Source organism: Malaya genurostris, chromosome 2 (genome assembly GCF_030247185.1).
Source record: "Malaya genurostris strain Urasoe2022 chromosome 2, Malgen_1.1, whole genome shotgun sequence".
Lineage (NCBI taxonomy): Eukaryota > Metazoa > Arthropoda > Insecta > Diptera > Culicidae > Malaya > Malaya genurostris.
This window is the reverse complement of record NC_080571.1, coordinates 95,738,887-95,883,065: the sequence shown is the minus strand read 5'-3', so window position 1 is coordinate 95,883,065 and position 144,179 is coordinate 95,738,887. Positions and strand designations below refer to the sequence as shown.

Genomic DNA, 144,179 nt, shown 5'->3' with positions numbered 1-144,179 from the left:
GTCCATACAGGAGCCCTTGATGCGTTCGTCCTAAGGAATGACCGGCCTATCACTCCGAAGTCCACCGTCGCTCCATAAACTGCGGTAGAGCAAGTCGAGTATGTCATAAAAATAAGTCCGACTGTCTGGCCAGGCTACCGGCAACTTACCTTGTATATACAGGACAAGTACGCAGATGCAGCAGTCGCTGACTCTGCTCGATCATAGCTTTATTGTATGGCAATAACAATTCAGAGCAGATCCGGTTTCGGTGGTGACCTATTTCCGGTTACTAGTTAGGCAGGTTTTGTTTCTGTTTTATATTCTTCGCCGTAAGCAAACCGGATCAGATGCCTGTGGCCGTGCAGTAAGGGTAGTCCAAATTTCGATTTGGATGGTTATTTGTAAGTTATTTATTTGGATTTATTTTTATTGGAACAGTGAATTGAGTAATGGTGGCATCTCTATTATGATACTTTGCTCAAAGCCCACAGAAGGTATTATACATTATAAATTGATCGAAAACATCGCACATTGAGGAACTCTAACAACAATTGGTTCTATTACCTAGCAAGAGTATAAGCATTGTTAATCGCCAACTGAGCAATAATTCCAGAAATGGAAAACTTACACATTACACATAAGTCTTTTGTATAGCAAACCATTTTTGCACGGATGGAGAAATTAGTTATAGTTTCTGAAAAAATATATCACCCATATTTTATTCAAATTGTTAATTGTACATATACAGTTTCTAAGATGTTCTCGGTAAGCACTTGAATGCATTTTCAAGAATCGAAATAATTGAAATGAGTACTGAAGCCATAACCTTCCCAGCTGACTGTTGTGCCCTGGGATTCTTCGAACATGGTTCACCGACTGCAGTCCATTCAAATGTTGATCGTTTTGATTCCGGAGTGAAATGATGGATCCATGTTTCATCCATTGTCACATATCGACACAAAAAAAGCTTATTTACTAGTTACTATTTACTTTATTGTTTTTGAACTACTGTGAGTAAACGCGGCACTCACTTTGAAAAGAGCTTTCCCATGGTCAAATGTTCATGTATAGTTGTAAACACACTGCCTTCGGATATCTTTACGGCCTCAGCAATCTCACGCCATTTCAATTTAAAATTAGATATAACCAATTTTCAAACTTTTATGGTATTTTTCTGGAGTAATCACCTCATTTAGACGAAGAGAATGTTCACCATCATCGATGTCTGTACGACCACGTTAAAATTCAGTAACCTAATAACAACTGGTTCTTTTCGATAGAGCAGAGTTACACGTTTGAAGTCATCACAGTATTTTTTATCAAGAAGCAATGATAAATCAACACACGAAATTGTTTTGAATCCGTTTTATGGAGAATGACAAACATAGCTTCACTTGAATGTCTGTCACTTTTTTCTGATTAATGTAAATGTCACAAAATTTCATGCATAGTCTTTTGAAAGTTGGTACTTCATAAACGTCATATGGTTCGGACAATGATAGTGCCATCTGTGTGTCAATCACACGACTTATTGAGTGACGTGTTACGTTTCTTTTTAAAACAGATTTAAAATGAAATATTGAAAAATAATTATTAATAATAATTAACTTTTTTTTCAGTGTATATTTTTTAAAGCACCCACTTAATTTAAAACACCTTCTCATTAGTCACACTTTTGCAACAAATACTATTTCCAGGTTAAGACGATTTGAAGTAAAACTGTGCATTTTCTGAGCTCTTTGAATTTTATAGCGTCTCGAGGTCGGCTACGTCTTTATGAGTTGATCGGTTGAATTAAGTTTATGAAACCATATTCGTGTCTAATATTGTCAATCCCAAAATAGCTGAACATGCCTTTGTTGAAGATCATGAACTCACGACGTAAGGTATAAACATGTTAAGACACATTTTCAACCCAAAGGAGCAAGACGAGGCTGAAAGATAAGAAATATAAAAACAATTTAAGCTTTTTAATAAACCTTGACCAAATTCTACATTCTTTTGGCTTTTCAAGTTACTCCATAATTATGAAGAATGAACAAACATAGGAGATACATAAATATCCCAAGCTATAAGTAACTTAGCAAAATGAGTTATCTGTAATAAAATTATAAACGATTTACCTGATCTATAGCAGAAAAGACAGCACCGCACTCTTCTTCCAACAGAATTAGAACTGATACACCGATGAAGGTTGCAAATAGCACACCGAAATACTGGTATCAATGTCTATTACTATCTCGTGACATTAGTGGCGAAATGGTGAAGATTTTTTTAAATAGAGTGGAATTAAAGGGATCGTGTGCTTAAATAATCTGTCGTTAAAAAGTTTTGAAAACACATTCAAATCTTTTTTTTTTTATATTATATTTTATGAATAGATACTGATCATACTAACGTCAAATGTTGGTACACCGAAACCTCCATTTACGAACTGAACGGAGGTTCGTAAATGGAGGTAGTTCGTAAAAAAAGTTTACGTTATTTGGGATTTGGTTCGTAAAAAAAGTTTACGTTATTTGGAATTTACTTCGTAAAAAAAGTTTTGTGTAATGAATGTGGAAAACCCCAATCACATGGCCATTTTCGGAACGGATGTGATAAGTGGGTGCAAGAAAATGATGTTTGGGGTCGGTTCAAAATTCAAGATGGCGACTTCCGGTTTATCGATATTCCTTAAACATTCTTACAATGTGGGTAATTTCGGAACAGGATTGATGAGTAGTTGATGGAAAACGATGTTTGAAGTGGTTTGTAAATCCAAGATGGCGACTTCCGGTTTATCAATATTCCTAAAAACCCTTACAATATGGGTATTTTCGAACCGGATTTGATGAGTAGATGACGGAAAACGATGTTTGAAGTGGTTAGCTACGGTGAAATTATAAGTGAAATTATAAGTGTAACACTGAAAATAAAAAAAATGGAGAACACGGTCATTGATTTGAAACTAAATTTTACTGTTTGTGGTTGCTTCCAAATATTAGATTGAGACTTCCAGATGTTCAATAAAATATTGAAAGCATACAATATAACTATAACAATATAAAATTATTATAGCTGTTCAGATGTCTACTTGTTATGGTGATTTCGAAAATATAGTACAATATTCAAACAATAATGATTTGCAGGAAACACCTTTGTCAGAAGCATAACTTATTTTTAAACGATATATAATCATATCGTTATGATCGTCAAAGAAAACCGATACAACTGAACTCACCATTTTGATTTTTGAAGCGCTTTCAAACAGATATTCCCGGTATATAATCATCAAACCCGTCCCGAAAATACCCATACTGTAAGGGTTTTTAGGAATATTGATAAACCGGAAGTCGCCCTTGGATTTCCAAACCACTTCAAACATCGTTTTCCGTCATCTACTCATCAATCCCGTTCCGAAAATACCCATATTGTAGTAATTTCCATGGAGCCGGAAATTGTTTTCATTGGATGCAAAAACCTCTTTTTACGAAGTGGGTACGTTATTTGGGATTTGGTTCGTAAAAAAGATTACGTTATTTGGGATTTGGTTCGTAAAAAGAGTTACGTAAAAAGAGGTAACGTAAAAAAAGTGTTCGTAAACGGAGGTTTGGGTGTACTAATATGTAACAAGTTCAAAATAAAAATATTGCACACTAATTTAAATGGCGATTTTTGAAATTTTATATTTTTGACAAAGAAAAGCATTTTACTTTTTTCCAGTGCATATTATTGTTAGAGTCCCGATTAATTTCGCTTAACTTCTTCTTGGACTTTATGTCTATGCAATGAGCGTTTTCCGATTACTTTGGTTCGCCCTCTTTAAAATCAGTCTTTAGTCGATTTCATCTTTTCATACGTGGAAAACAAATCCAGGGGAACAAAAATGTTTATAGTTTACCCTCATATTTTAGAGTAGTGATGTCTTCAGGACGAAAGATCTGTGTCAAAGAAGCCATCTTTGCATATATATGGTATTAGGGTGACTCTTATCATATTCCGAATATATTGAGATAGACGTTTGGTTTCTTCGGCAAAATTGTAGAACAACATATATGAAGCAGTTTTGCTGAGAACGCCATGCGGTATCTCTAACGGATTTAATTTTACTGCTATTTCAATCATGAAACTTAAAGCGTTTCGAAGGAAATCCGCATATTCGCTGCAGCTTTTTTTATTTTTCACTTCGTATTTAGAGTTTATTGAAACATTTTGTGATTGGTACTTTCTGGTAGCACTTTTTAAACTGAAGTTATAACTAGCTAAAAACAAATTATTTTTAAAATATTATATTCAAAGTTGAGGCAAGTTATTTTTTTTTCTTTTTCAGAAAATAATTTAAATAATTTAAAAATCTTCTCAACGAATCTTGAATGAAAAAAAGAATGTTCATTCCGACATAAAATAGCATAACCATTTCAATTTGTAATCAATGTTGAGCAAAATTTAGAGAAAAATTTCAATCGGCGACCTTGTAATTTCGAAGTCGTACCCGGATAAAATTCACGTGTTTTTTAAAGAACCCTAAAACCTTTCATTTGAATCTACGATTACGAAAGCCATCGCTAAAAAATCGTTGTTAGCTCCGTTTGGGAATATCAGACCACCATTTCCTGTACTCCCACCTCCGGAAACTTGGTACAAGAAAAGTAGGTTCCAGTTGTCGTATGTTTGAACCCCGACCTGGAAGGATTTGTAATGTCAGTAGGATCGTAGCACCAGCCATACAATGGTTCTGTACACTCTTAATCGGCGGCGAAGTCTGTTGAAACAGAAGGCCAAATTACACTACAGGAATGTAATACCAAGGCTTTACTTGGCTTTTGAAGTAGGTTCCATTGGCCATAAACTAACGAGACCACACATTGTACAGTGAAAAAAAAACGATTTGCTAAATAATTTTATATAAAACTGAATAAATATTTTCAAAGTTAGCGTTTCTCATGCAAATTTTACTGTAGAATCGATTGATGATAATTAGAGGATCCGCAAAATTCACTATGATACCCGTTTCGCTTTTTTTCCTGATTTCACTTCGAAAACTTACTGTGAAACTCTGAAAAAATGAATTCGACTAATCGGAAGGTGCTCTTGACATGTTCATAAATTTAATAAATAGACTATTTTTAATGAGATTCACCGCAAATAACTGTATTTTGGTTTATCCCAAGTCCTCTTTTTCCACGAATTTACAGAAAATAAAGTGCTACTGATCGGTGTTTGGACCGGATCAGGGTCATTTCGCCGAAAGCCGTTTCGCCGGAAGCCATTTCGCCAAAAGGGTTATTTCGCCGAATCCTGAAATCGTCTTAAAATCGTAATTAGAATTAATTTAAAATAAAGACAAATGAAAAATGTTAGGGTTAATGCCCGTTTTGTTAATCTTACGATTGTACTTCTTGAATAAAAATTGATTCTTGTACTCTTACATAAAGATTGATTCATGAACCTCAGAACAGAGCTCCCATGAAAACTTGTTGACTATTAGCTACTAAGTATCAAAGCAATTGCATAGGTGTATCTACTAGACAAATGTTTGTGGTATTTACCGTTTATGAAGCGAAAATGAAAAAATATCTAATCTATATTAAATGTTTATATCCTCTTATAAACAGAAATTCTAAGCTCTGTCTAAAAACAAATTGTTAATTTATAAACAAATTATCAGACCAGCCATGCTTTATGCAGTACCAGTTTGGTCAAGTTGTTGTTCCACCAGGAAGAAAACGCTTCAAAGGATTCAGAATAAAATTCTGAAAATGATTATGAAGCGTCCTCCCTGGTTTAGTAAAAATGAGTTACACAAAATCACAAATATAGAACCATTAGATGTAATGTCACATAATATTATATGCAAATTCCGACAAAAATCGATGCAATCTTCAATTGAATCGATTCGCTCTCTGTATTAGTTAGTTAGTTAGTATATAAGTTCCTTTGTTCCTTTACACAATACAAGTAGGTTTAGAATTTTCCCTACACAAAAATCTCAGAATTGCGGAAGCAAATGATGTCCTCATGGTAATAACCAAATCACACATAATATATATATATATATATATATATATATATATATATATATATATATATATATATATATATATATATATATCTATATTTATATATATATATATATATATATATATATATATATATATATATATATATATATATATATATATATATATATGTATATATATATATATATATATATATATATATATATATATATATATATATATATATATATATATATATATATATATATATATGTATATATATATATATATATATATATATATATATATATATATATATATATATATATATATATATATATATATATATATATAAGGGTTGAAAAGTCACCACTTGTGGCTGAACACCCAATTCAAATCTTAATAATTTAATTTTAACTCATATTCCAATAAATAGTTATTTAAAAAAATATCTAATGCGGCTACTTTGTGCTTTGTGCCGCCGAGCCATCTTGGGTTTGGTTATGTGGCTGCACCACATCAGTTATACAGGAGATATAACATACAGGAGACATGACCCTTTCGGCGAAACGACCCTTTCGGCAAAATGACCTTTCGGCGAAATGACTATCGACGAAATGGCTTTCGGCGAAGTGACTCGCTCCCGTTTGGACCAATTATGGTTAAACAAGACAGTTCTATGATTCGCATATAACCTCAAAAAATAGTTAACAGATAGTTTCTATGATCGCATAAATCGTACTACATTGTTTTACCCCAATTTCCCCAAAATCATTATTTAATGTTATTTTATCAGATTTACAATTTTAAGTCTTTCTCCATAATATCAATCAATTTTCATAAACCGAAATTAGCCTCCTTTCGGAATGCAAAAGAAAAATAAACCAATGATACGATCTATGAATTAAATTGGGGTAAAACGGGTTAAACAGGCTACTACTGTCACTTCCACTGTATTTAGAGATCACAGGTATTTTGTACATAATATGAACCAATATTGATGGATCGTATAAGATATGCTTTAGAATTGTAGATCATAATTCAACTGAATATTATAGCTAGAAAATTGTAAAATCTTTGTTCGGCTTTAACACAGGTAACCAATAAGCACATGACAGCAAATAGTCGCTAATTGGCATTTCAATCGCACTTGAGACTGAATTAGGGCCAACTTAGGAAAAATATACGGCTATTCAGAGATAATGCTATTTATGACATCCAAAGTGCATCCTGAGAGCTGAATTGTGATTGATTTACAACAGATGAGATTTCAGTTTGTAGATACAAAGCTATGAGAATTTTTTGTGCTCATAAAAGGCTATTTTACTGTCAATATGAGTGCTTACTGATTACCGGGGTTTGTTCAAACATTTTTTTTCATTGAAAAATGCTACCAATTCCACAACTCGACACAGAAAAAACAGTTTGATAAAATTAAAATCGACTGTTTTGATTTGGAAGAAAATTCTTTACAAGATGTTCCTCACCAACTGATGATACACTGAAAAAAATATGAATTTTACAGGTGATATAATTATACAAACATAACGATTCACAACCACTTAATATTTCAAATAACGCAATATTGCACTTGCACATAATTTTACAGGCTCCGAGTGTAATTTGCACTCGGCTACCAACTGCCGCTGGATTTATATGTATCAATTATTCAACAAGCAGATATGTGCTTCTGTGGTACAGTCGATTAACCGATGTGCTTTGTGACCGAATGTTTCTCGGTTCATGTCGCACTGTTGCTATTGATGTTTTGTTTTACATTTCATTCGAATTAAAGCCATGTAATTTTCAAATTACACAATTTTACATGTTATTAAATATAAATTTGTGTGAAATACGATGGCATTTTTGACAATGTCATTCGTCCTGAAAGCACCATTGCCCTTAAATATAAGGCCATGCTACAAAAAATTTCGTCTTCCAAAATTTCGGATCTAAATAACTGTGCATTGATCGTAAAAAATTATCTTCCCATATTCACTGATGCTGCAAATATTTCCCAGACGCAAATCCCAGTCCCATTTTTGGGACATCTAGCTCATCAATTATAGCTACCAGCACAATCTGCCAGTCCATCCAGTAATTTGATTCCCACACAATTCATCGCTGTGACATCATTCAATTTAAGCCAGACTCGTCTCTTACCGAATACCTATTGATGTCATCGTCACTGTCGCCTTCAAAGTCGTATCCATCGGTATTTTTTTTACATATTCACCGTTACAATACTTTGCATATTTTCCACCTTTTGCCGAAATTCTTAGTGACTTGCAAACATTCATTGAGTCTGCGTCAAGTTAATTGTTTTGTTTTTTGTGAATATGCCCCCCAAACTTTGGGAAGCGTTTGCCACCATTAATGAACTCTCTTCGTGATTGATTTACTGCCGCTCAATGCTTCCTTATTACGTATTCAAAAATATTACTCCTGTCAAATGGCTAATTTTTCGACACGATGACAAATGTTCGATAGGAAAAGATGAGTGTATTATAATTCATCAGATGGCTCTCGATGGAAAACCATCAGGAAATCTAGGTGGTCGGAGTGGACTACAGGTACACTGATGTTGTAAAGGGTTGAGTAAGAGTGACAGTGAAACTACTGGAGGAGACGCGAAAAAATGAAACTTGTTCGTACGCGTCGCGTTCGTCGTTTGACTCATTCAAGTCACCAGCAGAGGTTGATTCTTTCCAGATTTGTTGACGGAACAAAGCCGCCACGCTATACCGGCGGGATGACGAATTATTTCCATCGACTTTCTTCTTCCACTCGCGTTTGCGACTTTGCGAACTCAGTCGGCGAATGCCAAGCGGTACGAGTAACTTGTCTTATGCCCTTTTGACAACATGACCACTGGCGAAATTGAGGTTAATGATAGTTTTTTGTTGATGTTGCCGTAGTCAGTAGCGTTTGTCGTTTGGCTGTTGATTCCTCATTCCTGGTGCATGTGGATTCATAGTCAATATGTTTAACTATCAGGGTGTTTTCTTCACAGTTTTAAAAATAGCATGGTTTGTAATACTCGTGGAACTACAAGATATTTCAAGTACCTGGGTAAAAATAATACACTTATTAGAACTATAGAGAAACAAATGTTCGTAGCTTATCCTAATTTTGTAAACGAAAATAAGGTTTTTTTTGTTTCGACTCTATAGTCGAAAAAATCTTAAGGTCAGTTGCCTCTTCGGGCCAGAAACACTTTCTAACCTCATATGCGAGGTTGGGATTTGAACCCAGGTAAACTGCGAGAGAAACCTCCCCAAGCAACTAGAAGTTCCATAATTACTTAAAACATACACTTTCTGACTGCTTAAAAGTACACGCGAAACTTTTGAGAACTTTAAAATACAGAACAAATTCCGTGTGAACTTTCTCGCTTCATAGAAGCTGAACAATTTATTCTTGAAGCAGCTTAGAAGTTCGTTCGGTTGCGTCGCGCGAACTTTCAAGTGTGGATAATTACTTCAATGGAATATCATCTGAATCATGATTCCCAAACTGGTACCACAGCCAATGCCCCATTATCAGTGAGTAGTAAACTCAAATTAGTAATTCAAATTAGGTGGGCAATGAGTCGAAAATCACTATACCGATACTTAAAAAATCTTTCTAAGAAAGACCCTGAGTTAAATGTATTCATGACAAGTTTATATAGACAATAATAAATGGGTAATAAATACTGTCCTAGAAAGTATGGACGCTAACAAAAACCGCTGCCGTTTCACAATGGTTCAGAATCTGTCAATTTTTATGGCTGCGTCCGTTTGTTTACACTCTTCTCTAACCACTTGTGCAGTTGTTTATTCGTTTTCATTAGTTTGTTTCGAAATGCGTACTTTCAGCAGAATAACGTCGAAAAATTGTGTACAAATGGTGCACAGAACGCGGACTGTCACTGAGAAAGATAGCAAAAATGGAAGGAGTAAGTGAAGAAGCCGTGCGAAATGCAATCAGGAAGTTCGGTGAGGATAACACCTTGGAGGATAAACCGAAAACGGGTCGAATAAAAGGTCCTGCTAACCCTCAGTTGGATAAACGTATACTGAAGGCGTTCGAGCAAAAGAAGGAGGTTTCAGATCGGGATGTGGCAAAAAAGTGGGCACTTCGTAGTCAAATGTTCTTCGTGCTAAAGAACGTTTGAATCTTCGAACCTATAAGAAGCAGAAACAACCAAAACGTAGTCTGAAACAAGAAGCATCGATCAGGCCGAGGGTTCGAAAGCTGTATAGTACGATTCTTGCTGGAAATTTGAACTGCATAATCATGGACGACGAAACCTACGTGAAACTCGATTACAAATCCTTGCCGGGACCACAATATTATACGGTGCGAGAAGGGCAAGTGTCAAATCAGTCCGATATATCGATTGAAGTCGAAAAATTTGGTAAGAAAGCTATGGTCTAGCAAGCTACTTGTTGTCTTCTGACCAGATCTTGCTTCTTGCCACTACTCGAAATCAACGGTAGAGTAGTATACTACCAAAACTGTCATTTTCGTCCCAAAAGACATAAATCCACTAAATTGTCCACAACTTCGACCAATTGGGGAATTTTGGGCATTAACGAAGGCACATCTTAGGAAACATGTCTCGGCAGCCGAAACCATTCAACAGTTCGAAAAAGATTGGAAAAAAGTGTCAAAACTTGTCGCCAAGAAGTCTGTACGGAATTTAATGAGGAACGTTCGCAAGAAGGTGCGCCAGTTAGTCTTAGTAGCAAATGTTGAGAATAATATTCTGTTGTTGTAGTCTAATATTATCAGTATATCCAGGTCCAGAACCCTGCTTACCGGTTCAGATCCAAAATTTATATCAGGAATTCAGACCCAGAATCTAGGCCTGGGATCAGAACTCATGTCCAAAACACACGAAAACCTATGTATTCCTGTCAGAAGTTCAGGTCTATAACCCAGGTCCAAAATGCAGGCTTAGAATTCAGATCCCGATTTTCGCTCTAGAATCCAGGTCCACGTTCTGGAACTAGGTTCAGAATTCAAGTCCAAAATTCAGATGAAGAGGCAAAGTTTCAGGATCTAGTTTCAGGTTCAAAAACTCTGTCATAAGCTTATTCGGGGTTAGGATTCTGGTCCAGAAGTTCTGATTGAAAATTAAATTCCAGAATCCAGATGCAGAATTCAGTTTCAGGTAAAAAATCTCTGTCAAGAATTTTGGTTCAGAATCTGAGTCCAATTTCAGAATTCATATCCATAGATCCTGAATTGAGGTCCAGCATCCCGTTCCAGAATTCAGATCCCGACTAAGAATTCCGGTCCAGAATCGATGTCCCGTTCAGAATTCAGATTCTGTTACTCGATTCAGGTCCAGATTCTGTGTTCTAATTATAGTACGGAATCCTACACACTTAAAAAAAACCCTGTGATTTTACATCTTATTAGATGCACATAAATGGAGCGTCGCAGTTCACGCAAATTTACGTCGAAAAACATTTAATATTTTGTCTAAAACTCCATGACATGAAATTCTTTGAAATAAAAATAAAGAATACTGATAGCAACCACCGCGACTTGAACCGAGAATCATTGGATCGCAAGTACGTCTGTTAATCGACTGAGCCACAGAAGCATGCATCTGCTTGGCTGGTAAAAGGTGCATTTAAATTTATACAGTCGAACCTGCTAGCAGAACGCAAGTTACAGTCGAAACCAGTAAAATTCAAACTCATCTAACATTAAGTCATTACAAATAAAATTTTCCGTCATTTGACAAATTAGATCTTATTGAATTACATCGCATGAGGGATTATGTCACCGGTAAAATTCAAAATTTTCTGGAGTGTGGTCTGGAATTCAGATCTTGACTTAGAATCCATGTACAGAATCCAGGTCCAGATTCAGAATTCAAATGAAGAATTTTGTATCAGGTTCAGAATACAGAATCAGGATCCAAGGACAGAATGTAGGTCCAGAACTCAGCTCCAGAAACCAGGTCCTTGCTTCAAAATTTTGGCCCAGGATCCAAGCCCAGAATTAGGTTTCTGAATCCAGCTTCAGGTTCAGATTCCAAAATCAGGATCCAGTTGCAGGTTCACAATTTTGGTGCATTCCCAGTATCTCTGTCAAAATTGTTGAGTAAAAATCTTGTTTAGAATCCTGATCCAAATTAAGATTACTGCCTCAGTTTCAGAATTTCTGTTAGAATTCTGGTTAAAAAACCATGTCCGGATTCAGTATTCAGATGAAGAAACCTTGCCAGATACCCAAATCCAGGGTCCTGGTTCAGAATCATAGACTTAGAATCTCTGTCAATAATTTAGGTTCATATTTAGAATTGAGGAATCCTAGAGAACTTAGGTCCAGAATCCAATCCAGGCTCTCAGCCTATATGCAAAATAGGTTCAAAGTTTAGTTTCGGAAACTCTGTCAGAAGTTCAGTAAACAGAATTCTGGTGCAGAATCCAGATCCAGTTCTAATAGAGTTTCAAATAAAAAGATGGCTTTTTGATCAATGTGTTTCTCGTCAAAACATTTATTTTTCGTTAACGGCCAACGTTACGAAGGTTATACATACCTTCATATTCAGAGAAAAACGACGAAAAATATTTGTAACGATAACGAAAAATAGATGATTTGAAGAGAAACCAATTGAACAAAAGCCATCTTTTTATTTGAAACAACATTAATTGGTCGCACCCAGTTCGTGCTCGCATCTCACCCAACACAGTCGAAAATCGTTTGCGGTCGAAACAAAAGAAACAAAGACAATACACTCCAGTGAACAATAGAGTGTACGGAATGGTTAAATACGATTTAACAAAGCCTGAAACTTGACCAACAAGACCAAATTCAATTTGTATAGATTTCAAGCGTTGCAAAGTTAGACCAGCAGCAAATGAAATTGAAATCTTACTTAAAGAACGAATGCATCTGTGTGTACATTATGTTTAAACGTGAAAGCGATGCAATTGCATTCGCTTCGGTTAACAATGAGGTGCACAGCGTTGAGTGTGACAACATTAAATACAAAATTCCTGTGCACATGGTGGACAATGCCATACAAGTACGCGTGCATGTCCTTCCCCCTCAGAGCAGCGATCAGTCCGTTCGGGAAATCATGTCGCAGTACGGTGAAGTTCTTTCCATCGAAAGAGAAGTATGGCGGAATTTTTTCCCAGGCATCCGGAATGGCGTGCGAGTGGTACGTATGCAACTATGTAAGGCAATTCCATCTTACATCATTTGTGGTCAAGAAGGGACACATCCGTGTAAAATGCTGATTACCTATGAAAATCAACTGGTTACATGTCAGTTTTGTGAACAACCTGCACACTACGGTAAACCTTGCACTGAAACTGCGAAAAGAACATCTTCATCCAAAGACAAGGTCAACAGTTCAACAACGAAAACTAGTGAGCGTAGTACTCCTGTTTTACCATCAAACCAACCAACAACAGCAACCAATGTACAACAAGGCGCTTCTACAGCAACTAGCAACGAGCTCAAGACTGCTAACAACGAGGAAAACGAAAAGAAGACGGAAATCAACAACAAAACCACCGATGAGGCAATGGATGACGTGATCCGTGACAAACAAAGTGCCCCTCAACCCTCGCAGGAAGGAAATGGAAGCTCCTCTCCTCCTACAGAAAGAGTGACAACGAGATCCACTTCAAAAAATGCATTATTTAAAAAATCGGCTAATTCGGCCACGTAAAGCTTGTACGCAAATAGGCCTGAATAAAAAAAATATCTTTTAAATAAGAAAATAAAAAATTGGTCGCACCCGCATCAAAAAAATTCTAATCCAGTGCTAGCGAGTTTTTCTAACAATCATAGAACCAAATACTAACAAATGTAATGAACACAGTCATGAACATCTTTATCACCAAAACTTAATTTTTGTCGTAATTTCCCCTATGGAAAGTTTCGCCTTTGAGTCGTAAATAAACTGTTTGACCTTAAATTAACTGTTTGATTTGAAATGTTTTCGTTTTTGTCTCTCACACAAGTAGTAGAACAAGAACCAGAAATGACTCAAAAAGTTACCTTTAAGCGAATTCTTTATTAAATCAGGCCTAATGCACCCAACGAAAAGACTATCTGAAATTATAACTAATAAAATGAAAATATTGAAAGCCTAAAACGGGCGTCACAGGCTTTCAGAGACAGTTTTAAATCCGTCCGCAACCTTCTCCAATCCGGGGAGATCGTTCTGCCAACAGAACTACTGTGGATGTTATGATACACAACTCAGAAGACATCTCGCTACAAAAGAATTTTTTATTTGTGTTGTACGCATGTGTTTGTGATGGTTTTTTATGCGCAGATCAGCTGTCAGCTTTCGTTTGTTTACTTGTTTGTGTGGTTGAAATTCTGCGTTTTCAAAGTGTCGCGTATTGAAAAGTTAGTGAAAATTAAAGTTCTGGACTCATGGCTAAGTGAGAAGGATATTACTATGCAAAAATTGGCGAAGCGGTTTGAAATTCATTATGCCAGTGTTAAAACCATCATTCATAAGTTTGTGGAACACTATTCTTTGGATGAGCTACCAGGAAGAAGCAGAAAACCCGGTTCTTCCTACTCGAAACTGGACGAGAAAGTAGTATTTCTAATCATGAAAAACAAATCAATGTCAATACGTGATTTGGACAAAAAAGCAGGAACGAGTGTCGGAATGATCCAGCGCATCAAGAGGCGAAATCATCTGAAGACCTACAAGAAGCAGAAAATCTCGAAACAAAATGTAGAACAGAAGAAGCGAGCAGCAACAAGGGCCCGGAAATTGTATTCGCGTCTTTTGCACTGTACGGATGCATGCGTTTTGATGGACGATGAGACTTATGTAAAGGAGGACTCAAAAACCCTTCCTCGTCCACAATACTTTACTGTCGTCGTTGGAGAGGATAAGAGCGATGTGGACAGGTCGATTCAAGTGGATAAATTCGGTCGAAAGGTATTGGTATAGAAAGCAATATGTTCCTGTGGATTGAAGTCAACCATTTTTTACACTACCGAAAATCTAACGATCTGAGTGTCTCCAGAAGAGATTGCTGCCTTTATATAAGAAGCATAGTATACCTCCACTATTTTGGCCGGATTTAGCGTCGGCTCACTATGCTAAAACCACTCTCAATTGGCTTGCGGAAAAGGGTATAAATTTCGTTGAGAAAAATATCAATCCATCAAATTGCCCTCAGATTCGACCCATCGAACGTTACTGGGCAATCGTGAGGAGGATCTTCAAGAAGACTGGTAAAGCAACTGGGAACATGCAGGAGTTCAAAAAAATTCAGGCTCAAGCGTCCTAAAAATATAGTTTTGCCTTTCTCTATAGAAAGGTATTAGAATTGCTGGAAAAACCGACTTTCGAACGGAGCCTCGGAGACCCATAGTGTTATATACCATTCGACTCAGTTTTTTAGATTAACATCATTGTGCTCATACAAATAGGCAACGCAAATGTCAAGCACCATCAGTTAAAATGTGTTCGGCTGATCCATAAGAGTTGCCCAACAACACAGCAATCTCTCTAATCGGTACAGAACGATTTTGCAACACGATTTGCTTTGCCGATTCAATGTTTTCTTCAGTAGCAGATGTTGTTGGGCGGCCAGGGATCTCATCATGATCCAAGCTTGTACGACCACCTTTGAAGCGTTTATACCACTCGTATGCCTGTGTTTTTCCTAAACACGATTCACCAAAGGCCTTTTCTGACGTTTTCAACGTTTCGGAACACTTAAATCCATTGCAACCCAAAATTTGATGCACGTTGTTCTAAATTTCCATCCATTATAAAAATCGCCACACGAAAATTTTTCAACTTCTTTGTATAGACGCCAAACAAAAACTAATCGTACGATATGCGTCAATTTGACAGAATGTGTATAAAAGTGTTGCCAACGTTGAGAGAATAAAAGTTTACCGATTGGACAAGCGCGGGAATTTTAAAATGAAAATTCCGGTTCTTTTTTGATCATAAGGTATGTTACACAATACTGAAAAATTGCACTTTTTCATTAACACAAATGTTACCAGAAATGTAATATAAACTAACTTGATAGGTTACACAATTAGTATGGAAACAGTACTACTTGGGATATGATTGTTTTTAATAACAGCATGGTATATTAAAATAAGTTTGAAATTAATTTTCAATACACCACCCGCCGTATTGAAAATCACCATTTTCAGTGAAAATCGCTGCATGGCTGAAAATCGTGAGAATGATTTTGAATGATATTCGTTTCATTGTCACGTGTAAGTTTATGGAACATCACTATAGTGATATTGAGCAAGATGTAATTTTGGCCATGCTCTCTTCGAATGATCATAATCATCGTTAATTTTGCTGATAGTGATAATCGATGCCTGAAATCGGGCATAATTTTTTTCAACGGTTATATTTGATAATTTGATATTTTTGCAACACTAAATTTATTAATAGTGAAGATGTTTGAGCCTTTCGGCCAAACCGAATAGCCGAAAATGAGATTAACAATTTCATTTGAGTACCAGCTCTGAGATGGCCCCATACGGTTGTAGTGTTCGGGAATTTTCAGACTAAGATCCTTCCCGGTTGGTCATCCATCTGTTTAATATGGTACCGATATTCAACTTTTTTTTTTCATAGCAAAAGTGCTGCTTTTATCGTTCACATTGTTTCAAGCCATCATTCAAAATTATCTCACGTTTTAATCGAAACAGATTAACACTCACGTTCGAGGTGTGTTCTTGTTACGTTTCTTCTCACTCGTTTATTTCCATATAGCAATTAGTACATCATTGAACTGATTTATGAACTTTATTCTTCGATTCGGTTCCGCGAGAAGGCTGTCTCTGTTTGGGGGTCTGCAATTACCGACAATTGGGTTTCCATCCAACCCGACTCCTCTGCATACGACTCGGTTCATCTGACGGTTTGGTTGGCTGTCTATCTGCTTGGCTGTCTGTCTGTCTGTCTGGCGGGCTGCTTGCCGGTTGTCGGTTGGGTGGCACTGCAATCTGGAGCTGGGTTTCGAGTGAATGAGAGCGAGGCTTAAGCCACGGTGCTACGTAAAATGTGGCAAACGCTGCTCTGGCCGTGGAAGGAAGGAAACAATTAACCAACGCCACGCCGTGATCTCGGCACAACGCGACTGGCACATGAGGTACGGAATTCGATCGTACGAAGAGATGCCCGTGCTGATGCTGAACCGCATAATTGTGTTGAGGATAGCAGAGCGCGGAGGGTGAGGTGAAATTGCATCGAAGCAGCTGTGATGTAGGTCAAATTCACCGCGAGCAAGCAGCAATTGTTCGAGCAGCATACCCACTAACGAATGAACAAGTGAGACTCGAACGATAGGGATGATCAAGTATTGCCAACTGAATTTGAAATGAATGAAGATTATAGTGTTGTTTCCAGTTCCTAGCCTAGAGGGTAAGTCGAAGTCGGAAAAAAATTTACCGATGCAAAAATGAACATCCTTCCAGTCAACATTGTTCGAAATGTTTTTGCAAGCTCACGAGCAGAGAGCATTTGCTAGGTTTTATGGTTGCTTTTTTTCTCTATGTTCCCGCTGTTGTTCCCCATGCGTTCGGCTAATGTGTTATGCAGGCCGGCTTGTTACTATAGCAAAATAGATAGGCACACATCAGAGAGAACTTTCTCTTTATGATTTAATTGCACTTATGAGCAGCGTTAAGTGCCTACCAACATTGTCACACTCGAGATGCTTTATTGACGACATCGACGACCGTTGCTAATGTCATACCTCGGCATACCCGTATTAGCGACCCCGCGGAGCACGGAACCGATACTGCGGTTTGGCTTAAGTCGGTTCCTCGCGGTTGAAGAACTTTTACATTGTTGTTTACTTACTGGGAAAGCGGGTCAGAGCCTGGTAGTCTTGTTTGGTTTGTTTCAGGTGGGTTTTGATGAATACGTACGGAGTGGTCTTTTCAATGGAATGTTTTACAAACTATGGTAAGTGAAGGTGCAACATATTTTTTAAATAATATAGAACTACAGCAAAATTACACTTTTCCAAGTCGGAAACTTTCATTTTCTAGTGAACCCCAATTGTTTCCTTTAATACAGGCCACAAAGTGATTCCAGAAATCACCAGAAGAAAAGTTGGTAAACTCTTGAACGACTTGGTCTGATTTAAATATAAGTTGCACACATCCAGTCAGTATGACAAACCATTTAATTTTCCTGGATAGAGATATCGATTCAAATAGACTGGTTTCCAAACAGGGCCAACGGATTTTGTTTTCTGTACTCTTCAAATCATTAACACTCGGAAAGTGTTTATTGTATGACATTTCTAAGGATCGATCGGCTCTTTTCGTTAAATACAAAATAGACACTGGAAAATAAATTCAAATTGTTCAATTCAATTTTGTTCCGTAAATTGTTAGAAAAGACTCCTAGAAATGATTGAGAATTAGTCCCGAAGGTACGCGCGACCGAGAAGTTGGTAGAGAATAAGTAGAATGGTACACGCCCAGGCACGATTTGTCACGAACAGAGTTGTCAGGTTATTTTCTCAAAAATCTGTCAAAACTCAGAAATTTATCTGGATTTGTCTAGGTCTACCATATACAAGGAAATTTTTGCGGGTTTAATTTTCAGTGAGCAAAAAAAAGGTCTCCTCACCTGAGGCCAAAACCGTAACCAAAAAGATGTAGCGAGATCTGACAAAATCGAAGAAAATTTAGAAATTCTACAAAAATTAAGAAAATCTGGCAAAAGATCTGGTTAGTTTGAGTGTCTGGCGAAGCGGATAAAATCTGGCATTTCCCAGACAAATTTGCAACCTGGTAACGCTGGTGGTGATTTGTAGAGACTGGTTGGTAGCAGTCCAGTGACATAATGTGTGTGTGTGTGTGTGTGATGGTGTGAAGGGTTAATGTTTGAAAATTTTCGATCGTGAAAAATAACCTTAGGGGGGCATGAGATTTCCGAAATCGAAAATTTTTTCTTGATGCAAAGATCTTAGAGTTGCAGAATTCCATGAAACGTCGAGATTTAGTGTCATCCCAGAACCATTTTTTTTATTTTGGAAAAATCGACTTTCTGGAACTAAGTCTACGAAATTACTCTAAATTTTTCTGTAGATGAGTGAAATCTAACTCATTTTTGAGTAACTATTTTTAAGTGTTTGCTCCTTACAGTGCGTCATGGACAGAGTTATTTTTTTCTAAAATCTGTTTGCCTCAAAAATTTATCTGTATTTATCTGTATCTAACTAGTTATGTACAAGGAAATTTTGACCGGGCTTCATTTTCAGTGAGCAAAAAAAAGGTCTCACCACCTATTGTCTTGAGGTCAATAGCGTAAAGATCTGATAAGATCGGACAAAATCTGGGAATATTTGTAAAATCTGGTGAAAGATCTGGTTAGTTAGAATGTCTGGCAAAGCTGAATTTTATACAGGTTGCTGCTCACTCATATAATTTCAATTATTTTGTGGAATTTCAGGACCTGTTCAGGAAATTATTTTCTTTTGTTTGGTGTAAACATTTTTTTTTTAAATGATATGTTGACCAATATCGAGATTCGGAATGAGATCGATTCGGTTGAGTTTTTTTTAACGCTAGAGGAACAAGTCCAAAGTGCGGTAAAATATTTCTCGTCATAATATCGCATATTCGTTTAAGTTTTGCGCATATGTACGATCTTTCAAGTAATATTTCACATTGTACGCCACGAATAAAATCATAATCAAAATGATCAACATGACATTTTATCGCCTGCTAAAATCGGAACTGAAAATTATTATTGTTTGAATCTTGGGTACTGCGAAAAAAACAGAGGTAGAAAATGATTTTTCTCACACCAAAATTTAACTTTTCACTTGAACAAATGCCGTTGTGAATAAACTATAAATAATTTTACAAGTGGAAATTTGTTTACCCTTGTTATTTTGACAGCTAAAATAGCAAGCACCATCCTCGCACACGTACGCCTCTAGCTGTGTGTGTTTTGTAAATACATTAGAGCGCCCATTGAAAATCCCTCGGACTCGTCACTTACAACAAGTACGCGACAGTACTAGTAAATTTTATCAACCGATTTTTCGGAACAAATGACGCCCTTTGACGAAGGAATAGACACGGAAATTAGTAATGTAAGTATTCCAGAATTCTCAAAAACTTCTTCGCTTCATAAACAAAATGTGACTGAAATTTTGGTCTATTGCCAAAATTTCAACCGCATGAAAAGCCCGGCCAAAATGAAAGAAATTCATCAAAATTTAATAACCTCCTCTTTCGACGTAATCCTTGGAACTGAAAGTAGTTGGGATGAAAGTGTTAGAAGCGAAGAAGTATTTGGAAATAATTTTAACGTATTCCGGCACGACCAAAATTTATCTCTCTGTCAGAAAAAATCTAGAGGTGGAGTCCTCATAGCCATAAACTCTTGCTTTAACTCTGAAGAAATTATTACTCCTAAATATAAAGAATTTGAGCATGTATCAGGAATCAGGAATCAGAACAAATTGGCTCAAATGGCACGTTCCCCTTGATATTTGGAGATTTGTGCCTTGCCATCAATATGTTTTTAGCATCATTTTCCCGATATATAAGAGGGAAGGATTGAAAGGAAATGGTAAGGGTTGGACTAGGAGGATGGGAAAAATTGACGACACAAAAACACATAAAAGCAGAAGTAAATTCTGCACCCCTAAGGGATGCTGAACAATCTGCTGAGGATCACATTTAGTGGAAGCAGAAGGAAATTCTGAACCTCTACGAGGTCCCGAACAGTCTGCTGTTAATAAAACCTCCAACCCCCGAGAGGATTTAGAGATCTTACAAAAGCGACACCATTCTGCACTCCCGGAAGAATGCAGAACGACTCGCAGTATGTACGAGCAGAAGTAAATTCGGTACCCCCCAAAGGATGCCAAACAATCTGCTAAACCCTATTTAAGGTGAATACAGAAGGGATTCATTCACTCCAGGAAGAAAGATGAACCCTTCTGACTATAGCTCCTTACCACATTGGGTGAAAAACGAGAGAATATCCTTCAATTTTAACTCCGCATACATAGACTCAACCATCTATGGAGAACCAAAAACCCGGATACCTAGCTGCGTTAATGCGGGACAGTTACATATCAGATGATATGAAGTACCATAATCGCATTTACACAAATCACACGAATAATACTCAGCACGTTGAATAGTAGACATGTGATAATTGAGTTTGCAATGTCCAATCAGAGCTCTGGCCAGAATACTTCAATGATACTTGGAGAAATGCAGTAGACACTTTGACATTTTCAGATTTAAATCTGGTAGAAATGCTTTTGTCTGAGCGCAAGTTTGCAAGCTGCGCCAGTAGCGGGCATGTTTGGAACGTATCTTGTGCGTTATCCAACTAGTTGAAAGTGGTAAAGCTGGTTCAGGACCAACGAAATCATTCGTTGCACCAGCTCTAGCCAACTCATCAGCCCATTCATTTCCAGTAATACCAGAATGGCCGGGTACCCATAAGAAGTAAACAGCAATTTGAGTTCGACATGCGATCACTAGATTCACCGTGAGTCATTCGAACTGAGTGCTTTTAAGGCTGCCTGACTGTCGGAACAAAAATAAATACATTTACCACAGATCCTCTGCTGAAGTGCCGATTGTACTCCTCACAGAATTGCGTAGATTTCTGCTTGGAACACAGTGCAGTATCTACCAAGTGAATGAGACTGCTCCAGCCTCATTTCACGACAGTAGACACCAGCACCAGCACGACCATTCAACAGAGAACCGTCCGTAAAACAAACTATGTGTTCATCAAGTTGTCGTTCCAGACAACCAGACAACCATTCCTAACGAAGAGGATAGCTCACATTGAATGTTTTAAAAGGAAAACTGCATGTGAGAGTTAGGTCACTAGGAGCGAGTAAATACTCATCCCACGTAACCATTTGAGACCACAAGTGAGTGTGGCTGGTAGCATAATCTAATGGGTTACTGTTCCAAAGCCCTGTAACCCTAAGACGGTATGCACAAGATAATGCTTCTTGTTTTAGGAACACATGTAGTGGTTTAATACACAGTAGCGCCTCTAGAGCAGCATTAGGAGTTGTCGTGAATGCTCCTGTCATCGCCATTAGGACCATCCTTTGGAGATGATTTAGCTTTGACTGAACTGTCGCGACTTCTCCTTTCTGCCACCATACAAGACATCCATATGCTAAAGTTGGTCTAACAATAGTTGTGTAGATCCAATGAATATATCTGGGTTTGAGTCCCCATGATTTTCCAAAAGCTCGTCTGCATTGGCCGAAAGCCATGCAAGCTCTTTCAATCCTGAAGTCAATGTGAGCAGACCAATTCAGTTTTGAGTGAAGAATAACCCCGACGTATTTAACTTGATCGACCACAGTGACCTCTGAACCAAAGAACTGCAACGGACGAGCTCCTGTAATTATCCTACGATGAGTGAAAAGCACCATTGATGTTTTGCCCGGATTTACAGATAATCCAACCTGACAACACCATTGTTCAACAGATCGCAGGGCTTGCTACATTAAATCAAAGAGAGTGTTAATGCTTATACCGGTCATCAATATATGATAATCGTCGGCAAAACCATAAGTCGGAAATCCAAGGTTATTAAGTTTCCTTAACAAACCATCAGCGACTAGGTTTCATAAAAGTGGGGATAGTACACCACCTTGAGGAAAAACCCAAGATATTCCGTTTACGACTGCAATGTTTAACCTCCTGCAGCCATTCAGCCATCGGCACGGAAATACACCTTGACTTAGGAGTTCCTATTTTTGTGGCCTTCTACGACATGGAACAAGAAACCAGTGGATCAATTCTTGGGTAAAAATAACTCCGCCGGATGCCACACGGCTTACCTGTTTGGTGGACTTATACCACCGGTACAGGTGGACCGTAGCGTTATTCTTAGCCAGTTGGGAAACCGCTACCGACACTACACGGCTATCTAGGCTGCTCAGAGAGGGAAGTTAACATTGATGGTCAACTTCCATGGATGGCCGGTTAAAAATCTAGAGGTGGAGTCCTCATAGCCATAAACTCTTGCTTTAATTCTGAAGAAATTATTACTCCTAAATATAAAGAATTTGAGCATGTATGGGCCAAAGTCTCAATATTGGGAGAAGAACATATTTACTGCTCTGTCTACTTCCCACCCGAAAATGCGAACAAATTCTCTTTTGAGTTATTCTTTAGACATCAATTATTTCGAATATGGAACCAGAAGTAAAGCTTCATATTTTTGGCGACTTCAATCAATGTAATGCGGACTTCATTTCTGACATTGAAAATGAATCAATCTTACTTCCAGTCGTAGGAGAAAACGAAACATTGCACTACTTTTTCGACAAAATTTCTAATTTTGGCCTACATGAAGTAAACTCGGTAAATAATCAACAAAACGAAATGTCGACGTCGAAGTAAACAAATTCTATCACATTATAAACAAAATATTAGCCGAAACTTTGCCCATGAAAAGAAGAAGAAAAAATCATAACAGCAAATTACCTGTATGGTTCAATTCACAACTAAAACATTTGAAAAATAGGAAACAAAAAGCACACAAAACTTACAAACAAGAAAAAAGTGATGCTCATCTTCAAAATTGCATAGCCCTCTGCAATCAAATAAAAATAGCCATTAACACAGCACATGAAGAATATAACCGCAAAATTGAAAACGAAATAAAGACTTGTCCTAAGAACTTTTTTAACTACACAAAAACTAAACTAAAAAGCAACAATTTTCCATCTCAAATGCACCTCGACGAACATGTAGGGAAAAATAGTACAGAAATCTGCAATCAATTTGCAAATTTTTTTCAAGAAGTATATACATCTTATTCAGAAACTGACCGTGACCGTGAATACTTCTCTTTCATACCTGAATTTTCCAATTCCATCTCTGTAAACTATCTATCAGAACATGACATTTCGACAGCACTGAAAAACTTAGACGCCTCAAAAGGACCCGAACCTGACAGTATACCACCAATATTCTTAAAAAATCTTGCTGAAGAACTTACATAACCACTACAACTACTTTTTAACTTATCACTTAATAAATGTACTTTTCCTATAGCATGGAAATTTTCCTTTCTTGTACCTATATTTAAATCTGGTGCAAAGTCCCGGGTTGGCGGTTCAATGCATAGGATGCTGGTCTTACAAGCCAGCTGTCGTATGTTCGAGCCCCGACCTAGAAGGATTCTTAGTGTCAGTAGGATCCATTCCACCAAAGGAATGTAATGCCAGGACTTTGCTTTGCAAAATCTAACATACGGAACTACCGTGGAATTGCCATTATCTCATGCATTCCAAAATTATTTGAAAAAATTGTAAACGAAAACCTTTTTCATGAACTTCAGAATGTTATAACAAACAAACAACATGGCTTTTTTAAAGGCCGCTCAACTACAACAAATCTCTTAGAATTTATGACATTAACTCTGAATGCAATGGACGCTGGCAACTACGTAGAAACTCTTTACACTGACTTTAGCAAAGCTTTCGACCGTATTGACATACCATTACTTCCACACAAACTACAGAAATATGGCATAGAACAATAGAACATAGCCTTCTGGAATGGCTCAAATCATATTTAACGAATCGTGTACAAGTAGTTCGCTTTCAAAACATACTGTCTGAACCAATTAATGTAACTTCTGGCGTACCTCAGGGTTCTCACTTAGAGCCTCTCCTTTTCATTTTACCTATAAACGACATTTTCTTCATACTCAACAATCTGAAAGTGCTTATATATGCAGACGACATGAAACTCTTCATGGCAATTAAAAATATCAGCGACGCTGTAATATTCCAGAACGAAATCAATATATTCCACATTTGGTGCTGCAAAAGTCTACTCCAACTCAATGTAAAAAAATGTAACTCAAAAACTTTCACCAGGAAAAATGAAACTATATCCATGAACATACTTCTAGGAAACCAACTTGTAGAAAAAATGTAAAATTGTACGAGATTTAGGCGTAATCTTAGACTCCAAGCTCACTTTTGTGGAACACTACAATACCATAATCAATAAAGCAAATGGCATGCTAGGCTTTATTAAACGCTTCAGTCATAACTTTCAGGACCCATACACAATAAAATTATCATACACTACATATGTCAGACCTATTTTGGAATATTGCAGCCTAGTATGGAATCCATACAATATTATTCACGAAGATCGCATCGAATCTATTCAAAAACAATTTCTTTTATATGCACTTCGTAAATTAAACTAGACAGCATTTCCTTTACCACCATATGAAGCACGCTGCATGCTCATCAATATTCAAACACTTAAAGAACGCCGCGACCTTGCAATGCTTCATTTTATCAGCGATATTATTTCTCAACGCATTCAATCACCTTCTTTATTATCGCAATTAAATTTTTATACACCTAGCCGTCAATTACGAACCAGGAAATTATTTTTAGAAAGAAACACTAGAACAAATTTTGCAAAATATAGCCCAATCAATCGAATAATGCGCCACTACAATCAATATTGCGAACATCTTGACCTTGGTATGTCCAAAAATGAAATGAAATTCCAGCTTAGTCGTAGAAATAATGCGTAGTATCTAAGTAAACATTGTAAACCATTTATATGTAGTCTACATTTGCTTGACGAAATAAATAAATAAATACAAAAAAGGGTCGAGAATTAAAAAATGGCAGCCATTTTGTTTTTCTTGTTGGAAATTTTCAATTCTTGTTCTGACCATAGCCAATTCGATACAGAATATGAAATATTTTTCTTTTTGCTTTCCGACGATTGGTTTCTACGAAATGATGACACCTACAAACAAATCGAACTAGTATGAGCAGCTGTTTTGAGAGCCGCCAAATTAAAAAAAAAATAAAAAAAATTTATGAAGTTTCATATATGTGATTTTGCAAAAAAATACAAAAAGGTGTAAAAAGAATAATTTTGAAATATTTTTTTAAGCAATAAGTGGAATTTAAAATAAAACACGTTTTTTAGAGAAATCTGGCCACAGATACGAAGGTCCGCACAAACCAAATTCATTTTCAAATTAAATTCCAATTATCACCAAATTTTTATAGAGTAATAAGAAACAATCAATACTGCATCCCTCATTCGGTTTGTTTCGTCTTTTTATCTGATCGCGCGAACCTTGACCTCAATCTTAACTACACGACCGCAAAATCCACAGTTTTTTGCATTTAACCCAGTTTTTTTTTCATTTCTTCTACATTCTTCTTAACTTTAGGTGCTCTTTTTAAATGGCCTAGTATTTTGCTATAGGGTACAGTTCCTGAGTATTTTGGGGGAATTAGATTGACACGAAAACGAAATCATTTGTCTTATACCACTCCAGCACGTTCTTCGTGTAGTGGCATGATGCCAAATCCAGCCATAGGATCTTCGAACCGTCGTTTAGAAAATCCTTTTTAGAATGTTTCTTCAACCTGTGCGTTCATGGTGCTTGTGGTAACGAAAGGTGTACTCCGCTTTTTGCTTGCCAAGTTGAGAATTTCTTAGCAAATTTCAAATCTTTTTCGTCCGAAGGTTCTCGGTAACATCACACTTATCCTTGGCAGTCACATATAGGTTTCCTGGTATCTGGTTAAAGTCAGGCTTCACATATGTCTCACCATCCATTAGGCAGGAGCAAGGGTGGTAAAAACTCACTCATGAGTCTCATTTTTTCTGTTCATAAGCTCACCTTATAATTTAATATGCCATCCGTAATATGATGGTTAAGATGAAGCTCATTGCTGATCTATACAAATACACTCATCTATGAAGATCACCAAATTTCGAAGGTATTAATTCATTCATTTCGCTCACTTTTACACTCATCAGCGCATTTTTTGCTGAACATCAACAAAAACGATTTTGTAAGACGTTAAATGGTGAAACTAGGATCTCACAAATTCCTATCATATTCCTCGTGTGTCTAGGATAACATTTGGTCAATAGAACGGCGTCGACTGGGTGCTATCGGTTTCTACGCTAGTTACAAAATGAAAGGGTGCGAATTGGTTTGTATGTAATAACTCATATGAAATGTGAAATTAATTTAAAATCCTCCAAATAGTAAAGTATATTTAAAACCCTATAATGTGGTTTGAAATTGCCTTTAATTTACCCAGACTATTTACTAACTTATTGATTTATTTTTTAGAAAACCGGCTGTAACATTCCTTGCATTGATAACAGTTCGGCTGAAAAGTTCGTATCGTTTAATAGAAACACACAGTTTTTTACCAAAATTCGTTTTTATTATTCAACATAATTGCCATCAGAGGCGATATAGCGATTATAGCGATCTTCCAACTTTTCGATACCATTTTTGTAGTACGATTTGTCCTTTGCCTCAAAATAGGCCTCCGTTTCAGCGATTACCTCTTCATTGCTTCTAAATTTTTTACCAGCGAGCATTCTCTTGAGGTCTGGGAACAGGAAAAAGTCACTGGGGGCCAAATCTGGAGAATGCGGTGGATGAGGGAGCAATTCAAAGCCCAATTCGTTCAATTTCAGCATGGTTTTCATCGACTTGTGACACGGTGCATTGTCTTGATGAAACAAAACTTTTTTCTTCTTCAAATGAGGCCGTTTTTTTGAAATTTCGTCCTTCAAACGCTCTAATAACGCTATATAATAGTCACTGTTGATGGTCTTTCCCTTTTCAAGGTAGTCGATGAAAATTATACCAAGCGAATCCCAAAATACAGACGCCATAACCTTACCGGCGGATTGTTGAGTCTTTCCACGCTTTGGGTTCGGTTCATCGCGTGCAGTCCACTCAGCTGACTGTCGATTGGACTCCGGAGTGAAGTGATGAAGCCATGGTTTTATTTCGATATAACAGCTCCAAACACTGCTCAGAATCAACAATTCGTTATTGTTTTTGATCAATTGTGAGCTCACGCGGCACCCATTTTGCACAAAGCTTTCTCATATCCAAATATTCGTGAATAATATGTCCAACACGTTCCTTTGATATCTTTAGGGTGGCAGCTATCTCGATCAACTTCACTTTACGGTCATTGAAAATCATTTTGTGGATTTTTTTCACGTTATCATCGGTAACAGCCTCTTTTGGACGTCCACTGCGTTCATCGTCTTCGGTGCTCATATGACCAGTACGAAATTTTGCAAACCACTTACGAATTGTTGCTTCGCCCGGTGCACAGTCTGGATAACACTAATCAAGCCATTTTTTGGTATCGGCGGCACTTTTTTTCATCAAAAAGTAGTGTTTCATCAACACACGAAATTCCTTTTTTTCCATTTATTCACATTAACAAAAGTAGCTTCACTCAACATGCAATATCTTACAAACTAATAATCAGACAGCTGTCAAATTTATACACGTATCTTTTGAAGGTTGGTAACTGAAAATGGTATGGATTTAATTCTAGTGTCGCCCTCTCATAGAAACGATACGAACTTTTCAGCCGATCTGTTATATCAACATTTTCCATCCCATTGAATAATATGACATATGATACAATAAAATGCGCCTTATGAGTAACGGTTTCGGTATTTATGCGCGCAATATCATACTCCGAGAGATAAAACTGGCTAGTTCTGAAGATAGTCGAATCGCAAGAATCCGGAACCGAATAAACTTCAATATAGCGTTCTACAACAAAGTATGACCTTTCATATGAACCGTAAAAACAAACCAAACTAACTTTGGGAAAAATAAGTCCATATTTTGTTACACACAAAAATACACACACACACACTAATTAATTGTATTAATTGATACGACGAACTGATTCGAATGGTTCTCACAGTGATCGCATATCTTTACTTTATGAAAAAAGCAATACGTGCATAATTTTTCAAGCTCGCACATTTCAGCTTCAGAGACACAGAAATGTACTCAACCTTTTTCTAAACCTTGGGAATAAAATTTCAATAAACTATCACTCCGGAAAGACACGCTAATTATGGAACTACGAGACCAGGAACCTGGTTTCGCCGGGCGTGGAACAAGATAATGGCAAACCTATGATACGCGAATTCAATTAAAAAAATGACCAGACAAATATTATTAACAATAAAAGAAAGAAACAGGAAAACGGTGCTCCTTCACTCTGCTGCACGGTCTCGCCCTACAGCGTAGTCCCAAAGTCAGAGCCGAAGAGCAGATCGTGGGAAGCGAAAGCCTTTCGTTGCTCTTTTCTCCGCTTGTCTTTGTTGTTATTATCAGCATTTTTCGATGGTTCAACTTTTTAGCACTGTGACCGTTGTGTTCTTTGTTGGGACTGTGCGCCGTCCATCCGCCGAATTTAGGTCAACGCTGAGGTAAGATTTGCGATTTTATTACCGGGATTCTGTTTTTGCTCTCTCTGTCCATACCGTCCGATGTGCGCAAGATGATGAAATCGAAAATGATTCAGTGAAACCATATTGGACCGGAGCCGGGAACTGGCCTTGAAACAGATTTAGAATGATATAAAGAAAGTATCGGTGAATGAGAAGCCATTTCTCGTGCTCGAACCCTATCACTCTGAAATTATGAGATAGCAAATATTTGACATGTAAACAACAAAACTACAGGAAATATACGAACAGAGTGTTGATTCGTTTTTTATATCCATCTAATGAACAACTACGAAAATCACAGTCAAGCTTGTGAAATTTTGTGATTCTTTCGTTATGTTCTTGTTCTGATTATATGACAAATAATTCGTATTTACTTCACGAGTAATTAAATGCCACTTGTTCGGTTTGCTCTGATTTTTATGCACTTTACACACATCTCCAGTATGACAAACGATTTGTTTAAGACAGATGGAAAGACCAACTCATCTCAACACAGATTTTTGCTTTTTTTTATATAGAAAGGATATAAAATTGTCGGAAAATATGACTTCCCAATATAGTGTTATCTACCATTCGACTCAGCTCGACGAGTCGAGGAAAATGTTTATGAGAGTGTGTGCATGTTAGTGTATGAATGTTTGTGCACGTTTCGAAGATTTTAATACCACTCTATTTTCTCGGAACTGACAGAACCGATTTCCACAATCTTAGGATCGTTTTAAAGCTACGAATGGCTGCCACTTCTGGCTCTGGAGATATAATGGCATAAGTGACGTAACCGACAATAATCATAGTCGTTTTTTCACTCAATTTTCTCAGAGATACCTGAATCGATTTCAGCAGGCTTAGGCTTGTTTGAAAGTTACTATGGCGCCATTGATCAAGTTCGAAGATCGAAAGCTGTCATTCCCAATTCCGAAGATATAACGGCATAAGTGACGTAACCGACAAAACGCTTGGCTTAGGCTTGTTTGAAAGCTACTATTGAGTCATAGATCAAGTTCGAAGATCAAATGACAGTTACTTCTTATTTCAGAAAAATAACGGCATAACTGACGTAACCGGGGCCGGGGTAACGGGCCGAGTGTCATATACCAATCGATTCAGCTCGACGAACAGTGTATTTGCAAAATAAAGAGTTGTGGATCTAAGATATGGCTGGACCGAGGCACAAATCTCCAAATATCAAGGGGAACGTGCCATTTGAGCCAATTTGTTCTGATTCCTGATTCCTGAAGATATGGCTGGACCGATTTTGAGTAAACTAGATGCTAAAGAAAGGTTCTCCTATATGGACGCCATCGTTTTTGTTTTTGGGTCTGATGGTTACTTTCCAAGTTACACAACTTTTCATTGGAAATTCTGGATTATTTACTTGTTAGTCATAATTTTTGAGAGACAAACGACTTGGCTCTTGGCTGGTTCTGAATTTTGAACGATGGCAGATTTCGCTTCACACCAGCCGTTTTTTTTTTTTGTATAACAAAACATTCTTCGATCAATGTTTTGAGTATTAGACGTATTTTATGTCACGCGTTTCTTGTTGAAAAAGCGGCATTTTTCTAATAGTTTTTGTGCGACGTCTCTATCGGTTTGTAGGTATAGACGCCGCGTAATTCTATGTGATGAAGGTAAAACACTCTTTTGTTCTTCATTGAACACCTTAAAAAAGGGTAATATAAAAACTATTCAAAAAACAAATCATCTGATAATGATTTGATTTTTTTATTCACTATTGTTAGACAAAATGCATACTGCAAAATGTACTGTTTTTGCCTTTCTCATATAGAAAGGCTATGCAATCACTGTGAAAATCGACTTTTTAACCGAGGCCCGGAGGGACGAATGTCATATACCATTCGACTCAGCTCGACAAACTGAGCAAATGTGTGTGTGTGTGTGTGTGTGTGTGTGTGTGTGTGTGTGTGTGTATGTGTATGTGTGTATGTAACAAAAATATGCACTCACTTTTTTGAGAGATGGCTAAACCGATTTTCACAAACAAAGATTCAAATGAAAGGTATCATAACCTGCTATTGAATTTCATTCCGATCCGACTTCCGGTTCCGGAGATATAGGATGATATGTACCAAAAAAGTGAAAAAAATATGCACTCACATTTATCAGAGATGGCTGAACCGATTTTGACAAACTAAGATTCAAATAAAAGGTATTATGATCCCATAGCTTGCTATTGAATGTGACTTCCGGTTCCGGAGTTATATGGTAATATGCAAAAATTTGAGAAACAGTTTACACCCAATTATCTCTGGAACAACTTAACCGATTTTTGCAAACTAAGATTCAAATGAAAGGTCTTATAATATCCTAAAAATTTGTGGAATATTTTATCAGGATCCGACTTCCGGTTTCGGAACTAAAGCGAGATAAGTGGAAAATTACCAATTTTATTAGTATTTTTCCACGATGGTTAAAAACAGGTACAAATCTCATAAAACTGTCTGATAAATTCTTCTAGTTTGCAGAGCTTGTTAGTTTGTGGGCATGAAACCTTAATTCGGCACTACTGGTCCCCTGTTTTCCTGTTCCGAGAACACCGAAAGTAGAAAAGAAAAACTTCTAAAACTAAATTCACTTCGATTTCTCTGCGATGCTTGAACCGATTTTGACAAATCTTGATTTGAATTAAAGTTCATACTGTCTTTAAACCTACTGTGAAATTTCATCCGGATCCGACTTCCGGTTCCGCGGTAGCAGGGCGATGAGTGTCAAAGTTTTCAAATCGCCATATAGAGTGACAATATGTACAACACCGAAAGAAGAAGAAAACACAAAACGAACAAGGCGTGCTTTGTTCTATTTCGTGCACGTTGTGTAGTGATGTCAATAATATGAATAATAATAGTAATTACAATAATAGTAATAATAATAATAGTAATAATAATAATAATAATAATAATAATAATAATAATAATAATAAAAATAAAAATCTTATGTTATTACATGTTTTATGCTGTTTAGCTTGACTTACATATGCAGAAGTAACAGAAACGCAGGTCGTTTCGTTTGTTAGATTTCGTTTAATTGGTTTAATCGAAATAGAGCATGAGATAGTAAGTATAGGTTTAACTACGTTCAAAACTGTTCCAATTTGTAGGTCATATTTGTTGGTAGTAAACGAACCAACTTCGGCTATTCCGTTTATCTGAATCCAGTTTTGGAAGAATTGGAAATAGTCATCATAAACTGCAAAAAAGATCTCACTTACTTTTCTCGGAGATGGCCAAATCGATTTTCACAAACTTATAGGTTCAAAAGAAAAGTCTTACAATTTCATACGGAATTCCTTAATTTGTTGTGGATACTACTTTCGGTTCCGAAACTACAGGATAAACAGGTTTTATAGAGTTTGTGAGATTAGATCCGAACAACTTATCCTATTTCTATTCAATAAACAGTTGTTTTTGCGAATTTCACGAATACACCACTAGGTGGATTAAAATACGTTTTTTATAGTCGATGTACTTTATTTTCGGGATGTTTACGCTAAACGTAGTGTTTTTCGTAATAAAATATTCGAGCGTTAGTTATACTTCATATATTGACGTATGTAAAATTAATGAAATCCAATGGTATTTCGAGTTAGTTCTCTCATTTAACATTTCATAAACAATGAATGAAAAATTGTTCAATAATAAATTGATAGTTTGATCAGTGATGGAGTTTTCGGTTTTTGTTATTCGCTTCGTAGCCTGCATATAATTAAACCCAAATAGAAACGATTTAATCAAAACAGGAACTTAAAGCTCAATTTAACACCTATTGAAAGAAATGGCTCAATTGTAGTTCAACGACAGAAACATGGCTAACGCCGTCGTACCCCAGTAAAGCTTAGTGTGCAGACTCACCCCAGCCACAGCCAAGTGTTCAAATAAAACTTTTAGTAGGTCAGCATGCCTCGGTTCATGATTAATGTCAACTCAGTATGTGTGCGGAATGAATTTGTAGCCAGCCGTTAGCAGAAACAGGCATTCGCTTAGCGGCCGGATCCCCGTCGATTCGGCGGTACGGAACAGATACGAACGTCCAAAAGAAAATGCTTGAACTTGACTTTGGCTTTGGAACCCACCGGCCGCCGAACACCTCCCCCCCGCCCACGTTCCACCTAAACCAACAACTTCACCGTTCAGCAGTGCAAACGGGAAAATACAAAGCCGAAATGAAAGAAAGAAATAAACATTCACAAAAAACGACTCCACGGAGATCGGTTTGAATGCTGCATTATTGGAAGGGAGTAGGCGAATCTCACAGTAAAACATATAAATAATTCATTTTCCATTCCTGCTCAGGTATGCGACGACGTTGTGTTTGTTTGGCATACACCCCAACTTAGCCGATGCACTTCCACACTTGGTGTCAAACCAGTTCACCGCAAAGGGGAGAATTCATACAACTTATTCAATTGCATGACAAATTTGTTGAATGGGTTTGGTTTTAGCCAAAGGGAATGATTTTTTGTTGTTGTTGTGAATCATGTACTTAATGGCCATTGGTTTTCATTTAATTTACAACAAAAAAACAACCTACGAATTCAGCAAACTTGATTTACGAGAAGTCATAACTAACGTGACAATAAAATTTAACTCAAATGACGATCTATTGTGGTTTCAGAACCATGCGTTCACTAATTCACTTTTCACGGCAAAGAAGTATTCTACTTTACTTCTCCAAATAAATTAAACTCTCTTTCCTGCTTAGTTATTTTTCAACGAGTTGGAAAAAAGTCAAAGAAGTCAATTTGCACATTTTCGTAAAAAGTACCTATAAAGTTAAGTAAATGAATGAAATTATGCAATGAACTAAAAAATGATGCTTGGAATGAGAATATTCTTCTTAGTGTTCATTGAAGATGGTCAGATATGTAATTTCTCAAATCCGAAACCTGTACGCGATTGAAATTAAAAAATTGTTACCCGAACCCGCCCCGAAATCGAAATTGATTTTATTTCAAACCCGACCTGTAGCTGAAAGAAAGAAAAACTATATCCATATCCGATTCGACCAAGACAGCCCATCGGGTTTCAAATGCCCGTACCCGACGTTTATTACTCGTCTGGCACGGGTGGGGCTTCGATTGCAAATTCCCGAAACTCGACCATCTCTACTGTGCATGCCGCTCTAATTCTAAACATTTTATAAAGCGTTTAATAACGACTCCGATCACGACCTCATACTAAGGAGTGTATCGAAAAGTAGTTAGCATCATTGATAATTGAATAAAACAGCGAAAAACACATATTTTGACATCAGTTTTCGATATATTGTAGAAAAATTACATTTTTATGCATTTCACTGATTATATTGAAGAAAATCCTAGTTTCTGTGAAACTCTCGCACTTTGGACTTGACATTCTTCATAAAATTCTGCACAGTTACTTTTGTGACTTTCCTGGTGGCAGCTGTCCAGTTTTTTTGAACTCCTGCATGTTTTGGGACACTGTACCTTCCTTCCGAAAGTGCCGCTTGAGAATCGATCAGGATGCATCCGTCTTTATTCTGTAGAATCAGATTATACAGTTTTCGCGCTCTTGTTTTGGCCTGAACTTGCTGTACCAGGGATTTTTTCGGCACCTTCTGTTTCTAGTACGTTTTCAGGGAGTTCCGAACTTTGATCCGTTGAATCATCCCGATGCTGGTGTTGCCAAATCCCGCGTCGACGCCGATGGGTTTTTCCTGATGTACTCAACCACTTTTAAGTCCCGCCCGGGCTGGCTGGGGCCCGTTTTCCTACCATGGCAAATCCTTCATGGAAAGGGTCTTACCGAACTTCTCGATAATATTTTTGACACTGGTGTGATGCACTTTCACCCGTTTTGCAATTTCGTTGTACGTGACACCACTTTCTGAGCACCAAGTGTGCAGAATTTTCTTTCGCGTTTCCGGATCAATTCGACTCATGATTGAAACGATAAACCGTACCGAAACCAATCGATTGCGCAGCTGTTATTGACATGTAAACAAACATGTCACCCGTTTTGTTGTCTTTTTTATTAACCAGAGTGAGGAACTGATCTTTTTTTTGCCTTATCCCGAATTAAAAGTATTGAATTGTGCTTGAAGTAACCCCTCATCTTTCCTACGATCACAGGGTTGCTTTTCTTTGCTTTTAATCCGCGCACAAAATTAGTTGTTGAGGCATTTCTTATTTAGAAAGCATCTCGATAACCACTAGACAGAGAGATACTTTTTTTCTAGGAATCACGAGTACTAGTGGATTTTAACAATTACCACAGTAGAACAATTTTAGATACGAAAAGAAGGAACTAATAATATCATTGGAAATCACGCTGCAATCAATTTTTGAAACTGTCGAAATATTTGCTATATTTCGTTTTTTGTTTTGAATAAATCTCATTAATTGCAAGTCATTGATAAAGTTCGGAAGGCTTATGGCAAACATTTCTGTTCCGGAGATATAATCTTATAGATGAATCCATTGTCGAGTGAAAAATTCGTCGCATAGGCTCAAGGTAAATTGGATCGTGATTGGAGCAATTGGCCATTACAGCTTGCCGATACGAATCACATCGAACTTACTTACTCTAACTCTTTCAGTCGAAGACCACGCGGGTCTCTGCTGTATACAGGAGGTGTCTCCATTCAACTCGGTTCATGGCTGTTCGCCGCCAGCCTCGGTAGCTGCAAAGGGTCCGCAGGTCGTCCTCAATTTGATTGGTTCCTCTTGCCCGCTGCGCGCTCTTCTTCTTCTCATACCGGTCGGATCATTATCGAGGATCATTTTAACCGGGTTGTTCTCCGACATTCTAACAACATGCCCGGCCCACCGTAACCGCCCGACCTTGGCCGTTTAGACGAGGGTTGGTCCTCCCAGCAACTGGTGCATTCGCCTTCTCCACGTGCCGTCTTCCATCCGCACTCCGCCGAAGATGGTTCGCATGAATCAGAACAAATTGGCTCAAAGTTCCCGTTGATCCTCCGCAATAATTGTCCAGGACTCGTACTTGTAGAGGATAACCTAATCAGCGTTTTGTAGATAGTTAACTTCGTACGACGGCGAATTTTGCTCGATCGAAGTGTCCTGCGCAGTCCAAAATAAGCACGATTTCCTGACAATATGCGTCTCTGAATTTCTATGCTGGTGTCATTATCGGCAGTCACCAGTGAGACCAAGTACACGAACTCGTCGACCATTTCGATTTCATCACCACCAATCAGAACTCGTAATTGGTGGCTGACGTTATCTTCTCTGGAGCCCCTGCCTTTCATGTACTTTGTCTTTGACACATTGATGTCTAGTCCGATCCACTTGGCCTCAGCTTTTAGTCCGATGTACGTATCTTCCATCTTCTCAAAGTTGCGTGCTATAATATCAATATCATCAGCGAAACCAAGTAGCTGGACGGACTTTCTGAAAATCGTGCCACTCGTGTCTATCCTCGCTCTTCTTATCACACCCTCCTAAGCAATGTTGAATAGCAGACACGAAAGGCCATCACCTTGCCGTAGCCCTTTGCGAGTTTCGAAGGGACTCGAGTTTATTCCCAATACTCGAACAACGCACATCACCCGATCCATCGTAGCCTTGACCAATCGTATCAGTTTGTCCGGAAATCCGTAGTCGTACATGATTTTCCATAGCTGATCTCGATCGATTGTGTCGTAGGCTGATTTGAAATCGAGGAATAAGTGATGTGTGGGCACATTGTATTCGCGGCACTTTTGCAACACCTGGCGGATGGCGAACACTTGGTCCGTGGTGGCGCGTTCGCCCATAAATCCTGCCTGATATTGTCCCACGAATTCGTTTGCAATCGGTGAAAGTCGAGGGCATAAGATTTGGGAGAGTACCTTGTAGGCGGCGTTCAGCAGAGTTATCGCACGGTAATTGCAGCAATCCAGTTTATCGCCCTTTTTGTAGATTCCTTCCATCCATTCCTCCGGTAAAATCTCGTCCTCCCAGATCTTGGTAACGACCCAGTGCAGTGCTTTTACTAGAGCATTACCACCGTGTTTTATTAGCTCGCTTGGTAGTTGGTCAGCGCCAGCAGTCTATCGTCCTCCGCACCCAAGTTCGTTACCGCGCCGCTACTTTCGTATTCCGCCACATCGCCATTGAGGTGCTCGTTGAAATACTGCCGCCACTACTCGATCACCTCACAGTCGTTCGTGAGAAGATTCCCGTTGGTGTCCTTGCACATATCGGCCTGTGACACATGGCCTCTGCGCGAACGTTTGCCCTTCTCGTAGAACTTCCTTGTGTCATTAGCACGGAACAGCTGTTCCATCGCTTCGCGATCTCGGTTCTCCTGTTGGCGCATTTTTCTACGGAATACCGAGTTTAATCTGTTCCGCGGCTGTCTGTATCGCTCCTCGTTTGCTCTCGTCCGGTGTTGCAGCTTGCTCGCCCAAGCTGCATTTTTCTCGGCCACTAACTGTTCACATTCGTCGTCGAACCAGTCGTTCCTTACGTTCGGAGCCGCCGTACCTAGCGTTGCTGATGCAGTGCTACCTATGGTAGAACGGATGTCTCTCCAGCCATCTTCAAGAGTAACTGCACCAAGCAGCTCTTCCGTTGGTAGTGTCACTGCCAACTGCTGCGCGTAATCTTGGGCTACTCCAGTATCCCGGAGCCGCGCGATGTTAAACCGCGACGATCGGTTTCGACGTTTGGTAGCCACCGTCGAAAGTTTTGAGCGCATGCACACAGCAACCAAGTAGTGGTTCGAATGTATATTCGCACTGCGGTAGGTGCGAACATTGTTGATGTCCGAGAAAAATTTTCCGTCGATCAAAACGTGGTCAATTTGGTTTTCGGTCTGTTGGTCAGGTGATCTCCAGGTAGCTTTGTGGATATCCTTGCGGGGAAAGAAGGTGCTTCTGACTACCATTCCTTGGGAGGCCGCAAAGTTGACACATCGTTGGCCGTTGTTATTCGATGCGGCATGCAGGCTGTTCGGCCCGATTACCGGTCGGTACATTGCCTCCCTTCCTACCTGGGCATTCATGTCACCGATGACAATTTTTACGTCTCTGCATGGGCAGCTGTCATAGGCTTGTTCCAGCTGCACGTAGAACGCTTCTTTCTCGTCATCGGGTCTCCCTTCGTGTGGGCAGTGCACGTTAATGATGCTGTAATTGAAAAAACGGCCATCAATTCTCAACTTACACATCCTAGCGCTGATCGGCTGCCACCCAATCAGTCACTGACGCATCTTGCCCCATCATCATCATCATCATCAATCCCATCGAACATGTTTGGGTTTCCATCAAGCTGAAGCTTTACAAGAATCGACCTTGTACCGACCTTGGATCAGCTCAGTCAACGTAGTCGAATAATTTGGAGGTTTATTCCACAGCAATCCACCAAAAACTTTGTCAAAAGTATGTCTCGGAGGTATCAAGCGATTCTTGATGTTAGAATAAACTAGACATCTTACTAATTGAATTGCGAAAACGGCAGAAGTATTACCTACATAGGAAAACAAACTGTACTGACTTACTAGCTGCGAAAAATCGCCGCTACGCTCTTACTTGACATATTATAAAAGTAACATTTTCACTGACAGCTTTGTTAATAAATCACTACATGAAAAGTATTTCGAAAAAGGACAATGACGAATTAGGTTAATCTCCAATTGCATTGTGTAGTCTTATGTTGTCATGATAAAAAATTACGGCCGCGAACCTTGTTATAAATTCTGTCCATTTACAATACAGCTACTTTACAAACAGACGTGAGCTCAACTAGCGTTACTAGGAGAATTTACGTTCTCTTAATTTCTTACATTCTTTTTTTCTTACATACGATATAAATATGCATTTACAGTAAAATTCCAAATTCAATTTAAATTTGTAAAAACTCGAAAAAGTCAGCAGATTATGCTGAATGATAGCTTTGCATTGATTCTCTTTCAAAATAAACAGCACTTAGGGTTAGATTAATTTTATTCTAAGTCAATTCGCCATTTCGTGAATTATCCAGCAGAAAGAAATTTTGGCGGAAAGTTAGTTTCTGATAAATAATACACCACACGGAAAAAACCTCGCATCTTCTTTTGGGCACTTTTTTCATCAACTTCAATGGCTATTTTATTTCACTGCTTCTTAATATCTGAAGCATATCGAGTTTCTTTGTCAATATTTTCACCTTCCACTAGTACCACTAAATTGTCTCGACTAGACATACATCGGGCCAAAACTATGCAGGACATTTGTATGCGTCTATGAATAGGAATCGTAGATTACGCTTTGACAGATGCTTTTTCTAGAAAAACTTCGAGTTCACAGACTCATCTGTAACGAAAACTTACCTTATACCGTTTTCGTTTATTGATCAGAGCAGCTTGAAAGCCGACCCAGAGTCGCCCAAACAACGTTTGATATGTTTGTTTTAGCAACCTGAAGTCGCTCTAGATCGGACTCCAATCGCGTAGTTTCGCTCTGAAAATTTTCTCGGGTCGCACCACGTATCCAGCCGAGTTTGTTTATTTTTTCTTTTTTTCATGAGTTGTTGTTTAGGGCGCGTACCACGTGTTCGTTTTACTCGGAGTCAGAGTAGCCCGCGTCTAGGTTCAAAAACGAAAACGGTATTAGTGTATATGTCGCGAGCCTCAGCTACTTACATCTTCTTTCCGTAACTCTAAAACAAATAAATAAATAAACAAATAAACTCTACCTAAAATCTATCTTTACGTACGTTTCGGCACCCATCAGTATACATCATGATTATTCCTTCGAAAGGTTCTTTTGTTTGATTTTTTTTTCAAGGCCAGCTAAGTGTCTTTGATCAGCTCAAATCCCAATACCTTCTCATGCTAAGATTGTTCGGAAAATATTCGGTAAAATTCACCCGTTCAACCGATCATCTCCAAACAAATCAAATCAGTTTTTGCGTGGAAATCCATTTTTCTTCATATGTTCATTCGATATTACTTCCTTAGGATGTTTCCGAAGCACCAGCTTCTTGATGACCTAATACATCAATAATACCTAATACGATCAAGTCATTAGACTTGTTGACCTCATTAAATGGTACTCATTAAACCGTATTATGTCTGATTGTCACAAATGGACTGCTCCGTTTGCTACATGAGCAAATAGATTGCCAAATCATGCATTTGTTAGCAAACTTTGACATCTTCTATTTTCTAACATCTTCTGAGACCTCAAACTTATGCTGGGCTGTAGAAAAACAGGGGTCCCGGAAGTGCTTTCTCGTTCGTCTTGTCATTCATTAACGGACAATGCGGTTTTGCCAACTTCTGGGGGTGTGATTCCGTGTATGTGATTTTACCACCGTATTCTACCGTTTTTTTACGATTCACACATTGTATGTGTGTAGTCTTGCACGTTTTTCCGCGTATAGCACGAAAGTTTTACTCACCTGCCTTCTTATTCTTATTTAATATTTATTGTAGAATAGTGAAATGATGTCAGAACATTCAGTGTTGACTGTCAAATAGATTCAGTATTGCTGAATACAGTCATACTTGTATCATGTCGAAATTCAAGTCTGCTGTCTCTTGTGATTAACTGAAAAAAATGAAATGAGACCTTCTATGACAAATGCTAAATTAGCAAAAATTTCGATTTTTTTCCCTTTTTGTCTTTCTCATAAAGAAAGGTTATGCAATCATTGTGAAACCCGATTTTTAGACCAAGAACTGGCGAGCCGAATGTCATATACCATTCGATTCAGTTTGTCTAGTACGAAAAAGGTCTGTGTAATTATTTGTGTGCGTGCGTGAATATCTGCGTGTGGGTGTATATGTAAGATTCTTGTACATTGTATTGCAAGAACTTATAGCTCCATACAAAATTCCTGAATATCATTTGAAGACATAATTTGCATTTCTCGGAGGCGGCTGACCCGATTTTCAAATGAAACTTTAACAGTTCGGCTGAAAAGTTCGTATCGTTTAATAGAAACACACATTTTTTTGCCAAAATTCGTTTTTATTATTTAACATAATTGCCATCAGACCGGATATGGATACAGCGATTATAGCGATCTTCCAACTATTCGATACCATTTTTGTAGTACGATTTGTCCTTTGCCTCAAAATAGGCCTCAGTTTCAGCGATTACCTCTTCATTGCTTCTAAATTTTTTACCAGCGTGCATTCTCTTGAGGTCTGAGAACAGGAAAAAGTCACTGGGGGCCAAATCTGGAGAATACGGTGGATGAGGGAGCAATTCGAAGCCCAATTCGTTCAATTTCAGCATGGTTTTCATCGACTTGTGACACGGTGCATTGTCTTGATTGTGAGCTCACGCGGCACCCATTTTGCACAAAGCTTTCTCATATCCAAATCTTCGTGAATAATATGTCCAACACGTTCCTTTGATATCTTTAGGGTGTCAGCTATCTCGATCAACTTCACTTTACGGTCATTGAAAATCATTTTGTGGATTTTTTTCACGTTTTCATCGGTAACAGCCTCTTTTGGACGTCCACTGCGTTCATCGTCTTCGGTGCTCATATGACCAGTACGAAATTTTGCAAACCACTTACGAATTGTTGCTTCGCCCGGTGCAGAGTCTGGATAACACTCATCAAGCCATTTTTTGGTATCGGCGGCACTTTTTTTCATCAAAAAGTAGTGTTTCATCAACACACGAAATTCCTTTTTTTCCATTTTTTTCACATTAACAAAAGTAGTTTCACTCAAAATGCCATATCTCACAAACTAATAATCAGACAGCTGTCAAATTTATACACGTATCTTTTGAAGGTTGGTACTAACTGAAAATGGTATGGTATTCTAGTGGCGCCCTCTCATAGAAACGATACGAACTTTTCAGCCGATCTGTATGTTTATGAATTTCGTATTGATCCGATTTCCGCTCCGGATTCAAAGCTGTAAAAAATTTCTATTTTGAATCATTCATCCACAATTCCGGTCAGTTATCCTTAGGAAAATATTTTGAGTACAAAAAAAATGGCCGTGGTCAACTATGATGATTCCCGTAGAAACGGATTTTTTTTTATTATGACAATTACTGATTTTAAAAAATCTATCGCTACTAATACGTTTGAATCATTAGCCAAACATTGATAGCACTGTGTTTCACAACGTAATTTAAACGTAAAACTCATATACTCCGAAGTATTATTACCTATCTCACATCCCATTTCCACCAAGTCTCTTACTATTTTTTTGTTGAACACGTTGACCATTTCTATGGGGCATGAAATAAATTTTTCGTTGCCAGATAAAAGACGCACCCCGCCTACTTCAAAATGATTCGCATTGTTTTGATTTGTGTATAAACCAAACGAACATGAACCTTCTTTTCGAGAATGAGAAAAAGAAGAAAGTCTCCGCCTCCCCGCGTTCGCTGATCATCCCGACATATTTGGATCAAGCCAAATCAACATAATTATGACAAGTTGTGAAACATGACGAAGGTGCAGAGGATAATTTAGGCGAACAAATCGTTCTTCGTTCCACGCGCACGTTTGAAACGAAGCATGGGCAGGCACACAACCCGCATACGTCAGGGGTCCTCCGCGCACAGTCACTGCGTCGTTCCGAGGTCTTAGAGTTTACCCTCCGGGGGACAGCTACTTCAAATGGGCCAAAAGTTTACTGCTGGCACTCGATGCTGGGCCGGTGCTGTCTCTTTCATCTGAAAACGCAAATACCATCCGCAAAAGACAAATGGATCCTACCAAAAATGCTCTCCGGGCCCGTTAGTGTGTCCGAACTGCCAAAGTAGAGTGGACTTTGAGGCTGCGTTGTGTGTCTTAATGGGGCTTTAGGCTTCATAAAATGTTGCGAATACGAACGACCCACATTTGGACTATCGGTTGTTGCTTCTGAATGTTCAACGGAAGAAGAAATCGTTTCTACTGGGTTTCATCATTATCAGAGGATAAAGTTGACAAAAGTGGAGACAGTGTTAGCGTTTTTGCTACATTGATAAGTATAAGTTATTCGATATTCGGCACATGTGATTTGTCAATTTTTTGGTACTTTCATCGGTTTCAAAGAAATTGATTGAGCGCAAAGAAGGTTTCGAATACTTCCTTAAATCTACAACCAAAAACAATCGATGAGCTATTTTTTTATCATATTTACTAATTATGCTAACTGGGTTGGTTTCTCTAACGGGCATAGATTTTTCATCAAATAAATGGCACATAACACATAACGTATTCAAATATTATATTATTATATATTGTATTGTTTATAAATCTATTTCATTTCGGTTTTAATTATTAGATCTTTCGCCGAGGGCGTATTGAAACATATGTTTTTCGTCATTCATTCATTCATTCAAATATTTATCACAGTTCAAGATTCCTACGAGCAATGCATGAAATCTAAAGCATTGTATTAAATCTAAATCAAGCTTAATTTTAAATGAAAGTCGTTATATTTGATGGAAATACGTTTTTGTAACTCCTGGACGATAGTTAAGTGCTTGACAGTTCAAAGATTGTGTCATTGACGATTCCATTGGTGTTGTTGTTATCGAAAGCATCGTTGCCGATCTCAACAGAACTTTAAAATATGCATTACTAAATTTTGTTAGTTTAACTACCAATGAGACTACACTTGTTCCAACATTTGTTAAGAAAACTGCTTTTTATTGTTAAATTGTTATTCTTTTTTGAGCCTCATTGTTCATTGGCTGCAATTGATAATTCTCTCGAAAATAAACTCATAAAAATGAACACATGTAACGCTTCGTAACGCCTATTGCTCACAAAAAGGTAACTCATATAAAGTTTCGTAACGTTAAAACTTTTAAAAAGTAATGCATGTAACGCATGTAACTTTCAAATAAGTAACGCTTAATAATGTTATAACTCACAAAAAAGTAACGCATGTAACGCTTCATAAGACTTATAACTTACAAAACAGTAACGCCTGTAACACTTCGAAACGCTCCGTAACGCCTATAACTTACTAAAGAGTAACGCACCATAACGCCTATAACTTACTAAAAAGTAATGCATGTAACGCTTCGTAACCAAAAAGTAAGTAATAAGCGACGTATATAACACTCAATGTAACGCTTCGTAACGCTAATAATGCACAAAACAATAACACATGTAACGCTTCATAACGCTTATGATGTACAAAAAAACACATGTAATGCTTCATAACACCTTTAACTTACAAAAAAGAAACGAATGTAACGCTTCGTAACGCTTATAATGAACAAAAAAAGTTACGCTTGTAATGTTTCGTAACGCCTATAATTTACTAAAAATGAACGCATATAACGCATCGTAACGCCTATGGCTCATAAACAAGTAACGCATATAAAGCATCGTAACGCCTATAACTTACTAAAAAGTAACGCATGTAACGCTTTGTAACACATTTCATTCACAAAAAAGTAACGCATATAACGCTTTGTAACGCTTTTAACTTACAAAAAAGTAACGCATGTAACCCTTGTAACTTATGAGTGAGTAACGCGGGTACCACTTCGTAACGTCAAAACTCACAAAAAAGTAACGCATGTAACCCTTCATAACGCCTATAACTTACAGAAAAGTAACGCATGTAACGCTTTGTAACGCGTATGATTCACAAAAAAGTAACACATGTGACGCTTCATAACGCCTATAACTTACTAAAAAGTAACTCATGTAGCGCTTCGTAACGTTTAAAACTTTAAAAAAGGAACACATGTAATGCTTCGTAACGCCTATAACTTACAAAATAATAATGCATGTAACGCTTCGTAACACCTACGACTTACAAATAAGCGACGTATAAAACACTTCGTACCATCTATAATTTCCTTAAAAGTAATGCTTCGTCACTCGTTTACGGCAACAATCTATCCCTTATAACGGTGTTTGACATTCATAATTTTATTTAATCAATTTAGGAACTTAACGTAACGCTTTCCATCTCACGATATTTTCGAGCGAAACGCTTCATCAAATGGAACATTTTTTCATATCGAGGACGGGTATAGCGTGATGGGTAAGTCGACGCCTTTCATGCAACCCTCCTGGGTTCGTTTCCCAATCCCGCAGTTTCTAGTCCGAAGAGGCGAATGCCCTTAAGGTTAAAACCTTTATAATCACAATTGAGAAAGTAATACAATCGTTCCGAATTTCGGGCATTTTTTATCGTATAAAATGTATTATCTTGACTCACTTGCTTTAACTCAACATGGTAGATTTTACACTAATAAATTTAAGTTGAATTTCTTTCTACTCGATTTTTTTATTACTCTTTTCCATCAGAGAGAGAGAAGCGCTGTCATTGCTATCCAGGAAATTGAAATAAGCATTTCTTGTCTAATTGTTATTTTCCCTGGCGTTGGATTCTTAGTCAGCTGAACCAAACGAATATTGTTGACCATTGATTGGTTTTGTTGATAAAAGTGTTTTATTGTTGATAAACTCAGTTGCCGAAGTACTGAGATTACATGGAGTCGATCCCAAGTAGCAAATATAACTTATCGAGATTTCAAGATGTTCTTTAATAGTTTTATTTTTAAACATATTAATATCGCTTGTTCAACATCACTGTTAAGTTTCACAATATTAACGAAAAAATCATTATAAAACAATTTTAAGTACATCTAAAACAATTGTGCAGCAAATCGCCAACTCGCTCATGTTGCACTATCAGTTATAGAAGTTCTGCAAAGATTTCCACATCGTCATACAAAAAGTCATATAATCTCTTGTGGAAGAAAAATGTGTGTCTGAAATTATACACTCCACTAGGTAAAATAAGATAATCTGGATTGAAAAACCATGACGTAAAAAATATTTTTCTGTTGATTCTGTATGATTCTGTTGATTCGGCCGCATCAAAAATTTTGGGTCAGTTGTGCAGTTTTCTTCATTTTTAGAAATAAATGACAATAAATGCAGAACTTGCAATTCGAAAACAAAGTTGTGCATGATCTGTTTGAAATGAGCTCAAAACTTACAGAAATGATAACATTATCATAAAAGTAGCAGAAACATAACATTACAAAATCAATGAAAACAAACTCAATTAGAAAAACTTGTATACGGTTTGCTCTTTGCTTAAATAATGAGCAGATCTGACATTACCTTTGAAAGATAGTGAGATAGTAAAAGATAGTGAATTTTAAATTCATCGAAGCTTTTTTGCCGGTATATATTACCGCTTAAGCAACTTGTTTGTGCAACTCCAGCACACGGGCTTACCAAAATCAATATCTACAGTGCGTATCATAAGCGTAGGGTGGGAAAGATGAATGGATATACTACAATGTAGTTTATTTTGATAAGTTCGATAAATTATACAACGTAAACAATTTCTAATTGCGAATGTGTTTTTCCTGAAATATTTACATATAAATATTTCCTGTTATTTAGATAGTATAAAACAATGTGTAGTATGAACCCATTGTTATGAAACATACTGCTACTATCAATGCCATATTGGAAAATATAGATGGAAATTATCTTGAGTTCGACAATTGTTCTTACGTTGTTTTTATTGCTGCATTTGTAATGTGATGGATGCATGAGTTTCACAAAGGATTTTCCAGGTTCATATAAACGTTCATGAAAACATATATATCTAATCGGAACTCAGATAGTATAGAATTTTCAATTTCTCTATAGCTTATATCACTGACTGTCGAACATGCGAGATTTGTCATAATATAAGACGAGTTACACAGTTTATATTCGTAAAAACGGAAGAACTTAAAGATATGTTGCACAACACCGGAAATTTGCGTTTGTTCCGTAACACAACAGAAAAGAAATATGAACTAACTTAAGAAATTGCATAATCAGTATTTAAAATACGAGTCAGCAACTTAACGTGCCACTTGGATTTTAAGAAGTGCCCGTGTTATTGGATGTGAATGTCTTCTTGATCAGTTCCTCGCAAAGCAGCCTTCTGACAATATTGACATGTACCCAGCTGATTGTCGTAGGTTACAAGCGATTTACGTGAAATACTTGAATTCTTACTGAAAGTCACACAAAAAGTATTACTTTATTTAGAGCCACGCGTAACAAATTGGTTCAACTGTAGATGTTCAAAACATTCAAAACATTTAGAACACAATTTGAACGGTTTTTTTTCTGTATTTTTAATTTTTACCTCTACATACAAAACAAAGATCTAGTCAAAAAACTCAGGAATAGAACTGGAGGCCATAACAATTTTGTACCACTCAGAGAGTGATGTTTTGTCTTCATATTTTGTCTGGTTCACAATCTTTATCGTCATTTCAACGGAGCTCACAAAAGATATGCATAAGCAAAACTAGAAATTCAACGACGTATTGACCATACAAAGTCCGAGCATGTACGAAGTTCTGCTCAAACGTGTTGCTTTCTAAACTTTATTTAGAGTAAAACCATTAGCCAAACAGTTTTCCGGATTTGATAAAGTTTCTGGTTTTAATCCCACCTCTGAGTAATTGTTTTTCGGTACATTTCGATTATTTGATTCCATCTCATCAGTTCAGTCTATTTTTCATTAGGTACTGCGTCACAGCGGAAAAAATAAACCATTATTCTGTTTGAGAAAAATGTTCATTATTTTGTTACCTGTCTTGACTTTTTTTTAATTTTTTAGATTATTTAAATATGAATTAACTTTTAAATGTTTAAGTTGAGAGTTCAGTCACATGCGGTGAATTTTCACCCCTACACAACACTCTGATTAGTGACTGTATCGAACGCTCCGTAACGCCTATAACTTTCTAAAGAGTAAAGCGTTTAACGCTTGTAACTTACAAATGAGTAACGCTTGTAACGCTTTATAACGTCATAACTCACAAAAAATAACGTATATAACGCTTCGTAACGCCTATCAGATACAAAAAAGTAACGCATGTAACCCCTTTTTCGTACAAAAAATAACGCTTCGCAACGCCTATAACTTACTGAATAGTAACGCTTCGTAACACTTAAGATGCACAAAAAAGTAACACATGTAATGCGTCGTAACATCTTTAACTTACAAAAACGAAACTAATGTAACGCTTTGTAACGCTTATAATGAACAAAAAAGTTACACTTGCAATGTTTCGTAACGCCTATAACTTACTAAAAAGTAACGCAACGCTTCGTATCACCTATGATTCACAAAAAAGTAACGCATGTAAAGCTTCATAACGCCTATAACTTACAGAAAAGTAACGCATGTAACGTTTCGTAACGCGTATGGTTCACAAAAAAGTAACACATGGGACGCTTCGTAACGCCTATAACTTACTAAAAAGTAACTCATGTAACGCTTCGTAACGTTTAAAACTTTCTAAAAAGTAGCACATGTAACACTTCGTAATGCCTTTAACTTACAGAAAAAAGTACCACATGCAACGCTTCGTAACGCCTATAACTTACAAAATAGTAATGCATGTAACGCATCGTAACACCTACAACTTGCAAATAAGCGACCTATATAACACTTCGTACCATCTATAACATCCTTAAAAGTAATGCTTCGTTCTTCGTTTACCGCAACAATCTTTTGACATTCATAATTTCCACAAAATAACTCATATGATTTGTATTCAATCAATTTAAGAACTTAACGTTACGCTAACGGTAAAACGTATGGAACATTTTACCATATTGAGGACTAGTATAGCGTGATGGGTAAGTCGATGCCTTTCGTGCAAGCCACCTAAGTTCGTTTCTCAACCCCGCAGTGGGAATATTGAAGAAGTGCCCTTGTTATTGGATGTAAAAGTCTTCTTGATCAGTTCCTCGCAAAGCTTATCGTAATGAGCAGCCTTCTGACAATATTGACATGTATCCAGCTGATTTTCGTAGGTTACAAGCGATTTACGTGGAATACTTGAATTCTTACTGAAAGTCACACAAAAAAGTACATTCATTCAAAATATTTTAGAACACAATTTGAACGGTTTTTTTCAGTATTTTTAATTTTTACCTCTACATGCAAAACAAAGATGTAGTCAAAATACTCAGAAATAGAACTGGAGCCCATAACATTCTTCTGACCGGTGTAAAGTTTTTACCAACTGAACTAGTTATTTCAATAGAGCACATAAAAGACATGCAGGGGTAAAACATAAAATTGAACGATGTATCGGCCATACAAAGTCTGAGCATGTACGTAGTCCTGCTCAATCGGGTTGCTTTTGAGAGTGCTTTTCTTTGCATTCAAAGTAAATCCATTGGCCAAACAATGTTACCGGATTTGACAAAATGTCTGATTTTAGTCCCGTCTCTGAGTTATTGTTTTTCGTAAAATTTTTATAATATCATTTCATCTCATCAGTTCAGTCTATTTTTTATTAAGTACTGAAATAAACTAAGTTCTTGTGGGCTTTTCTGCGTCACATCGGAAAAAATAAACCATTAATTTGTTTGAGGAAAATGCTTTTTGTGTTGTTGACTGTCTCAACAGTCTGATTTTTTTGGGTTATTTAAATATGAATTAACTTTTAAAATTTTAAGTTGTAGTTTAGTTGTCACATGCGGTGACACAACATTATGATTAGTGACTGTATCGAACGAGTAACGAAAACAAACTGTGGTAAGATATTTCTATTGAATTAATACATAAAAAAATCAATCGTTTGAATCCTGAGATAAGATAAGTAATTTATCGAGTCCTATTCACTGAACAAGACATCATCACAGCCTCCATTTTAAGGCTAATGACAAAAAGTAAGACATGCGGGTGGGTGTTTCGGAGCGCGCATTTGTCAACGCACGTTAGAAAATTCCATCGCTGGCCCACGAATTTCTCAACGGATTTAGATTCTACTATGTTTCATTGTATTACGGTAATTTTTGCAGTAATTTTTTCGGATAGATCACCGAGAAAAAAAACAGTTGTTTCAAAAAGAGTGTAGCCGGGTTCGAGCTTGAGCGACCACCCCTGGTTGCTACTCCGTTACTGGTCGAGATCAGCTGATTTTGCACAGAGAAATTCTTTAAGATCAGACCTGGGAATGGGAGATCAACCATCAATGTTCAACATCTGGTAACCCCGAAATTTATTGATCAGTACCGTCGCCGGCCAGGTCCGGTTGTAGGTCCGCTTAGGGATAGGAAGGTATGTTAGTCCAACACTTGTTGTTACTAGAGGCCGTACATACTACTGCGCACTCCACAATTCTCACGAAAGAAGGATATTTGTCAGTAAAAATTTCAGTAATTGTAGTATTCGCGCGCGACTCAGTATGTTCCGGTTTCAAGATGCTCGGGTACCCCACTAAACTCGTTAATTTTTATCATTCAATTAAAAAATTGAAAACTCCTGCAATTTTCGCCTTTTACGACATGGAAGCAGGAACCCAGTGGATCTATTCTTGGCTTACTTTTTCCGTCGGATTCCACACGGCATCTAGGCTGGTTCTGTCCGGAGAAAGCAAATAGGTTCTATCAATCTCCTAGTGGACCCCAGCCCCTTAAAAAAGGGTGTAGCCGGGTTTGCATATACAAACTGCCCCCAAACAGAACAAAAATCGATAAACGCTGTTTAAAAAGAGTTTATATTGGAGATTATTTTCCCAAAATTTTAACCCTTCAACTGCCATATTGGAGGAGTTCGGGTGGTTCTTCTGATTTTCATATTATTTAAATTTTTCAAAAACCTCTTTAGCATAATAATTTAAAAAAAATCATGAATATTTTAGGAATTATGGGAAACCTTTCTAATTTTTATCAGAATTTTTCAAAATGTATTTCATGAGAAAAAAAATTTTCAAAATTTTTGAATATTTTTAAACCGCGCTCACAATTTTGGTATCACTCTAGATTTTACATCAAAAATAAATCATTTATGTGTACATTACGCTGTATTTTTTTCAGATTTTTAAAAAATGTGAACAAGTATAATATCAGACTATAAACAAATAAATCATTCGGAAAACCATGCGTCCCCATCAAATTGTCATCATTCGATGGATACGCGTGGTATTTAGTTTTAAAATCATATATCACATGCCGTTAGAACTACATACCATGCGTTTCCATCTACAACTTGAGTTCAGGGCTTAAGAAAGAATTTTCACAAGGAAAGACCAGTGAGAAAAACATGAATCAGAACTAATGATTTGACAAATATTTAGGTTTTAATAAACCGTTTAAAGTTTTTATTTATGAACTGATATGTCATTTTAAATTTACACTGAAGTCTTTTTTATGCGAGTTTACGTACCGCATAAAAAAACGCATAACTCTGAAAATTCGCATAAGAAAAACTGCATAACTCTGGAACTTCGCATAAAAAAACGCATAACTCTGAAACTTTGCATAAAAAACCGCAGAAAGTAAACTGCATAACGCTGAAAATTCACATTGAAAAAAACCGCATAACTCTGAAACTTCGCATAAAAAAACCGCATAACTGTGAAAATTCGCATAAGAAAAACTGCATAACTCTGGAACTTCGCATAAAAAAAAACGCATAACTCTGAAACTTCGCATAAAAAACCGCAGAAAGGAAACCGCATAACTCTGAAAATTCACATTAAAAAAATCGCATAACTCTGAAATTTCGCATAAAAAAAACCGCATAACTTTGAAAATTCGCATAAGTAAAACTGCATAACTCTGGAATTTCGCATATAAAAACGCATAACTCTGAAACTTCGCATAAAAAAACCGCAGAAAGGAAACCGCATAACTCTGAAAATTCGCATAAAAAAGTCGCATAAAAAAACCGCATAAAAAATACCGAATAAAAAAAGACCTTAGTGTATTGTTTTAAAATTAAATAATAACTATATTTAGTAAAAATTCTAAAGGACGATTAAATTATAGTTCTTCTGCAGAAAAAAGTATTCTCAAAATCAAGGATAATTCGAAATCAAGCGAAATCTAAAAAACTATCAGTTTTAAGGTAAAATGTTCGTCGACATTCTGTATCACATGGTATGAATAGCCAAGATGCCTGAAATTGCTTAACAAGACAGCTAAAGTCGAACGGTTTAGCGATCAAGATGGATCGATCAAATGGAGGCAAATAGTGGTCATAGTCTGAGCTGTATGGAGACGACTTCTAGATACATAATAAACGGGCTGATACGTGAGAAAAGTACTCCACGAAACACCAGAAAAAGATCACTAAGTGCAAGTGAATTCGATGAACTATATTTGCGAAAGCATTTGAAATTCAATTTTTATACAGAGCTCAGTTTCTCATTCATTCTTAGTTAATACATATTAGGTGTACAACTTTGCTTCTGCCGTTTTTTTCCAAAATTTAAAGCTTCATTGCGAAAAAATATTTACAGATGCTAAAAAAAAAAAATAATATTTACAAATGTATTATTCAAAGCATTGTCCGTCACTAGCGACAACTTTTTCCCATCTTTCCGGAAATTTTCGGATCCCGGCTCGAAAAAGGAGTCCTCTTTTGACGCTATCCATAAAGCAATCCATTTTCCCAACTCTTCGAAGGATTGAAAATGCTAATCTGCCAGGCCGTGTGCCATCGAACGGAATAGGTGGAAGTCAGAAGGGGCGACATTTGGGGAATACGGCGGGTGGGGCAAGACTTCCCATTTCAGCGTTTCCAGGTACTTTTTGATTACTTTTGCGACGTGAGGCCGAGCATTGTCGTGTTGGAGGATGACTTTGCCATATCGCTCTTGATACTGTGGCCGCTTTTCTTTTAGCGCGCGACTAAGGCGCATGCGATCTCCTGTGATGGTTTCACCCGGTTTTAAGAGCTCGTAGTAAATTGTTATTCATCTTTGAAGGTTTTTTCTCTTCCACCATCATGTTTGTCTTCGACATCGAAATCACCATTTTTAAAACGTTGAAACCACCCCCGACACGTTCTTGTACTCAGAACAACATCACAGTAAGTTTCTGAGAGCATTCGATGCGCTTCAGCTGCATTTTTTTCGAATTGTAACAGAAAAATAAAACTTCCCGCAAATGGCGAGAATTGGGCACATAAACAGACATTTTCGAGCGTGAATAATACGAAAACAAGAACAACTGTCACTGAAACGGTGATGACAATTCGTTAGGCACTGTACACACTCACTTTAAAGGCATTATCATCTATATATTTTAACCAGCCTCAGCCGGTACAGCCACCTATCGGAAAACGGCGGAAGCAAAGTTGTACACCTGATATTTCGATTAAAGCAATATAATAATACGATTTCCCGAAAATGTTTGATAAAGGGGAATAGCAAAATCCTCTTCAGGAAATAGCAAAAAACTGGAAATATAAAGTTTAAAAGAACATGTTGTTTGTATAGAAAATCGACAATGCGAATTAAAGCGTTCTTTTTGAGTCTTTGAGACTTGCTGCAGGCACTTCGACTTGATTTCTATCTGGTTTATAGTATTTCTTAGGACCGTTAATAACTAACCTCGAAACCTTCAGACTATCCCGCAAGATGTTAAAGTTAGAAACGAATTACAACCGTCCACACATATTCACTAATGCATTCCCTACATAATTGCTTGGTAAATCGACCCAAGCGAGCTAACGTGTGTAAATAACAAAAAGAATAAAAAATTTTTTATCATTATTAAATAAGTCAATACTAAAGCCCTGAGCTCAAGCTTTAGATTGAAACGCATGGTATTTAGTTCTAAGGGCATGTGATATATGATTTTAGAACTAAATACCATGCGTCTCCATAGGATAATAACAATTTGATGGAGAGGCATAGTTTTTCGAATAATTTATTTTTTTTAAATCTGATATTATACCCGTCCACATTTTTTAAAAATCTGATAAAAATATAGCGTAATGTACTCATAAATGATTTATTTTTGATGTAAAATCTAGAGTGGTACCAAAATTGCGAGTGCGATTAAAAATAAATCGAAAATTTTTAACATTTTTTTCTCATGAAATACATTTTGAAAAATTCTGAAAAAATCAGAAAGGTTTCCCATAATCCCTAAAATATTCCTGATTTTTTTCAATTATTTTGCTAAAGTGGTTTTTGAAAATTTTAATAAAATGAAAATCAGAAGAACCACCCTCACTCCACCAATATGGCAGTTGAAGGATTAAAATTTTGGGAAAATAATCTCCAATATAAACCCTTTCAAACAGCGTATATCAATTTTTTTCTGTTTGGGGGAAGTTTTTGTATGAAAACCCGGCTACACCCGAAAAGACGAACCGTGAAGATAATGAAATTGGTTTTGTGCCCTTGCTCAAATAAGGTTAATCCCTAAAGCATTAAAAACAATATGAAAAGAAGTTTTTCATGATTTTTATACAAACAGTTAATGTTTATTATATTTTCTGTGATATGTGAAAGTTGTATTCATATATGTTTATTTGCAAAAGAATTGTTTGATTTTGTTGGAAATGTAAACAAAAAATTCATTATTGAATAACTTTTAGAAACGATTTTTTAATGTTTTTCGGAAAGTCGTTTTAATATTCAAGTGAAACGAAATTGTCAACATTTGAGCAAATATTAAAATAGTCATTTTCTTCTGGCCGAATTTACGAATTCCGAATTTACAACTCTTCAAGCATTAATTCTTTCCAGTACAAAACTCTGAATATTCAATCTGTAATTAAGGAGAAGCAGGAAAATTTTCAACAAATATTCTAAGAATTAAAAAATCTGTACCATTCCATTCGAAAGCAATTGCTCTGATTAGTTTAATTCATTCATCTCGATTCAGTCCGCCTCGTTCACAGCCAGTTTAATTAATTTGCAATCACATCCTCCCTCCTGCTCGGTGATGCATAACGAGCACGAACTTCACCTTAACTTTGACATAGAGGGAACGAGTAACACCAGAAACAACAACAACAAACTCCGCCAATCCATACAGCGCTGTGCTGCATTGCGCCCGAGACGAGACGAGAAGTGATGCGAAAACAAAACGTGTAATGCTCATTTCTATGCGTATTGTTTGTGTGGTTTTTCATGAGTCCCCGCTTCCGTCTGCGATCCGTGCCATCCAGTGAGGTCTCTGCTCCTCCGCAGAGTCGGAATCGGATGAGGCCCACATCGGCAGCCGTTTTCATTTGGTCCGCGTGTATCGGCCCAATTGGTGCTTTCTTCTTTCTACATTTACTCGATCCAGCCTCGTACCCGGCCCGGGCAACCGAACACCGACAGGTTCTCTCAGTGCGGCTTCTCTCCATCCCGAGCCGCGCGTAGCTTTTCAACGGCATGCGTGACTAGCTTTTTTGCGCCGCGTTCGTCCTACTGGCGGAGCTGAGCTTGAAATACCTACCTGGTCGTGTTTGTGGAGCAGTCGAGGGGGTTCGGACCGGTTAGGCGGAACCGAGTGGGGTTCCCAAACTGGTTGTGTTTGCTCGCACTGCTGTGGCTGCTCCACCAGCTCCGGTATCCCTCTTTCGATTGCCTCTGCTGGATGGTTGGATGACTGGACGGATGAAATAGATACACGAGCAAATAGCTGACCTCTTTCTCCGGTGTGCTAGTGTTGGTGTGGGGCCGCAGCCACAGCCAGTGATCGTGGACAGAAGTAGCACCACTCTTGAGAGTGCTGGTACTCTCTGGGCCGCCGTCATCATCTAGCACGCGGCTTGTTGCGACCCACAGTATGGTCCATTAAATATACTGGTCGGAAAGAAATGGGAAGTATTGAAACAAAAATTCCAAATCTTCCGTAGTTCTGTACAAGAGGATGTAATACAATTTCCCTGTAAATAAGAAATTATTATTTTTGGTTGTGGTTCTGTTTACTGATTAACTCTGCACTTCCGTTGCACGCACAGCATTTTCGATTGTACACATCCAGCGAGTGCGAATTTTACCCAACAGAGGAACTGATGATGATGATGGTCCCGCCTCATACCCCTACAAAGGTTTATCTAAATGATAATAAATCACATATTTTAACCAGTTAACTAAATATAAAACGATCTGGTTAATCCAGCAGGTATAGATTCTCCTTCTAAAGTACAACTGAGAACAAGAAAACATTCAAATATTTTCGGTTTACTATCCAGGGTTATTCAAGAAAATTTCCTACCCGTGAAGATCCTTGAACCAACCCGATATCTTTGTCAGTATCAGACAGTATTTCACCTGGCACTTCCCGCCGGACCAGTTCATCGCTACAAACATCAGCTACGATGGAGTACCGAGATTGCGGATGAGCAAAGCCGAACCCATTTTGTATCAACAACTTCCGATCCTGATTGTTTCCGAAATATAATCAATAAATCATAACTCAACTCTTACAAAGTCAAGATTCGAACTTGACACGTAGAATGCTAAAGCTCTCAAAAATAAAAGAAAGCATATCCAGTACCAGTCACAATATCAACAATATCACACCACAATACTCTTTTCTCAGACACTAACTTCCCTTTCGGGTTTGGCTTCCTTCTGTTTTTTTTGTCGTGAATACGACTTACTTTACTATGGGACGCCTTTTCAAAATTAGCTACATAGAAGAATGGGCAGAACTTAATCGTGAATATCTCGACTTGTATTAATGGCAGCAACATAATTCTTTTACTTTTTCATCAAAAATATGATCAGGAATTTAGGATAATATTTTCAACAGTGTGAGATAACCACAAACAACTCAAAAATTAGGTTTTCTCACAATTTGAACGATTTTGAGGTAGTCAGGCACATATCTTCAACTGAACGTTATAGAAAAGGGAACCGTGATCGAAAATCGATCATTTCTTCTTGTGCGTTGGATGGAAGCAGACGTCTGGGCGAGAAGACGCATTCAAGCAGCTGCATCGGAGAGCGCACGTTCTGCGTGGTTAAAAACCTCAAACGCTCAGGTCGTAGTTGTCATTTGCCTTCCGGTCGTCAAGGCGAGAAGACGCATTGAACCAGTTTGGCATCATTTGGCACTGCGAGCGGATGTGTTGCGGTTTGTTCGCAAAGCTAGATTCAATTCAAACAAGAGCGATTGCGTCAGACAACAGAGCTGCTGGTCGTTTGCATTATAGAGAAAGGAAACGAAAAGAGGACAACATTATATAAAATCAGTCGTTCTAATGGCTCTAAATGTTATCTAAAGAACTTTCAAGATGAACTGTGCTAAACAGGCCCGTGCGCAGGGGGGGGGGGGGGGTTTGGGGGTTTTAACCCCCCCCCCCCCCATGAAGAATTTTTTTAAAATTAAGTTTCATGAACAATGGAGTACTTATTATAATAAAGTGCAAATAACTTGACAATTCATATTTTTTATCAATTTTTTATCAATTTATAAACTGACATAATTTGAAACCCCTCCCCCCCCCGCGCACGATCCTGTCAGAATTCGTTTTACATTTTTGGACACCCCCCTCTCCCCTTGAAACCCCCCCCATGGATGATTCCTGCGCACGGGCCTGGTGCTAAATATCGAAAAGAATTCCTTCTAAAAGGTAGAATTGAATCCTGTACAGCGTCTTGATAGATTCTTTCGATGAAATATGCAAATTCGAAATGAGATAATCGAAGTCAAAAATCGTTTAAAATTCTAGTAGTGAAAAGGGGGAATGTTTCACAATTCACACAATCGATCAACTAGTTTTATTCGTATTCACGACACCCAGTTATGTCTCTGACATTACACACCTGTACTTTTTATTGCAGCAGTTGAGTTAGTTAGTAAGTCAAATTGTTGTCGGCATCCGAGGTCGAGATTAAAATTGTCAGATATTTTCAATGAAAGAATCCAATTGAACAGCTGCACCTTCATATTTTACTGTCTCATTCGTAAATGAGCGTCTAAATCCTAGCTGCCCATCTTTTCTCATTATTTGGCTTTTCTAATATATGTTTCTACTCAGTCATTGCAAAAAGTTATTGGCTTAGTTATGGCGACTTTACGTCAAACCTACTAAAATTAATAAATCATTGTGAGTCGTTTTTTGTCATTATCGACTATCGATTAACTTCGGTTGAATATCGATACTGCATATTATACTGTTTTCTTAAAACAAAAAGAAAATGACGAAAGGGCACAATCTAGAAACTACTGTTGCGCTTTTGTCGTGACAATTATTTTTCGCCTATTTTGAGTTAATGAAAATGACTTTTATTAGCTCTGTCGACCTATGTGTTCACAAGCCAATCACAGCATGCCATCATGATGTCATCCGTTTGATTTCTTTGGCAATAATAAAATAAAATGGTTAGACATTGATATAGTCTTACGAAGCATAATAATTACATTAAAAATTCTTGAAAATGGTTGTCATCTGGTCAGTGCGGCACTGCCAAATATGTTTTCTAGGCTTTTCGGAAACACTGACTTTTTATGTTGTGGACTTCACGTACGTCCATTATTCAACGTTATGCATCAAACATAGCAAACAAATTTTCGGTGCAGAGTTACCATTTTCACAGATTTTTCTGTAAAACCACAGATTTTTTTCTATTTGCTACTCATATTCTGTGATATACAGATTTTTATGAATATTTCATCAAAATGCCAGATTTTCAAAATATTTCTCACAGATTATGATCGAGAATATGCAACACAAATGATACACAGATTTTTCAAATTGAAAAACATATTATAATAAGGCAACTCTGCACCAGTGGCGCTTGTCGTGAACAGGGATCTCTATTAACGAAATCGGAAGCAGAAGTTCGCAAAAATACTTTTGTTATAAATATTGTTATAAATACAGAACCCATTTGACGATAATATATCAGTAACTAAAGGTTCCAACTTCCTAAAATTAGCTTTAGAATCCTAGATAGTGTTTCAAAATTTTTCAAATTTTAATCTATTGATGAAAGAGTTTCAAAATTGCATTTTTAATGTCATTATGATCGGTCATGTCTCGTACACAACTCTCTAATTTTTATTTTTGTGATACCGTGCATGAAACGTCGAAATCTCTTGTAATGTTAAAAAATTAAAACAATTGACTTTGAGACTTAGACAAATTTCCGAGATTTCCTAAATCGATTTTTTCTATGCCAAAACGCCTTAGCGACGTCGAAATCTGCTGTAATTTCAAAAACCTGTTTTAATACACCTAGTGGTGTAATGATGCCTTTCTCATGTACGTATAACATTGTGGTATTCTATTCAATCTAGATTGAGATTGAGATCTATTTTGGTATATATGACCACTATTTCCGGTACTTCCGGAACCGGATACCGGGAACCAGGATAGCCGGAATCGGTTTGTTTAGTTGCTTACTGAAAATGACTATCGATTTGTGTAGTTTTGAGACCAGTTTAGAAATTTTTTTACGTTTTTTGTTTCGCCGGTTTAAGTGACGGTGTGCAATGTTGAACACACTTTACCCTATAACTCCGGAACCGGAAGTCGGATCCGGATGAAATTCAGGAATTCCGTATGGGACCACGAGACCTTTCATTTGAATCTAAGTTTGTCAAAATCGGTTCAGCCATCTCCGAGAAAACCTAGTGCGATTATTTGACACATACACACACATACACACACATACACATACACACACACACACACACACACACACACACACACACACACACACACACACACACACACACACACACACACACACAACACACACACACACACACACACACACACACACACACACACACACACACACACACACACACACACACACACACACACACACACACACACACACACACACACACACACACACACACACACACACACACACACACACACACACACACACACACACACACACACACACACAAACACACACACAGACATTGCTCAGCTCTATGAACTGAGTCGAATGGTATATGAAACTTGGGCCAATTTTCACTAGTCGGCTTTTCAAGTGATTGCATAACCTTTCTACAGGGTCCGGCACTCGAAGTGTAACCAATTAAAAAGGCCATAAATTCAGTTTGGAAAATTACTTTTACTTAATTCAAAGTACAAAATGTGTAAAAATAATACAAAATTCAGAATCAATTCACTTTTGCTCGATATGACCACCTTTTGCCTTGACTATGGCCTTGAGACGGTCAAAAAACGAATCGCAAGTTGCCGAATCTGACTTGCAGGTATTTAGGCCCACTCGCGGACAATAACTTTTTTCAGCGCCTCGAGACTGGTGTATCTTTTAGTTCGGACTTTGCTCTCCAAAATGGCCCAAAGAGAATAATCCATTGGATTCGCATCTAGTGAATTCGAGAGCCATTGTGTGGACGTGATGAAGTTCGGAACGTTGTTTTTCAGCCATTCTTGGTTCACTCGAGCTTTGTGAGACGGTGCCGAGTCCTGCTGAAACGTCCATGGTCTGCCACCGAAATGTTTGTCTGCCCACGGCTTCAAAGCAACCTCCAGAATACTTTTCCGATAGTATGTCGCATTTACCTTGACGCCAGGCTCGATGAAAACGATTGGAGAGCGCCCATCTGCGGTTACAGCGGCCCAAACCATTATCTGTTGCGGGTGCTGCCTCCTGGTGGCCAATCGATGACTCAAATTCTCGTATGAACGGTCGGTCAAGTAAACCCTATCGTTTTGAGAGTTTACGAATTGCTCAATTGGAAAAAATTTCTCGTCAGAAAATACAATGTTCGGAAATTGACCGCTTTCGGCCAAACGAAGCAACTCCTTCGCTCTCTCAAGTCAAGATTTTTTTTTTCGCGTTCACTTTTGGCAAAATGCTTTCTTGCGCTTGTAAACAATACAATTCCGAACTGTCATTTAGCAAATTTCTAGAGAGCTGATGCTCGTGCGTCAGCTGCGCGAGCGGTCTGAAGTTGGTTACACTTCGAGTGCCGGACCCTGTAAATGAGAAAGGTATAAATAAAAAAAAATCAAAAATTAAGAGATAAACCTTTTTTTATCCACCTAGTGGTGTAATAATACCTTTCTCATATTACTCATATTTTAAAAAAACATCACCAGAAAATACTGTGAAAAAAAAAATTGTTTTTCAATCCTGAATAAAATAAGAAACTTTCTTTTGGAATGAACTGACATAACCTTTTCAATTTGTGAACAGTTATGTCAAGTTAATAAGAATTTTCTTCATTTTGCATCGTTGCACTAAATGATTAAACACACTTTTCCCTATATTTATGGAACCGGAAATCGGACCCGGATGAAATTAAACAGCAACCTATGAGACTGTAGGAACTTTTATTTGAGCCTGTTTGTGGAAATCGATCAAATCATCTCTGAAAAAATTGAGGGAGTCTCGTTTTAAGCTTTTTGATCACTACTTCTAGTACTTCTGGAACCGGGAACTTGGAACCAGTATAGCCAAAGTCGGTTCGTTTAGTAAGTAACTAATATAGCCTACAAATTGAATCAGTTTTAAGCCAAATTTTACCCTTCGTCGCTCTAAATGACGGTGTGAAATTCAATAACAACCTATGGGACTACGAGATTTATTTTTTTTATGAGTGACATTATTTGACACACACACGCAGAAATCGGTTTAACTGTTGTTGAGAAATAGATTTTGGAGTTTTAGAAGATTTTCCTCACTATTATCGGTGCTTTCAGAAGTGGATACCGGGAGCTAGTAGTTCCAAAGTAGTATTATATATATACACTAACTAATAAAGACAGTCCCAGAAAGTATGGACGCAACCAAAAACCGCTGTCATTTCGCAATGGTTCAGAATCTTTCAATTTTTATGGCTGCGTCCTGTTGTTTACACTCTTCTCTAAGCATTTCTGCAGTTGTTTATTCGTTGTCATTAGTTTGTTTCAAAATGCGTGGACTTTCAGCAGAATATCGTCGAAAAATTGTGTACAAATGGTGCACAGAAAGTCCGCGTTCTGTGAGAAAGATAGCAAAAATGGAAGGAGTAGGTGAAAAAGCCGTGCGAAATGCAATCAGGAAGTTCGGTGAGGATAAACCTTTGAGGATAAACCGAAAACGGGTCGAAAAAAAGGTCCTGCTAAACCTCAGTTGGATACACGTATACTGAAGGCGTTCGAGCAAAAGAAGGAGGTTTCAGTTCGGGATGTGGCCAAAAAAGTGGATACTTCGAAGTCAAATGTTCTTCGTGCTAAAGAACGTTTGAATCTTCGAATCTATAAGAAGCAGAAACAACCAAAACGTAGTCCGAAACAACAAGCATCGATCAGGACAATACGATTCTTGCTGGAAATTTGAACTGCATAATCACGGACGACGAAACCTACGTGAAACTCGATTATAAATCCTTGCCGGGACCACAATATTATACGGTGCGAGAAGGGCAAGTGTTAAACCAGTTCGAGACATCGATTGAAATCGAAAAATTTGGTAAGAAAGCTATGGTCTGGCAAGCAATTCGTAGCTGCGGTAAGATATCGAAACCCTTTATCTCCACTGCTTTAATGAACAGCGAAATATACATCAAGGAATGTTTACAAAAACGACTTCTACCCATGATTCGAAACCACAGGGAATTGTCTTCTGGCCAGATCTTGCTTCATGTCACTACTCGAAATCAACGATAGAAAGGTATACTACCAAAAATGACACTTTCGTCCCAAAAGACATGAATCCACCAAATGGCCCACAGCTTCGACCAATTGAGGAATTTTGGCCATTAACGAAGGCACATCTTAGGAAACATGTCGCCAAGAAGTCTGTACGAAATTTAATGAGGAACGTTCGCAAGAAGGTGCGCCAGCTAGTCTACAATGGCTAAGCAGCAAATGTGGAGAATAATATTCTGTTTTTGTAGTCTAACATTATCAGTATATCGAATAAAATTTAAATATCTAACACTTGTGAATTATTTACAGCGAAATCAAAGTGCGTCCATACTTTCTGGTACAGTCTTTAAGATCTGCCAACTAGATGAATTTTGCAGTAAGTTTTATAAAACGGTGCACCTCGTTTCGCCATCGCTTGTGAAAAAATACTCAAGAAATTGAAAATTTTTACTAATTGCGCAGTAATACCGGAACCGGAAGTCGGATCTGGATCAACTTTTCGGGGACCCTTTTAGAGTTTCAAGACCTTTTATTTGCTTCTTAGCTTGTGAAAATCGGTTAAGAAATTTCCGAGAAAATTGATTGCGCAGTTTTTCATAAATTTGCACATAACACATGGATAAATAAGTCCCGAGACTAAAGCAGAGATGGCGCTCGTAGTAAACCAGTATCCACGGCTTTCTAGAGTGCTAACCTTCGCTTGAAACGGGTCAAAATTTTAAGTCAATCCGACCAGAAACAGCTGAGTTATCGAGGTTGGAGTAAAGTCGTTTTGTAGTTTGTTTAAAAAATGGAAAAAACCGAGTTTCGTGTTTTGATAAAACATTGTTTTGTAATGGGTAAAAACACCGTGCAAGCGAAACAATGGATTGAAAAATGTTATCCGGACTCTTGTCCATCAAAAGCAACGATTTGTCGGTGGTTCGCCGAGTTTAAACGTGGTCGTACCGACACAAATGACGCGGAACGCTCGGGTAGACCTGTGGAAGCCGTTACACCGGAAAATGTGAGTGAAGTGACAAAAATTATAATGAAAGATCGTAAAGTGAAGCTCCGTGAGATTGCTGAGATGACACAGATATCATATGGAAGTGTATTTACTATCCTTCATGAAAAATTGAGCATGAAAAAGGTTTTTTCCAAGTGGGTGCCGCGATTACTTTCGATGGAACAAAAACAGCAACGAGTCGATGATTCAGAAAGCAGTTTATCGCTATTTACTCGCAACAAAAAAGATTTCTTGCGTCGTTACGTGACCATGGACGAAACATGGATACATCATTACACTCCAGAGTCGAAGCGCCAGTCATCTGAGTGGCGCACAGCTGGCGAAAGCCGTTCGAAGCGTCCGAAAAAGCAGCAGTTAGCTGACAAAGTCATGGCGTCAGTTTTTTGGGATACGCATGACGTGATTTTCATTGACTACCTCGAAAAAGGTAAATCGATCAACAGTGATTATTATATTGACTTACTGGTGCGTTTGAAGAAGGGAATCGCAAAAAAAACGACCGCACATGCAGAGAAAAAAATCCTTTTTCATCAAGACAATGCACCCTGCCACAAGTCGATGAAAACAATGGCGAAATTGAACGAATTGGGCTTTGATCAGCTTCCCTACCCCCCATACTCGCCAGATTTAGCACCCAGAAACTGAAGCTTATTTTGAAGCGAAAGATAAATTTTTTTATAAACATGGGTTAAAAAAACCGCGGAAAAAGTACCGTATAAAAAACGAAAACTTCGAAAATCCGCGTGACTTCAAAAATTCACGTAACTTCGGAAACTTGCGTAAAAAATCCGCGTAACAAGTACCGCATAAAAAGAAACTTTGAAAATTCGTGTAACTTCAGAAATCGTGTAAGAAAACCTCGTAATTTCGAAAATCTGCGTAAAAAAAACGTAACTTCGGAAATCTGCGTAAAGAAGCCGTGTAAAAAGAACCGCATAAAAAAAACGAAAACTGCGTGACTTCAGAAATCCGTATAACATCAGGAAATCCGCGTAAAACATACCGCATGAAAAAAAATCTTTTACAAATTCGCGTAAAAAGCCGTGTAACTTCGGAGATCCACGTAAAAAATCGCGATCTGCGTAAAAAGAACCGCATAGAAAAAGACCTGTTATTTCATTAGCATAATTCTTAATAAATCATTTATTTGCTTTCAGATATTGAATGACTGTTTTCATCAGCAGCTACTGATTTATAAACTTAATTTTTATACTTAACAACTCACTAAATTTATGCAGTGAAATAATCCGATTTAAACTTTAAAGTTTAATACAGTTATGTTAGTGTTGATAATTATTTCATAAAATACATTTCCTACAAAACATAGGATCAAAATAGTAAACCTTGACGGAGTCATAACACCAATCAAATTGCAACTGAAAGCTCATCCGAGCAAGCCACGCACACTCGCCGCCTCCAGCAGCCGAGGTGAGTCTACTTGCGCATGTTGCATGAATCTGGTTTCTGTGTCTCGTCCTACTCTACCAACACACCGGAGAAAAGAAATTTCTTTCACTCACTCTTCCACAGCGAGTCGTACGCCACCACCCTCCTGTCCGGTACGTTCTCGTTCTCCATCGATCCGATCCGGCCAGTTCGTCTCGCTCTTCCGCAGCATAATTCTCTCTTCTTCCGTGGCTCAGCCTTCTACGGTTGGGTTGATGTTGCGGAGCTGCGCCGGTTACAAGACACACTAGCCGAAGAGCAGGAGAGCCTAGTTTTGCTTCTTGGTTTGCACCACTTCACACGGGTGCGAATCGAAAGAACACAGCAAAAAGAGCGAGAGAAAGAGTAAACATAGCACTGGTAAGGAGCTAGCCTTGTTGAGACCCCCTGTTGGTGAGGCCGGGTGGAATTGTTGTGGCTGTATATGCAGAAGAGAGAGCAATACTGACGGAAGCAGCAAGGAGGAACGAGGTTGATGATCATAGTTTTGTGGGACCGCCAGCCAGTTTGTTTTCGATCGTTGCTATATGCGTTTGCTGCGCCCTGACGTCGTCCCACGACAGCGTGTCCGGTCTGGCTGCTTCCGCGTAACGAGTGCCCCCCAGTGTTCCGAGTGGGTGTTCTAGAACTTCTCCGGTCACTAGAACTCGGTGTGATCGATCAAGGATATCTTATCGTAGAAGGTGGAACGGCGGGTTCATCGTGAATGTGAATACCGAGTAACTTAGAGTTCCCTAATGACCTACTTCGGTTTCCCGACCGAGTGTGTGAGTGGGATCGAAAGTGCTTTCAGTGGAGGAATCGAGTGACTTGATCCGCTGGGAGGAGATTGATCCCTTGAAAAGGATTGAAGCGAATGGGTGATGTTGGAAAAGGATATTGACCCCGAGAGAAAAGGATGAAAAAATGTGAGGAAGTTTTTGAGGCACATGATTTTGGCCGAAAATAAAATCGGCAACTAATGACAACGCGACGACTAAAATAAATCATTAGTGTAAACATCTGCCCAAAGTAGGCCGAGAACTTGAAGCTTTTAGTGTGCTTTAGAAATTTGTGAAAAGGTGTCAAGTCAGGGGAAGAAAACTTGAAAACTATCTTACTCTTTAGTAGGTTGACCTACATTCTTCCACACGAGTGATTCGAGTCTCTCCGCAAAGTGGCGACGTCATCACGGTCGGATTAGTGGCTGCGGTTGCCTTGATCGTGATTTTCATTCATGAGAGCGCATGTTCGCGAGAGAAATTGAGCGTAGTGGAAGAAAGTTGCCAGCCGAAATAGTGTGTGAGTGAGTTGGTTCCACCTATTGCTCTTGGCGTTGGCACGTTTTTTGTGTTTTACTGTGAATATATTTGGAATTGGCAACTTTTTCATAACGACAATTGTGACATATTCAGTGATACTTACCCGTCTGGAATAGGAGCAAAAGGCACGGCGAAAAAAAATATATCACCGCTGGTAATACATTTATGAATGCAGATGACCCGGATATTAAAAATACTGAGACTACACGCTATTGTTGCGATTTGCATTTAATTGTGTCAAAGCTGTCCGACGTTCTGCGCTTCCATGGATATGTGTTAATTAGATTGGCGCACAGCAGAGGAGAAAGAGATAACAAAGGGGAAACGTTGATAGTGAACAGTGAAAAAAAACAACAACCATCGTACACAACCAGTGATCTGATTAAGATCCGCGCCCCGTACCTTCCGATCGTTACGCTGGAGGCTTTGCCGTGACAGCGTGGTTTAGTGAGCGAGGCGTGCTGTTTAACAAAAAAAAGAGGGTGACGAAAACGGAAGAAAGGAAAAATTAAAAAATTTAAAATGTATTGAGGTGAACCTAATGAGAGCAAAACAGCCTACAGAGGTAGGCCGCATCTAGTAAACCCAAATATTGTGTGACACCAGTGCGAGCTAAATTGACTAGATTAGTGCGTGATTTGTTTGAGTTACCACATTCCAAAATAACCGAAAGTGAAAAGTGTCATTCCCGAGGAAAGCTGATTCACCGTTGGATACACCAAAGTGTTCTTAACTTCTAACCCACCAGGAAGAAAGGACTATTTTGTATATACGCGTCGCAGCAGCAGTCTTCTTATAGGCAGAGCAGCAAAATTTGAATCTCCCCGAAAAATAATTTTCTCGGTTTCTCAAATTTTCTTCGCCTATCTGTCTTTGTTGGATCCACAAACTTCCGGCTTGTACAGGATACCTCTAAACTTTTTTTCAGTGTAGTTCTGTGAGTATGAGTTACTTCTTTCCACCCAACGTAACTATTAACCTGGTCTTAATCTAACACAGTAACACAGATCCTTTCTTTCCGCCTATTTGGTACTAATCAGTGTCATTCGAAATTATACTAACCCCATACCTCCCCAAAATCCGCTTCATCTAACACTCCTAATCATACCCAAGTTTAGACCCTAAATTTTGCTATTTTTCGGGGATTCAAATCCTGTTCTCCGTTGCAAACAATCACTGTTCCGGAACCCACAAGAAATCTAGCTAAAATCGTTTAAAATTCAATTTACGTACTAAAAGTGCCCAGACACTGCCTTCCGGATCGATCGGAAAGGGAACTACACTCACGCACGGTGAGTCCAGTGTTCGGAAAAGTGAACTCATAAATAGGGAAAGATTAGCCCGATGGCACCGATTTGACCTGACCTGACCTGACCTTACCAGCGCCATTTATGCCAGTACACCTGCGTGCAGAAGTGATCCCATTGTGTTAGCCTGTGCTCAGCGCTGAACGATCGTGACGCCATCAGGCAGCCGGCTTGGCGGTGGCGACGGCATCAACGAGAGGTCGCTGAACTGCGTGTCGTTCGGTTGGATTTGCGGGCAGTGCGTTATTATGCAAGTATTTATTCATCGATGACATTTGCCACTTGTGCTATTAATGATCTGCAAACAGGTCGGTGATGGGTTTTCAGGACCGGTGAAGGTGATTGACTATAGTTCACGGGTTCCTCGTGATGACGTACACTGATTTATTTTGGGTGGATGATTATAGAGCTATCAGATAAATTGAAATTACAATCTAAAAACGTTGTAGAAACAGTGGTAAGTTTCCATCGTACTAACTTATTCAGCTTTTCATGTATATACCGCACCTTGGAAGGACCTTAAAATTATAACATAGGTTTTAAACTGTTGCGTTTACAACATGCTTATAAAAACTATACTCAAAGCGAATATTTCGATCAACTCACCTGAAACTATTCCCTCTAGTACTAACCTTAAGATTGTTGTTTACGACAGTTTGCGAAGGCGCCGCGTTTCATGCATCCTGAGACAACTTTAAACACGTTTTTCTCGAAACACGATCTTCAAAATCGGGCGAACTCATAGCAGTTACAAATCTTAATCGATTGTTTCCAAATTTTGAGGAGACTTTTATAAACACATTATCTAGTATATCACGTAGGAGTTTTTCTTGATTTGTTGTAAACTTTTATCCTTTCTCTATAGAATATATATTTTCTCAGAGATGGCTGAACCGATTCAAACAAACTTATGCTCGTTTGAAAGCTACTGTTGGGCCATTGATCACGTTCAAAGATCAAACGGCTGTGACTTTTGGTTCCGGAGATATGAAAGTATAAGTGACGTAACCGACAAAACACGTTGATTTTTACCGCTCTTATATATATAAGGGTGCCAATATTTTGGGATCACCTTTAATTTCGTAAAGCGCTAGTGCTCAAAAGTTTAAGCACCTCGAAAAATGTCCTCATGCAAAATTTTATCTAAATCGGACATGCGTAAGAGGTGCTGCCCGGCGGTTAAGGTTTGAAAATTTTCGATCTTGAAAAAGCACCATAGGAGGGGAGTACATGAAATTTCCGAAATCGAAAATTTTTTTTGATGTCAAAAATCTTAAAATTGCATGAAACGTCGAGATTTAGTGTTATCTCAAAAAAATTTTTTTTTTAAATCGACTTTCTGGGACTTTCGAGATGACACTAAATCTCGACGTTTCATGCAATTCTAAGACTTTTGGCATCAGAAAATTTTTTTTCGATTTCGAAAATTTCATGTAGCTTTCACTATATTTCCGGAAAACGTTTTTGAAATTGTCCTATTTTTTGACGCGCATGGTGGCCTTAACCCTTAAATTCCAGACTTTCCAGATGGAAGATTGTTCACTATTTTCCGTTTAATTGATAAATTATAACTAATTTTTCTAAACGTAATTCCTAAGCCTTTTGCCTGTATAATTCTGGTCAATAACTCTAGAAAAAACCTGTTTTAGTCCACCTAGTGGTGTAATGATGCCATTCTTATATTAATCATTCTGTCATGTATAATACTGTGGTATTCTTTAAAATAATTTTCATCGATTCTTGAATTAATAATCGAAATCGCTTTGTTTGACCATCTACTGATAATGACTACATTGGAGCAGTTTTGATGTCGATTTAGAATTTTTTTGAAGTGTTCTGTTTCACGCCTTTAAGTGATTGTATAAAATTTTTAACATACTTTACCCTATAATTCCAAAACCGAAAGTCGGATCCAGATGAAATTCAGAAGTTTTGTATATAACCATAAGACCATTCATCTAAATTTTAGATTTTAAAAATCGGTCACGCCATCTTCGAGTACGCTTATTTACTTATTTTGCACATCTTACCCCATAACTCCGGAACCGGAAGTTTTTTCCATATAAAATTCAGGAATTTTGTATGGGATCAGCTTGTGAAAATCAGTTCAGCCATCTCTGAGAAAAGTTGGTTCACTTATTTTAACAATTTTTTGCTCATTTTACCCCATATTTCCGGAACCGGAAGTCGGACCCAAATTGTATTCAGTAATTATGGGATTATGGGTATGGGACTACAAGACCTTTCATTTGAATCTGAGTTTGTGAAAATCGGTTTATCCGCTTCTACGAAATGAAAGTGATTTCCGGTTTGAAGTACACGATCACTTTTTATCGATACTTCCGGAATCTGAAACGAAAATTTTTTCATCAACTAACCTAATCTGTCCTATTCAAGAATTATACGATTATTTGAATGTATTGGATTGAATTTTTCCGTGTCATGTATAAAAACACGCCTCAGAAAATAAATTTTTTATACCTATCAGTTTGTAATTCCAGAACCGGAAGTCGTATTCGGATGAAATTCGGTAGGATTATATGGGGTTGTAAGACCTTTTATTTGAACCTACATTTGTGAAAATGGGATGAGCAGTCTCTGAAAAAATCGATGAATCGTTTTTAGTTATTTTTGCACATATTACCCCGTAACTCCCGAACCGGAAGTCGGATCCAAATGAAATTCAATAGCAACCTATGGGACCATAAGACCTTTAATTTTCATCTTTATTGAAGAGAATTGGTTGAGTGGTCTCTGAGAGAACTGAACTGAGTGAAAAAATGAAGAAAAAATTTTTTGCACATTTTGTCCCGTTACTCCCGAATCGATTCGGGTCAAATTCAATAGCAATCTATGGGACCAAGCGACCTTCCATTTGAATCTAAGTTTTTGAAAATCGGTTTAGCCAACTCCGAGGAAATCGATCGCACATTTTTGTTACATACACAAATACATAGCCATACAAACACACACACATATTTGCTCAGTTCGTAGAGCTGAATCAAATGGTATATGACATTCGGTTAAATAGTTGTTTTTCGCAGTGATTGTATAACCTTTCTATATGAGAAAGGTAAAAACATAAACACTGCACTGTAAATTACTAGGAAACGATAATTACAATTTATAATATTTTGGTTATTTTCGAGATATGATTAATTCATTGCTACCGAAATTTAAAAGTAAACTGGTAACTTCTCAGAAATGCATCGGATGTGTTTCGTTCCGGGGGTGTATTTTGCTCCACCATCCCCTACTATGCACAAAACATTTCTAAATCTTCAATTCAATTGGAACTACTGGTGCAATTTGGCATTGACATTGACGAAAAACTTTATTCTACATGAGAGCAATCCTCGAATTGTATAGTAGGTCATCAGACTTCACATACTCTGATTTGAATGAAACTTTGCATACGTGTTTAATTTGATGATGAATTCACTTTTCACTGATGCAGAGACCAATCCGCCTCAAGACTGACTGTTAAAAAAGAGCGGGGGAATTTTTGTAGACTTTGTTCATATTATTATAGCTCGGAAAATTTAAATTGCACCGCAATGTTGTTGAAGAAGAAGTAGAAGGAAATCACTTTCAAAACGATATATCCTGAAGAAAAATGCTTCCAGATTTTAGAAATTAATCCATTACTTTTTTAAATCCATTTAAAAAAGTATCTTGAATTTTGTCTTAAATAATTTTATGGTTTTTGTTTTATTTACATTTGATGCTAATTTAGTTAGTGTGAATTGGAAAGAGAGGAAGTTACAGATAAAACATTTTTTTTTGACTGACCTTATGATCATCATGTGAAAAAGTCATTTAAAAATAGAATATGATACTACCGATCAAATTTCATATGTTTAATGATTATGAATTCTACTCATACAAGAACAGTGATTCAAAAACCATACAACTATCAGTCGATGTGTTGGTTTCAATAACAGGTTTAAGGGGCGGGTAGGGTCTAACACTTTTGAAAAGCCATTTTTTTCTTAATATTTTTCTATAGTAAAACATTTCAAGAGGATTCTGTGAAATTTTCAAACCTATTGGAACGAAACTCTGGAAGTTATGGGTTATCATACTGTGAAGAAGCAAGAGCTCGGCGCACAGGAACAAGAGTTCTGCTTCGTTTGGCTTGAAAATTTTCACAAAACATTCATAAAATGTTTTATTAAGACGAAATACAAAGAGAAATTTGATTTTTCGAAGGAAAAAAACCTGCTTCTATCGATTTTATAGACAATAAACTTTAAACTCGTTTCCCTCTAAAGCAGGTTTTGAAAGTCCGTGTCCATCGTTCTTCGAAAACTGCTTCACCCATTTTTTCAAACTTTGCACACACTTTTTACATATAAAATACCAGACCCCAACGTTTTCCTTTTGGATTTATGTGACTTTCAGTAGGTTTTACAGCTACAAAATCGCATTTTTTACTTTAAACAACCACCAAAAAATTTAAAAAAAATAAAAAACGTTGAGATCTTGAAAAACATCTACTAACATAGCTATGCTGCTTTGATTTGTTGACTTCTGATTAGTTTGCGCTGAGATACGGTGGACACCACAAATCATGATTTTTAAGAAGCGTCCTCGAAAATTCTCCTTCACCGGTTTATTTACCATAAATTTTCCACAAAAAAAATGAAATGTTGTACGAATGATACTTTGTATTGCGCAAAACAAGTTTAGCGATAGCTCAAAAAAATGTTGCAAAAATAGTGGTTTTTCTTTCAACCGATAGGGAAGTAATACCAAGAATTTTCATTACGCGTGTAATTGTATGTGTCTCAAATAAAGTAACTCAATATTCTCATCGAGTTTCGCAAACTAAATTTTAAGAGTTATTTGATTTTTGTCCGGTTTCGGCTTTCGGTTCCGGAAATTAAAATTACTATTTCACTCAATTCACTCGGAGATAACTGAATCGATTTTCATAATTTAAGATTCAAATGAACCCTCATAACGAATGAAGCTAATGTTTCCGCAAGCCTAGATTCACACGACGTGAATTTACACGATTACAAGTATGTAGTTTACAAGAACTCGTTAGTAGGTTGTCCAACCAACACATTTAGGCTATTCCTGTCCCCAAATCTCCATCCATCCCGGAATCATCGGAGGCAGGGGTCCAAAGAGAATCCGGAGAAGAACTCATCCATTTTTTTTAAGTTTCTAGAGACGCCTTTAAATATAATCTGAATCCGACTTACGTTGACGAAATTATAAGGTTATGAGTGTTAAACTAATCTCAAATCCCTAAAAAACGATGATGAAAAAGTTGTCAATACAACAATAGGTGAATTAGAATAGTTTTTACGCAGTACTATTGTGGTTTATAGGTGGGAAATTGCACGGGCAAATTGTGAGGATTTTCCAAGATAATTGATTTTAAATGTAAATTTCCAAAACGTTTTTATTGTACGTGTTTAATGCGAGTACCATTAAAAATCGTTAACATTTTCTTCCAATATAAATATTTCACCTTAAAAGCAGCAGTGGATAACTAATGCATAATTAAAATGTACCAGCGGTACACTGTTATCTGCGATCAAATACATTGCAATGATTAGAAATTCGCTGCTAAATCACAACATTATTTTTTATGAGGACGGGTATAGCGTGATGCATAAGTCGATGCCCTTCACGCAGTCTGTCTGGGTTCGATTCCCAGCTCCGCACACAGGGTAAGGAAGTTTTTCTGACCGGAGAGGCGAATGACCACAACTTACTCAACAAAAAAATTTCTTTTCATATTCAATATTGTTGTCTTCCTTAAAGTTGGTTTTAGGACTGGTTTTAGGAAACCTTCCTCAAAGTTGTAGAATGACTTATTTTAGGAAAACTTTCTGTGTATAACAATACTCCTGTTATTATAATCATCGCTTTAAGAACTATTCAAATCTGGACAAGAATACAGCAACCTCACAATTATTTAAAGCTAGATCTTATGTTTCATTGCAAACACAAAACAATGAATATTGCCCTCTAACATAAATGGTTTACCTTGATCTTTACAGTTGATTAGGAACCGACTTTTTAAAATTCGAGAGACACATTGGTATTTCATATCTGTGTATTTGACAGGAAACTAGGCCTCCGTGACAAGTAAAGTATAACAATGTCTTCAATACCGGATATGAACCTAAATATTTCCACAAGAATTTCCTTTACTTTTTGGCAATGTACATGGCAAAGCAAACCATTGGTATTACATTCCTGTAGTGGAATTTGACCTTCAGTTCAACAGACTTCGTAACCGATTCAGAGTGTATAGAACCATTACATGGCTGGTGCTACGATCCAACTGACAATACGAATCCTTCCAGGTCGGGGCTTGAACATACGACAACTGGTTTGTAAGACCAGTGCCCTATGCCTTGAATCACCAACCCAGGACAATGTACATGGGGATTGTCTAGATAACGTGGGTACTTCGATGGTGGTTGTATCCTTTTGGTCCTGAGGGTCCACAGGTTCGTTGGATTTGACAGTGCTTTTCGCAACACTGACCATTGGAGTTCTCGTTGAATACGCGTTTAATTCCTCGCTAATTGTTGTTTTTATTCTGGTTAATTAAGATTTATTCGGGTGCAATACCAACCGTTAATACTAAAACCGCTCATTCATGTATCTCTTTCAAATTCATGTCTAAATATTTCGAGAACGACTACTTCTAGAAAAAAAGCAAATAAACTATTTCACTTATTTTTTTTTTATTTCATTGAATTTCATGTCAAGGAATTTTAGACACAATATTAAATGTTCTACTACGTAAATTCGCGTGAGCTGCGACGCACCATTTATGTGCATCTAATAAGATGTAAAATCACAGGGTTTTTTTTAAGTGTGTAGTTCGAAAAATTATGAAATAAAAAACAAAAGATCGATAAGCAACAGTGCGACTTGATCCAAGAACCATCAGATCACAAAACACGCCATTTAATCGGCTGAACCACAGAAGCGCATATCTGGTCAATGAATAATTGTCACATATATAGTCATACAACGGCACTTGGTAGCCGAAGGTAAATTACACCCGAAGCCTGTAAAATACTGTACGAATAGCATATTGCATCATTTGACAAGTTAAGTTGCCATGTCACCTGTGGAATTCATTTTTTTCTGTGAATGACGATTTTTATTACAAACTGAAAGTTTTCCAAATGCCTTCAAATTATTTTTAATGTATTTTTAAAATTACCATGAAATGTTGATTTTAATAACTAGTTTAAAATCATAACAACGCAAACTAATTTAATGATCATCTTGTTTTATTGAAATTTTTTAATCATTGAAAAATAATCTAACTATTTTATCTGTGTATAATTTTTTGCAGCGCATCTACAAGCACAGTTCGAAAAAATCTTGCGATTTTACATTTTATAAGATGCACATAAATGGAGTGTCGTATTTCACACAAATTTATATTCAAGAGCATGTACAATTGTGTTATTTAAAAATAACATGGCTTCAATTCGAATGAAATAAAAAACAAAAGATCGATAATAGCAGCGCAACTTGAACAGATTAGAGAACATTAGATCATAAGCTTACCGGTTACTCAATTGAACCACAGAAGCACTTATCTGTTTGTTGAATAATTGATACATATAAATCTATACAGCGACCGTTGATACCGGAGTGCAAATTACACTCGTAGCATGTATAATTCTATGCGAGTGGAATATTTGAAAAATTAAGTACACACTTTAAAAAAGCCCTGTGATTTTACATCTTATTAGATGCACATAAATGGAGCGTCGCAGTTCACGCAAATTTACGTGGAAGAACATTTAAAGTTGTGTCTAAAACTCCATGACATGAAATTCATGGAAATAAAAAAAAGAACTGATAGTAACCGCCGCGACTTGAACCGAAAATCGTCGGATCGCAAGTACGTCTGTTAGTCGCCTGAACCACAGAAGCATGCATCTGCTTGGCTGGTAAAAGGTGCATTTAAATTCTACAGTCGAAACCAGTAAAATTCAAGCTTATCTAACATTAAGTCATTACAAATAAAATTTTCCGTCATTTGACAAATTAGACCTTTATGAATTACATCGTATGAGAGATTATGTCACCTGTAAAATTCAAATTTTTTTGGAGTGTAGTTATGAATCGTTTGTGGAATTATGTCACCAGTAAAATTCATATTTTTTTTCTGTGTAGCTTTTTTATCATTTTTATATAATTTACTGTTTTCGAGTTACAACGATCTCAAGAAATCCGGCGAAATACAACGAAGGTCAGAGTTCTTTGAGCCCCAAGTCTAAATACCTCGAGAACGTAACGTGATCTGTTTAATAAATTTATAAATAAAATATTTAGAAGAGTTTCCATTCGTTTTCAAGCGCTCACGTCAAATGTTCGTTTTATTAACTGGTAAAAATAAAAACATTGCATAAAATTTATAGGACGTATTCTTTATTACTTTTTTAAGGGATTCTTTAAACAGTTTAACTATCAGTTCCCGAATTACAACGATTTTAATAAAGCGCATGTACAAATACATTAACCCTTTTTGAACCAACTAGCCGTCGTGTCGATTTTATCTCTCTATCCGTGCAAAACAAATGGTTTGCCATACTCTATACATGTGCTAGTTTATAATTTTAGTCACTATCATAAAAAATATCAAACGAGTGAACACGTTACTCAATGTGATATATATCGGATAGCAATTCGTTTTTATTAAAAACAAAATCACTGATATCATACGTCAAAATTCCGTGCCACTTGAGCCAATTAGTTCCGAAACACTTCTAGCAGGTGTTGGTGGTTCAATGCATAGGGTGCTGGTCTCATAAACTAGTTGTCGTATGTTCGAGTCCCGACCTGGGGTGGTATTATGTATCTCGATTCGACTAAAATTTTATCGAATCGACCACGTTTCGTATTATGGTTTTGATTCGAAGTCGATCATCGACCTTCGTTCGACTTCACTCAAAGAAGTATTAGATTATCGAGAAGTTTTGGCATTATGGAACCAAAACAATCGAGCTCGTAAACGACTGAACTCGATAAGAAATGGTCGAAAGCCTTATTACTATCGACTATCGACTATGAGTTTTCGAATACGTTTCCTTTTTATTTAAAGGTAGTTATCGATAACATCTTAGATTTTCACAAACAAATTATAATAAAAAATATACATATTCGTATTGATAAGCTTTATTCTAATGCATTGCTTTGAATATCATTATATATTTTGTGTGTTTGCCGTATTATGTACAAGTCGAACCGTTGAAAAAACATATTAATTGAAAGCTGCGTGGTATTTATTTAAAATAACAAAAGTAAGTCGAAACTAACCTATGCCCAGTAACTGTAGTTTGTAATCAAATTTCTAAATCCAGTGGACAGAAAACGTCGTGGAAAAAGCTTTTTCGCTTAATAACAATGAGCGAATAATGTTTTCACCCATATATCTAACTCAAGTAAATTGCATTTTTTTCAAACACCTTAAAAGTATTTAGAATATACCAAAAGCATCACAATCTTGTGCTATCAGCGTGTATTTGACTCTTCAATAGTACCTAAATAGATTATGAATACTACAAAGAATGGGTTGCTCCTGGTATATTAAAACTAAAGCAATATCTCCTATATTAAATATGACAAAAAATATTACAATGAAAGCAACAGAATCTAAAAGCCTTTGATCAAAACTACACATATGGATGACGTAAATTATATTAGACTTGCAACAATACATGAAAAACACATAATTTTGTTTATTATGATTTCAAAAGTTCATCGATAAATTGTGTACAAGAACACGCTTGAAAAAATTCTTCACGTTTTCAAATGGAGTGGAAACAAATCTGCTTCTTGGTTTAAATTTCAGAAATGTGTTCATGGTAATTTCGTGGAAACTTAAAACCGCAGTATTATAAACATTTTTCTTCTTTTCAGTACTTGAACCGAATAAATGTAATCGAAAATACCCAAACAATAATTCACAGCTTAATTTTTTCATGATAACAATGTATATGGGTTTGCTTACCTATGTTTGTTATGACAGTTCGAGCAGCGTCAGTCGAAATCTAGTACCACATTGTTAGGATCTCGATCACGAGGTCGAAAGCGATACGTAATGCCACAGTTCAGGCGAATCGACTTCAAAAATAATCGTTTCGAGCAACTCGATTCGAGATGCATAATGTCAGCCCTGGTATGATTCTAGGTATCAGTAGTATCGTAGTAAAAGCCATGCAATGTTTCTAAACGCCAAGAATCGGCTGCCAAGTCTGTTGAAACTGAAAGGTAAAATTCCACAAAAGAATGTAATAACAAAACTTTGCTTTGCTTTAATATTTGTAAAATCCTCGTATATTTTCATGTATTGTTTGTTGGGTTTAACAGATGAAATGAAAGTTCGAGAACATCTCGTCGCACATTACGATGCATGTCGGTTGCAGCAACCAGTCAGCTTCCTAGTGCGGAATTTGGCCACAGTATTCTGTTTATTGGCTCAGTGAGGCTCATTCCTTGTCTAGAAGATATAAAGTCCGGCGCACTCGCATCCCGAATCGAAAGGTTTGGGTTGTGCTTGTAGTAATCCCTCACCTTCCTTGCATTCACGAAGTTGCATTTGTTCACTCATCTTCTACTGCCAGCTTGGTCGTCTGGGTTTTCTTGCACGACTTTACCCCACGGGGACACGAGTCGAATTATCGATTCCCAACTGTTTCGCGATCCACTGCGCATAATTTTTTTCGAAGAATTTCTTGCTTGAATGATGACCACTTGACAGATTGTTGCGAAATTTTACGCTCATAACTACTTTTACCTAAAACTCCATCAATCCCATGCAATAATTTTTTTTATTTTTTTAGTACAATCTCTAAATCCTATCGGAAATCAAAAATCAGAACAAAGTTTCTTTGCGCTCAAACAAACTTCCCGAGAAGAATAATCTCGTTTTGTCAACAAACTCGTCGAGGAAACTTTTGAGACATTTCAATAAATTATCTCATTATGAATCATATATTCAAAAATTTTCTGTAAACGAAATATAAAAACGACATACATGAATAACCAAAACCAAATACCAGAAATAGTTTTCAACTCTCATGTGGCTATTGACAAAACGCATTGACTGGTTCATGGGTGCACATAGTGACACGTGCATGCATCCACGGACCCAAATATATTATTCGTTCCATTAGCCCGTTCGAAACCGTTCGCTGACTTAAACCGATAATTATTTCCACCGGCTTTCGCAACCCGCTAGCCCAAAACATTGAAACAACTCTCTTATTTCAGAGTCAATGTCACAACCATGGTTTGATGCAACCACTGCAGGTTTTAGATCGCCGAACCACCGAACCTTGCCGGTAAGTTTAAGGTCATCCTTCCAACGGCACATCAGGGGCCTATCAGCGCCACACCGAATCCGTTCGTTTCATTTCTCCGCTCGCCCGTGAGCTTTGAGAAACATCTAACTGCGCATATTAAATGGATCTCCGTTCGGTTGAGTGAGCGTCATACATAAATTCATATACCCCGACTTGCCAACCTACACCTCCGAGGTACAACGTTTCACAACACTTTCTGCAGTACGGAGCGAACCTTGGAATCATCTGACTGACCGCACAGAAGGAAAGATCTATTAAAAACCTTGCCGCAGTCCGGGGTCTTATGCACCGCAAAACCGACGATCTGACGCAGATGGTGCAGATTGGTTGATGGGTGTGAGTTTTTTGGTGAGCGGATTACGGGGGCTTTGGACACCGTTCGCCACACATTCGTTTGTCCATGGCAGCGGAGTGGGTGTTGGGTGGGAGCTGTAACTGAGACTCTTGCTACGAGCTGTGCGTGTGGGGCGGCAGGAGCGAGTGGAAGAGGCCAAACACATTCTGCCGTTAGTCGCTTCACAGTCGTTGATCATGATCACAATCCGTCGTTCATGGTCAGCTATTTAAGTGGTCCGACGGAGGTGCGTAGACCTGGATGAGCTTCTTTGTTGTTGTTGTTGTTGTTGTTATTGTCTCTAACTCTATAGGGGCTGCTACTCCGATGCACCAGGCGTACGATGATAAAAATGATAATGATTCGGCGATAGATTGCTATAACTGCCAATAAAACGGGCTGCTTGGTGTCGGTATCAAAAGTTTGGTGCTGTTCTGATACTTTTTGAGATCGTTAGGTTTCGTTAGGATTTGTTGAGCGATTCATAACCTATGAAGGTTTCACGCCCTGTACTTGATAACAGTTTCTGTATATATTATTGCTACGCGAATGGACAATTCATTGGAAATAATATACTAAATTTATTGGATTCATAGTTCGATAAATTTAACTCATTCGTTCCTAATTTTGGTGATGAGCCCGAAATATTCATATTGGAATCGCATTACTGTTATTATTAACGTTGTTACCGTTGTAATCATTGATGTCTTTGCAGTCGTTGTTTTTTTTTTCTTTATTGATTAATTCGACACGACTCAATACTCTAAAGCTAAATAGAACTGGGCTGCTATTTAAATTTTGTGCTATAGAAAAGAAAATATAAAATTAATTCCTGTCCTTTAGGATGAACGGTTCTAATTACTATCCACCGAATTAAGGGCAGGAATAAAGGTTTAAGGGTTCACGCCCTCATCCATTGGTTCGGTATCGGTTCGGTAAATATTGGTGTTTAGTTTAATTTTCTTTCATGGTTAGCTGGTGCAGACATAAATTGTTGTTATTTATTATTTATTTATTATTACGACAACGCTCATCTGACAACAAGTCTTAATGAACTAGACTATAAACTAATAAAACTAATTAACTGTTTGGTTCCTTATTCTTTTTTTTTTTCATAAATACGTTTATTCCATTGGCAATAACAGATCGGCTGAAAAGTTCGTATCGTTTCTATGAGAGGGCGCCACTAGAATTAAATCCATACCATTTTCAGTTAGTACCAACCTTCAAAAGATACGTGTATAAATTTGACAGCTGTCTGATTATTAGTTTGTGAGATATTGCATTTTGAGTCAAGCTACTTTTGTTATTGTGAAAAAAATGGAAAAAAAGGAATTTCGTGTGTTGATGAAACACTACTTTTTGATAAAAAAAAGTGCCACCGATACCAAAAAGTGGCTTGATGAGTGTTATCTAGACTCTGCACCGGGCGAAGCAACAATTCGTAAGTGGTTTGCAAAATTTCGTACTGGTCATATAAGCACCGAAGACGATGAACGCAGTGGATGTCCAAAAGAGCCTGTTACCGATGAAAACGTGAAAAAATCCACAAAATGATTTTCAATGTCCGTAAAGTGAAGTTGATCGAGATAGCTGACACCTTAAAGATATCTAAGGAACGTGTTGGACATATTATTCACGAATATTAGAAAGCTTTATGCAAAATGGGATATGAGAAAGCTTTGTGCAAAATGGGTGCCGCGTGAGCTCACAATCGATCAAAACCAACAACGAATTGATGATTCTGAGCAGTGTTTGGAGCTGTTATATCGAAATAAAACCGATTTTTTCGTCGATATATAACAATGGACGAAACATGGCTCCATCACTTCACTCCGGAGTCCAATTGACAGTCAGCTGAGTGGACTGCACGCGATGAACCGAACCCAAAGCGTGGAAAGACTCAACAATCGGCCGGTAAGGTTATGGCGTCTGTATTTTGGGATTCGCATGGTATAATTTTCATCGACTACCTTGAAAAGGGAAAAACCATCAACAGTGACTATTATATAGCGTTATTAGAGCGTTTGAAGGACGAAATTTAAAAAAAAACGGCCTCATTTGAAGATGAAAAAAGTTTTGTTTCATCAAGACAATGCACCGTGTCACAAGTCGATGAAAACCATGCTGAAATTGAACGAATTGGGCTTCGAATTGCTCCCTCATCCAGGCGCGTACACAGGGGGGGGGTTTTAGGGGTTCAAACCCCCTCCCGAAACAAAAAATTATAACCCGTGGGAAACATTGTGATATCAATTGTACATGTGTTGATTTATCACCATGTTCTAAACCCCCCCCCCCCCCCCCGAAAATTTTCTCTGGCTACGCGCCTGCCCTCATCCATCGTATTCTCCAGATTTGGCCCCCAGGGACTTTTTCCTGTTCTCAGACCTCAAGAGAAAGCTCGCTGGTAAAAAAATTAGAAGCAATGAAGAGATAATCGCTGAAACTGAGGCCTATTTTGAGGCAAAGGACAAATCGTACTACAAAAATGGTATCGAAAAGTTGGAAAATCGCTATAATCGCTGTATCGCCTCTGATGGCAATTATGTTGAATAATAAAAACGAATTTTGGCAAAAAAATGTGTGTTTCTATTAAACGATACGAACTTTTCAGCCGAACTGTTATACATAAGTTTTTCTTCGCCGTGGCATCCACAATACATAGTACTTTAAACCTAATACATTTCGAATATCATATTAGTATGTTGTTATTCATTAGTTAATCTAAACACTGTTTTTATCAAGCGATTTGCTATTATAAATTACATTAAATAAAATACATTTATTTTGTACATGATCTTATAACTATTTAGGTTTGTTTGTATCAGTTCTTCACTTTTATTCTATATAAGATAGCTGGCTATTGGTTGAACTCATGGAAAAGAAAACAGTCTAACATAAAATAAAATTTAAATTTGAACTCCAATGGACTTATTGAAATGATAAAGAAGTTTCATGAAAGGAAGGTCATGAGGGTCAGCAAGAATGTCGCGAACTGGGACGTTGGATAGTCTACCTTGGGTACGCAAGGAATTTATTAGTTGAGATCTGACATCACGATACTCCACACATGTTCAAACGGTATGATCAATATCGCGATAACCTTCGTCACAAGCACAATGATTAGTCTCGGAAAGTCCAATTCGAAGGAGATGTGCATCTAACGTGTAGTGATTGGAAGATTGGAAGATTGAGTTCTGACAGCGCGACTTGAACCGAGAAGCATTAGATCACAAAGCTCCAGTTAATCGACTGAGCCACGGAAGCACATCTTATTCATTTAGCCATTCGTCTAACAAATGAAGATTACACAATTCATCATATCACAATTTAGATTTACGTACGAATAAATTATTTCTTAACAAGCTGTAATTTTAACTGATTTTAAAAATACGTTTAAGGCCATCGTCCAGGTACCATGCGCGCGGGTAGTTTTAGGAAATTTTCGATGGAAATATTGAAAAATTTGCCAAAACCAAAAACATACAGACCTTTGAAAAGCTTTTATCAATCTGCAGGGCAAAAATGGCTGAAAAATTCGGAGGATTTTCCGATTCTTATCAAAATTAGCTCTGTAAAATGAGTGTTTTTGTGATCTTTCACAATTATCTTGAAAAATAATGCGATGATATATTTTTTTTCACATAAGAACCCTGTCCCGGGTTGGCGGTTCAATGCATAGGACGCTGGTCTTACAAGCCAGTTGTTGTATGTTCGAACCCCGACCTAGAAGGATTCTTAGTGTCAGTAGGATCCATAGTACTAGCCATGCAATGATTCTGTACACTAAGAATCGGCTGCGAAGTCTGTTGAAACAGAAAGGCCAAATTCCACAAAAGGAATGTAATGCCAAGACTTTGCTTACATAAGAAACCATCGTAACCTTTTTTGTCTGTAGTCTACATTTGTTTGACAAATGACGGATAAAATTGAGCGGAAAGAATAATTCAACTTGTTATACAAAAGGAGGAAAACGAGTCCGTTTGAAGTCAGAAACTTAAGAATTTTTCTGCACCATCACCGATGCCTTCTGATCATTCGATTTACTCATATCGATCTTCTTATTGTTCACAACACTTTGTTCTGTGATTCTGTCATCCCGGTCGTTATCGATTTATTTTGTCAACTATCTCGAACGAGGTATGAAAGAAAACTAATTGTTGTCGTTGTTGTTGTTGTTGTTGGTGTTGTTGTTGTTGTTGTTGTTGTTGTTGTTGTTGTTGTTGTTGTTGTTGTTGTTGTTGTTGTTGTTGTTGTCGTTGTTGTTGTTGTTGTCGTTGTTGTCGTTGTTGTCGTTGTTGTCGTTGTTGTCGTTGTTGTCGTTGTTGTCGTTGTTGTCGTTGTTGTCGTTGTTGTCGTTGTTGTCGTTGTTGTCGTTGTTGTCGTTGTTGTCGTTGTTGTCGTTGTTGTCGTTGTTGTCGTTGTTGTCGTTGTTGTCGTTGTTGTCGTTGTTGTCGTTGTTGTCGTTGTTGTCGTTGTTGTCGTTGTTGTCGTTGTTGTCGTTGTTGTCGTTGTTGTCGTTGTTGTCGTTGTTGTCGTTGTTGTCGTTGTTGTCGTTGTTGTCGTTGTTGTCGTTGTTGTCGTTGTTGTCGTTGTTGTCGTTGTTGTCGTTGTTGTCGTTGTTGTCGTTGTTGTCGTTGTTGTCGTTGTTGTCGTTGTTGTCGTTGTTGTCGTTGTTGTCGTTGTTGTCGTTGTCGTTGTTGTCAAAACGTATGTCCGGATAAAAAATCGTATTATGGACAATTCTAGCTATTAACAACAAATTATGCCGTTCTGGAGATTTATAGAAAACATAAATCAAAGAACTACAGTTATGTCGTTTTTCTTCCAATCATTGCGTATAAATATTGGACCTAAGAAGAAGTTGTAGAAAACATATAGCAAAAAGGTTGAGTAATTTTTCAGTAATTAACAAATTAACGCAAAAATTAAATTCAAAAAAGAACATATTTTGAAATATTTTCATTTTTACTTTTCTTCATAAAAACGAACATTTAACGTCAATTTGATCAATATCATTTTGAAAATAAAAAAGCTACAACAGAATGGTTAAAAGAGTAGATCATTCAAGCACAAGCATATGATTCTATAGATTGTGAACACAAAATTTTCTCATTGTAACGTTTGTCCTTCCTAGAAGTAGAACTCCTCGAAATCGATTCGAATAGATTTCTCGAAGAGTTCAAACAAATGTAGTGTTAAATGGGTCATGACTAACGCTCGTATCCGCACTGTATTTTACAGTACTGCACTGTATTTTCGACCCAAATAATGCGTACTGTTTTTTACCCTCAAATGTAAATATAAATTATAATTTGTACTGTATTTTGTCCCGGGTTGGCGGTTCAATGCATAGGGCGCTGGTCTTACAAGACAGCTGTCGTATGTTCGAGCCTCGACCTGGAAGGATTCTTAGTGTCAATAGGATCCATAGTACTAGCCATGCAATGATTCTGTACGCTAAAAATCGTCTGCGAAGTCTGTTGAAACAGAAAGGCTAAATTCCACGAAAGGACTTTGACTTGACTGTATTTTTCATACTATAAAATTAATACAGAATATTAAATTGTTAAGGAATTGGATTTCGATTTGTGGCAGTACAAAACGTTAGAATAAACAGTGAAAAGGTTGTACGACTTTCTCCCGAAAACCATTTCCCAGAAAATAAAGCAACGAAGTATTTTCCCCAGAATGTACCGTTCTCCAGAAAACCATATTCACGAAGGTACTAATTAGTAGAAAGACACACAACAGAATGTACCACTCCCCAGAATGCCATCTCCTAGAAACTGTTTCCCCAGAATGGAAAATAGTACAGAAACAACATAGGAATATATATTTTACCAGAAAAGCATCTAGTAGAATCAGGCGCGTATACATGGGGGGGTTTTAGGGGTTCAAAAGTCTGTAAATTTTGACGAAAGTGAGTGAAAAACTAGATTTTCAAAAGTCTGCACAACAATAAAGTGCTTCTTTCATTTGGGTATTTTTTCGCATATAGTATATAGTAACAAGCTAACCTTTCGTCGTTACTTCGGTCTATTGTACGTGTACTATCAATAGATTGTTTGGATACATTGCTTAATTTACTTATCGTCTTACTTTGAATCTTCTAGTGATAAAGGGTAATAAATAGCACGCTATCATTTTACACCCAAACCTCCATTTACGAACCTTATATATGTATGTGTGTATGCTTACACACTCACTCATTTGCGTACATGTGTATATATTTATACATATAAATGATCACTTTTACTTCACCAATATTTATATGTATTAGGAAATACAAATATTTGCACACATGCGTACGTATATCAATACATATATACATATATAAGTTACGTAAATGGAGGTTTGGGTGTATATAAGTATTTTATTTAATGCTAACACAATATTCTGTTCGTCATAGATGATTCAAGTCGAGACGGCCGAACTGTGCGCCGGCGACCCACCGTCGGATGCGCCGGTCACTGCGGGGGAAAGGGGGGGGGGGGTCAGAACCCACGCAGAAATCACCTCTGTCTAGTTGCGGGCGTTTGCCCGGATTACCCAAAGCTAGGGGCTATCCCTCAGTTAAGTTCAAACGAGCGGCAGCGAGGTCGGACAGCAGGTCATTAAAAACGATGAGGCGTAGCCGCATTAGACTTTTCAAAATCGCAATAAATTAGATCAAATTCTATTAGGCAGCATGTTGATCTGTTATGCCAAATGACCATTATGCCAAATAATCATTATGCCAAACGGTATTATACCAATAATATTCTAGCGATTAATGCCTTCGGATGTATGGTTTTCTGGACTTTGGTACATTCTGGGAATTTTTTTCTGGATTTTCTTACTTTCTAGAGTTTGTATTTCTGGAGATTAGTACTTTCTGGGTAATGAATTTCTGGGGAAAAAGCTTCAGTTTTTTATGTTCAAGAGAATGGTTTTCGGGGAAAAGTTATAGAATCCAGTGAAAACAAATAACGAATATGAATGTGAATTAAGTGCATGCAAACAACAATTTTATCATTAATCATTCTTGTTTAGAGCGCGTCATAACAATTTAGTGAAATTTTGATGATAAAAAAGAAAAATGACCTTCAAAGGAAATACAAAAAAGTTGAGATTATGAAAATAAATCCTTTAATATTTTTTTGCTTTTAACGATTTATTTAGTCTAAGAAGCGTATTGAGCTAGTTTTACTTTTGATCAGTATCTAACGAGGAAAACAGATTTTGAAAAATGATATACGAATACATGATACTGTGTGATGAAAATCGCGAAAAAGCTACCACAGAGACGGGATTCGAACCCTGGCTAGCTCCTATCCGGGTAAATCTTTTGGACAATTAAGCTACTCTGCATGTAAAACACAAGAAAAAAAACTAATTAAGGGCTGAAACAACGAGTGGAGGAGTTGCTATAGAGAAATGACTACTAATGAATAGCTAAAGCACAGCTGATTATGCTCGGTTCTTTTGTTCAATTAGGTTGTTTCTTCTTGTGTTTCACATGCAGGTTAGTTCAATTGGCAAAACGATTTACCCGGATAGGAGCTCGAGTCCCGTCTCTGGGGTGGCTTTTTCGCGGTTTTCATTACAAAATTGTATTCGCATGTCATATTTTCAATCTGTTCTCCTCGTGAGATGCTGATAAAATCTATTTGCTTTTGTGTTTTATTCACTATTTTAAGAAAAATGAGTACTGTAAAATGTACTGTTTTTTTTTCAAAATCGATGTACTGTATTTTCTTGATTTTGACGCCAAATGTACTGTTTTTCGTCAAAAACAAATATACGAGCGTTAGTCATGACTAGAATCTAAATGTTCATCGAACTTTTTTTTCGTTCGAATGGAAGAATGCACATTTTCAGTTAATACATTAACATGTGACAATTTTACTGATGTGGTATGCATAAATTAATTGATAAAACAAGCGATGGATCATACTTTAAATAAATCACATATTTTCATTCGTGTTGAGCCAGTTTTTTTTAAGAATTTATCACGATGTAAAATCAAAATCTAGTATTTTGAGTATAATAAACCTTCATAAATCTTTACTCAGTAAGTTACAGTCTAATGAGTGCTTATCCCGTACACAGAAATATTATTGCCAACACAGTGATATCCTGTTCGCACAGTAAGAAACAAACCAACCAGTTTACTTTGTGCACTTGTAGTAGCACAGTCTAAACATTCCGCAATAGGGCATAGACTAAGCATAGACCATCCCAATCAGTCTGCTGTCAGCAAATGCAACCGGTACGGCAGAGAAACTGAAATTGACTCCTTAACGTCCTCGATGATGATGATGCTGGTTTGTGCTCCACCGTCCGGTATCGAGTTGTGCAGAATAACACGTTTCAATATCGGATAAACTGTTTGGTGTGTCTGCTGCTACCTCATGGGAAATTGGGTCAACTAGAAATGCTAGCCGTCTGCTGTGGGTTTTAGTACAATTGAGCGAAAACTGCGAGAAAGGGAATACAACAACAACAGCAGCAACATCAACAAGACGGCAGATCAAGTCGGAATTCCAAGCTCAGAGGGAAGTTGTAAAATATGCCACGATAAAATCTTGATGCGAGATTATATGTCATAAATTTTTGCTTTTAAAGTTTGTTTTCGTGTGCTGATTTTTCACAAACTTGTTCTCCCGAAATTATACATGGATGACAGTTTAATTGCAGCGATAAACTAAGCCGCTGTCACACACTCTTCCATTTAACAATTCCATTAGGTTAAAAGGGTCATCTAAATTTCTAATGTTTGCCTTTTTCAGCGAGAAAGATGAAACAGTTATGTACAAATTTTACTTCTTACTAAAAGTTCAAATATCATATGTTATTAGTTTGAGTCCGTATGGATGAGAAACTGGGATGATCTGATTCAAGAAAGCAGAATCTTACGAGAACCAATTTTTTAAACTGAATTTGATCCGTTAAAACAATTCATTGAGATTCAAATATTTAGGCGTGTAAAAAACATCCTGAATTTTAGTGTTATTCGATACTGTTTTCCTACTTTTAACCATCAAATAAAATGACAAAAATTAGTGTACCAATACAGTGAACCGAAATTCGATACCTTCGCGAATAAATTTCCTATTGGAAATTCCAATGCTTCTAGAGAAACAGAATCACCGGATTCATAACTGGAAATTTTGTAACAAGTCGTTTTACCTTTCTCGGAGATCCATAGTGTTATATACCATTCGTCTCAGCTCGACGAGATCGGAAAATGTCTGTGTGTATGTATGTGCACTTTACAAAGATATTTTTACTGTTCAATTTTCTCAGAGATGGGTGAACCGATTTTAAAAAGCTTAGGCTCGTTTGAAAGCTATTATTGGGCCATAATTACACGATTGCATCTTGGAACATTGAATCGATTACGAACGAATGTTTTTTCGATTTTTTCTCTGTGATTCCTGTTGAAGTGATCTGTGAATTTTAGTTCAACTAGAGCCACCAGTTTATTTTCGAGTATTATTCGACACAGTCATGAGCCACTTACTGTCGAAACTACACAATCAAGTTTGTATATCATAAAACATTTTAAAGATGAGCATACTCAATGAAAAAAATATTCACCGGTTGAGGGATTTCTACGGCCCAAGAAATTGATTTCTATCACTGCCTACTTATCACTTGGATGTAAAGAATGTGCAATAAATCCAAACGAGTAAAACTAACAATGCAATACCAGCACGATGCAAAAGAAGTTATATTCGCTGCTGTGAATAGTAATATGTAAATAGTCGAACAATTGTCTTGATACTTGTAAATTTTTCAATTAGTTAAATACACCGCTACACTGTTAGATATAAAATAGTCATGCACTTAGTAATATTATACTTTCGGCGAAATTGCTTTCGACGACACGACTTTCGGCGAAATGACACTGATCCGTCTACACACTTCGAAAAATTCTTGTAATTTTACATCTTATCAGATGCTCATGAATGGAGCGTCATATATCACACAAATTTATATTCAAGAACATGTAAAATTGTGTGATTTGAAAATTACATGGCTTTAAAACGAAAGGAATGAAAATCAGAAGATCGACATCAACAACGCGAGTTGAACCGAAAAACATTAGATCACAAAGCACACCAGTTAGTCGACTGAGCCACAGAAGCACATATCTGCATATAAATTCATACAGTCTCTAGGTAGTTCTAGGTGTACCATTAGTATCTTTTGGTATAATCATATTAGGAGATCTTGTTATTTAACACTTATTTTGGCTAAATCGGTTCTCGATTAAAAACTCATATAGCGGTTAAAAACTTACTTTGATTTTCCGAAGACGGTTCAACCAATATTTATAAGGTAAAATTATATAAGATGAACCTACATTAGCTAAAAATTATCACAAATTTCCAACCGTCATTGAGACTATGCGAAGAACGCAAAAAATCCGCGAAACTGTACTGAAACTTATCTAATATGTAAGACTCATCAGTTGATGGCAAAAGTAAGTGGTAAGTGGTTGACTATACTGACTCTCGAACTTCAGTACCGGAAGTAGTGGTCAACACCGCTAAAAGAATAAAGAACTCAACTCGATTTCACAGGGATAAATAAACTGATTTTTTCCAAGAAATGATGACACCAATCAACAAATCTAATGAGTTTGAGCAGCTGTTTTCAGAGCCATCATATTGAAAAAACAAGGACAAATTTTTGTTAAGAAGTTCAATATATGTATTTTTTTTTGTAGAACTGCACATAAAAAAGTGGAACAAAAAAGTAATTTTTCAAGAGCCGCCCTACTATTACTCCGAAAAATTTATGTAACTCGATGAAAGCAAGAAAAGTGGCTTCTTCAGCAAAATTCCGATAATTTCACTGTGAAGTGCAATAATTTATAAAATTATTTAAGAAAATTTGATTCCAGAATTCAGTTGATTGCAAACAACTTCTGTTCACAAAAAATAATATTACATAATTGTTTGTATTTTTCCCGGATAGATTCCTTATTGATTTTTTTTTATTTCGGACACTAAACAAGGCATTAAAACAGTTTATTTAATTAGAATTTGTGCTTGATTAGCGTAGGTACGTGTTCTCTTACATAGAATTCATTGCAGATCTTTACATACGATATAAAAGTTGCTATGGAAGTAAAATTATGATTACAGTTTATGTTTGTAGTTGAACACGAAATCAAGAAAATCACCCGCGATATTCTAACAGAACGATTTTATTGCAGACGAATCGCTTATCCAAAATGGCAGTAAGGGACTGAGGCGAATTGAGCTCACCACCTACTATTCAGACTTTTTCTGTCAAATAGTACACAAACCCATCTGATATTCCAAACTTTAATCATTTCTGCTTAAGTTAGAGCTTCGAATTTTCGTATGTAACAGACTATGTTTATTCCAATCAGCTTAAAATATCCCCATTTCAATTTTTCTATTCGGCTGAAATTAATTGCCAAAGATTTTAATCTGCGCTCTGCTGTTTGTTTTCCATCCTATAAATTTAAAATTTATTGATAACATATTGTTTTTTTTTAGCCGTAAAGTTTTGGTATTACAATCCTGTTGTGTAATTCGACCATTTTGTTTCAACATACTTTGCGGCCGATTCATAGCGACCAGAATTATTGCACGGCTTGTACTACGATGCTGTTAACAGTAAAAATTCTTACCGATTGAGGCTCGAACATACGACAACAGTCTTATGAAGCTTTGCATGGAACCGCCAACCAGGGATTACTTTTCAAATTAGCAATAATTACACCTTGATTATTCCACCATTGCGCTAAGCACGATAATATATTGTTGATAGTAATGTTGAAATAACTGACATTAGTAGTGATTCGGTGTTTGAATTTGAAATTGATCGCCAACCCTTCTAACTTGATACAGAGATCAATTTTCAAAACTTATCATACACTGAGAATTACTTCTATTTAAATCGCTTTACCACATTTACGCACTGATTCAAATCGTGTCACCTGGTTACAATATACGTTGGTGGAACAGGGGAGAGTACTTAGCGCTGTGCACTATTCCGCTTTGCCCTACCTCTCTCTGTCCCCAAAATATATTTTTCTTTCCGATTTGTAACATACACAATAATGCTCGGAAACGAAAAACATCATACTTTATTGAAGTGCCAAAGGAAGCACTATACGGATTGAGATACATCACGTGCGATTGAAATTTGGAACGATTATAACGATGCACCGAAACAAAACAATAGTTTCATAAACATAATACTTCCACTATAAAACTTGACGAAAACGCATGGTAAAGTTCGACGGTGTTACAAAACGAAGTTCCAAATTTTTTTCGGTTGCTGACACCAAAAACTAGAATGATAGATATGAAGAAAACCCCACTTTGCCCCCCTCTCCCCTATAAAGATACGTATTTCGATCACTACTTACGACCTTTATCAGTGCTTGCATGAAAAGGTTCACAATAGGACTTTGTAATTTAGACTTGTAAATCTTTAAATCTGAGTAGAATTAATTTATGGATTTCGATTTTATTTGTATTATAATATATTCCATAAGTCACAATGTCCGAAAAACACCAGGAATGGATAATAACGGGTGATTTTTTAAGAGCTTGAGAACTTTTTTAAACAATAAAACGCATAAAATTTGCAAAATCTCATCGGTTCTTTATTTTAAACGTTAGATTGGTACATGACATTTACTTTTTGAAGATAATTTCATTTAAATGTTGACCGCGGCTGCGTCTTAGGTGGTCCATTCGGAAAGTCCAATTTTGGGCAACTTTTTCGAGCATTTCGGCCGGAATAGCCCGAATTTCTTCGGAAATGTTGTCTTCCAAAGCTGGAATAGTTACTGGCTTATTTCTGTAGACTTTAGACTTGACGTAGCCCCACAAAAAATAGTCTAAAGGCGTCAAATCGCATGACCTTGGTGGCCATCTTACCGGTCCATTTCTTGAGATGAATTGTTCTCCGAAGTTTTCCCTCAAAATGGCCATAGAATCGCGAGCTGTGTGGCATGTAGCGCCATCTTGTTGAAACCACATGTCAACCAAGTTCAGTTCTTCCATTTTTGGCAACAAAAAGTTTGTTAGCATCGAACGATAGCGATCGCCATTCACTGTAACGTTGCGTCCAACAGCATCTTTGAAAAAATACGGTCCAATGATTCCACCAGCGTACAAACCACACCAAACAGTGCATTTTTCGGGATGCATGGGCAGTTCTTGAACGGCTTCTGGTTGCTCTTCACTCCAAATGCGGCAATTTTGCTTATTTACGTAGCCATTCAACCAGAAATGAGCCTCATCGCTGAACAAAATTTGTCGATAAAAAAGTGGATTTTCTGCCAACTTTTCTAGGGCCCATTCACTGAAAATTCGACGTTGTGGCAGATCGTTCGGCTTCATGATGAAATGTCAGAGCATACTGAGCAAATAATAATGCATGAAAATCATAACCTCAAAAAATCTGAGCAAATACTAATGCATGAAAATCCTAACCTCAAAAAAATCACCTTTTATTAAAACTGCGCGGATCATTATTTCAATCGAATCCCTTGGTTTTTTTTTGTTTATGAGGGGCAGAAGCGTTGTTTGACATCCATGTCGAATTTCAAATCATAAAAACATTAGTGTTTGAGATGCGTATGATTTTGTGTATCGTCAAAAATTTTTTTTTATTTTGCGATTGTTCAACAAAAAAGGTACAATCAAGTTTTGATTTTTAAATGGAATAACCATTGTGGAAACATTACCAATGCAGAAGGCTTGCGAAGTCCTATCAAAACAACATTTGGTTGGTACAAAATGATCAAAGAAGGAAGATAACGCGTTTAAGACGAAGAGCGTTCCGGTTAAACCATCCAAGGTCATTTATATCGTTTATTTATACCCGGCTCTAACCTAGTTACGGTCGTTCGTCAAAGTCATGTTATCAGTTTTCTTCGGTTATCGTGACGTGGTGTACTATGAGCTTCTTCCGCTCGGTCAATCTGTCAACAAGGAATATTATTTAGGCGATAAGCGTCATTTCCGTGAAGCTATACGCCTCAAGCGGCCAGAATTCTGGACCAACAACGACAGGTTTTTGCATCACGAAATGTACCGTCTCACACTGCATTAATTTAACCCGAGTGTTTCGCCAAAACTCAAGATATATCGTTCCAAATCCACCATATTCGCTTCATTTGGCTCCGTGTTACTTCTGGATTCCGCAAACGCAAACGCAAAATGTCACTTCGGGAACGCGTTTCGAGTCGATTGATGAGATAAAAGTCGGATCGAAGAAGGTGCTGAAAGCAATACCAGAGCAGTACTATTTGGCATGCTTCGAGGAAACGTTGACATAAGTGCATTTTGTCCGGAGTGGATTTCTTTAGACAAGATGAAATATACATTATAAAGATTTTTGATTTTATCACCATATTCCGGGTATTTCAGACACAGTAGCATACGATTTGAATTGTTTCAAGCCTTCATATCTAATCCCACCTCAGTCTACAGTGTCCGCCATCTAACTTTTTTTTTGAACTAGCGGTTATTTCGACATTGGTAACCTAAAAGTCACTTCTGATCTGACAGAAACTTAGTTTTATCCTTCCGCTGAACGAAAACGGTTGTGTATACGCTTGAGGAACGCTCCGACTGGGCCTGCGATCAGCTTGAAGAAGACGCCGATTTTTTCCAAAAAATCATCTTCTCGGATGAGGCACATTTTCATCTAGGCGGGTATGTTAATAAGCAAAATTATCGCATCTGGGGGACGGAAAAACCGCACGTTATCATGGAAAAGCCGATGCATCCTCAGAGAGTGACGGTTTGGTGCGGATTTTGGTCTGGCGGCATCATTGGGCCATTTTTATTCGAAAATCAATGGCGAGCGCTACCGCGCCATAATTAGCGATTGGTTTTTGCCGTTACTTGAAGAGGAAGACTTGGATACCATTTGGCTCCAACAAGACGGCGTTCCGTGCCACACATCCAACGCTACGATCGATCTTCTGCGCACAGTCTTCGAAGATCGAATTATCAGTCGAAATTCGGATGTTGTTTGGCCGCCTCGGAGCTGTGATTTGACGCCGTTAGACTTTTGGGGGCTGTCAAAGATGAGTGTTATGTGGACAAGCCAGAGACAATTCAAGCCTTGAAGGACAGCATTCGTGCAGCCATAGCTGAAATAAAACTGCATACAATCGAAAATGTACTAAAAACTGGACCGACCGTATGGCGTACTGCAAGGCCAGCCGAGGCAGCCATTTGAATGAAATTATATTCCACAATTAACCGGAAGGATTGTACTTTAATATGAAAAGATAAATTTTTAAATCGGATGAACCGTTTGTGTTTTATTGCATGTTTAAAAAAAGTTACATGGCGGTGTAATTGTTTTGTCATTATGTCCAATAGTAATAGCCAAATAAAACCTTGTCAGTTTGTGAAAAAAATCCGGCTAACCTGTCATGTGACTGTCATTTCAAAAAGCTATGATTACAGTGTTGATTAGTGCCCCAAAAACCCAAACAATACGAAACTAAATGCCTAACAAATCGGTTTGATAGCAGAGCTGGACGGCCTCACGCATAAAACAACACAACCAACAATACAACAACAATTTCTAATTACTATAAGCAATCTTATTTCCACGCGATACTATCCGACTAATTATTGTGCCCTGATAATTTAAGCACCGTCCGTCTGAAACGCTGTTATTTATCCAATCAGTATCTTATGCTCTTTTCACAGCTATTTTTTCAGCATTTAATTGTCGAACTCTTCTCGATAGTAAGCGACAGACCTCGCCGGTTCAGCCCCGATCCCCTGGAATGATGTTATCACGTTCGTATATACAATTGCTGTAAAACTTCCTCTGCCTTCCACCGAAGTCTATTGACCTAGTCCACTTGAGACTGGGCAGCACCGTTACCCCTACCCTATCTTCGTCCATATACCCACGGATTCAAGCTTTTTTCAATTGGCACCACGTGGAAGTACTCTGAAAAGAAAAGAAATAAAACGAATTAATTACGAAAAATCGCATAAAGCTCGGAAACTGGGTGAGGTGGGCATTAATCACTATCGCACGACAGTTCGGTGAACGAGGGAGTATAGAAGAGTTGGGAGGAAGGCGAGCTGCAGGCCGAAAGAAATGGTCGACTGAGGACCCCAGCACGGTGGGATCCCCTTGTTTGGAAGTGTTTTTTTTTTGGTCTGTGATTTTAGACCCCGCCGAATCAGGGTTATTAATTATCATTTTTATTTCGGGGCTACATTTTCTCCGTATGAAGTTTTAGTCTACTTCCATCTATTAGATTGAAATTTATTAGTGGCCTTAAAATTATGGCTTTACTGCGTTGTCTTTTGGTGTGAAGACTTTAACGAGAGTCTATAACATAGCTCGTGTTAGTATTAGTGCCGCAGAAACAGTAGGACGTTGATTGGGGGGTATACTTACACGATCCATTCGATGATACCCAAACTGGTAGAGACTGTGAACAGTTGTTTCTTTATTTAAAGATTTCAAATTGATTCCTTTTGCTCTTATACCTCTTATTGTGCTTTCAATTTTATAGACTACGACAACAGTTTTTCTGAATGGTAGGCTACTCATAGTGTAATTCATTTTGAAATTCCAGAATCATAACCGAAATCTACTAGAGGTAGCAAAAGCTGGAGTTTGCACAAGTGATATGAGACCTTCTCATAATCATACTGTCGAATATGCAGATAAGTTCCCTGCATCATTAGTTCTGAACTTTTTTAAAAAAAAAATAACGAGTGTATTCAAATAACATTACTGTGTGTCATTTGCAAGGAATTTCTTCATATTTAGGGCAGCATTTGAGTTCCTTGTTTCAAATAATTTTATGATCCGTTCAAAGATTTACCCTTATTAACGTATGTCATAAATTGGTGCTTTCAATCAGGAATCAGAACAAATTGGCTCAAGTGGTACATTCCCGTCTTCGTCAATTTTGCTTTGTTGACATTTCTGTAGTAGTGCTAAAAATTTAATCCACTTCTCTAGAATAATAATGATGCCTTTCTCATATTACAGGGCACTCGAAGTGTAACCAATTAAAAAGGCCATAAATTCAGTTTCGAAAATTACTTTTACTCAATTCAAAGTACAAAATGTGTAAAAATAGTACAAAATTCAGAATCAATTCACTTTTGCTTGCTTTGGTATAAACTACCATTACCTTTTTAATTTGTAAACAGTTATGTCAAATTAATATAGATTTTAATGTGACAACCCTTCACGCCATACAAAACTGAACAAAGCTGTGTGCTAGGCGGGTTCGTTTTCTTCTTCTTCCGTACCAGCACGTACCGATGCGTACCGACTATGTATCATTTCGTATGACAATTTGAAAGTTTTGATACTCATTGCCCCTTAATCTCGGAACCGGAAGTCGGATATGGGATGGATCAACTTTGCGGGGACTTTTTGAATAATTTTAAGATCTCTCATTTGCATCTTAGTTTGTTGAGTTAGGTTAGTTAGGTTGAGAAATTTCCGAGAAAATTGTGTGCGCACATATTGCCTTGTAATTCCGGAACCGGAGATCGGATCGGAATAACTCAATAGCGATCTATGAGACCATAAAACCTTTTGTTTGAATATAAGTTTGTGAAAATTAGTCACGTCATCTCTGAGACAAGTGTGTGACAATTTTTTTCATTTTTTTGGTGGATAAAATTCAATAGCGATATATGAGACCGTGAGACATTTCATTTGAATCTGAAATTGTGAAAATCGGTTCAGCCATCTCTGAGAAAATCGAGTGACATTTTTTTGTCACATACACACATACATACATACATACATAAACACACACAGACATTTGCTCAGTTCGTCGATATATGAATGGTATATGACATTCAGCACTCCGGGACTCGGTTCAAAAATCGCTTTTTACAGTGATTGTATAACCTTTCTATATGAGAAAGGCAAAAATCATTACCTAGTAATGTTAGAACTATTTCTATATTTCTATATTTTTATGAGACTGTCAGACTATCTTGATCCGCAATTTAGACAAATTTATTACCCAATTTAAAGAAATCGCTACTCATCACATTGTTATTTATAAAAAAATCTTTGAAATTGATACTTTTACTCTGACCTTATCTCCGGATCTGAATAAAAATCGGGATATTCTTACAGTTGGTAAGGACGGTAAAAATCGGTTGAGCCATCTTCGAAATAAGCTACTGAAATTGTTTTTACTTTTCTGTGATTCCAGAGCCGGAATTTGGAGCCAAATGAAATTCAGGAACTTTGCATGGCTCCGTAAGAGCTTTCATTTGAATCCATGTTTGTGAAAATCGGACAAGCCTTCTTCGAGAAAAAAGAGTTTACTGTTTACTTTTTTGATTCATATCACCCTTTAACTCAGGAACCGTTAGTCTAATCCGAATGAAATTCAGGAAACTTTGTATTACTTATTTGAAAGTAGGTTTGACAATCGGTTCAGCCATTCTCGAGAAAAATTGAGCTGAATCGTATGTTATATGACATTCAAACAAAAGAATACAAAAACCTGCTTTTTTAAATCACATGTCCAAATATCTCTAAAATGGTTATGTCTAAGATAAAGGTAACTAGGGAAAAATTTGTTGCTTTTAAATAGTAACATCATGTACCTAATGTTGAAATGATACTGTTTAATCAGAAACTTGAAGTTTTGAAAATGTTTTAGAATTATTTTGGCTGCACCTTCTCTATTTTTAAAAGTACTTTTCGTAAGCACTTTTTTTTTAAATCGTCTATTATTTGTTCAAATAACAAGATTTAACAACAAGAATAAACTTAGCGTAATAGTACCCCGATTCACCAAAACTCCAGTAGTCATCTTATATACGAAAACCATTAGTTAGAGTGATTACTGTCTCTGTTCGATAGATTGACCTTAAGGAAGTTAGCTAAAAATAAGCTGCTGCAGCAAATCAAAGAGGAAAATATGAGCGGATCCTTTCGTCGAAAGTCATTTAATCGATTTTTTTTTTGTCAAATGTTTCATCGCTGAATCAGGTTTTGAGCTTCACACACTGTATGGAACAATTCCAGAAAATAACAACAAAAAGAGAGCACTGATTCGAATTTGAAAGTAACTTGGTCACGTCTCGAGTATGACAAACCATTTGTTTTGCCCGGATGGAAAGACCAATTAGAGTCAAAACAGATTTTGTAAACGAAAGTATGCATTTTTGCGTTAAAATTTACTCAAATGTTGTACATCAAAAACTGGTGTCGAAGAAGAAGGTCTAAATAAACAAATGAGCACTCTACAAAAATACACACTGAAAAAAAGTCGAACACATTTTTGAAGAAGTAAAAAATTAAATTAAAAACAAATGTCTCTCTACCTATTTTTATTGAAACTAAAGTTTTAACGTAATGCGATTCGTGTCTTAAAAGATTTCAGTCAAAACAATTTTGACTTTATTCAGGGGTTAACCAAATTTAAATTAGACCGCATAACTGTTTTAAATTGTATGTATGTTTCGTGTTAGGCACATTTACGTCTGCTTAGCGATTTATGTTGAGCTGCTAGAAGACATAACTGTTCAACAGAAACTATTATGCTCTGATGAGTCTAAGATGAAACGTGAACAAAATTAAATTTTTAGTTATTTTCAATAAATCAAGTTCTTTATTAAAAATAGCCAAATAATCTCTAGAAAAATTTTATAGTCAAAAGCATTCAACTTACTCATATTAGTAACCTTTCTTCTATAAGTAGCCGTACTTGAAATATTTAGTCCTTTTTCTTTCAAACAATGTAGCTCGGAATCGGTTACTCGTACAAAAATGGTATCGAAGAAGAAGTTTAATAAAATCAGCTGAATCAAAATTCGATACTTTTTTCAAGAATCGAGCCAAAAGAATTAAATTGCCGACAAATCAAACCTAAATAAACGTTTCTCAATGTTTTTAATAATTTGATTCAAAACTAAAACATAAAATCAACACTTGTTTTTAATTTTATTAGTGTGAATTCGAAAATAAAGAAATTACAACTGATATAAACTTTGGGTATTTTTCCAGCTTAAAATTTCTTATGAAAAATAGTCAGTCAAACAATAAAAATACGATTCCTCACTTAAAATGCTAAAATTTTACAGTTTTTTACAAGACATTCCTGAGTCTGTTTTTCCGTTCGTTAAAAAATTAAAGTCATTTGCAAAGTTTCGTTTTTATTGGAGTACGTGAAGTCTGATGACCTGCTACAGATTTCCGGAATTTAAATTAAGAATGATATGAATAATTTTGTGTAGAAATAATGATTTTAGTTACTATAGATTGTAATTATCTTGTCCAACAGAAAAAAGGGACAAAAATGAATCCGATTGATACAACGAAGCATTCTGCCCATCGTTTACGTAATTCCCGGAGACAATTAACAAATTTAAACCGTTGAAGGTTCAACCCATCATATTTATCTGTTTCATTCAATCTTATCTATTTTTTGCAATGTTTTTGATGATTTATTAATTTTAGTTTGACGTAAAGCCGCCATGACTAAGTTCAGTTTTTGCAATGACTGAGCGGAAATATATATTGGAGAAGCCAAGTGAAAGAAAAACTAACAGAAAAGATGAATTTTTGGAAAAAGATACGCTCAGAGACAGGACTCGAACCTGCGTTCTTATGCATTCCGTGCATACGCGCTACCATTTCGCCACTCTGATCTTGCTTTAGCCACACTAAAACTCACAGACATAGTAGCAACGTACATCGAACATGGTCTACATCCTGGCCGTCACCCGACCGACACCTTATATCCAAACATCTTCTCTGTCCATCGAGAGAACTAGTGTTTGATGGACAGAGAAGATGTTTGGATATAAGGTGTCGGTCGGGTGACGGCCAGGATGTAGACCATGTTCGATGTACGTTGCTACTATGTCTGTGAGTTTTAGTGTGGCTAAAGCAAGATCAGAGTGGCGAAATGGTAGCGCGTATGCACGGAATGCATAAGAACGCAGGTTCGAGTCCTGTCTCTGAGCGTATCTTTTTCCAAAAATTCATCTTTTCTGTTAGTTTTTCTTTCGCTTGGCTTCTCCAATATATATTTCCGCTCAGTCATTGCAAAAACTGAATGTTTTTGATGCTATTCGAAAAATACAAAATTTGCAAAATACTTCTCCATGGTGTCCATGATCTCCTCAACTGAACTGATTTTTTTTTATTGAGTCCTTATTTTAAGTTTGGAAAGAGATGAAAGTGCGACGGAGCCAAAACGGCTTAATAAGATGAATAGGTCAGTAATTGACGTCCTAGATCGTAGATTTTATTCATGGATACGATGTTTCTTGTGAGCCAACGCGTTGTCTTGTGAAAAGAGCTTTTTTTGCTTCATCTGCACCCGTTTCGAAACGAATTTGGTTTTCAACCGCTGCAATAAATCACCGAAATGTTCGTTGTTGATATTTTTCACTTATGATAATTCCATACCATTATACCATTCGACTCAGTTCGTCGAGATCACAAAATGTCTATGTGTATGTGTGTGTATGTCTGTGTGTATGTGACAAATAATGTTACTCAATTTTCTCAGCGATGGCCGAACCGATTTTCATAAATTCAGACTCAAATGAAAGGTCTTATGGTCCCATAGACTGCTATTGAATTTCCGGTTCCGAAATTGCATAGTGATAGCACAAAAAAAATGAAAACAATTGTCCCTCATTTTTCATAGAGATGTCACTCAATTTTCTCGTAAATTTCTCAAACAATTTTCACAAACCAAGATGCAAATAAAAGGTCTTTGAAATTCTTCAAAAAGTTCCCAGCGCGTTAAGTGGAAAATTTCATGAGTAACGAGAGGCAATTTTTTATAAAACTTACTGGTTCATTTATCTAGTTGGCAGATCTTGTTAGTTAGTGGATATATAAACCTACTTTGAGACTACTAGTCCCCGATTTCCGCTTCTGAAAGCACCGATGATAGTGAAGAAAAATTCCAACAACAAAACTTACTTCGATTTCTCAGCAACGGTCAAACCGATTTTCACAATTCATGGTTCAAATCAATGCTCTTATTGTCTTTAAAGATACTGTGCAATTTCATCCAAATCCAACTTTCGGTACCGTAATTATATGGCGATGAGTGTCAAAACTTTCAAACCGTCATACAAAATGACGATGCAAAATCGATACGCATCGGTACGTGCTGGTACGGAAGAAAAAAACACCATCAAATTTCCAACGAGGCACACAACGTGCTTTGTTAGATTTCGTATATGTTAGCGTACAAAGTAGCTATATTTAAATCTATATTTTTCAGGGATCTGTAAATCTGTATCGGGGGATAAACATTCTGCATTGAAAATTTGTATATGAAAATGAGTTATTAAATCGAATTGAGTCACTAATCGAATATGAAAATGACAGCTACTTCTTGTTTAGAGGTAGCGTATTGTAATGTAATTGACAATCATTTCTATTTACTATCTTACATTATGACCAAGGTCTTCATATTTTCATCCTATCAGAAGAAATTTTAGAAAACATGAAGAATTACACTGAAATAATTGCAAGAAAGCTTAATATTTACCCACTTGTTAGTATTATCACAAAATCATGATAACGATTTATATTATATATATATTATTATTATTTATTATTATATTATTATTATTTCTCATATAGAAAGATTATGCAATCACTTGAAAAATTGACGTGTAAACTAGTAAACTATACCATTCGATACAGTTCATCGAGCAGAACAATGTCTTCGTTTGTATGTATGTGTTTGTATGTGTCAAAAAATGTCACTCATTTTTTTCAGAGATGGTTTTACCGATTTTCACCAACTTAGGCTGAAATTAAATATCCTATATTCTTATAGGTTTTATGTTGAATTTCATCCAGATTCGACTCCCGGTTCCGGAACTATATGGTAAATCGTGTTTAAAATTTCTAAACAAAATTCTTTAATGATTTTTTTGAAAGCATAAGTAATATGAGGAAAGCATCATAATACCACCAGGTATATTAAAAAAGGATTTTCCATCTGCAGAAGTTCACCCAAAATAGGGCGTGTGCACTCAATACAATACTAATCCGATAGCTCGTGCGTTTCAAATTCCCGATAGTCAAACACCATTTCAAATATTATTTCGATTTTGTCCTGTGTAAACGCATTGAAGAGCCTTTCGCAGCAGCCATTATGAAACAGATGAAATTGATATTTCACGTGTAGCTCCATACAGGGCCGGTGAAACATATTAAACCCAAGTAGGAAATTTTTCATACCGGGGGGAATGACACTACTATTTATGAAAATGATATTTATCCCTAAAAAATGCAAAGTCGATTTTTTAAGTAAAATATTGTTTCTATAAAAGTTTTCATGAAACGCATAAATTAGAAGTTTAAAGAGTTTTCGGTACTAAGTTTTAAAACAAAATTTCGCATCTAAGGTTAAAGCTGGTTTTAAAATCACTGCCAATATTTGTTTTCAACATTGAGGCAGGCTTTTGTGTTCCTTTTTAACCCTTTTACGACCATAAGATGTGCAGGACGAAACATGTCAGTATGGGAAATATTTTTCCCTATGATACATAGAAATAAATAAAAGTAGAGTTGGGTTTATCATATCGTAATTTTATTTATAGCTTTAATTGCTTTGATAATCAGAATAGTAAAATAAATAATTAGTTGTGGCATTCTACGAAACGATTTCATGTACTTGTGGACGTTGCACATAACAAATTTATTATGTGTTCTATTTTCTATACATCATTTTGCACAAACTTTTTTAGTGCAATAAAGATTGATAGTTCTTTTTACTTATTCGTTCAGATAAATGTTTCCTTAACATTCCGTAAAAAACATCGATTTAATAGTAAATGAAGAATCTATAACGATTTTTATAGAAGGGAAACGTTAAGGGATTAACTTATTTGTGTCTGCCAATTTTCAAAATTGTTTCTTTGAGAATTTTGGTTTTACTGATCGTTTAGTTTGTTGAGGTTGTTGATGGAAAGTGTTGTACTCGTTCATCATTATCATCGAGGTCATCCTGCATTTCCTCGAATACGAAGAAACAATCGATTTCCGATCAAAATGTGTCTCGCGTGAGTCGAACGGCACAAAAACCAAATCCATAAACAGTCTAGCCACTGATGTGCATAACACATTGATCAAAAAGTCCCGCGACTGACCCGAAGATAACATTTTAAGTACCAACCAGAACATGGGTCAAAATTAAACATCAAAAGCACTACGAACACTGAATCTACCGACTTATAAGTGACATTACTAATTCATCTATGAAAAATGGAAATAACAAATTCAGTGTATTGCTAAAACATTGCCTTTTAAAGGGAAAAACCGCGTGATCCCAGCAATAGCTTGAGAAGTGTTTTCCCCAATAGGATCCATTAAAAATAAAGGTTTGTGGTATTCTGATTTTGAACATGGCCAAATGAAGCAGTCAATCGGATAAAATTAAGCAAGTTTTGATAATCGTGATGCATTAACGCAAAATCAAAGTTCGTGAGATTAGATGTGCTGAGGTGGTTAGAACATGAACTAGAAGTTCTATTACGATCTTGTACGAAAATCTGGGTATAATTTTTTTCCAGATGGGTGCCGTGTTCGCTCATAATCAACAAAAGTTTGCCGCAATAAAATGGAATGCGTTGGTATGAAACAATGAACGAAACATGGATCCCTTTTTTTATCCGGAGTCATACCAGCATTCAGACTGGGAAAGCCATCTGAAAACCTGGCAGGTAGATAGAATATTCATGACATCTAAATGTTCGAGGTATAATTAACATCGACTATCTTGAACAGTACAGTACCATCATTAATGATTAGCGAGGTCATAAAAAACAACCTCATGAGAAGAACAAAAAAAATCTCCGTTAACCAAGACAATGCACCGCACCATAATTCAATGAAAATAAGGAAAAAATTAAAAGAAATTCGGCTGCGATCTGTTTCCTCGCCCACCTTATTCACAATTACCTAGCTCCCAGCGATTGCTTATCCTTTGCTGCTCTACCAGGGAAAAATATTTGACTAACTAATAGCCGCAACTGAAGCCGATGTTTGAGCCATTGACAATTCATTCAATAAGGATGATATTGAAAAATTATTACAGTGCTAGAACGATTGGGTATGTCATTTGAAGATGATAATGTTGATGAATAAAAAATATTCCTGCACGCGAAATTATGTTTTCCTTGTTAGTTCCTGGATTTTTGAACGATGTGTTAGCAACTTTTTCTACGGCAGTATTGAATCGCACAGAGTGCAAGTCTTTTCGACACAGAATTTTTTTTTATACGCACTCATAGAAATACAGAAATCTTATGGAAACCGTGAACTTATGTATACGAAACTGTCGTATTTGTTGAAGGAAACCATGACAAAGATTCTCGTTACTAACTGAAGTTTCGATCACCAATTATCTGAAAAATGATTAAAATGATGATATACGTAACAAGGTTCATTTGATCATGCAGAAATCTTTTAGTAACATAACTTTCACTTTCTAACAGAGGAGTCGACCTTAAACATCTGTCGGAAGTTTCCGATGAAGGTCTTCTACCATTTACTATTAAACCCGTAAAGCAACCAGAAGTTGTTACTTTCTACTTGCTACTGCATTCTTCTTTTGTCGGTTCAGAATGTAAGGAGTAAAGACCGTTATCGGTAATTTCCGATATATCAGAGACTCGAGTGATTCGCATTGATGAGATGCTTAAGCTCGGCGCCTCTGCTGGAAGGGAAAAGTCAAGTTATTTAAAGATTTCTGCTTGCTCAAATGACCCCTGTCCCGTCTCACCTTTCTGCGGTATATCTTCACATCCTTGCTCTACCTTGAGGACTAGCATTCTATAGTTTTGATTTTATTCATTATTCCGAATTACAATAAAAATATTATCATAAATAATACTAATATAACCGTTGTTTTTTGCTCGAAATTTCAGGTGGGTAATTACCCACCTTTAGAATTTTCGGGTGGGTAGTGCTACCTACCGTATCCACCTCTTTCACCGGCACTGGCTCCATAATACTTCTGAAATCAAAAATTACTTCTCAAGAGTTTTTAATGGAATGAATATAAGCGATTCTGAAGAAAATAAATTCCATTTCATTTCACTATATCAAAAATTTCTTTGCAAGTTATGTCACAAAACAATAACAGACGCAGATACTAGTATTTCGGAATGCTTTTAACTACCTTTATCAGAATATCAGAACTTCAGGACAGGTTAACTACCTAATTGAATTTATTTAACCTTTTGATAACCACACTAATACTTCTTTGTATCTTTAAAAACGAAATCCAGACAGGAACCAGGAAACTATGATTCCTATCGCACAAATCCTATTAAGTCGGTTCCTTCTCCGAAAATTTATGTGATTTTTCGAACCATTGATTTTATTTGGGAACTACGAAATGATCAACACTCGTTATGTTCCATAAAAACTTGCCAGAAACAATTTGAACTGGCAATTTCAACTCAAAGTTTATACATCGATTTTAGAATCAACACACAAAGAATGCTTCCAGTTCATCAGTAGTCAAAAAGTAACCAGTCAAGTGCATCAAATCTATGCTCACCCCATAACCATGAACATAAAAATCCTAAAATCCTATTCGCCACCAGTTCCAGTTACTTAGCTGTTCAGCACCGTTTGTTCATGTTTATAGCTCTTGCGAGCAACAAAATCAGAGCAATACGAGGCCATACTTGGAGCATTCCAAAAGGCAACAATTTATTAAAACACATTAACCAGTCTTTGATTGATGATTCGCGCGAGCTCCGACAAGTTTCGTTTCCCGATCGAACACATTTTCCAGCTACCGTGACTAAATGCCCCCTCGTGAGAACACCTATCGATTTCTCGAAACGATAGACCCAGTTTCCGCCCATCATTTATCATCACCATTAACATCAACGCTATCAGTGTCAGCTGGTGATGCTGTCTCGCGAATGTTAGTGGAGCAGTCAGATCATTCGTCTAGGTGTTCCGATCTTCTCCAATCGGACCGGCACTGGATGAGGCGTCCGGTGGCCACAGGTCCCTCAGTCATCCCACTCATTAGGCTACCAGTCGGCACTCGATGAGTGATCTCGTAGTCGTGGCTTTGAACGACACAAGGAAAAGGAAAAATGTAACAGTTTCGAAAGCTTACCCACCGACTGAGCGGCTTCATGCTCTGTTTACGATGATGTTTGTGTGTGTGTATGTGTGCTCGCGCGGTTTCTTGTAAGGTGGTAAAATTTCCTAACTTCCACCGAAACGGCAAAGCACCGGACCGTTCATTGTTTTGAGAATGGTATATTATTTCTGCTAATGTTATCATCATCTTGAGGTAGTTAGCAGGCTTTATAACATGTGACACTTGAGTCATAATTAATTGGCCATATGGTTAAAGCTCTGCAACTCGGTGAACAATAAAAAAATGCATTAGAATTGGCCGTTGTCTGCTTCAGAATTAAGCTTTTTTAATCGGAAGAAGTTATTTTTTTCCACATTTTATTCTATCTTTCGGCAGTAAATAAGGGCTGTTTTTAGTAGAAATTACCGCCAATTGAAACAGTAGAGCATAGAAAGTAATTTTTTTTTTCAAAACCTCACCACAAGATTCACGAACATCGTTAACTAAGATCCAGCTGACAAAGTATTATTTTTTCCCGAATCACGGACTGCGAAATAGAAATGACCCTAATGGCCTAATGTATTCGGTTCAGTTTCCGACTTTCTGTCGAATAGCGCATATTTTGCTCATTAACAAACCATGCTTTGTTGACGCTTTTCAGAAATCAAAACCTCTAACTAACTAGATGAAATCGTAAAATAAATTAACTGCCTTCGCGTTTTTGATTAGAAATTTTCGGGTTGAGGGCACAAGCGAACCGAACCGCCGGAAATGTGAGAAAACAACAACAACGAAATCCACATGGCGACAGAAGTCGCACGGAATTATATGTTTGAACGCATTGTACGCGTAAACCCAATCCGCTTTTATATTCGACATATGGCTATTTATTTTACCATGCGACTTTGAAATCTCTTGGATTTAAATTTTAAAATAATGGAAAGATTTATTTTTGTCCTACTTTGTAACGATATAAACTCACCAACTTAGTTATGCCTAATTCAGTGAATTATGAAAATTAGCTTAAAAAGTATCCCTCCGAGATGGAACTTTAACCTACAACCTTTTCAGATCCGTGGAAATACTCTGTGCCATTTCCGTCATTCTGGAATGTAAATGAACGTTTTCGCGGAAAACGATTTTAAGACATAACGAAAATTATCGCTAGACCAACGATGATTTGATATTCTAGTGATGCTGTTTCAAGGCGATAGTCGTTGAAGAACACGCAGTTGCTTGCTAATCGAGTTAATAAAGGAATTATTTTTTTCTTGTAGCTAAGAATACCAAATGAAAAAAAAACTGTTGTTAAGTCCACTCAACAAAATATGCTTGTACCTCGAAAGTGATGGAAGGATTTATTTCAATTGTTCTTTACGTAATTATGAAAATTACGCCACCATCAATAAGTGAACAGTGTAGTAACCATTAGAGATTGTCGGATATGCAAAATCTTGAACCCGAACTCGTACAGCACCCGATGAATACGTGAATACGACTTACTTTCCTATGGAGCGCCTTTTCAAATTGTACCTTCTGAGTGAGTGATAAGTTTTTGCATCATCCTGCTGCTGGTCGTTTGCATTGGAACGAAATACAACGAAATGTGGACCACGATGGGAAACATTATGCAAAATCTTCCCTTCTAATGGCTCCAAATGTTATGTAAAGAACTATGAAGTTTGGTGCAAATCCTGAGTAATTTGATTAGCGTTGTGCACTTTTCGCAAAGCGAAATTCGCGCCAAACGGAAGCAAATAATGCCACACATTTCGAAAAAATCTTGTGATTTTACATCTTATAAGATGCACATAAATGGAGCGTCGTATTTCATACAAATTTATATTCAAGAACATGTGAAATTGTGTGATTTGAAAATTACATGACTTGAAATCGAATGAAATAGAAAACAAAAGATCGATAGCAGCAGTGCGACTTGAACCGAGGAACAGTAGATCACAAGCACATCGGTTACTCGATTGGACCGCAGAGCTCATATCGGCACTTGGTAGCCGAGTGCAAATTACACTAGGAGCATGTAAAATTCTGTGCGAGTAGAATATTGCGTCATTTAAAAATTAAGTAGTTGTGAATTGTATCGTTTGTAGAATTCTGTCACCTGTGAAATTCATTATTTTTTTATGTGCAGCATTTGACTACTTCGCGTTCGAAAGACATTCTCCGAGCAGTGTTCAATATCGTAGAGAGTTCCAGAATTTAGCAGATATGAATCCCCTCCAGTATTTTGATAGCTTCTTTCACTGAAATATGCAAATCTGAAATTAAATATTCAACATCAAATTCTATATGCTGCCATTTTTTGAGGTCGTTGAGACCACCCATTTGTGAAAAAGCAAAAAACAAAATCACGAAAAAAGAAAACTCTCTAACAAAATAGCTTTAGTATTGAATCAATTCGCACCGGAAGCAATTCTGCTGCGGGGCTTTCGCAAAGCCAGTTTCGCTTCAAATAAGAGTGGTTGCGTCATCCAGCTGCTAGTCGTTTGCATTGGAACAAAAAGTGGACAACGATTGGGAATATTATGCAAAATAAGCCCTTCTAATGGCTCCAAATGTTATCCTCAGAACTATTAGAAGTCAGAGAAGTTGCTGAGGACCTAAATATATCAATTGGCTCGTGTCATTCGATGATTACCAACAATTTGGGCATGATACGGGCCGCCGCGAAATTCGTATCCAAATTGCTCAATCTCGGCTAAAAACGGCATCGAATTATCATTATTCAGGACATGTTGGATGCGAATTATTTCAGGACATGTTGAATGCGATTATTCCAGTTCAAAAATTAAACACTTGCTACTAATACAATTGAAGAACCTTTGCAAAACTTCAAGAGTTGTTAAAAAAATACTTCAACACTCCAATTTAATTTACTATATCAAAACGAACAAATTTGCTCATGGTGACTTTCTAGGCAGAAATTGCCATCACAAAAAACTTATCAAAAAACTTCTGTTCATACAGAATTAGCTTTTCCAAATGAAACATCAAATCAATCGCTGGTGTTCACATGACTGTATTTCATCAAGAACTCGAAAATTTTTATTTGTATACACACTTCGAAAAAACCCTGTGATTTTACATCTTATTAGATGCACATAAATGGAGCGTCGCAGCTCACGCAATTTTACTTAGAAGAACATTTAATATTGTGTCCAAAGTTTCATAACATGAAATTCATTTAAATAATAAAATGAACACTGATAGCAAGCGCCGCGACTTGAACCGAGAACCATTGTATCGCAAAGTACGTATGTTAATCGATTGAGTCACAGAAGCACACAACTGCTGGGCTGGTAAAGGGTGCATTTAAATTCATACAGTCGCACCTGCTAACAGAATGCAAGTTACAGTCGGAACCAGTAAAATTCAAACTAATCTAACATTAGGTCATTAAAAATGAAATTTTCCGTCATTAGGTCTTTATGAATTACATCGTATGAGGAATTAAGTCACCTGTAAAACCCTGTGAATTTCTTTAGCTGTAACTAGTTCATTTTTGAAAAAGCACTAATCAAATTTACGTTAAATATTGGTTTTACTAACAGTGCTAAAACAAAATTATCGAAAAAATAAACGTTTTATTTTTAATTTCATGTTTCCGGTTAATTATTCAATTCTCGAAGAACACTCAAAAAGTTCAGTATATACAAACGATTATTTGCTTCTTAGGAATCGGTTTTGACCAATTTACCGTTTCCGAGTTTCAATGATTTGAAGGAAAACGGTGAAATTCAACAAATAACTAAATTCATGTCTATAAGTATCTCCAAGAAGTAACCTTGGAAAAAATTAACACGAGAAAAATTATTACATTGGATCTGCCATCTCATTCTACTCACCTAGAAAAAATCGTGTAAATTTAGTTCCTCTGAGAACGACTTATTCGAGCATCAAAGCATAATTTTTTTGTCAATCTAACACATGTTTAATGAATTCTGACATGTGTGCAAACATGGAAATTTAAAGACTTAATTTAAAAGTTAGGTATTTTTGCCACATATGTAGGAGAGATTCGTCAGCCTTAGGCCGCAAATAGTGATGCCTCTTCTCCATACAAAAGTTGAAAAAAACGTCTGTTGGATAAGTTTTTATTTATAATTTAGGGTTACTGAATGTATTCCCATCTTGATAATATTTGAAAAAATATTCGATCCACCTGAATGTGACATGGAGTAGTACCAATTTGCTCGAAAAGGGATAATTTTTTATATGTTTCAATTCACAACTGATGAAGTTTATTGTACTATGAGTAAAGATGGGAGAGTAATATACGAAAAGGTTGGCATTTTTAACAAAAAAATGTCGTTCTTCGAAAAATTGTCAACATACATACAAATTTTAAGTATTTCGGCTCGATTTTATGAAAGAAGGCAAATTTTTAATAAAAGTAGAACAAAACGAAATTGGTTTGGATACTACCGATTTATTTTGACAGTAGTGGATTTTTATTATGTTAAATTATCTTATTAAACGCAGAGCAAACATGCAGAAAGTGGTTTACGCAATGCAAATATGGAAATTTTGACATGGAAGATAAGGAATTTTCCGAATAACCGAAAAAGTGCATGTGGTGGAATCAACTGGCCGCTATTTATTATGAGCTACTCCAACCAGGTTAAATTATCACTAGTGACATATACAGACGACTTGACGTGCGTTCGAACAGAGCATTGCATGAAAGGCGCACGCAAAATAAAGATCGTCTTGACAAAGTTCGTGGTTTCCTTCATGACAGTGCAAGAACTCATGTTTCGAAAGTTGTAAAAGCTTTTGTATGCAAAACGTTGCAATGAAAAGCTCTGCACACTCGCCAAATGTACTAGACATTGTTCCATCCAATTGCCACTCGCTCCATTACATGGCGCATGGCTTCTCAGAGCAGTTTTGAAAACTACGAAACCACTAAAATATATACAAGCTCATAATTACCGAGTGTATAGTGCATTCCAGATAATATTTTAGAAATCAAATGAATCAAAACTGCTTTTTGAAACAGAATTTAATTGATAAAAAATTTAAATTATTAAAACAATGAAAAAAATAAAAAATAAAAACATTTTAGCGTCATCCAAAAGTCTAGCCCTTGTTTCTGTGATTTTTACTATTGACGGAAATAACTTCCAATGCGTAGAAATGCGCAGGATCGCATAGAAATATTTGAAAAGTAGACGAAACCTACCTGTTTAAAACTCTAGTTGCAGAATATTGGGCCATATATTTTGTATAAAACCTGTTTTGATCCACCTAGTGGTTTAATGATGCCTTTCTCATGTATAACCCCGGTAACCAATAGGCACATACTAATGCCGCATTATGACAGCAAAAATTCGCATTTAAATCGCACTTGAGACTACATTAAGGCCAACTTTGGCAAAATATACGGCTATACAGAAAACATGCTTATTTATGGCTGATGTGCATTTTGAAAGCTGAATTCTGATTGATTTACAACAGATGAGCTTCCAGATTGCAGTTATTGAGCTATAAGCATTTTTGGTGTTCATAAAAGGCTACTTTAAGGCCATTATCAGATTTTACTGGTTACCTGGGAATATTGTGGTATTCTATACAAAATTTTCTCTTCGATTTTTGAAAGAAACCAAGAGATTGTTTGTGCATTAACTAGTATAATATACAGAATGAAACAGTACTTTGCTCGCATAGGTCATCCTTAAGAAAACGAAGTGGGTTCACTATTATATGCACTTCCGGCACCTGAACCCGAGAACCGGCATAATCGAAGTCGGTTCGTACGGCCAAAAACTAACATGACGTGAAAACTCTACTAGTTTTTATTCAAATTTTAAAGATTTTATACAATTTTGCCATTGCACTCTAAATGACGATTTAAATGTTTGTTATATCCGAAAATATGCAGTAATTTTTTGTAGGACCATAAGACCTTTCATTTCAACCTAAGATTGGGAATAAGGGTTTTGAGCCCAGTTTACAGCATTTTTTACAGTTTTGTTCCGCCAGTTTAAGTGACGGTGTACAATATTGAACACACTTTACCCTATAACTCTGGAACCTGAAGTCGGATCCGGATGAAATTCAGGAATTCTGTATGGGATCATAAGACCTTTCATTTGAATCTAAGTTTGTGGAAATCGATCAAACCATCGCTGAGAAAAGTGAGTGAGATCCATTTTGTTCTATATGACCACTATTTTCGGTACTTCCGGAGCCGAATACCGGGAACCAGGATAGCCGGAATCGGTTTGTTTAGTTGCCTACTGATAATGACTATCGATTTGTGTAGACCAGTTTAGAAATTTTTTTACGTGTTTTGTTTCGCTGGTTTAAGTGACGGTGTACAATATTGAACACACTTAACCCTATAACTCCGGAACCGAGAGTCGGATACGGATGAAATTCAGGTATTCCGTATAGGACCATGAGACCTTTCATTTGAATCTAAGTTTGTCAGCCATCTCCGTTCAGCCATCGGTTCAGCCATCTCCGAGAAAACCTAGTGAGATTATTTTACACATACACACACATACATTCACACACAGACATTGTTCAGCTCGATGAACTGAGTCGAATAGTATATGACTCTAGTTTTTACTAGTCGGTTGTTCAAGTGATTGCATAACCTTTCTATATGATAAAGGGAAAAAATGAAAAGAAAGTTTACAATACCTTATCTTTGAAAAGATATGAAGAGCTTATTTCTTATTCGAAAATTCTATATACTTTAAACTGTGATACTTCACTTATCTTAGAATACTAAAAAATTAATATAGTGCAAGAAAAAAGAATTTCTTTTGGGTTTCTGCCACCTTGGCATCACTGACCTTCCTCAAAATTTCAATCAAAAAATTACTTCGAACGAAAAAAATAATCTCATTTTTTCGATGATGTTTGATTTCAATATTTTTTATCATTAAATTGACAGAATGTCTTTTTTTTTTTGCTTCTTCGTACCATCGGAAATATGCTCAGCAATTTCTGATAAAATTTTCAGTAGTATAAGATATCCACAAATAATTCAAAGTTCAAGATTTATGAAATGTTTGATATGAACGAGCATTAGTGGAAATTCAGTGCAAAAATTAGGCGCGCAAAATTCCAAACACATGAATTGAACGAATCATCGCACAAAGCGGATCATGTAAAATATATAAATTTCGGGATATTTTCAGTGATTGTATGCTGTGGGCTTACGACACGTTTTGTTCACTAGTAAAACAGACACTAACTATGGTTGTTCATTTGTGCATATAGGACAGCCAATTCAGTCATTCAATTTATAATCAAATTGTTTCGTATTTCCAAATTCAAATAGTTAAAATCGAGTAGATGGGTACCGTTATAAATTGAAAATAATTGGTTTTTTTCGTTATAAATTGAAAATATTTGGATTCATTTTATGTTTATTACATGTTATACGTCGGTCGTTGCCATCATTTTACTAACAGTATCTTTGAAAATTCAATTATTCCGAATTTTTGGTAAGATTCGACATAACTGTATTTGTACTTTTTGAGCTATACGAAGTTTTATGGAAAACCTATCCAACAAGCCATAGATTGTCAAAATCCGTCCATTTTTAACGGAGACATCGAAATTTTTGTGTAAGCGACCTTTTCCCCTATTCCAGCAGTAGAAGTTTTGAACGCTGTATGGCAAAGAAATGCTTGGGAGCAACATAAAACACGATTTTTTATACTGTTGCATATATTTGTTTCTAAGTACCCAAAAGACTGTGTACAGCATGATATTTTGACTCGGACATAACATAATCGTTAGAATATACCATATGTAAACCAGATGATGGCAGAATTATCGAGTTGAAAGCAATTCCATAATTATATTGATTTAAACTAAAAATGCAATAAATGCTGGAAATTTAACAATAAATGCTGGAAGAACATAACAGCCATTCGAATCAGTTCGTCGAGATCAGCAAATGGGTGTGTGAAAAATAATTTTACTCAATTTTTTCTAAGTACTCAGATTCATATGAAAAGTCGTATGCTCTCAAACATGGTTCCTGAATTATGTTTGGTTCCGACCTCTGGTTCCGGAACTACAGGATGCATATGTGAACCGAAATTAAAACTGTGTAACTTATTTTTTCTCGATGGCTGAACCGATTTAAGATTCAAATGAAATCTAAGAATCATCTAAGATTCAAATGAAAAGTTTTAAGATTTTATAAAACATCTTGTTTTTCAGTCAGATCCAACTACCGGTTTCGGAGATACAGGGTGATTAGTATGAAAATGGTTAGCAGATGTGGATAGTCGATAACCAAATAAACTTGTTTCATTTTTGGTTGTATTCAGTTTTCGTTTCGGAAGGCACCCAAATATTTAATTCGCACTACGATTCCTCAAAGATGTCTACATTGATTTTCAAACATTTTGAAACAAATGTAAACTATACAGCTACTCAGGTGAAGTTGTCTGACTTCGGCAACACCGAATTTCGAATTCCGGTTTCAGTATCGAATCGTTTCTCAGAGTTCAATCGTTTTCTCAAAAAAGCCAACTCGAATTTCAGAAACAAAAGTTCAAATTAAAATAAATCCAATTTTATCCAATTCTGGCTTCCGATTCTGAAATTGTAGGATGATGAATTTTTAAAATTCAAAGCAATATAGAAGATGACAATCCCGAAAAGCTTTAAAGTTGGACTAAAAAATATTGCGATTTATTCGTCATATGGCCATACGAATCGGTTTGGGTTATGCTGGTTCCTGCATACCGGCTCTGGAAGCACCTTAAATTACCCTAAACTCTAAAGTGGAAATTACTTCGACATATCATATCATATGTCGACATATCAAATTGCCACTTAAAACGACGGACATTAGAATAATGTCATGAAAACTGAAACACCGAAGAATACTCATGCAAAAAACACATGCGGATTTATAAAAAAAAAGGTATCATCTCACTGCTAGGTGGATTAAGCACGTTTTTATAATAAATAGGCAAAGCTCAGACTAAAGAAAAACTTTCCGAAGAATGAAAAAGCATGTCAGTTCTATTCGTATTCACCTCATCCAGTCATGTCTCTGACATTACCAACTCATATTTTTAGCTGCAAAAAATGTTTGTGAAATACATATCTTAGAATACACAATTGGGTGCCTGCAGACTACAGAATGTTTGAATACTTTTCATTCATAATTATAAAAAAATGGCACAAGGCAGCCGACTCACCCCAAACTAAAACGGACTGTTTCTTGATTGATTGTTTAACTACTTAATTAAAATAAAATGAAGAAACTCCTAATTAATTACACTAAATATCTCGGCAGATAGTGAAAATCCAAGAGGGCAATACTAATGCTGTGGCGAAGTCCTAAGTTAATAGCTAAAAAATAACTCATTTGGGTCCATTCGTCGTTCTCCAATCATCGCAAGTGCCTGCATATCTCGAGTGTCTGCTTGACTTTACCCGTGGCACCTTCCGAAAAGCTGCCTAAAAGGGCATGACCCATTTAGCTAGCAGAAGGTCTAAGGTCGCGTTCCCAAACAACGGCTTGTGCGTCCCTGTTTACCACTTTACCAGCTTGCCTCCAACCCAGCTTACCCGAGCTGGCTTGTTTAGGGGAGAAACAATGCTGTTGCACCGAACCACACTGCCACTGAGTGTCGGCTGTAATAAATGAATAAAAACAAAAAAAATCTTCCAACCAACAATAGCAGCCACAAAATCATGTTGACCTAGAAACGGAACAAGACTGGCTGTACATCGGAAACTACGCGATCGAGTCGGAATTTCTACTTGCCTGTTTTATGCTGAAGCGGAGAAAATTCATACTTTATGCTTCGGTTGAAAGTAAACGCGAAGAAAGGGCACAAAAAAGATTCGCTGAAAAACATGAGAGCAAGCGCCTGAGAGCGATCGACGGAAAATTCGTTTCTCTCCAAGTGACACGATCGCTGTAAGTCCGAAGCTGATCCCCCCATTTCCACCACTCATATGAGGGTTTGGTCAGGAATGCAGAGTCCGCAAGCAAGCAAGCACTCTCCAACGAAGGGCGGTGGAATGGCATAAACAAAACCAAAATACATCACGAGCTCTCGCTCTCAGCAAGAGGAGGATAGACGCCACCGACAGCGCGTCCGATCGCGATGATCGAGCACATGCTTGCAGGTGCCGGTTGTTTGTCTGTCTGTGAGTCCAACCAGATGAAAGAGACAGTGATACTTTCTCTCTCTCTCGAAGTGCTATCTCCTTCTAGTCCACCATCCGGAGGCCACGGGTCTCGGGTGGAAATGTTTGGTAGGCTGCCCCCAGCATCTCTCACGGAAGTGTGTTAGCAGGTCTCGCAGATAACGGTAGATTTTTTTCTACGCCTTCGTTTTGGTTTGTTTGGTCGGTCGGTCGGTCGGTCGGTTTTGTGTTGTGTTGTGTCGGTGTAAGTCGATCGAGGCTCATTCCTGCTGTGGTGGAAGAAGCATGTGGTACCGGGGTCGCGAAGGGCGGGCTGAGATAGCGCGTTCGTCACGTTCGTTCGACGATGGGCTGCCATGCGGCTCCATCAAGTATGTGAACAGTGCCGGTTGTATGCTCGAACTGATTGTAAGTTGAAGTGGAGAAATTTTTCTATTTTTGTTAGCTTGGTCACAGATTGCGACTCGTTGGACTTAGGAGAAGGAAAGATTTTAACATTTTCCCTTTTTTCAAGGGATTCGTCATAACAGAAATAAAAAAATCCGAAATTTTGGATCATTAAGAATTAAAACCATATTTCTACCTGGACATTTTGGATTATGATACTTCGACTTTGATTTCCTCTTTGTGAATAACAATAAATAGCTTTAGTTTTTAATAATATAACATATTATTTTTCCTACGAACTTGTCGATTGAGCAAAGATATTCAAACATGTCTCTAAATTCTGACAACGATTTTTTATGTTTTTTGCTGATTCCTGCAAATACAGAAGTTACGATTGACTGTCAGTCTATCCCATTGATGCTTATATTCTTAATGTTGAATATTCATCACAAATCTGAAGTATTTTCATTAGAACGATGCAGAAGGATGGGTGAATAAATTTGTATAGTTTTCAGTGTTGCTTGCGATGTGAGGTCCCACAAAAGCCGGAGTATATGTGTTTGGTAGAAGTACATTGCTCTGGTTTAGGTTTTCAATTTGTAAAAATATGAATATACATTTCCTTGGTCCCTGTTCAAGTTCCGGATTTATGCTTCATGAAACATTCACGCGATGAAATTAGTCTCGTGATTTATCATGAGAGCATCATTGCATTACCGTCATTCAAAGTATTATCAATCCTTATCCTCTACTTTTTGCCATATTCTGGTAAAGCTCGGATACCGGGTTGAAAACAATTCTTTAGATTCAATAAAAGAATTAATCAAATTTTTTGGTCCTTCCGTAGTTTTTAAAGTGCTGCTCTGACAAGCCATACTCCATGGAACAAATGGTAATCGGATAGAGCAATGTTTCGTGAATGTGGCGCGTGAGGCATAACATCCGATTTCAGTGTATCGAAACAAGTACGACTTTCGAAACATGGCGTCATGTATTGTCATGAAACAAAATTACTTTATCGTGACGATCATAATATTGCGGTTGGTTTTACTGCAATGCTCTGTTTAAACACATCAGTTGTCTTCTGTTTTCCGGCATCAGTGATGGTTGAAGTAGCTTATTATAAATACGCCCAGTTGATCCCACCAAATTAGCAGTCTAAGGAGATGTTACTTGTCTTCCAAGTCCATATCGTCATTTTTTACCAATTCCAACACCTGGTACTAAGATGTTCGACCGAAGAAACTATTTAGCCTTTTTGCCTTTCTCTATAGAAAGGTAATATAATTGCTGAAGAAACCGATTCTTAATCGGAGCTTCGAAGACCCCTAGTGTTATATACCATTTGACTCAACTCGACGAGATCGTAAAATGTCCGTGTGTTTGCGTTTAAATTTGTATGTGAATGTGTGTGTGTATGTTAAAAGTTTTCTCTTCGCACAGTTTTTTCGAAGATGGCTGAACCGTTTTTAAAAAACCTGTTTCAATCCACCTAGGTGTGTAATGATGCCTTTCTCATATCAATCATACTATCATATATAATACTGTGGTATTCTTAAAAACAATTTTTTCCGATTCTTAAAAGAATAACAGAAATCGGTTTGTTTGACCGTCTTCTGATAAAAACTATCAATTGGAGAAGATTTGAGGTCAATTTAGAAAACTTTTTACGGTTTTTCGCCCTTTTCAGTGATGGTATAAAATTTGAACACACTTTACCCTATATTTTCGGATTTGGAAGTCGGATCCGGATGAAATTCAGGAATAACATATGGGACCATTTGAATCTAAGTTTGTGAAAATCGGTCGCACCATCTATGAGAAAAGTGAGTGCACTTATTTTTACAATTTGTTGCACATTTTACCCCATAATTCCGGAACCGGAAGTTGGATCCAAATAACATTCTGGAATTTTGTATGAGGCTACAAGACCTTTCATTTGAATCTAAGTTTGTGAAAATCGGGTCAGCCATCTCTGAGAAAAGTTAATGCACTAATTTTTACAATTTGTTGCACATTTTACCCCATAATTCCGGAATCGAAAGACGAATCAAAATTATATTCAGGAATTTTGTATAGAACCACAAGACCTTCCATTTGAATCTAAGTTTGTGAAAATTGGTTCAGCCATCTCCGAGAAAAGTTAGTGCAAAAAAACGTTACGTAGACACATTCACACATACACACACAGACATTTTGCTTACTCGACGAACTGAGTCGAATGGTATATGACACTCGGCCCTCCGGGCCTCGGTTCAATAGTTGGTTTTCACAGTGATTACATAACCTTTCTATAGGAGAAAGGCAAAAACTCAAGCCCATTCGAAAGCTACTACACCCAAACCTTCGTTTACGTAAACTTTTTTCACGTTACCCCTTTATACGTAACTCTTTTTACGAACAATATCCCAAATAACGTAAATTTTTTTTACCTACTTCGTAAAAAGAGGTTTTTGCATACAATGAAAATCGTTTCCGGTTCATTTATATTCCATGGAAATTACTACAAAATGGGTATTTTCGGAACTGGTTTGATGAGTACATGTCGGAAAACGATGTTTGAGGTGATTCTGAATTCCAAGATGGCGACTTCCGGTTTATTGATATTCCTTAAACAACCCTTATAATATTGGTATTTTTAGAACGGGTTTGATTAGTGTATGTTGGAAAACGATGTTTGAGGTGGTACTGAATTCCAAGATGGCAGCTTCCGGTTTATTGATATCCCTCAAAACCCCTTACAATATAAGTGTTTTCGGAACGAATTTCATGAGTGAATGTCGCAAAACGATACTTAAAATGTATCTGAATTTTAAGATGGCAACTTCCGATATATTGGCATTCCTCAAAACCCCTTACAATATTCCTCAAAACCCCTACAATAACGAGTTTGATGAGGAGATATCGGGAGCGATGTTTGAGGTGGTCCTGAGTTCTGCTTTAGTTCCAAATATGAAGAATTTTTCTTAATTTGGGGCACTTGGTCAGCAATTTCAAAAGTCTTGATAATTTGATTTGACTGGTATTTTAGTTTTTTTTTCACTAAATCCGGCTATGATTTAGATCTGCCGCAGATATTATACTACTGATTCAGAAATGTGAATGCCTACTCAGGAAAACCGTTCCGAAAATATGCATAATGTGAAGATATTCATAAAGGGTTTCAAGGAATATCAATAAACCGGAAGTCCCATCTTGGAATTCAGAACTACCTAAAACATTGTTTTCCAGCATGTACTTATCAAACCCGTTCCAAAAATACTCATATTCTGATGGTTTGAAACGAATATCGATGAACCGGAAGTTGCCATCTTGGAAATTGATGCGACCTAGAACATCTTTTTCCTGCAAATACTAATAATTTTAGTTCCATAGTTATCCAGTATATTATACATATCCAATAATATACATACATAGGGAAAACTTTTTTTACGTTGGAAATTCCAAATAACATAAATTTTTTTTACGTTAAAAATTCCAAATAACGTAAACTTTTTTTACGTCATAATTCGATTTACGAAGTCCCAATTATTACGTAAATGGAGGTTTGAGTGTATAGGGTTGTGGTTCAAGTTCGAAGATCAAGTCGCTGTCACTTCTGCTTCCAGAGATAAATTAGCATAAGTTACGCAACCGACAAATCGCTTTTTATTTTCTGCGCACAATTTTCTTGTAATTTTTTGTTCAGAAAGTAACCAATGATCAAGTTCATGTGTATTATTGCTGATGCTTTTGGTTTCGAGAATGTTGTAGGACACTTCAAGCTTTTCTGAACTAAACTAAAAGCAAATCTGAATAAAGCAGCAATTTGTGTTTAAAATCAGCCCAAATTCGTGGTAAAGATTATCCTAACGGAAAAATATGTTTTAATGAGATTGTTTGAATTAGAGATGGGCAAATCAATTCATTTAAAAAAACCGTGCAGAACTCGATAGTTCTACTAGAAGAACCAGTTCTCCTGAACCGTTCATACGCTTTTCAGAAATTTCATATGTTACCGCAAAATCCACACAAGAGAAAAAACATGATTTCGAGAAAAAACCGATCAAAAATTTTATTAGTGACTAATCGTGCATGGGAGCTCAACGTCCCCCCTTTTTTCTACCAACTTTTCGATTGCGCGTACCCTCGGGACTAATTCTATATAATTTATAAGAATATTTTCTAGTAATTTACGGAAAACATTTTTTCGATTTTTTCAAAATTGTTTTGAAGAGTCTGACCTTAATAACTAAAAAAAACTTTTGGAAGCTCATCTTTCGTACTCGGGTGACGGTTTCAAGGTAGTCAGGCATATCAGTCCCGATATTTAACTGGACGAGTGTAAAAGGTAAACCTTGGTCGAAAATCGATCATTAGCCGGAACTGGATGTCGAGGTGTGAACCTTCCATCAAGAGCTGCAGAAACCGACCTTCTGCATGGGGAAGAGCTTCACTTGAATTGTATTTAACCTAATTCAATGTTTAAAATTTAGTTTCAGGTTTCAGTTTAAGAATTTAATTAGCTTCAGCATACAAGATAAAAATTTTAAACTGAGACTCTGGAACTGAATCTAACACTTTTAGTACCTTAATTTAAGTGTCGAATTCGAACCCAGAATCAACCCAGAATCGAAATTCTGAACTTCAGAACTCCGGAACAAAAACGAAGATATGTAATTTAAATCTGAGATCTGGAGCAAAATTTTAAATCTGATCTCCGAATTTGGATTTTGGAACGAATTTTTTCCTTATTTATTTCCACAATCCAGGTTTATAATTCAGAAACTGCATACTAGAACTAAATTCGGAAGATGGATTCCAAAAATGTTTCAGTTTCAGTATGCTAGAATAAAATTCACGAGCTGAATTATGGATCTGGATCCCGAACCTGAGTTTTGCAACTGGATTCTGAGCCTGTACCAGGTTTGGTTTCTTTTTAGGACCAATGATATATTTTCAAATATCTATGCGCAGTTTTCCTTCATTGAGCAGTCTACAAAAAAAAATAACTAAAACATTACTTGGTGTACTTCTTAATCTCATTTATTCAGCGTTATTTGCGTGGTAGAATATGTTTGTCGTCATCATAATTTGGTATTGAAGCACCTTTACAATTCTGAGAACGAAGCAGTAAAAGTTAAAAAATCCACACAATCTATCAAAGAATACGAATAATTGCCGATATTCGGAAGTGTATTGATACGTATTCACGTGCTTTAGTTATGTCTGTGACATCACCCACCCGCCATTCCTATAAGTATTGCCTATCAGCGCAGGTCCCACAAACCAATTGACGTATGAATGAGCCTTGAACTGCTAAAATTCTTAGAGACAGTAAGATCGAAGTATTTGAAATGCGATTGTTCTGTATATTTTAGGATAGGCTGCAAAATTCTTTAAATAGAAGATCATGCTCCGGATCCTAATGTTTAAACGGACGAAATTTCGATTCAAGAAATGAGCGAAACGAGTCATGATTTGGTGAAAGTAGTATATTTTCATGTTATGATAATACACCATGATTAAAAGTTCTCGGATCATGATCCATTTGGACTGATTTCGTTAAAATTTAGCTTACGATATTTGACGTTGTTGGGTATAACTTCAGTATAACAATTAAATATGTTTTTGAACAACCACGACACCTAAAATAAAGTGTTTACTTGCGTTCATTGCTTCAGTTTTGATTTTTTGTTTCAGAATCTGGAAAACATAAACGAACTGCATGAAAATACACGTGTGAATCAAACCTCTTAAAAAGATACTTTATGTTGAATTCTTCATATACCGCGGATCGATTTTTCCTTTTTTGTTTTCAAAACATCGTTTTCAATATCGTTTTATTTGAAATATTTAGGTGAATTAAAACAGCTTGTGTTCTTATATCTATGAAACAAATTAATCAAACTGGTTGAACAAAAAAAAATCTAATTTTCGTTAGATGGTGCTTCTTATTTACAATCGAATTTATTTTTCGGTTTACGCTAGCTCTCGAAATATTATTTTAACAACAACAGGCACATCGAATATGCAAGAATACATTCAGATATATTCATACAAAATGTAAAACTTATTATGTCAATTTTCGGTTCATTATCTTTATGCTGTCAATACTCTGTTAGTCGGTGGGTAAACCAACACAATTATAGAATGAATATGCCTTAGGATCAAGTAAAAATTTTCAGTAGCTCATGCTTTTCAATGTCTGCTTTTTGTCTTACCATTAATCTATTAAACAATCCATCACATCACTTGAGGCAGAGGGCTCAAAGTGATATCTGGATAGAAAATTGGAGTTACGAGCTTTAAAAAAAATACATTCCTCAAGTAACGCATTTTCGGACCATGATTAATTTTCATGGGAGAAGATTTTTGCTCATGGTTTCATGAGAAGTTAAAATGATTGGTTTCATGATTTTCTTATCATGACCGCAGTAACGGATTTCTTTCCGTGCACTCTGTTACTTTACTGCTCTTCATAATACATAATGAACACTTCAAACGCATTAGCCGAAATAAGTCCTTTGTTAGATTTACCACCCGGAAGCAGTTCATAAAGCCTTTCGCATATTCAACGATTTAAACTGCTTCTATTTTCTGCGTTTTAGATATTTTCGTGTATAACACTGTTAGCCTTGTTCAATTGGATTTCTTGCACCTTTTCACATCAAAATACATTTTTTGGCTCACGATATCCTCCATTGCATTCACAGTAGATCAAACTTGGTAAAGCAATCAATAATCACCGACCTTAGTCCCAGTGTCGATGCCCTTCACTCATTAGGTTGGCTCATCTCAAAATCGTATTATTGTTCACACCACCGTCTTATTCCTCATTGCTGTAAACCTATTTATAAAACACTCTGACACAAACATTGCACCATAAATAATCTGCAGTATAAAAATCATATAATTTGTTGAATACATTTGACAATTGAACTAGTTGAACGATACTTGTATTATTGAACGAATATTGGAACAAAACCAATACAGCAATATCAAATTAATTGGTAATTGTTGAACTGATTAGATGCCTTCCAAAAACTAACCTAAACCAAAGATTGTTCCGGGTTCATCACTTCCCCTCGAAGCAAGTCTTTTACGTTTCCGTGCCCATGCTCGCCGGAACTTGCTGTGACCGTGGGTAAAAACTAAAGCCGGACGGGTCAACACAATATTAGCGGAGATAATTACTTCATGGCACGAATAATTTACCTCCGCGTCTCAATCCGACCTATTTTGTGGTATCCGTTTTGTTTCACTCGCTCACCGGAGCTCATTTGATTATCTCATGCTTTCCGCCTTCGTGCGGGGTTCCCCGGTCGGCCCAGAACCGCGCAGCTCTTATTGTCGGTTGAAAGCGAATTTTTCCCTGTTTTGTTTTGCTTCGACACTCGCTGGGGGCGGCAGTTGAATTCTCCAGTCTCCGCGTAGCGGCCAGAGAATGAACCGAAGTGCACAGACGAAGGGAAAGGAAGCAGTAATTTTCGCAGTAACGATTGTATGGATGGCACGAACGAGCAACGAAAAAGGATGGCGAAAATAGGTCAATCATTTCTTTTATGGCGGCTGTTCTGCGCGGTTCGGATCTGGGAAAACGCGACTGCGCGGGGAGGAGCGCAATGGAAAAACATAATGAACGACGGTGGATCTAATCGGCGTGGTTTTCTTTTCTGCCGTGGGCTTCGGGTCTTCTCGCTGGCTGGCGGTCTGTTACGATTCCAAATGATAGGAAGAGTGAGTCTGATTCACGCGTAATGTTGGCTCTCGAGACCAGGGAAATGTCGGCTCGGTGGATGGCGAAGAACGCGGAGGCTTGTCTGGCTTGTTACCCAGCCAGCGTCGGTCTGCGTTAGAACGAAAACGTAATCAGGAAAATTATGATTGCCTTTCACTAGCAGATTTTTCCTTCGTTGCCTGATACGAATCCGGTGGGAGAATTCACTTTCATACGTTTCGGCTTCCGGTGGATTTTGTTGTTTGTTTTATAATGAGGATGTTTTGGATGGATTCTAGTTTTTCGAAGATTAGTTCACTTAAATTAATTATAATGAATAATGCTAAATATATTATATATTTGCATTTGCAACTCATACCAATCAGACCTTAAATATGAAGGTTTATTGCATTGATCCACTACACGAAAGTTTAGATTTTGGTTACTTTGCTACGTCAGCATTCAGTTGCTTTGTGACCACAAACAACTCATAGTTTATCTACAAGGGTTTTTTTTTCCATAAATACGTTTATTTCTTAAGGCAGTTTGCAAAAGTTTTTCTTCGCCGTAGCATCACTTTTACATAAAATTCTTATTCTAATATAATTCTAAAATAGTCGCAACGATTTAAATTTATTAAAACATATTCCTCTTATTACTTAAATATCATCTTAGGTAATTCGCCATTAATTATGAAATCTACTCGGAAATATTATTTGAACCAAACGATTAACTTCTATAAATTATAAAATCAGCTGTTATTTTCAGACATTTTGTTGATAATTTCATAAAGTATTTCGAGTTTGTTTGTATCATTACATAATTTCTATTCTAATTTAGCTATTGGTTGAACTCATGGTCGCAGCTGGAATCAGAACTAAGAAGGTCACGACAAGCAAGAATGTCGCGAACTGGGACAGTGGATAGTCTACCTTGAATACTTGATACTCCACGCATGTCCAAACGACATGATCAATATCCCGATAACCTTCGCCACAAGCACAATGATTAGTCTCGGAGAGCCCAATTCGAAGGAGATGTGCGTCTAACGTGTAGTGATTGGACATGAGTCTGGACATCATACGAATGAAATCTCTACTCACATCCAGTCCCCTGAACCATGCTTTTGTCGATATTTTAGGAATATCTACAAGGGTTATTTGGAGTGTTTCGTAACAAAGACAAAGTTATATGCCAGTAATTATTTACTTATTTAATTAAAAAAAAAAACAAGTTATCACAAAAACTGTTATCGTGCGCACAAAAATAATAGCAGTAAAGAAAATGTACACATAATTCAACAAAACCAGTTGTTTATTTCAGAATGATAGCGTTGTATGTACACAGTTCGAAAAATTCTTGTGATTTTACATCTTATCAGATGCACATAAATGGAGCGTAATCTTTCACACAAATTTATATTCAAGAACGTGTAAAATTGTGTGATTTGAAAATAACTTTAAATCGAATGGAATAAAAATCAAACACTGCAACTGCAACACTGCAACAGGGCGACTTGAACCGAAAAACATAAGATCACAAAGCACGCCAGTTAGTCGACTGAGCCACAGAAGCACATATCAGCTTAATGAATAATTGATACATATAAATCCAAACAGTAGTACATGGTAGCCGAGTGCAAATTACACTCGGAGCCAGTTAAATTAGTTATGAATTGTATTGTTTGTAGAATTATGTCACCTGGAAAATTTATAATTTATTTCTGTGTACATTAGAAATAGTTGATTAAGATGTTAATCTTTCTGTCTGTAAAATTCTCAAACTTTCAGTTTTTCTAGGCTTCATGCGGTATTCTCAGATGACCGCGGTGACAACTCTCCATCTTCTCTTGAAATCATCGGTACCATTTTCTTTCTTCTTAGTTTCAAAGAGTTTTTGCTTTACTAGAGCTCAGTATTTTACTTTTGGTGTGAAGCTTTGGACAGTTCGGTGGATTGGCTGTTTTGGCACGTATTTGACTTCTTGTACCTGTTTTCAAATATATCGTTTATTAAACTCTTGCACCTTGTACAGTACCTGGACGGTTTTTGCACACTGACAAGGGGTCAAATCATGCCAAAACATAGTTGAAGAGTCGTGACGTCTGAAAAATGACAGCAAACGCTTTCTTCAATATTCTTTCTCGTACATATCCTTATTGATAGTGCCGGTAAAAATAAAACTTTTCGATTCTCGACCTGCCAAATCAAATACTTCTCCAGAATGTTGGACACCTTCTGTAGCCTTCTGTTCGAGAACAGCATTCCTTTGCACTGAGATTTAACACACCAGACCTAGAATCGGTTTAAAGTCTACTAGCACGTAGGTTTCGTCATCTATGAACCACAATATTTTTTCCAATAAATTGATGTGAGACTCCTTAGCACGACTTTTTACAGTGAAATTTTGCTTGTTATTACGGTTGGTACCTTTTCCACTTTATGAGCATTTAGTCCCTGTCTCTTCTTCACCTTTTATTCGTTTAATTTCGACTTCCCAAATTTTGCGAGTCACATTTCGCACAGAAAGATTGAGATTTTTTTAAATAATGGCTAACACAAAATTTAATTTCACAGGTGATTCAATCCCACATATGATGCCATTCATTAAAACACATTTTGTCAAATTACGGGAAATTCCATTTGTTATGACTTAATGTTGGATAAGACTGAATTTTACTGGTTCCGACTGTAATTTCCATTTGGCTAGTGAGTGCGACTGCTTACCAGTCAAGCAGATGTGTGCTTCTGTGGCTCTGTCGATTCTTGGTTCAGCTCGCGGCGGTCGCTATCGGCATCTTTTGTTTTCTTTGAATTTCTAGTCATGGAATTTTCCTGTCACACAATATTATATGTTCTTGCACGTAAATTTGCGTAAACTGCGTCGTTCCATTTATGTGCTTCTTATAAGATGCAAAGTTACAAGTCTTATTCGAAGTATGGATTTTTTTTATTGAAGTGTTTGAATTCACATCAGCAATAGGACGTCAAGCCGAAACAGATAATCTATTTGAGGGATTTAAAATAATTTTTGCATTTCATTGGAATTATTATACACAAACCAATTTGCACCCTCTCATTCTGCTACTAACGCAGAAGGCGATATCACACAGTCGACGCCGCTCTATTGACCAAACGTCATAATTTTTCAACCAAATTGGATAGATCTGACAATGGAATGGAATTTTCGGCTGGTACAAAAAACCCGTCGCATCGGAACGATTGTTAAATTTTTTCTCGTTCCACCCGCTGTCGCAAAAACTAAACACGGCTACCGGTTTTAATGGGTAGAGTTTTTCGGATGTCGACGTGCAAATCTATTTTTGAGAAAAAGAAAACAGTGCCCGAATACTTACTCCGCAACAACTATCCTAGCTCGCTAGTTAATAGACTAATCAATAGATTTGTAAATAAACCTAACGTGGACAACCGAACGGACGGTGATCAGACAGTATTTAGATCTCTTCATCACGTTGATTCCCTCACACCGGCGCTTGCAAAAATTGTAAAACAAAACTAGAGAAATGAGCGTTTAGGTTTCAAATGTTTGAAAACTAACGCATCTCTTTTCTCCTAATTGAAGGATCCGACACCGAAACTTGTCAGACGCAGTGTGGTTTATCGCATTCCCTGCATTGATTGCGATAGTTCTTACATTGGTCTGACTACACAGCAACTGAAACAACGGTTGTCTGGAAATCGTTAATTAATACAACGATATAAAAAAAATCAAATTGTCGGATTCCGAAAAGACAGAGAGCAAAATATATGAGCTCAAAAAACCGCATTGATGGTTCATATGATCGACAATGAACACAGTTTTGATCTGAACAAAACCAGAATTCTCGATCAAGAAAACATAACTAATGCTTTACCAATATTGGAAATGTGCCATATTTTTACTGACAGTTCAACCATTAACTTCAGGACCGACACGCATAATTTGAATGCTGTATACTCCGGTCTGTTGCTCTCTCTCACACATTAACTGTCAATCTCGCCTCCAATTTCGCTGTCTATCACTTGTCATCTGTTTCACTCTAATTTTTGCTCTACTGTCTTCCATATTTGCTGCTTGCAATATTTCAGTGCTCAATAGAAGTCGATGTGCGTGGGAAGTGCTTGTGTAAGTTCTTGGAAAAACAAATAATTCGAATCGAAATTTCTAAACAAATTGCATTCGTATGTCTCGTTTTTGTATTTTAGTGTAGTGTGGCCGTTTTTCAACCAACTATTATAAAAGTTACACCATACTTGAATATTTGTAGTCGTTGTGAGTACATTTTGTAAAATTATTGTATTATGTGAAAAATAACCTTCGAAACGTTAGCCTTTAACGAAAAATACATGTTTTGATGAGAAACCAATTGACCAAAAAGCTATCTCTTTATTTGAAACAACATTAATTTGTCGCACCCGCATCAAATAAATTTTCGGCCAATTTATAAGTTGACATTTGTTTTGCTAGAGGTAGACATAAGCAAAATCGGAGTAATTCATTCAGATGCGAAGCTAGGCCATCTGTTTCGACAGACATAATAGCAATTCAAGAAACGGATAACAACACATCAGACTTCGCATACTTCGATTTGGATGATACTTTGCTCATGCCTCGTTTACACTTCTGCTGGCTGCCAGCATGCTGGCTCACCTTTTCCATACGGCAAATTATTTGTTTTGAACTAATAAGGAGACTCAAGACTGATTTTAAAGAAGGACAGATGTATTATAGCAAATTTCTTTAAATTATTGTAACCCGATAGCTTTTGATTGTACAAAAATGAAGTTCAGTAAGAAATTATAGAAAATCGATTGTACAATCTAAAACAAATATACACTGGTTTGACTCTTCCGGATGACTTTTCTATTACTCTACACGGGCAAAATTCCGATTCAAGAAATGAGCAAAACGAGTCATGATTTGTGGAAAATAGTATATTTTCATGTTATGATAATACACCATGATTGAAAGTTCTCGGATCATGATCCATTTGGACTGATTTCGTTAAAATTTAGCGTAACGCATTTGACGTTGTTGGGTATAATTTCAGGCGTGTTTCTGATACAATGGTAATCGTTGCAACATAAATTCAGGTGTCATGTTTTAAAATATGATTTCAACTAATGTCTCAAATAATGTACATTTGAATAGCAAAACAGTGAAAAGCACAACGAATTTCTTTTACTCTGAAGCATCAACAATTTAAATATGTTTATAAACAACTACGACATCTAAAATAACGTGTTTACTTGCGTTCATTGCTCCAGTTTTGATTTTTTGTGTCAGAATTTGAAACACATACACGAACTGCATGAAAAAACACGTGTAAATCTAACATCTTAAAAAGATACTCTATGTCGAATTCTTGCAAAGACCGCGGATCAATTTTTCCTTTTTTTGTTTGCAAAATCGTCTTAGATGAAATATTTAGTTGTCTTAAAGCACTATATTGTGCACTGGTTCGCTCTATACTCGAATATGCTGCAGTCGTCTGGGCTCCATATTATCAACTCGACATCCAACGCATAGAAGCTATTCAGCATAAATTTATTCGGTTTGCCCTTCGCAGTCTTCCTTGGAGGGATCCCAACAACCTTTCCAGCTATAGTGAGCGCTGTAAACGATTTAGACTTGTTATCCGTACGTCGAGACATCTGTAGAGCTATTTTCGTGGCGGATTTGTTACAATCTCAAACTGACTGCCCCGAATTGCTACATAAACTGAACCTAGCTATTAATTTTCGCAATCTCCGATCTCATCCATTTCTCAGAATTCAATCTGCTCGCACTAATTACGGCTATAACGAACCGTTTTTAGTATGTGTCGTCTATTTAATCGATGTTCTCACTTGTTCGACTTTCACCTATCTCACAACACCGTGAAAAAATCGTTTCTGAATTACTTCTCTACTTCTTGAGTATTGAGGTTAGCAATAGGGATAGTTTTAATTATCAGTAATAAGTATATGACATGGTATCTGCTGGATTATTGTGATCTTTCCCACTCCGCCTCTTCACAACCTCCACTGGAAACTAACTAGATTCGCTCGTCTAAATTAACTCGGTGGTCCATTCTACTTTTTCTTTGTCATTCACCATCCGTTTTTCGATCACTAACCAGATCTTCATGCCGATTCTAACCCCGTCGTTTTCTCTGTCTTTCACCATCTTTTTGGTCACTAATTAGATCTACATGCCGATTCTAACACCGTCGTTAGCCCACTCTCGCTTACCAATCCACCCCCTCACCAACCCTTATATAACATTTACCTACCCACTTTTTTCTTCTCTCACCTTTTAAGCAAGAGCGCTATTACTGCCCTGCAATGTTTAGTGTCATCAACTAGTTATAGATAGGGTTATAGATTTAGTTTTAATTGTTAGTGTTAAGCCCAAATGTATCTGTTGGATCATTGTAATCTGTTGATACAAATGATGAGGAGGTTTTATGCCTGCTGGAGAGGGAGAGACAGATTGCCAAATTTCATCTCCATCGGGCTTTTCCCTGCTCCAAAAGAAATAAAGAAATAAAGAAATTTAGGTGAATCAATACAGCTTGTGTTCGTATATCTATGAAACAAATTAATCAAACCAGTTGAATAAAAAAATCTAATTTTCGTTAGATGGTGCTCCTTATTTACAGTCGAATTTATTTTTCGGTTTACGCTAGCTCTCGAAATATTATTTTAACAACAACAGTCACATCGAATATGTAAGAATACATTCAGATATATTCATACAAAATGTAAAACCTATGATGTCAATTTTCGGTTCATTATCTTTATGTTGTCAATTCTCTATCAGCCGGTGGGTAAACCAACACAATTATAAAATGAATATGCCTCAGGATCAAGTAAAAATTATCAGTAGTTCTTGCTTTTAATGTCTGCTTTATGTCTTATCATTAATCTATTAAACAATCCATCGCATCACTTGAGGCAGAGGGTACAACGGGATTTTTCAAAGCACCTTTCTTAGAATCTTGATTACAAACAAAACCGTTTGTTTGGGCATAAACCAGCATAAACATTTCAATCTTTAAATATTGCTTTTCTCGTCGCACTAAACGCCGGTTTGAAGTTTCAAACACACTTCACCCTGTTGTTCTAGAACCGGAAGTTGGATCCAAACAGAAATCAATCGCAGCCTATCAGTCCGCGGAACCTTTTATTTGATTCTAAGCTTGTGAAAATCGACTCAGTCGTCTCTAAATAAATGAAAAGTTTTTGACTACTTCCGAAACCAGGAATTGGGAACCGATTAAATCAGTTCGTTGGGCCAGCAACTAACATAAACTATAAATTTAAACAGTGTTGAGCCAAATTAAAAAAAAATCCTTAGTTCAGCATTATCGCTCTAAATGGAAGGTTTCAATTTCATGTACATTCCACCCTGTATTTCCGGAACTGAAAGCCAAATCCAAACAATATTCTACACCAACTTATGGGAAAATAATACTTTTCATTGAAATCTAAATTTGTGAAAATTCGTCCAGCCGTTTCTGAGGAATTTGAATAATTTCCGGGTTGGAGATCACTTTTTCTGGTACCTCCGGAACCGGAAACGAATCAAAATCAATGTATTAAGTCATCAATGCTTATCAACCTGCACTCCGTAACTCTGGAACCGAAAGTCGGATGCGAACGAAATTCGATAGCAGGTTATAGGACCAAGGGATCAGGGTCATGTCGCCGAAAGTCATTTCGCCGAACGGGTCATTTCGCCGATTTCTGCAATTGTCTTAAATTCCTAATGAGAATCGTTTTAAAATAAAGACAAATTAAAGATGATAACGTTAACGCCCGTTTTGTTGACCTACAATTGTACTTCTTGAATAAAGATTGATTCATGAACCTCAGAACGGAGTTCCTAAAGAAACTTGTTGACTATTACCCACTAATCATCAAAGAAATTCCATATGTATCTACCAAGCAAATGTATGTGGTATTTTCTGTTTACTAAATAAAAAGATATCTAATGCGGCTTCGCCACATCGATTTGATTCGTGTGCTGTCCTACCTCGCTACCGCTCGTTCGGACCTAACTAAAGCAAAGAAACCTAGCTTTGAGTAGACCGGGCAAACGAGGCGGTTACAGGTTTGTATGCAAGAGGTCGCCGCTTCCGACTTCTTGGCTTCGGTTATGTGGCTGCGCCACATCAGTTATACAGGAGGCAAAATAACACAAAAAAATAATTTAATGTATTCGAAATTACCCTTTTGGCGAAATGACCTATTCGGCGAAACGACTTTCGGCGAAATGACCCGCTCCCGGGACCAAGATACTTTTCATTAGAATCTAAGTTCGAGAAAATCGAGTGCATATTTTTGTTACACGCGCACATACCCACAGAAACATTTTGTGATTCGAATGGTATGTGACACTCGGTTCAAAAGTCAAAAGTGATTCCATAGCCTTCTGTATGAGAAAGGCATAAATCGTTGAAAATGTCTTCTTCAGAGATGGACGTTTTCGATTACCCAGAATTGTTTATTTTTACATTTAACTTAACACATGGTTCTTGCATTCTGGTTTGGTTTTATTTACGGATGAATTTAACTACACGTCCCTGCATGAACATCAGTGTATGTTTACCGTAAATTTTGTCATATCCAGAATTCCGTCGCCAGTAAAAATCTTGATTATAATACCCGGCATACCATATAGTCGAAATTATCATTCAACCTTTTTTCTTCAGACATCAAGAATTCTTATAGATCCAGTGCATTGTGGACTTAAGTTTGATTGGATAACTACCTAAGTAATTCGGAATAAACTCTTACAGTTTTAAACTCCTGTTATTTTCCAAACGCTAATAGACACATTATCTCAATTTGAGTCATCAAACAAACTAATCCATTTTGTATCAATAAAAACTACAATTTTTCTGGAAGCTAACTGCCGAATTTTTTACCAGTACCACCTGTGGAATATGTTGAATTTTGTTTATACTGAACTATTGAAAGTCTGAACCACATTCAATATTTTACTCTCTCCACAGCAGTTAGGTTAGTAAGAACTTAATTGAACCATTTAGAATGCAATTTCGTACGTCCGAATCTGCTTGAGACACAAGTTTCCCAATCCACACAAACCAATACTATAACTCCACATTTTAATTTACCAATCCATGTGACATTCCAACACGCTTGAGACCATTTACAAAACAAACAAATGCGTCATCCAACGAAATTATCCACTGGCAGCACCATCAGGTAGCAGCTCATTCACCGCGCCGCCAGTCTCAGCACAAGTGAAATGTCGCGCGTCGTTCTAACTGAATCAATATTCATATACATCATATATTTATTTAGGTTCCATGGAAGGTTGACCGACTGAGTACGATACCGTTCAGTTTGTCTAGCACCGTTCATTTTTTTCCTTCTCGACCAATTGCTAACTACCGCCATCCACTTGCCCGCAACGACCCGACGGCACGCACAGACAGGTGTTTGCTTTGGGCATTAGAATTCCCTACATATTCGGTGTGTGCCGATTTTCGGGAGTTGTTACGTCGTCTTCCACAGCGGGATTGGTGTCACCTCGATAGCTAACGGCTTTTGCTGACCCGTCGCAGTGTGGAGGATATGAAATAGACCGAGACAAAGTTGTTAATTTGATGCTAATGGTCAAATTAGAACCCGAAAAATGAGGTCTATTTGTTCTATTATAAGGTGGTTCCGTTGCATTTCTGTTCGGCTTTAAATTCTAAAACTGTTCTATTTTTTCAGTCGCTAAGCCCTGTTATGGTCCAAACAATTTACATGATTTTGGTTTTGAACCCGATTTTTGTACAACTTACAGTTTTCGAACTACAACGATTTGAGAAAAGTGCATAAAAAAAATGCATTCGTTATTTTTAAAAATCAATCCTGAGTCGAATCATTCTCAGAACGTGCATGTTTCAATTGACCTACAGATACGGTTACAGATAGCAATTATTTCTAGTCACATTTTTTTAGGGTTGGGTAATCAACATTATCTCAAAAATACGTTTATTTACAAAATCAAGCATTTCATATACAATTTAGATTAGAATAATATTTTATCACAATTGAATTTTACTGTATCGCGACACTATACGACACAGTTTTTTGATGCACGAATGTAAATAACATTTCATCTGTATTTTGACGTTCAATATACACATTTAAAAAACTGTGAGATACATAGTGAATGTGTATAGTGACGTGATAAAGTAGAATTCAATAGTGATAAAATAATTAGTATTCTAGTGAATTTATTCTACTAGACCCTTAAGTCAAAAGTTAGTATTATAATTTAGAATTTCACGATTCTGACTAAAACATTTTGATACAACAACAAGTACTTCATATTTTTTATGCAGTTTTTTTCTACGACTTTTATATGCGTATTTTCAAAGTTATGCGGTTTTTGTTTCATGCAATTTTTGAAATTGTGCACGAAACATCATGATCTGATTTCGAAAACCAAATTTTATGTTGACTCTCTGGGACTGTTTGGGATTATTTTGAGATTTCCAAGATCGAAGTTTTTGTTTTTATATCATCTGGTGAAGTCCAAGAATTGATTTTTTCAAAACAAAATTCTTGCAGTTCCATGAGAAAAAGATATCCGCTCGCTAAGAAATTCGTAATATTTGAAACAATTGTTTTCCATCGAGAAATGTTGGACCCATGTTTTTTTTTTCATTTTGTTGTTAAGGTGATTCCCAAAAACGAAAACTGACTATTTTTTTTAATTTTTAACTTTTTGAGCTTTGAGCTTGAGCTTGAGCGACCACCCCTGGTTGCTACTCCGTTACTGATCGGGATTAGCTGAAATTGTACAGGGAGTTTCTAGATGATCCATCCTGGGACTGGTAAATCATTAGATTTGCAATACTATCGCGTAACGAATAAAAACTTACCTATTTTTTATAAATGAAATTATGTGTTACAATATAAACGAGTGAATAAGATTTAGACAAAATAGTTGATTCATTGCATTGACATATTCTTAACAGTTGTTATAAAATCATTATTTATTATTCATTATTTTTTATTATTTCCGCTTTATTATTTTAATTACTTATTAATTGGTTATATTGGTTGGTCTGGGCAGCCGGCTACCGAGAAAAATCTTAATTTATTGTTTCAAATATTAATATCAAGTGTTTTTTACTACGTGTTATGTATATTGATATATGTTATCTCTGTTATTAACTTTGTAATATCAACGGATTTGCGCAATAGTTTTAGATTATTTATTTTTTTATCATTCAATTTATAATCATGACAGACAATTAATAACATGGAAGAAGAAAACATTCCAAATAAAACTTTTTTTCGAAGTTAGACGGAAATTGACAGGTTGAATGAAGAGATAATTTAGTAAAATAGAGTAATCAGAAGTGAAACATTGAAAATATCTGATAACTGAAAGGAAAACGAAACTCCTGCAATTGTCGCCTTTTACGACATGGAAGCAGGAACGACATGGAAGCAGTGGATCTATTCTTGATTAATTTTTTCCGCCGGATTCCACACGGCATCTAAGCTGGTACTGTCCGGAGAGAGCTAATAGGTACTATCAATCCTAGTGGACCCCAGCCCCTTATTTTTTTAATTTTTAACTTTTTAACGACAAAATCGATGTTATAAATATTGGAAATGTTGTTGGGCGCTGAATGTTTTTTAGATATGCACTTGATTTTCTAGGTGCAGGCCAATTCAATTTTCGCAAACTTGGATTTATACGGAAACTTCCATAGAAAGCTTTTGAATTTTATCCGGATCCCACTTTTGGTTCCGGAATTACAGGATAATATATGCAAAAAAATGCAATAAACATTCACTCAGTTTTTCCAGAGATGACTGATCCGATTTTAACAAACTTGGTATTTGAATCCAAAGTCCTACAATCACATAGAACCAGGGGCGGCAAGTTCCATGAAATATTAGGAGCACAAAAAATTATAACTCAAGATCATTAAATTTTGCAATGTATAAAACATTTTTGTAAAGGGAACGGAGAGGTTAGAGTAAAAAAAAAGCAACCAAGTAAGCAAGTTTAGTTTCTCTTCCGAATGTTTTGACACGATCACAATCATTTTCCTTACTATTTCAGTAAAAAGCAATATTCGAAAGTGGTGAAGTATAGCACATTTAACATTGTAGTAAAATTGTTTGAAAGTTTAAGTAACTTAGCTGAGAAATATGAACAATTTCGGAGACGAGCTACGGGAATAACAGAAAAAAGTGTTATATCGAAAGATATTTCTAGCAAATTCTCAAATATTTATTCCAGTTGCCAAAATATTGGGGGGACATGGCAACTCCAATAAGTTTTTGGAGGGGCAAAAAGTGCTTTCCCCCCATAGTTGCCACGCCTGCATAAAACATCATTGAATTGAATCTTAATATGACTTTCGGTTTCGGAATTAAAGGTTGATAAGAAAAAAAATAAATTTCAAGAGTATGTTTGTACACATGAAAGCATATTGCTCTATCAACAAAGCATGAAAACCATTCAAAAGTTATACAATTAGATTTTTCAAACACAAAATTCTATTTTTTTATAACTACATAACTTTCCTGGAAAAATACCTAGGTAACCAATAAGCACTAATAATGGCATTAAATTAGCCTTTTATGAGCACCAAAAATGCTTAAAATTCTATATCTGCAATCTAAAAGCTTATCTGTTGTAAATCAATAAAAATTCAGCTTTCAGAATTCACACCAGTCATAAATAAGCATTATATATGAGTAGCCATATATTTTGCCGAAGTCGGCCTTAATTCAGTCTCAAGTGCGATTGAAATGTCAAATAACGATTATTTGCTGTAATAATGCGGCATTAGTATGTGCTTATTGGTTACCAGGGTAGTCTTTTCTACACGACATTTCAACAAAAATCGATTCATTAGTTAAAAATTCATAATATTTTTATGAAAGTAAGTTTTTCGAAAATCTTAATAATCATTTTTTCAAGTATTACTAAAATGCAAATGGCCACCCTAACGACTAAATGAAAAAATATTGGTCCAATATTTTTCGATGGATATTTTTCGAGCACACTTGCACACAAAACTATTAATTGTTTTAGGGGGGCCTTCTATGAAAAATTGAATTTTCATTTATTTGTTTGAATGGATTGGTATATTATCTGAGAAAATAATTTCAAAATCGTACTTTCAATATTTTAGAAGATACTGTTCTTTGAATTTTTCTTGCGCTATGTCATTCCATTGAAGTACATAAACTTTGAAGCGCCCGTCTACACGATAAAGAGAAAACTACTGATCCATTCGACAAATTTTTTTCATTTTGTAAGATGTTATACAAAGAAGTGCGTGAACCTCAAATATGTGTTAAAATAAAAACTACTATAAAACACCTTGTTTTTCATGCATATATGTTTGTATGGTTATGTGTAGCTAAATATTAAACATTTACATAGTGTCTGAGGTTCACGCACTTGTGACAAGTCTCCTGATCAATTTTATACATTATTTGGATGTTTCAGAGTTCAACTTCCGTAAATATCGTGTGAACGGAAAATCCACCTTTTCAAACCTTTCTCGGGAGATGCTCGATATGTTCGTTAGTTTGAATAGTTTTATATAAAAATTATTTTTCTTATCCTTCGAATGTACATCTAAAGAGGGAATTTTCTGTATAATCCAATGAAAAATTAACAAAATTGCTACCGTTTCATAGAGTACTAAACGTATTACTTTTAGGGGTCAGCTATATTTTGTGTTAAAGGTACATAATCGATTTTAATTTTCTTTTCATTCCGTCTACGACCCGCTATTGCATAACAGTTCATTTTGAACTGTTGAACCTATCGGTTTAACATAAACCGCTTAGCAGACGTAAAGTTTCGGCATGTCAATAAGGACATACACTGCGAGGTGTTTTGCAAATAGCTGAAACATCATGAGTGCTTAGCGGCATAAAAAATGTTTATGTTGAACTGCTAGGTGGCACGACAGTACAACGTAAACTGTTATGCACTAACGAGTCGAAGATAAAAGAGAGGAGGTTTTTACTAACATCTAAACACTTGCATGACTCAAAAGCCGCAGATTTGACTGGTGACTAGCGGCATATTTGAGATCAGTTATAAAAAATAATAATCACTATGGGCTGTGTCCCAGGCAATGAAAGAACCGACAATTTAGCCAAATATGATGCTCTTGAAGGTGAAATTTATGGCGAATGTTATCGCGACTTTGACCATGTCGTTTGGACATGCGTTGAGTATCGTGATATCAGAACAAATTGGCTCAAATGGCACGTTCCCCTTGATATCAGGTATCAACTAACGTGATATCAGGTATCAACTAATAAATTCTTTGCGTCATAAGGTAGACTATCCAATATCCCAGTTCGCAACATTTTTGCTTGTTATTCACTGTATTCTATACTTAAATATTGTTGAATGGTATAAAATTGTTTCTTGCCATCATATTTAACCATTTTGAATATGGTTGATAATATTGTTCACATATAAGAAAACAAAACATTAACTGTGATTGTACCAGTACAAAAAATTCTTCTAACTTGTAAGAACAATTCCATAAACGTTTCAGATAACCATTCTTAGAAATGCACCGACAGTAAAACTAAAACTAAGTACAATAGCCTCACAGAAAAGCACGTTGGAGCTAGTAGTAAAACTACACCATCTCACACTCACATCAACTTGGAATAGACCTTCCTGGTGTTTGAAGTCACACCTGAATCCGCAAATCTGAATATCTAATTACCTCAAAATCTGCATATTTTTTCATCATCGAATGGCTCAAATTAAACAATCTGTTTGTGAGGTAAAATCTGGATCACGAATGTAAATTCCCCTACCCGTAGAACTAGTTGAACCACTTAATCATCGATGCATAACATTTGATAACCAGCTGCACACATCTAACCCAATTTAACTCATCTGCCCTATTCACCTACACACATCAGTTCGAATTGGCATAGTAACTAAACGAGTGTTTTTTTTTCACCTCGTTCCTCTTTTCCAGGTTTGACCATGTGCTACCGGATACCTCTCCCAACATCGATCAACTACTTTAGGATTCGTTGAAAAAAAAGTTCGGGAAGCAATATCGTACGAATTAGTTTACTACGAAAATCTATGGTGAACTACACCATGAGCGGTCAGAACGAATCGGACGTGGAGAGTCTGCTGATGAGCCCTTGCTGGAACCAGTCGACTAGTGTACAGGACCAATACATACTGGATGGACACAAGCTGCTGCTGGATGCGGAACTAGAATCGCTACCGAGTGATTCTGAGACGCAGAAGAGTTCGATGGATGTGCTGGAGAACTTACTGCTAAATTCAACCTCAATCAACAGCAGTAACTCCAGCAACGATGGCGACGTCAAACCACTGCCATCGTTTACATCCTTCAACACGGGACATCTGTCCATCAATGGGATATCCGGGTATCACTATACAGCGATCGCACAACGGTTGCCGGAGGAGAACAACAACTATTCACAGAACTCGTTTCAAAATGGCACGAGCAATGGAAGTAATGGTGACAACAATATCGTTTCCTCCTCAACGTGTCTACCGGATTCGGTGATGAATCCGGATGGAAATGGGGCCGATAGTTGCCTGCAGGACGTGAAGCTTTTTTCGGATAGTTCTATTGACGGGAAAATATATTCCACAAGCGCCGATAGTTGCGTGATAAGTGGTCCCGATTCCGTGTCCGGAGCCAGAATATTCGTCGACTCCAAGGAGCTGTCCGAATATGACATGAGCTCGATTGAGGATATTGCGGCGATTATTGGATCAGCGATAGCGGACACTACTGTACCAAACAATAAGGTAGAGAAAGAGGATGGGAACGATACCAGGGACTCGTGGATGGATTTGGATGCTTGGATCGAAGGTACCTGTACGACTCCGGAGAGTAAATTGATCGTATCGCAACAGGATTCACTCAGTGAATTAATCCTACCTCATTCTCCCGTTCATACGGCCGGTTCGACACTGCAGAGCTTGCTGACGCATGGGTATATGCCACTGCTACAGAACCGGTTACAGAATGGTCCACCGATCAAAATTGAAACACCCACCTCGACGTCCTACTGTGGCGAACTGATATCGACTTCAACTAGTCCACCGGGTTCGGTAGTGTCCACTACCGACAATCTGATCCTGAACGGAAGGTACCTGCAAAATCATCAAAATTCCCACTTTGCCCTCAGTATGGGTTTGAAACCCGATGGTCTGTGTAGTCCCGACCTTATGGGAAATTTTCCGCATACCACCAGCACAACTCCAACGACACCAAAAAACAAACGACGGCCCCATAAACAGTCCAAAACTAATGGTCATGGGCATCCCCAGGTGCAGCAGGGCCAACAATCACAGCAAAACTCATCCATCCAGCAGTCGGCAGCCCAGCAATGCCACCAGCAACAGCTCTCGGCAGCTGCGGCTGCTGCAGCCCAAACTCAGGCAGCACTAAGTTTCCAAGCAGCCAGCGAACTGAGCGGACTCCTCGGTAAAGACAAACCCGTCCACCGGTGCAATATCTGCAACCGGGGGTTCCTGAATAAAAGCAACATCAAAGTACACCTGCGAACGCACACCGGCGAGAAACCGTTCCGCTGCGAAGTCTGCGCCAAAGCCTTCCGCCAGAAGGCGCACCTCATCAAACACCAGCAGATACACAAACGAATCGGGAGGGATTGACCATTAGCAGCAGTAGTGGTTACCACGACGTCCTCCTCCCCGTCCGGCACCGGATCCGGTCCAGGGCGGAAACGATCATCTACCAACTACTGCGCCCATAACAATAATAGCCCCCTGAATGGGCATCTCAATCATCAGCAGCATCCCTCCCAGCACAACCAGCAGCAACAGCAACACCACCCTATGCACCAGGCACATCATCATCATCATCATCTATCCTCTCTGGTAGCTTCCGGTATGGGTGCAACGGCCACCAACGGCATCGGGCTGTCGGATGATAATTCCATCAGTAAAAAGTTCCGCTTCGTTTCGTTCACGTGACGAACTTACGATCTCGGACAAACCCCGCAGGCAGGTGCCCTTCGGTTAGCGTTAGCAGCGGCGGACACAAAAAGTACCTCATGTTTAGTGTTTTTACTACTCCTTACCTTCCTTCCACCGTGGAGGGAAAACCATTCCCCGAAACATTCCCCCTTAATTGTAAATACCAGTAATTTATTTGTAGAATGAATCCCAAACCAAGCCAGCAAGCGCGCAGCGAAAGCGACATCGAAACAGAACAGTGTTTAGTGTGTAGGTAATTTATTAAACAAAACAGCAACGGCTGATACTCCTATTTACTACTGCTGTTTAAAGCTAGACAAATCACGCGGATCGTCCGTCGTATTCTAAACTTATTCGACATCGCAACAGCGTACTTCTTTTCCCGATTAATTTTCCAAAAAAAAACTCCATCTGATCACCGATATTGAAAAAAAAACAATCACACTACCTTGTGCGCCATAAAATTCTCACGTAGGAAGCAAAATGTATCGTGTATGTGTATAAAGACAGAGACAAAGTTAAATAATAATTACGAGGAAAAAAAATCAAATGAAACAATTAAAACACATGTGCAATTTTTAACTTTAATATTGTTTGTTTGTAGGATTGATCTGCCTAGGTGTTTAACTCCATCTTTTCCCCACAATTAGTGACAAGAGTGTTGATATATTTGTAGAATAAGAAAGTATTGTGTAAATAGTTGAATTCTTAGATTCGTAAGCGAAGAAAGTCCCTGTTCAGGATTGACATTTGTAGATTCTATATCTCTGTGTATTTTTTTTTAAAGTATCTGAAAAATTACTCAGCCCCTTAATGTGTAAGATCAAATTAAAAACAATCATCAAAGATCGATCCGATTCCGGCCGCCTCAGCCTATGAAATTCCACTTCAACCTTCCGCCTTAAGTTATTGCGAGCATCGAACGATACTCGAATCTGGCTAACAGTGTTCCTTCTTTTTTTTTCTTTTGGCGTCTCCTACTCGGACATAGCACACAAGTGTAAGATAAGACAAAATAAAATCAAACATTCGTACAGTGGAAAAAATGTTGAAGTACTCCATTGACTGGTCTCAGCAAAATGATTTTAATTTATTTACAATGCGATCTTTTGTGAACGAACGACTCCACGAGCAGTCTATCATTGATAGGAAATAAAGTTTACCCTGAAATGTTGAATAAAAAATAGCCCGTTGTTTCGATTTACCTTCGGTGATCCGGTTTGAAGATTCAGTCCAGTCCAGTCCAGTCCAACATTAGGCCGAATTTATTGGAAATTTGGTGTTCGATCGGGTGAGTATTCCATCTTGAGAATCAAATTATCACTTTTCAAATATGTACTCATTATTTTTGGAAGAGGTTATGATGATTAATTTCCATATGCATGGAAATATGTATATAATTACATAAAAAAAATGGACAATGTCAATAAAATTATTCGTTTTATAATTTGCTTCACTATGGCGAATTTTGCGCTAAATCATATTTGCAGTTGGCAGAATTTTCTCAGATTTGAATAAAGCTTTCTGAACATATAGAGTTTGTCCGAACATGTCACATTGCATACTTTGTTTTTCCAAAATTAATCTAGACTGTCTTTTAAAAAGGGATTGACTTTTACACCCATTTTTTTCAGATAGTTTACGAAAAATAACAGAGCCTACAAAAAAGTATATACTAATGATTTTTACAAAATCAATTTACAAAATATTTTTAATTGTAATGAAAAAAAGTTTACGGTGTCTTTTTATTGAAAACTAAACTAAACTGACAGTCATTATCATCCAAGAATTCAATGAATCACACTTTGAGAGGAGATTCCACAGAATACTGGTTGCCCGATATTTGCAAAAAGTATCAGTAATGGACAAGAGAAAGTTTTAGTTCAAAATCCTTTTTGCCAATTCGACTTAGTTCGACGAGATCGGAAAATGTGCACTTTTCGAAGTTATTTTTACCGGTCAATTTTCTCAGAGATGGCTGAACCGATTTCAACAAACTTAGGCTCATTTGAAAGCTACTGTCAGGCCATTGATCAAGTTCGAAGATCAAATGGCTGTGACGTTTGGTTCCGGAGATATGATGGTAAAAGTGACGTAACTGACAAAACCTTTGTTTTTAAATTATTAGTTTTGGGATGTTTTTATTGGCAAAAACTGTAAAAATATTTGAAAGGCCGTGAATGAATTGAAAGAAACATTTAGTTTGATTTTATCTTAGAAAATTACCTTAGAACTAGAATCGAAGCTATGTAAAGTAAAAAAAAATTGAAACATAGTTTCGGTTTTCCTTTCGCCGGAAAATGAATGAACACTGGCGCTGTATTCTATCGAAGCATTTGGAACACATCCGATCCTTCGTCGAAATCGTCGAACAGCTTATTCCCCTAAATAAAAACAAACTAAAATCGTGTCGTAGCCACTACAGTCTTCCGTGGTTTCGTTGCCAGATTCTTTATATCTCTTCACGGTTATTCTGTCATCTCCAAACAGTAAATTAGGCTAGGCTAACTTGCTGAACCAAACATTGGCGATGCGTAGCTA

At 37.0% G+C, this 144,179-nt stretch overlaps 1 protein-coding gene across 4 annotated transcripts; it reads left to right on the top strand.

The window, feature by feature from the left end:
* The first annotated feature begins 65,479 nt into the window (after window positions 1–65,479).
* LOC131430641 (ichor) lies at window positions 65,480–142,824 on the top strand. 4 transcript variants are annotated; one of them, XM_058595755.1, is made up of 3 exons: window positions 65,480–67,024; window positions 67,499–67,816; window positions 139,624–142,824. In XM_058595755.1, exon 3 carries the CDS (start codon window positions 139,737–139,739, stop codon window positions 141,312–141,314), a length of 1,578 nt encoding a protein of 525 aa, XP_058451738.1. In that variant the 5' UTR covers window positions 65,480–67,024; window positions 67,499–67,816; window positions 139,624–139,736; the 3' UTR covers window positions 141,315–142,824. The 4 variants fall into 4 exon arrangements, with proteins under 4 accessions (XP_058451738.1, XP_058451737.1, XP_058451736.1 ...); XM_058595754.1 differs by having other exon boundaries at window positions 67,455–67,816; XM_058595753.1 differs by having other exon boundaries at window positions 65,480–67,196; window positions 67,455–67,816.
* The last annotated feature ends 1,355 nt before the right edge of the window (window positions 142,825–144,179 follow it).

Bases quoted from the DNA above. Each gene is read 5' to 3' on its own strand.
- LOC131430641 (XM_058595755.1), top strand. From the start codon at position 139,737: ATGGTGAACTACACCATGAGCGGTCAGAACGAATCGGACGTGGAGAGT.